Source organism: Leptopilina boulardi, unplaced genomic scaffold, assembly GCF_019393585.1.
Source record: "Leptopilina boulardi isolate dan_hultmark-lab unplaced genomic scaffold, ZJU_Lbou_2.1 LbouV2_154, whole genome shotgun sequence".
Classification (NCBI taxonomy): domain Eukaryota; kingdom Metazoa; phylum Arthropoda; class Insecta; order Hymenoptera; family Figitidae; genus Leptopilina; species Leptopilina boulardi.
Genome location: NW_026137701.1, coordinates 671,519 through 815,697, shown reverse-complemented (window position 1 = coordinate 815,697; position 144,179 = coordinate 671,519). Strand labels below are relative to the sequence as shown.

The 144,179-nt window shown below is 25.5% G+C and overlaps 9 protein-coding genes and 3 long non-coding RNA genes across 17 annotated transcripts; 8 read left to right on the top strand and 4 right to left on the bottom strand.

Annotated features, from left to right (window-relative positions):
* The first annotated feature begins 26,677 nt into the window (after window positions 1–26,677).
* Window positions 26,678–33,913, top strand: LOC127276857 (serine/threonine/tyrosine-interacting protein B-like). Its single transcript, XM_051297540.1, has 5 exons — window positions 26,678–26,847; window positions 27,380–27,481; window positions 31,165–31,316; window positions 31,445–31,633; window positions 32,625–33,913. The coding sequence occupies exons 1-5, from the start codon at window positions 26,809–26,811 to the stop codon at window positions 32,824–32,826; spliced, it is 684 nt and encodes a 227-aa protein (XP_051153497.1). The 5' UTR covers window positions 26,678–26,808; the 3' UTR covers window positions 32,827–33,913.
* Window positions 33,914–34,198: 285 nt separating this feature from the next.
* On the bottom strand, window positions 34,199–35,919 carry LOC127276858 (NPC intracellular cholesterol transporter 2 homolog a-like). Its single transcript, XM_051297541.1, has 4 exons — window positions 35,754–35,919; window positions 34,828–34,941; window positions 34,439–34,608; window positions 34,199–34,332 (listed from the first exon to the last, which is right to left on the bottom strand). The coding sequence occupies exons 1-4, from the start codon at window positions 35,833–35,835 to the stop codon at window positions 34,249–34,251; spliced, it is 450 nt and encodes a 149-aa protein (XP_051153498.1). The 5' UTR covers window positions 35,836–35,919; the 3' UTR covers window positions 34,199–34,248.
* A 400-nt stretch (window positions 35,920–36,319) lies between these two features.
* On the bottom strand, window positions 36,320–40,688 carry LOC127276859 (NPC intracellular cholesterol transporter 2 homolog a-like). Its single transcript, XM_051297542.1, has 4 exons — window positions 40,521–40,688; window positions 37,737–37,850; window positions 37,011–37,180; window positions 36,320–36,482 (listed from the first exon to the last, which is right to left on the bottom strand). The coding sequence occupies exons 1-4, from the start codon at window positions 40,594–40,596 to the stop codon at window positions 36,399–36,401; spliced, it is 444 nt and encodes a 147-aa protein (XP_051153499.1). The 5' UTR covers window positions 40,597–40,688; the 3' UTR covers window positions 36,320–36,398.
* A 1,269-nt stretch (window positions 40,689–41,957) lies between these two features.
* Window positions 41,958–44,586, top strand: LOC127276854 (protein transport protein Sec61 subunit gamma). The gene is made up of 4 exons (XM_051297538.1): window positions 41,958–42,123; window positions 42,854–42,961; window positions 43,207–43,309; window positions 43,960–44,586. The coding sequence occupies exons 2-4, from the start codon at window positions 42,868–42,870 to the stop codon at window positions 43,967–43,969; spliced, it is 207 nt and encodes a 68-aa protein (XP_051153495.1). The 5' UTR covers window positions 41,958–42,123; window positions 42,854–42,867; the 3' UTR covers window positions 43,970–44,586.
* Window positions 44,587–48,345: 3,759 nt separating this feature from the next.
* On the bottom strand, window positions 48,346–112,187 carry LOC127276853 (activating transcription factor 3). 2 transcript variants are annotated; one of them, XM_051297537.1, is made up of 5 exons: window positions 111,713–112,187; window positions 111,460–111,542; window positions 52,401–52,665; window positions 50,125–50,255; window positions 48,346–49,192 (listed from the first exon to the last, which is right to left on the bottom strand). In XM_051297537.1, exons 3-5 carry the CDS (start codon window positions 52,636–52,638, stop codon window positions 48,749–48,751), a joined length of 813 nt encoding a protein of 270 aa, XP_051153494.1. In that variant the 5' UTR covers window positions 52,639–52,665; window positions 111,460–111,542; window positions 111,713–112,187; the 3' UTR covers window positions 48,346–48,748. The 2 variants fall into 2 exon arrangements, with proteins under 2 accessions (XP_051153494.1, XP_051153493.1); XM_051297536.1 differs by lacking the exon at window positions 111,460–111,542 and having other exon boundaries at window positions 111,713–112,184.
* LOC127276855 (uncharacterized) lies at window positions 53,861–61,800 on the top strand. The gene is made up of 3 exons (XR_007842267.1): window positions 53,861–54,134; window positions 61,271–61,339; window positions 61,597–61,800. It is a non-coding gene; the product is annotated as an uncharacterized LOC127276855 (long non-coding RNA).
* LOC127276856 (uncharacterized) lies at window positions 75,599–78,625 on the top strand. Its single transcript, XR_007842268.1, has 3 exons — window positions 75,599–75,662; window positions 77,454–77,632; window positions 78,529–78,625. It is a non-coding gene; the product is annotated as an uncharacterized LOC127276856 (long non-coding RNA).
* A 6,551-nt stretch (window positions 112,188–118,738) lies between the features above and the next one.
* On the top strand, window positions 118,739–122,761 carry LOC127276791 (nucleic acid dioxygenase ALKBH1). Of its 3 annotated transcripts, XR_007842260.1 has the most exons (6): window positions 118,745–118,904; window positions 118,983–119,094; window positions 119,979–120,132; window positions 120,216–120,781; window positions 122,165–122,272; window positions 122,644–122,761. XR_007842260.1 is itself a non-coding variant. In XM_051297443.1 (5 exons), the coding sequence occupies exons 1-5, from the start codon at window positions 118,812–118,814 to the stop codon at window positions 121,268–121,270; spliced, it is 930 nt and encodes a 309-aa protein (XP_051153400.1). In that variant the 5' UTR covers window positions 118,739–118,811; the 3' UTR covers window positions 121,271–121,481. The 3 variants fall into 3 exon arrangements, 2 of the variants coding, with proteins under 2 accessions (XP_051153400.1, XP_051153399.1); XM_051297443.1 differs by lacking the exons at window positions 122,165–122,272; window positions 122,644–122,761 and adding an exon at window positions 121,266–121,481 and having other exon boundaries at window positions 118,739–118,904; XM_051297442.1 differs by lacking the exons at window positions 122,165–122,272; window positions 122,644–122,761 and having other exon boundaries at window positions 118,740–118,904; window positions 120,216–121,013.
* Window positions 120,867–122,082, bottom strand: LOC127276794 (uncharacterized). The gene is made up of 2 exons (XR_007842261.1): window positions 121,531–122,082; window positions 120,867–121,388 (listed from the first exon to the last, which is right to left on the bottom strand). It is a non-coding gene; the product is annotated as an uncharacterized LOC127276794 (long non-coding RNA).
* On the top strand, window positions 122,171–124,549 carry LOC127276793 (V-type proton ATPase subunit D). The gene is made up of 4 exons (XM_051297444.1): window positions 122,171–122,272; window positions 122,644–122,761; window positions 123,674–124,159; window positions 124,272–124,549. Exons 1-4 carry the CDS (start codon window positions 122,232–122,234, stop codon window positions 124,362–124,364), a joined length of 738 nt encoding a protein of 245 aa, XP_051153401.1. The 5' UTR covers window positions 122,171–122,231; the 3' UTR covers window positions 124,365–124,549.
* Window positions 124,550–129,261: 4,712 nt separating this feature from the next.
* On the top strand, window positions 129,262–134,715 carry LOC127276782 (odorant receptor 67c-like). 3 transcript variants are annotated; one of them, XM_051297428.1, is made up of 5 exons: window positions 129,262–130,468; window positions 133,382–133,756; window positions 133,883–134,087; window positions 134,165–134,320; window positions 134,644–134,715. In XM_051297428.1, the coding sequence occupies exons 1-5, from the start codon at window positions 130,089–130,091 to the stop codon at window positions 134,692–134,694; spliced, it is 1,167 nt and encodes a 388-aa protein (XP_051153385.1). In that variant the 5' UTR covers window positions 129,262–130,088; the 3' UTR covers window positions 134,695–134,715. The 3 variants fall into 3 exon arrangements, with proteins under 3 accessions (XP_051153385.1, XP_051153386.1, XP_051153387.1); XM_051297429.1 differs by lacking the exon at window positions 129,262–130,468 and adding an exon at window positions 132,998–133,339 and having other exon boundaries at window positions 133,423–133,756; window positions 134,644–134,699; XM_051297430.1 differs by lacking the exon at window positions 129,262–130,468 and having other exon boundaries at window positions 132,998–133,756; window positions 134,644–134,699.
* Window positions 134,716–138,822: 4,107 nt separating this feature from the next.
* LOC127276781 (odorant receptor Or1-like) lies at window positions 138,823–141,299 on the top strand. Its single transcript, XM_051297427.1, has 5 exons — window positions 138,823–139,746; window positions 139,869–140,243; window positions 140,395–140,599; window positions 140,947–141,102; window positions 141,212–141,299. Exons 1-5 carry the CDS (start codon window positions 139,367–139,369, stop codon window positions 141,260–141,262), a joined length of 1,167 nt encoding a protein of 388 aa, XP_051153384.1. The 5' UTR covers window positions 138,823–139,366; the 3' UTR covers window positions 141,263–141,299.
* The last annotated feature ends 2,880 nt before the right edge of the window (window positions 141,300–144,179 follow it).

Below are 144,179 nucleotides of genomic sequence, written 5' to 3'. Positions count from 1 at the left end.
GATTGTGCGCTTAATAAATAATCTAATCATGAAAATGAGGAAGAAGCGCAAGTCAGTGAAAGCATTAGCGCGTGCGGATGTATAATGAAATATTGCGAAATAGATCAGAAACTAGAAATTTTACCTAATCACGAATAGATCAATATTTTATTATTTCAAACTGTATATATATCCGCATTCAACACTTTCGCATTTGATAAGTATTATAAAATAATTATCCAATTAGAAAATTTGCATGATTATAATTAACATATCAAACAAGCGTATCCTCTTTCATAAGAATTTTTCCTGTTCAATATAATGCAGATAGACAAAACTTTCCCCTTCTTATATTATTTTAATATTTTATTTTTCATTATTTATATTTTTTGTTTTGTTTCTTATTTTATTTTTCTAGATTTCATATCCAAAAAGAAAATATTGCAATATTGCTAAACTTTGCATGGTAAACTTGCCGCAAGCTTACTGCAAGCTGTAAATGACCCACCTGACCGATAGCTTGCAATCGTTGATGCAAGGTTGCCAAATAACTTTGCTTTGAACCGAAATTTTTTTATATTAATTAGACGAAAAATTAAAAAAAAAAAATTTTTAGGTTTAAAGCAAGGTTAATTGACAACCTTGCACTAACCTTGCTACAAGCTTACCATATGCAAGCTTACTGAGCAATCTTGCGATAATTTTATTGAGAAATGTTGCAAGTAACCTTACACTACAATCTTTTGGTAAGCATACCATGCAAGCTTTCAATCAGATGGGACATTTGAAGCTTACATGCTATCTGGGCTGCAATAAAAGTTAACTTTTTATTGTTACATTTTTTAAATAAACAATAATTGAAGACCTCAACGGAATAACGATCTATGGCACATTTAAAATTATAAGTAAACTCGAAATACGTTTGAGTGATTAAAGTTATGTTAGACGACCTTGAATTTTTCCATTGCATTTCCATGTAAAAATTCGTAAATGTGCAACATAACCTTAAAATGTCCAAATAAATGTTATAAAATAAAAAATTTATTATTATTTTTATTATATACTTTTAATTTGAATAACGATCTATATTATGGAAACAGTAAAAAAAAAAAAGTGTGCTATAAAATTGCTTAATTGTGTCTTAGATCATTATTCCGTGGTGGTCTTCAATTGTTTATTTAATTGTTTTAATCCAAAAAGTTGTTTTTTTAACCATTTCGCGGAAAATGAATAAATATCAAATTTTATAAAAGTATTTTCAAGTCGTGAAAAATATGGTAAAAGGAGAAATTTTCATATAAGAAATACTATAATCTTTCAAACACATTTATTTACAATTTAGATATATATATATTAAAATTTGGCAAAACATATTTGATTAATTAAAAAAAGATATATTAAATTTTATTAAATTCTGCATTAAGTTTATTCTAGTTTGTCAAAGGTTTAGAATTTTTTATATGAAATTTTTTGCTCTTTAGCATATTTTCCACGACTTGAAAATACTTTTATAAAACTCCTAAAATAGTACAGCAACAAAAATTTTATTCGTCGAAATTCATTAACTTGTTATAAATACGAGTACCTATAAATAATAAATAATTTTTTTTATTTTTTATTATTATTATTATTATTATTATTATTATTATTGTTATTGTTATTGTTATTGTTATTGTTATTGTTATTGTTATTGTTATTGTTATTGTTATTGTTATTGTTATTGTTATTAGTGTTATTCTATGTGGGGCCAAAAAAATTATATAAAAGTTTTATAATATCTGTGTATATATATATATATGTATACAATGAAGAAATAAATTTATCTAATTTTTCTTGTAAAAGAAATAAAAAGATATGTTTAAAATAATAATTACTCATTAATTAAGTGAGATTTCTTAAATGTGTTTATCAACTTTGGTTCTCGAGATATTTTCACATAGATATAATGTTTTTACAATGTTACATTAGGAGTTATATGTTTTCTTCATTGTAGAATGTAAATTAAAATGTCCATTTTTTTGCAAACTCATTTGCACATGTATAATATGCCACATAGTGATGCCCACTGAATAAAGTCTTATAATGTCAATTACAAAACACTCGAATTTTATTATGTTAATTATTTTCTTTAAAAAAAGTATCATTCAATAAGGAAATTGAATTTCGAAAAACATTTTATTTTATACTACATACATATATATATATATATACATTAAAATTATAAAAATAGACTTATGAAATGTTATACAATTATAATTGTAATAATTCTATTTAATTATAAACTAATGAAATATAAAAAATATTCTATATGTTAAGAAAACGTTATTTCGAAAACGAGAAAAAAATTATTTTTTTTTACTTTTTTCTAAATTTGAAAACCAAACATAATTTTAGATTTTATTTTTTTAAAATTATTTATTTAGACTTGCGCATACTCTCTAAATTTGAATTAAAAAGTAAAAGTTTTAACTTATTTGAATTAGTGACTCACTTTTTGCTTGTGAATTAGTTAAATTTTACTAAAAAAAAAAAAAAAAAAAAAAAAAAAAGTGAGTTAATAATTCAAATTAGTTAAAACATTTACTAATTAAAATTTCGAGAGTAGTTAATATATGAAACTGAAAAAAGTCTTTTATAAAATTGTAAGTAACCTTCAACTGCAATTTCCTGTTCAATAAACATTCTTGAAATGCATTCATGCCTTGAATTTTAAAAAACTTATCAATAAATGTTATATTTATGTACTCGTCAAAATTAATAAACGATATATACAATTAAAAAGTTCCATGTCCTATTTACAACTAAAAACAAAACACTCATCTGAAAATGTTTTTAGAGCAGAGTTATAAGAAAATGAAAAAAAAAATCTTTTTTTATTAAATCTTCAAAGTTATAAAATATAGCGAAGATGCATTATTATTGACGCTTCTATTTCAAGGTAAACCTCAATAATTGGTTATTAGAAGAATAAAAGTTATTAACAAGAATCGTTTAACGAGAATCAGCAACGACAACGACGACGACGACGACATTCAATTCCTTTACTTTCCTAGATGCCGTAAGTGCCGTGCCATTTTCATCGTATTCCAAGGATGGTGAACGCCCCCGTCATTTCTCGATGGTGGTTGTGCGCGCCTCGAGACAGGACTGTTTCTTTTTTTTTTTTTCTTTTTTTTTTTCCTTTTCTTAACCAATTATCCGACTGAACGGCAGTCCAGTCACCACTCACGAATTTGCGCAACTTTACGTATGTATATAAAAGCACGTAATCCATCTAACACGTGTATAGTTGTATATAGACCTCCGGGACACCCCATAAGACCGTAGCAGAGAGGTACGCCAAAGCGCGCTCTCTGGCACGAATATAAAATTGCAAAACCTGACAACAACTTTAATGTTTCTTATTTTATTTTGTAACGCGCGTTAGTTTATTCCCTTATTATAACGTTTATGCAGTTTTTTTTTCTTTCTTACAAAATAAATTTAAAATTGTGTAGCAAAAATAACGGTGGGGTAAAACGGTTTCTCCAAATGATCATCCTTATTTCTAAATTATATATATATATATATATATATATATATATATAGTGCAACTTGTGTTATAATACTTAAAAAATAAATGAATAATAAATTGTTGTTATTTGTTTGCAATATAAAAAAATAGATAGAGAATATTACAAAATTAAATTTTATAATATAACTGTTTTTAGTAATATAGAAATAAGGAGAATATATTGTGAATTACAATTTTACCCCGTCTGGTTACATTGACCCTAGTTTATTAATTACTTAACAACAACAACTACTGATAATTTTCTTTACTTATGAATTTATCTATTATTCAAAAAAGATACATTTTCAGATTTTATATATGCTACACTAAAAAAAAATGTATCCGATTCAAATAATCGGTTACTTAATTATTATCAAATAAATATTTATACTTGAATGAAATAATTTTTCTTTGAATTAAGTAAACTGTATTTAAAACAAATACCATTTAATTGATTCTGATATTTTTTTTCACTTTCTTTTTAATTTAAATTCCATTTTAATTAAATATAACTTCATTTAGATTTACAATATTTTTTCATTTTATTTTTTATTTATTTAATTTTTTAATTAAAAGTTAAAACTCAAAGAATTATTACTAATAATTAATATTAATTATATATTTTATTTACACTTTATTTGAAACAAATAAAATTTATCTGAATCAAATAAAAAATATATTACTCCCAGAGGTTAATAATAATTTAGTACAAATAAAAAATTTTATTTCTAAACCAAAAGAAAAAAATATATTTTTTTATAAAATTCTTCGATTTTTTTTTTTTACTTTAATTTTTTTGTATTTCGCCAAAATAATAAATATTTCATTCAGCCGAATTAAATGTTTCTTTTGTTTAGAATTTTTTAAATGCTTTCTGATATCAAGTCCCAAAAAAATTGATTCAAAAAACGTTTTTTTTACATTCTGTACAAAAATCATATTTTATTTTTTTTCAATACTTACGTAGTATCGAAGATTAAAACTTGAAAACTTGAATGAAATTCATCCTTGTTGGTGAGGGATGTAGGAGAGGGTTACTCTGTCACTTTGCCAATTTTTTAAGAAATATTAAAAATTAAGTAATAGATGATAATAGATCAAAAATGATAAACAAATTTAAAAAAAAATAATTTTTAACTAAAGAGAATTTTTTTTCTTTATAATTTAATGCAAAATTAATAGCCAATAATTTTTACTCATAGTTAAAATTAAATAGCTACAAATATAAATAATTAATCTTAATTATTTACAAACACATTAGTAACATTATATTAGTTAATAAATTCATTAATAAATTTAATATTTGAATTGAATTTTAGTATTTCCTGTCATTTAATTAATTAATGAAATAACATTTAAATTTCTCTAGAATTAACATTTTTAGATATCAAATTTGTAATTAAATTTCTTTTATTTTTTTCGATTAAAGCACAGAAGATGATATAAATTTTAATAAAATAAACAAATTTTTATTTAATTTATTTCATTTTGTTTTATTTTAAAAAAATTATCCAAATAACAAAATTAATTCAAAAAAAAAAAAATAATAATAATCTACTTTAATAATTATGTAAATTATTTAAATAATTAATATTTAAATGACTGTAATTAATATTATAATAATGGGTCATTCCATTATATTTCATCTGAAGTCGTTGCGGCTTATTTTTAGAAAAATCTGATAATTTGTAATAATGATATTTAATATCCGTACAATTCATTTTTGGCAAATTTTTTATAAAATTATTTGTATTTGCTTTGGAATTTTAATTTTTAAGTTAAGGTGCACGGAAAAAAGGTTATTTTGACAGCTTTGGAAATTTAATCAAAAAACACAAAAATAATTTAGATAGAATAAATTTTTTGTTTGATATATATTCAAAATAGTTCAATTTACTTATATTAATTGATTTCTATGTTAAAAAGTCCAAAATATTATATGAAAATTGATTTTTAAACTTGCCTGTCAAATGCCAAAATTCACCATATTTTTATTACATTTTTCTAGAAAGTTAATAAATATTTAAAAAATTATTACAGCTTAATATTAAGTACTTTCAATGTACTTTCATATGATGCGCTGACTTTTTAATATTATGTAGTAGAAATAGGAAAAATTTTACTTTGAATGTTGAACTTTCCAGGATTTTCGGTGATTTTGAACACTTGTATCTCCTCAGGTGCAAAATAAAAAAATCCAATTTTTGTCTTAATATTTAAGTTAGACCTTGTTTTCCATTCTGTCAAATTTTGGCGATGGATTTCGAGCTATTTTATGGTTTTATTCATTTTTGAAAATCAGCTTCGAAAAACGAAATTGAAGGTTAAAATGCAAGTGGTTCTGCGATGACTGAAGTTGGCTGTCTTGATATCGATGTATTTGATTAAATTCAAATTTAAGTTTGCAAATAAGATTTGAACATGAAAATTCATAATAATTCTTTAAAAATATTATTTATAAGATTTATTTAAATCATTAAAGAAAATATAATATTAAAAATTGCTTAGTAAATAAAATTTTGATTTTTATTATTTTTTACATCATTGGAAACTCTTATGAATGACATTTAAAATTAAATAATTACTTCAAAGTAAATTTTATTTAAAAAATTTATTGGGAGTTATACTTTAGTATTTAATATATTACAATTACTATTAATTGCTCCTCACAATTAACTCCCAATAAATTTTTTAAATAAAATTTACTTTGAAGTAATTATTTAATTTTAAATGTCATTCATAAGAGTTTCCAATGATGTAAAAAATAATAAAAATCAAAATTTTATTTACTAAGCAATTTTTAATATTATATTTTCTTTAATGATTTAAATAAATCTTATAAATAATATTTTTAAAGAATTATTATGAATTTTCATGTTCAAATCTTATTTGCAAACTTAAATTTGAATTTAATCAAATACATCGATATCAAGACAGCCAACTTCAGTCATCGCAGAACCACTTGCATTTTAACCTTCAATTTCGTTTTTCGAAGCTGATTTTCAAAAATGAATAAAACCATAAAATAGCTCGAAATCCATCGCCAAAATTTGACAGAATGGAAAACAAGGTCTAACTTAAATATTAAGACAAAAATTGGATTTTTTTATTTTGCACCTGAGGAGATACAAGTGTTCAAAATCACCGAAAATCCTGGAAAGTTCAACATTCAAAGTAAAATTTTTCCTATTTCTACTACATAATATTAAAAAGTCAGCGCATCATATGAAAGTACATTGAAAGTACTTAATATTAAGCTGTAATAATTTTTTAAATATTTATTAACTTTCTAGAAAAATGTAATAAAAATATGGTGAATTTTGGCATTTGACAGGCAAGTTTAAAAATCAATTTTCATATAATATTTTGGACTTTTTAACATAGAAATCAATTAATATAAGTAAATTGAACTATTTTGAATATATATCAAACAAAAAATTTATTCTATCTAAATTATTTTTGTGTTTTTTGATTAAATTTCCAAAGCTGTCAAAATAACCTTTTTTCCGTGCACCTTAACTTAAAAATTAAAATTCCAAAGCAAATACAAATAATTTTATAAAAAATTTGCCAAAAATGAATTGTACGGATATTAAATATCATTATTACAAATTATCAGATTTTTCTAAAAATAAGCCGCAACGACTTCAGATGAAATATAATGGAATGACCCTAATTAATTATTGATAAATTAATTCAATAATTATTTAAAAATAATTATGTTATCACAGATATAGTTTTAATATTTTACAATATAAAATAAGGAATTTAAAAATATCGCATGTCAAAAGTAATAGAAATTGAGTAATTAAGGTGCAATTTAACCAAAATTCGAAGAATGTCTTACAAAGAAGACATTGATATTTATTTTTTTTTTCGTTTACTTAAAAAGTAACAAGTGATAATTCTCATTGCTTCATAAAAATTCACGACTGACATACCAAATTAAAAAAAAAGGAAACAAGTGTACAACTCACACAAAGTGTCCAGAATTTTATCAAATGTAGCAAATCTTTTCACCCTGATTTGGACTTAGCCAATAACCTATCACGACTTTTTTTTGTTTTAAGTTATTCAAACCGGTTCAAAGATTTGCAATAAAAATTGCTAAACTATAATCATAGAAAGTAGTTTTAACTTATATACATTTATAGAAAATCTTTTGCGAAACTTATAATTTTTATTGGTTCGTCAATTCCCTGATGAACAATATAAAAAAAAATAATTAATTAAAAATATTCTATTCTTCTATTGAGTAATTATTGAAGCGTTGAGGATTTGAATCGTTCAAGTGACGTTGAAGCACGTGTATATAATATTTATGTTAAAAGCCCTGATGTAAACAAAATAACGTGAGGAAAAGACCTAGAAATGTCTAAACGAATAGTGCCGGACTGGTCCTGAAAAATAAAAATTTATCCATATAGGTGTATAATGATCGCGAGCAATCACATTCGAACCAGAAGTTATACGCATTCATATGTGACGGCTGACCGCACCTACAAAACATACACTTCTATTGGTTGCATTTACTTTAAAGTTTTGCTGACAAGCGTCAAGGGGCTCGTGCTCTGTAACCTAATATATATGGGTACCAAGACTTTTGCCAGCGAGCCCCTAAAACTAATTATGCACCAGCACTACTAGATTATTACTTAACAAACCAGTTCGAGAAATATCTGTGTGTATATACGATTCATGTATAATCATAGTATTAAGAACGGGTCTATATACTTTAATGCGTAAATTGCTTTTGCAGATTTATGCTTTTTTCTAGCGTATATTTATATATAGAAAGAGAGAGAGAGGATTTAGTATTGTCATTAAAATCACATTTTTGTTCCAGATCATTTTTTCTATATACCATAATAACTCCATATATATATTCGTCATTTCGAAATGTGTATCATTCAAAATTATGTGCCTCTCGGGATTATTAATTATTCTCATCATCGATAGGATTTTATAAAGTTTTAGACTTAAAAGTATTGAAAACTGTACTGAAAAATTATAAATAGTTGAATTAATCTAAATATATAAATAAATATACACAATCAGGGTGTCTACTTGTCTTGATAGTCCTGGAAATCCTGGAAATATTCTGGTATCCTAAAATATGTCCTGAAATTTTAATTTTTGTCTTTGAAATTTTGAAGTTTTTAATAATTTGGTTGAAATAACGCGGCAATTGAATATACCCAATGGGAATAGTACGATTGTGAATGTGTTTGTCAACACGGGCAGAGCACTGGGATGATAACGATCCTGGACAGTGGCGAAGCACTGTCTGCCAGTACAAATTTCATTAACTTTTAGAAAAATTATTTGCACTCCGTTTAATAAAGTATGAAATTGTCCTGAGTTTTAGTTTATAAGCTCCCTTTGCAGTTACTTTTCATAAGCATGTGTTACGTCTTAAATTGAAAAAATAACTAAAGAAATAATATTTTATTTTATTTATGTCCGCTCGGTGATTCAGTGAAATAAACCTGTTTCATTTACAGAGCAGAAGTCTCTGAGCTAAGGGTACAGGGAAGAAAGAGAATATTGATTTTTAATGACAAGGTTAGAGGTTTATTTAGACAAATATTTTTGGAGTTGAAAAATTGTTCTTTTGAGAGAGAGAATCCTGAAGCAACCAATCCTGAAGTAAATAGGAAATCAGCATTCCACTGCAACAAGGAATGCAAAGGTTACTGACATTTTTTACAAGAATTGATGAAGGATTTAGAAATAAAAATATAAGTCACTTACCTTTAAATTCAGTAGCAAGATGTGTAAAAAAAGACCACTGTTGTGTTCTAATTATGACAGGAATGGCTCGGCTGGTACCAGATGTCAATTTATGAACGCTCAGAAAGGTTGACGAGCCCAAGTAATGACCGCAGGTCCGAAGTTTAATTTGCCGTGACGAAGACCCAAACGATGAGATTATTCCAGAAAATGGAAGTAAAGATGATTTCCAAATATTTTGAGAAAATCAGGTCCTTGAATAATAGAATGAGTTCTTCTTGATATATGTATAGAGACTTTTAACACTTTACTTGGAAATTCTTCTAAGTCGAACTTAAGTATGAAATCAAACAGACTAACAGTATTTCTACAAAATGTGAATGTTTCCTGTTTCATTTACAGAGCAGAAGGCACTGAGCTAAGAGTACAGGTAAGAAAGAGAATATTGATTTTTAATGACAAGGTTACAAGTTTATTTACACAATTATTTAGAGTTATAAAATTGATCTTTTGAGAGAGAGTATCCTGAAGCAACCATTCTCGGAAATAAAGGATGACAGCATTCCACTGCAATAAGGAATGTAAAGGTTACTACAAATTATAAGGAGTTAGGAAGGATTTGGATAAAATGTATTAAGACTTAACTTAAAAATTTAGAAATAAGATGCATGAAAAAGGAGCACTGCTGTGTCCTTAAATATGGACAGGAACGGCTGGTACCAGATATCGCTTATGAGCTCACAGGAAAGTTTGGTCCGCAGTTCAATTGACCATGACGCAAACCCAAATAATTAAATTCTACCAGAAGAGGAAGAAAAGATGATTTTCGAATATTATGGCAAAGTCAAAGCCTTGAATACTTGGATGAGTTCTTCTTGATGTAGAAACTTTTAACACTTGACACAGAGATTCTTCTAAGTCGAATTTGAGTATAAAATTGGGAAGAGTAACAGTACTTCTGCAAAATTTCGTATATAAAGTTAACGTGCTGGTACCAAAATCTGAACTGGTCTCCCTTGGCATATTTGGACCTTTTATACAAAATTTTCACAAAGAGAATAAATTAAATTTTATTTTAGTGGGTTGCTTTTTCCACCCTTCCGATAAAAGACATCATCCGATTGTTGTAAATTAGGGTGACTTCTCTACACAGAAAATTAAAATGCATTAAAATAAGCTGCAACGCTTATTTTAATACCTTATAATTTTCTGTGTATGAAGTAACAATAACCGAGGTGATAAAATGAACATCATAGGAAAGAACAAAGTTAATTTTTTAAAATAAATGAGATTAAGTACCTGTCTCTATATTTAAAAACCTAAACCGATATAAAAAAAAGGCGATAGATTTTCAACGTCATTTAAATATTCCATCAAGGAAAATGTACCAAAACTAACTTCACACTTTATTGCATAATAATATAAAAGTATAATGTATAATGTTTAGGTAACTAATAATAATAATAATAATAATAATATTAATTAATAATTATTTATAATTTGATCTTATCTACATTTGGTTTCGATCTTAGGGTTGTATAAACATATAAAACATATAAAATATTACAATTAATTATAAACAATTAAAAAGGAACTTATCCTTGTTCCTGCCCACGGATTTGTAAAAATTACAATACAGATTAGTAAAAGTTTCAATTCCTTTTGTATGTGTATAAATGAACTTGAAAATTTTCAATTCACTATATATATTTTAAGTATACTAAATGGATTGTAATATTTAAATGATGGCATGGTGTAGGTACATGAAATATTATCAAGAAACTCTCGATTTATAAATCTTATAATACTGTCAAGTTCCTCTACTTGAAATAATTATCCACAATGTGCAAGATTACAGCGCACAAAGAAAAAGGTCGAGTTTACTTTACGCGAATCTCACGATCCGTTTTTGTATATTCAGTAGCGCGTATTTTCCACAGATTCTCAAGCACGAAGGTGGCACTGCTGACCCTATCGATTTCACGATTCAGGGATCGAATGTTTATATAGGTACATATATACCTCCGCTGATGGAAGATATTATTACTTGAATGTATTCTTATCGATAACTGTAATCTTGCAACTTGAATGGCTTTATCATTATAACAATAAAAACAATATATACTATAATATAAAGAAAAATTTAAAATTATTTCTATAATCATTTTTCATCATTTATATAAATTACAATTCATATCTATATTGTTATAAAACAAGAAACAATTTTTTTTTCAACACATTTACAATGTTAATTTTTCTTTCACAATATACAGTAAGATCCATTCCTGGCCAAATACATTGTTTTTGTATACAATAATATTTTTTGAAATTTGTGTGAGAAAAAAAAATTTTATAAAGTACGTATGAATAAAAAAAATGTTACTTTTAGCCAAGTAACAATAAAAAAAATCATTAAATTTTAAGACTGAGAATTTGAAAAAATGAATGAAAAATTTTAAACCCTACGTTTGGTTCGAAATGAAACTTACAGTATATTATATAAATATAATAACAAGCTCATATATGATTTCTGTACAATAATAATAATGTTGAAATTCAGGGCGCGATTTGCTCCCACGCGTTTTTATAATTTTATCATCAAACTTAAAGTAAATTTTAAGATCCGAACAAACAATATCCAATTAAAGCGCAATTTCATTAATAACATTGTGCAAGAACTTGATTTATTTATTTATAAAGTTTAAAATATTTACTTTCTAACAAGTTCTGTATTACCAAAAGTATATATTAAATGAGGCAGAAGAACATTTATGATCTCATAGATTATCCATTATTTTCTTTCACGACGTTGTTATAGGTAACCGTTGTCACTTATGCTAACTTAGATGGTTACTCTTTAATTAAAAGGGTGCAACCCACTTCTGAGAATTTGTCTTCCCTCTTTCTTAAAATTCATGTATAAAAGGACTACATTTGCCAGAAGAGTTCAGTTCAGATTTTGGTACCAGCACGTCATCTTCTCATACGAAATTTTGCAGAAGTACTGTTACTCTTCCCAATTTTATACTCAAGTTCGACTTAGAAGAATCTCTGTGTCAAGTGTTAAAAGTTTCTACATGAAGAAGAACTCATCCAAGTATTCAAGGCTTTGACTTTGCCATAATATTTGGAAATCATCTTTTCTTCCTCTTCTGTTAGAATTTCATTATTTAGGTTTGCGTCATGGTCATTTGAACTGCGGAGCAAACTTTCCTGTGAGCTCATAAGCGATATCTGGTACCAGCCGTTCCTGTCCATATTTAAGGACACAGCAGTGCTCCTTTTTCATACATTTTATTTCTAAATTTTTAAGTTAAGTCCTAATACTTTTTATCTAAATCCTTCCTAACTCCTTATAATTTGTAGTAACCTTTACATTCCTTATTGCAGTGGAATGCTGTCATCCTTTATTTCCGAGACTGGTTGCTTCAGGATACTCTCTCTCAAAAGATCAATTTTATAACTCTAAATAATTGTGTAAATAAACTTGTAACCTTGTCATTAAAAATCAATATTCTCTTTCTTACCTGTACCCTTAGCTCAGTGCCTTCTGCTCTGTAAATGAAACAGGAAACATTTACTGAATCACCGAGCGGACATAAATACAAAAAATTATTTCTTTAGTTATTTTTTCTATTTTCCAGTATCTATTAAAATATTATAATATTCAAGTGTTATTTGCGAACTGGAAAAAATTGTCCTCTGGAGTATACTTTCACTTATTTTATCCTATACATAGGTATAATTTTAATTTAATAAATTGATATTTAATTCTATATAATCGTTAATTAATATATACTTATCGTCCCAATTAGTCAATTATTCTGATTATCGTTATAATTTTTATGTAACCTACTTTGAATAAGTCTCGATAGTGTGAAAAAGGTTAAAAACTTTGAACTTACAAATTAAAAGTTTCACTCTGACATTTAGCCTGGAAATAATTATTATGATAAGTAATTAACAAAGACTGTTGGATATTATTTCATAATTAAATTTGACAGATTTCACAATAAACTATTCATTATAACAGCGGAAGTAGTTTGGTCCAGTTATGCCTCATTGATTTTCCAATGGATTTTATTTTCAATATATACACACACACACACACATATATATATATATATATATAAAGGTGTTGTTCAATAAGAGGAACGTGATATCAGTTCATGAAGCTTCGCAAAATGATCTTATCAAATTTGCTTTATACAATATACATATAATTACAAAATATTCTGTATATAATGCGATTTTATTTTATTTTTTTTTATTTTTTGCATAACATTTTCCAATGTCTTGTGCAATCAAATTTATTAATAATTCACTTTCCTCATAAATATTACGCTTTTTAAATTCTAGACGTTGAAAAATGAAACAATTTCATTTTATTATATATACACATGTAAAATTTGCATTCTCATTAATTACTACATAGTTTGAAAATAATGAAAAATCTTTCACGGCTAATGTATAAAACGTCTTAATTGTACTTTCATATTTATGGATTTAATTAGGCGTTAAATATAGATTACATGAAAAATATATAAAAATTATAATAGAAGTTGGAAAATGTAATCCTATATAAAATATATTTTATTCTTTTTACATTTTATCAAATTGAGTTTTACAATAATTATATGCGAAACTATAAAAAATGTCCTTTTTACATCGAAAATTCATTTTCACTTTTTACAATAAAAGTGCAATTCAAAGTCAATAAGTGAAAGTAAAAGTCAAAATTGAAGAAAAAGTCAAAATGAAATTACATACATACACTGAAAAAAAATTTATTTGATTAAAATAATTGATTGAGCAAATTTTTAAGGCATACGATGAAAATTATTATTATTATTTTCTACTTCAGTGAATTACGTCAATAAATTACTCTTTTTTTCATGTAAAATTCTTAAAATTGGATAATATAATTGGCGTTTTCTCAAAGGTTGATGAGAGAAGTTTAGTTAAGGCTTTAGGAGGCACACAGAAGTTTCTTTTCCGCGTTTTTGTTTGCGATAATTTACCAACTGCTTTACTTCGCATCTCACACTAAATCATTCGATTACTTAACTGGATTTTAAATTTATTATTATTTTGTGAACGCCTACTATAGCTTCATTGAATGATGACGTGTGTAATTAAAATATATAATTATATTTCTTTAAAAAAATGAAGGGTTTGTATGTTTAAATCCCTATAAATTAAAAAAGTTTAATTTTTTTTTATTTTTGGAAAATTAATTTAATTATTTATTCAATTTCTTTTAACTAATTTTGCTTCCTCGTGGAGGAAGCTTTGTAGTCGTTTCGTTTATAAAACTTTTCAAATTGGCGGAAACAAATTTTTTTAAACATGTTATATGAGATCCTGATCAATTGTCCGGATGTATGTATATGTGGATCCGTTTTTTGTTTAGAAAATAACTTTAACAGGTTTTAATGGATTTAGATAAAATTTGGTAGGCTCATTTATCATATTAATATCTCAAATCTGACCAAAGGATTTTGAAAAATACCCCAAAAAAAAATTTTATCGTCCTTTTCCAAAAATTTTTTTTTAATCGAAAAAATTTTTAAATAGAAAAATTTAAGGTTATTTATAATAAAATTGTATTCCTTACGTCAAGACGAATCGATCGATATATATAAAGTATACATTTGAGGTAAATTTAAAGAATTAATGAAAGTTAAAAAATCAAAAATTCACTTTTTGGCAATAAAATTTTGCTTTCTCTACGAGGAAGCAAATTTTTTTGCTGATCGTAAAGAGGAAGCAAAATGTTCATGTAATGAACATCTGAATTTACAACTTGTTTTTTATATTTAAGCAATATAATTATTTTGTTTGAATAGAAGTGTGTAAATATAAAAAAAAAATATTTTATTGAGTCAAATAAATGATTTAAAAAAATGTTTCTTTAATTTAAATTACATAAAGAAAAAAATTCGAATTAATTAATTCCTTTTTGTATATATATTTATAAAAAATTATGGCGTTATGAATTAATATATTGATGACAGAAAACAAATATCTATAAAATTTTTTATCAAACTGTTTTCGTAAAAGCCATATGATTAGTGCAGATTCTTATCAAAACAGGTTTACAAGTAGAATTATGTGGCAAGAAAAATATATACAACTAAATAAGTATCCGGAGAAATTATTAATACTATAGTGTCATAATCAGATTATGTCATGAAAATAGTTGCGCTCAGAATTTGTGCAAAAAAATTTTAGGTTATATTTAGTGAGTTATACCTTGATAAAAAACTTCTTTTTAAATAAATAAAATCCAAAAAAAATTTTATTGAATTTTTTGAATGTAATGAAGACTTAAGCCTAAACATTTTGTATATTAAGAATTGATCCTTTGTAAGTATTTCACTCCAAAAATCACAAACATAACCTAAAATTTTTTTTTTGACATAAAGTCCCTTCTCTCGTGGAGCTTCACACACTGAAAAAAAATTAATTTGATTCAAATAATCGGTTACTTGAATATCATCAAATAAATATTTACTTGAACCAAATAATTTTTGAGTCAATTAAATAGTATTTATTTTAAATACAGAAATTATTGGTTTAAGTACAGTTTATTTAATTCCAATAAAAATTATTTGGTTCAAGTAAATATTTATTTGATAATAGTCAAGTAACCGATTATTTGAATCAATTAATTTTTTTTTCAGTGGATATTCTAAATACTAATAGTATTTTCTTTAAATTTATTTATTATTTAATTATTTAAAGAATATATTAGAGCTAATAAATAAATATTTATTTTTTTCAAATAAATAAAATTCTTTTGGGTGTGTATGAATTTAGTAGTGATAATTAAATGATTAAATGCAGTGGTAACGTGATGGCGTGCGCGGTATCCAAAGGGGAGTTTACTTTGTTGCATTTTTGGTCCATATAGCTTCTGTTATTGCGGCGCAGGCTCTTTGGCTGATATGGGAATATCCAATGTGCCTCAAGCTGCGCCGCGGGAGTCGTGCAATCTCCATCCTTGGGTTATTATAGACAATCTGGAGCAGTTGGTATATTGGAATTTCTGTATAAAAAGTTAACTTTACGAAAAACAGAAAAAATCCTCTTTAAAGTTCCATTAAAAAAATTTTGATTTATAAAACATTTATAAATTCTTAAAAAAATTATTTTAAATTGAAAGAAAATAGTTCCATTTTTATGTTGTTTTTCAATATCCTCTCAAAATAAGAATACCTATTTCCATTCAAAGTCCTGGATGAATAAAAAAAAGTAAAAGTAATCTCAGATTTAGAGGAAATTTTTTTTAACGATATCCTCTTAAAATAAGAATATTTCCGTTCAAAGATTCACATGAATAAAATGTACAGTTGGAAAAGGAAACCTCAGATTGTGAGGGAAATTTATTTATGCTCTTTTACAATATCCTCTCAAAACAAGAATATTTGCATTTAAAGTTCCATACAGAAAAAAAACATTCTAAAATTTAGAATATATACTTGGCACATATTTTAGAATATTTGACATTTAAATTCAGCATGTAATATTCTTAAAATTAGAATATATATTTGGTAGAATATATATTGGTACTTAGTATATATTTTAATTGGTATAAGAATATATTCTAATTTTAAGAATATTACCCCGAATATTACAAAATGAATTTAGGTATAAAATATTCTAAAATAGGTGCCAAGTAATAATATCAAATTGAGAGGAAAATATTTTTTTTAATTCTTATTTACCATATCCTCTCAAAACAAGAATAAACTCATTCAAAGTCCCATATGAAGAAAAATAAGTCGCTGTAGATTAATCTCAAATTTAGAGGAACATTTCTTTTTTACTATATTCTCTCTAAACAAGAATATTTCCATTCAAAGTTTCATGAATGAAATTAATGCGCAGTAGGAAAAAAATAATATCAAATTGAGAGGAAAATTTATTTATTTTTAATGCTTTTTTACAGTATCCTCTTAAAAAAAGAATATTCTTTTTTCAGTTTAGAAAACTTTACTTGATTTCTAAAGACAATATATTATTTTTAAAATATTAATTTAATGTAAAATTTAAATAATTTTTATTTCGATTTCAAAAATGAATTCCCTATATTTTATTTGCGATTTAAAATGTGATTTTCCATATAATATATGGTAATAATCGTAAACTATCATTATTATGTTTTCTAAAGACTCATTATCTTCCTTTAAAGGACTTGAAGAGCTTCTGTTCTTGAACCACGCCTTTTTTTTGCACAAGGTCGATATAGAAGTTTGATTTTACAACTGTGAAAACCTGTTGCGCATATTACCTAAGTATTATCTATATAATACTCTGACTGGATTGAGTTTATTGATAAATATATATATATATAGATATAGGTATATATACGCATATAAAAGGAAAACTGCCCACGCGTGTAAAGCGAGCCCCCCTGTAAGAAAAACATTTTTATTGACGCAGTATAGTTACGAGACTTTTAGACCGGTTTTAGGGGGAACTAGTCTATATAGAAATAAATAAAACTTATCACTTTTTCAATTCACCGATATTACGGCATTTTGATATATCCCTAACGTTTAAATATTCATTTGCAACTACAGAAGAAAATCATGTATGTTGAGTTTAATCATGAAACAGAAATGCAGCAGTTTCGTAATATATGCGCTTGTTTCTGAAAATATATAAGTTGCTGAATTTTTTTTGTAAAACAAAAAGAAAGAATAAAGAACAGTTCACCTAATTCTTAGAAATCTTCAAATTGACAAATTAGATTAATTACTTTTTTTTCACTGAAAAAATTATATTCTAAAATTAAGAATATTTTCTTGATATTTATTTAAAAATATTTCTCATGCATTTTATTCTTAAAGTTAGAATATAATATTCTTAAAATAAAAAACATTTTTTAAATAAAGAATTTTCTTCTTTTGTCTGTAGAATATTTTTTAATTTAAGAATATTATATTTTAACTTTAAGAATAAAATGCATGCGAAATATTCTTAAATAGGCGCCAAGAAAATATTCTTAAAATTAGAATACAATTTTTTTAGTGTAGTATATGTGACAGTCCCCGAGAGAAGGGACCTTAGCTCACCAGAGGTCAATATTGAGTTTTATATGGTAAATGATAGATTTTGAATTGCTTTTTCACATGCAAAAGTCAAAAACTGATTAGGATAATTGCTTTTGACACAATAACATTTTGAAGATGGGTATGTCAAGCGCATTTCGAGGCGGATTGTGGCACTCAAGAAATCAGCCCCACTACTTTACTTACACAACTATACTCTCGTACGTGAGCTTCGCGTACGTGAGACCCGAAGATACACGAAGTAGACGAAGCTCACGTATACAGAAACACAACGTTGTGTTAGTGTGGTGGGGGAACTTTTCAGAAGTTCCGCCCCACTCTTCGAGTTCCGCATTTCTGCTTCTTCTTCAAACGCTTGCCCTGTGAAATTCGTTTTGGTGAGCTAAGGTCCCTTCTCTCGGGGACTGTCACATATATTCTAAATGCTAAAAATATATTATTAAATACCAAGAATATATTCTAACTTCAAGAATATTACATACTTAATTTAAGTATAAAATATTCTAAAATAGGTCTTTTAAGTAGGGGAATATACTGAGGGTTGGACACTTTGTGAAAATCGAAGCGAATTATGGGTAAAAAAATAAAATAACATTTATAACTTTACTGGAAACGTTTTTTATCTTTATTTTTTAAATTTTACATTATTATTATTTATAATTGACAATTAATATTATTTATAACGTTACTGAACACGATTTTTAGGTTCATTTTTTCATTTTTAACGTTATTATTATTTTTCTAATATCTTTGGCAGAATATGTGCTGTGTGTGTGTGCAGATGTGTGTGAATCAATGATAAATGGTATATTTATTTATAAATTGTGTCAAATTAATAATAAAAGTGTCCAACCCCATGTAAAAGTAACATTTTCGAATAGTGCTAACTATAACCAGACATGTTTCACTATTCGATTTTACACTTCATTTTTTCTTCAATTATGAACCCCACAATACATGCAATAAACTTATCTTACCGATTTCTTGTTTTCTTTATTCATTTTTATGTTTAATCACACTGCTCACAAAACTTTTTTCGTTCCTACAAATGCACCGATGTCACAGCAGACGCTACTTTTGATCCTCCAAAAATGTAATGGCACAAAAAGTTATGTTTCACTACGAGAAGCTTCGCCACGTGCGTGCATAGATGGCGCTAGTGTTCTTATTTTAAAAAAAGTGAAGTGTCCAACCCTGAGTATATTCCCCTATACACCCAGAGAAATGATATATTTGTCTCACAGGCTAATAAATATTTACTTGATTTAAATAAAAAATTTTATTTACGCCAAATAAATAGGCCAGTAGGCTGTGAGACAAATATACGTTTATTTAACTCAAATATATTAATATTAAACATGTCTTAAAAACGCTACCAAAACATCTTAAAATAAGATACACTTAGAGAAATGATTTATTTGAATGAAATAAAATATATTTAAGTTAAATAAACGTATATTTGTCTCAAAGTCTACTAACTTATTTATTTGGCGTAAATAAAAATTTTATTTGTCATAGATAAATTTTTCTTTGGCTCAAATAAATTTTTTATTTAAATGAAATAAAATATATTTGCAACAAATAAATGAATTAGTAGGCTCGGAGACAAATATACACTGAAAAAAAATTCTAGTTAGAATAACCAGAATTCTAGTTAGAATAACCAGAATTCTGGTTAGGGTAGATTTAACATTTTGATTCTGGTTAGGTTAACCAGAATTCTGGTTATTTTAACGAGAATTCTAGTTAATTCAACTAGAATTCTGGTTAACATAACTAGAAAGTAATGTTAAATATTATAGCCTAACCAGAATTTTTTTTTCAGTGTACCATTTCTCTGAGTGTACTTCTTTTTGCAGTGTGTGGATTACAAAATTTGTCTGACTTAATGACTTTTTCTACTTTATGAAGGACATTTGTCTGACTAATTAACTTTTTCTACTTACACACAATATGCGTTAAAGTGGAAAAATTGATGTCAAATTGTCTGACTTGGTGACTTTTTCTACTTAAAACGAATTTTGGGGCATTCTTCCTCAAACGCATTCCGCAGTAAAAAATTAAAAATTATTTGTGGTGATTTAAAACATTTGTTGTCCTTATAAATATAGCTCAACTAATCCTTAAAATATTTAGTTCATTAAAAGTTTATGCATTTTTTAATAAGAGAAAAGAAAGTTTCAAAAATAAATATTTAACCCATTTTTGCAATCTCCTTGATATAATTTTTTTTAATTAACAAAATGAATCAATTTTACTATGGCATGAAACACGATATAGTGAACAATTTTCCTGATGAGTTTTTACAATGTTATTTTTTAATAATGACTTTGTAATTAATTCCATCGAGTGTAAAACACTAAGTGTTTTTTAAATACGAAATGAGAGGTCGATAATTAACGATTTATTACCATTTGAAATTAGAAGTGAATCAAATAGGTTCTTATTGACTTGGAAGAAGGTCGATAAAAATAAGTGATGTTTCTCTCTTATTAAAGACTAAATAATATATATATATATATATCGAAGGAGCTACTCATTAGTACAATGCCTCGAGCGATGACTTTGAGATTGACAAACTTGGCAGCGACTTGCATGTTATCGTGATAACACAATTCCCGAGTTTCTTTATGCGAAATTAAATATTATCTTTTTGTTTTATTTTTTTTTAACACTTGCACATCCTTCAGGAACTTGTGAAATTTGCGCTGATAAAGAGCAAATATAAATTTTTAATGTCGAAATATAATATTAAAAATTGTGTATACATATCGAATTAATTATATTTTATAATATTTTATTAAGTAAAATTAACTTCTAATTACAACTTCTTTTCATATTATTTCTTTAAAAAATAAATTAACAAATTTTATTGCAAAATTAATAAATTATTTTTCTATTTTTTGTCTCGCAGAGCTAAATAAATAATTATTTTAATTAAAATAAATTTTATTTACGCAAAATACAATTTTTTTTACCAAACAATATATTAACAATATGCAAACAATATGGTACTCAATTTGAGATTAAGTTTTTTCTGTGATATAATCAAAATAAAAATAATTATACTTAAGTTTAATGAAAGAATTTTAAAATTAATGTAAAAAACCTACTAAGAGGTTTATATGGAATAAATAATGTAAAAATATTAATATACAAAAAGATTTTATGCTAATTTTTTTACCACAATTTGTCAATTTATTATTATAATGATAAATAAAATAGCTAACAAAACGTCGTTTATTTAATTTCATTAAAAATAAATTGAGAAATTGTATTAAAAAAAATTGTCCTAAAACTTTTATTTATGAATATATTTAGAACCACATAACATTAATTAAATAAAAATAGAATTAGGTTGATTATAATAATGATGATAATAATAAGTAATTAATTATTTATTTTTTTTACACTCTAAATCTGAATCAGTGAAAATTTCACTGAATTCAATCAGTGGCTCACTACTGGTGAATTAAAGAAAACTGAGCCACTAATTTGAATTCAGTGAAATTTTCACTGATTCAGATTTAGAGTGTATACACTCCCCGCAGTCAATAATAATAATAATAATAATAATAAAAATTATAATAATAGAAAAAGTATGGATGGTTTTTAATTAAGTTTCCTTTCATAATGAAAATATAATTTTTAATAATATTAGATTTAAAATGAACTGTATATTTTTTTCCACAAGTTCTTTTGTTACCCTTCACTTGATATACGACAGAAAATTTAAGTTTTAGTGAGAAATAAGAGAAATATGAGCCCTTATGGTAAAAATCCTATCACTAAATAACTTTTCAAAAAAAAAAAAAAGAGAACCAAAAAATGAACTAAGTACCAACAGAGTCTATAAAATGACTCGAACGTTGATCAAACAGGTTTATTTTGTTATAGTTTCCTGACCAGGATAGACGTGAATTTACACATTTTTAAAAAAAAATTAATAGTGCACGGTTAAAATTTTAATATGGGAACGATGAATATATGTATATATTAATTATTATTAATCAAGAAAAATATTTTTATAAATATTAATGTAATAAAATGTATTTTATTATATATTCTAACATAATATAATTGAAAATAATTTAGGATGTTTATGATTAAAAAACATTATGATTTTTTGAAAAATAATTGTGGATTTTTAAATAAAAAAAAAAAAAAAACATTTTAACATCCTAACTACAATTTTTCAAATCGTACAAAAATTTACAACTAAATTCTAATTAATATATGTAATAAATAATGTATAAAACATTGTTAATTAAAGTGAATTTTATATTAATACAATATATTATATTCTTATTAGATAAAGTGACTTTTCTGATTTTAAGCAATTTTCGATGTAAAATCTAAACTTTTAAAATAAGTAACTTTAACGAATTTAACCGCGATGTCAATCGGTAAACCATTTATACTGAATAAATACATATATATATATAAAATAAATAAATATCAATCCAATAACAGTGAACAAATAATTTTTATTTAAAAAAAAAATAAATAATTTTTTTTACAAAATTCATTGTAAAAATGACAATATAGACTTGGAGTAAATTTGTTAGGTATTTATTCGAATGATGTAAGTTGTGTAATGGTGTTGGCCTGTCTAGTCGCATTACAATCGATTCCTTTGGTCTTCACTCTATGTTATTTCTACAGTTCTATATATTACTATGTATAAAATTGCACCATTCAAGCGCAGAAATGTATATAGTGAAACATTGCTCGCTCGCTGTAAATACTCTCGTTGCGAAAGCGCAAACTATATAGAGATACCTTCATTACGCCCCGGAAGAAATACGATAGTTACCGTAACATAGAAACGTCGTAAAATTCACCAGTTCACAACAAAATTTGCAACACCTTGTAAAGTGATTTTACATATATTTATAATATATAAATATACGATACCATTTCTTTTACGCAATTTTCAATTCTCCATTGTGCAAAAAAAAACCCCCCCATTTGTTTTATTCGAAGTAAAATTTGTTAAAAATATCATTATTAGTAACACATTGTTTTATTTATTATGTTAAAAGGAAAATCGAATAAAAACGAATCAATATCTACGTAAATTTTTTCAATTATTTTATTTTATTTTTTTTTTGTTTTTATTTATAAAAAAATTCATTTAATTCAAATACTCGATTACTTGACTATTATCAAATAAATATTTACTTGAACCAAATAATTTTAACTTTAATTAAATAAAATTGTATTTAAACAAATAATTACTGTATTTTGAAACAAATACCATCTCAAAGAATAATTATTTAATACAAATAAATATTTATTTAATAATAGTCAAGTAATCGAGTATTTGAATTAAACAAAATTTTTTTTCAGTGGATGGGTATCATTTTGACACAAATGTTTTTGTGAAAATTGTTATATTGTTTAAATAAAGATTAGGTTTTTTTTTTGTGTACAACTGAAAATTAAAAGTTAATTTATTTGTAAACATAAAATTATAACAATAGTACAAAATAACATTTTGAATTTTAATAGTTATACAAATTAACATTATCACCGGTTATACAATATAATAATTTAGACAATAAACTTTGTATCAATATGATACCGAAACCCGAAACACTATTTTTAATTCAGAATTTATTTATAGTCGTAGATAAAAAAATAAATATTAAATATATACAAAAAAAAAAAAACTACGGAAAGGAATGTAAAAGGTTTATTTAATTGAAATTCTTAAGAGTATAATTTACAATTATGCGATATATACTTTAAATACCACTCTATATTAGAATTTGCATTTTCAACCTTCGCTTATGCTAATATTATCAAAAAAATTTTTAATAAAACTTGCGAATTATAATAGTATATCAGTTATTTAAATGAAAAATTCAACGGATATAAATATTAATTACAATAATTCTTAAGCTAATTTTATAATATAGAGGAAAAACTTAAATATATATAGAAATTGGAATTGCAAATAATTTTTCCTTCTATTGCAAAATTGAATATGCTTTATATATTAAAATTACACAGTATTTCCTTTCAAAAATGCTCGAATTTATAAAAATTTAATCACTTTGAAAATCAGAGAAAAAATAAATATATAACCTTAATGAAAGATACATGAGAAAGAAAATTAAAAAATTTTATTTTGTTCAAATAAAAAATTTTTTCTAGGTAATAAAGAGTTAGTATAAATTCTTAATTAATTATTTATTAATATTCAAATTTTTATTTTTACCTAAAATTTTATTATATTTTATAATTTTTTTTTTATAATATATTAATATAATAAAATATACATTAAATTTCAAAAACAAAAAAAACTCAATACAATCATTAAAAATTGAGTAATAATTATTATGCATATTTCATATTTTTTTTTTTTTTGTTCGATATCAGTTGTGGCAAAGGAAAGCAACACTGCTATTTGAAATAGATGATCGAATCTATAACATATAATCACTCGCTTTTATTGCATAAACTGTCTTTAATTTCCTTTAAAAATATTAAAAAAAAAAAAAAAAAAAAAATACAAATATACTTGTCGTTTATTGACTTCACATATGAACCATATTTAGGAATCAAAACTTAAAAAACTTAGATTTAATTTTATAATTTTCAAAATATTTACAAATTAGAAAATTTAAATAATCAAAAAATTATTTTTTAAATTAAATTTCAACACTACAAAACAAAAACAATGAAAATTATTTTATTTTCAAAGGAAGGAGAACCCGCACATTGAAAAAAAATAAAACAAAAGATGGTTATGCAACAATATATCTTTCAAATGAGTCGTTATACGACAATGCGATTTTCAGAACACCAATTATTTTTAGAAAGGGGCCACAATTTGCTAATAGCATCCAAGTTGAAAAGTTTGTATACCCACAGAAATATGAATTGACTTTTTAAACTCGATAGGAATGTTCTTTTATTTTTATGTCAATATAATAATTCAAAAATATTATATTGCACTAAAACACAATTTTTTATTTGAAAAAAAAAATATGTATATAATTATTTCTTATTATTTGACTATATAATATATATTACTTTTTTCTATTAAATTAATCCATGCAGATAAAAATCTATGTCTATTAAAAATTAATGTAAAAAAAAACTCAAAACCTTTTTTCATCCATTTTTTTACATTTAAAGAATAAACTTTTTAAAGTGGAGCAAGGTATATCGTAAACCATTAGTACTTAGTCTTAATTGCATCGTTAAAAAATTTAAATATTAATACCACATGTGTGAACTGTTGAAATTTTTCTGAATAAAAATTTTAAAGAGCGGGAAATCTTTATTTTAAATATAATTTTATTGTAAATAATTTTATGTTTCTTGTTTATTAATACTTTAACATTATAGTTGTGATAAATAATGACGTATTATTATTCAAATAAATAAATTATTATTATTATTATCATTTTTATTATTACAAATAATAGTATTCAGTAATAATAGTTATAATAATAATTTATTAATGTTAAATAAAGATTATTATTATTATTATTAAAAAATTGTAAATTTACAACACTTTCATACAAAATATGTTTGAAAATATTCAAAAATTTGTATTATGAAATTTGTATTTTTCAAACACAAATGCTGCACAAGTATATACTTGTGACTTAAAAATACAAATTTTTTTTATAGTTATGATAAATAATCGATATAAGCTATAAAATTTTTTTTTTTTATCTAAAAAAAATTCAAAACACATTTTAAATACCCAGCTATATTTATTAAAATTTACAATTATTTCGATAATGTTATGAAATAAAAGAAAGTTGATGAAAATTTATTGTTCATAATAGAAACAAGTGTGCTACATCGTTTCATGAAATTATCGATATCTTACATATATTTATATGTATTTAAAACCAAACTCCTGAATATTGGCAAATAAGGTGTGTCCTTTATGGATCATTATATAGAAAAACAACAACACTTGTGCAATACAATTTGTTGACAACATAAATATATTTAATATCAAGTTCGTAAAATATATCAAAATAATCTCAAAAAAATTTTTCAACATAAAAAATATTATTATAAAATTACAATTAATCATTCAAATGAAATATTTATGAATTTTTTTTTTTTTTACAAAATTTTTAACTATATTTTTATTAATAATTATTATAAAGAATTTTTAAACAAAAGGAATAAGTTTTTTTCTTTTATTTAAAAAAAAATGCTTTTTTCAATAAGTAAATAAAAACTCGATAATTAAATAATAAAAGAATCACAAAATTCAAATATTACCGCGACGGCAAAAAGGGTTGGTGTAGATAAATGCAGATGGCGCAGTGAACGTTTATCTTATCTTTCAAGTTAATCCCTAATTTGCAAATGGTCGCAATGTCAGAAAATTTATCCGAGTGTTGAAAAAAAAGTGAAAGAATATCTCCGGTTGTATTTTATATTAATATTGTTTATTAATAAATCTGTGGTAAAATTATCGGAATGATATCTATTGATAATAATAGAACTCATCACAAGGAGGTAAATATTAATATTATCTGAATAATTAATTTGATAACGTGCTTGTCAATTTTAAGGTTATGATTACATTTATTTTTCTATTTATTATAATTTAACTGTGTTTAATGTTTCTGTAAATTGTATAATTGTGAGTATATAGTCAAAATTTTTTTTGAAATAACGAATTGTTATTTATAAATAATTTATTACGAATTTTCTAAATTAGAAAATATTTGGCATTTTTTTTTCTCCTAACGAGTTTATAGGGTATAAAATTAATTTGTTTTTACTTTTTTTACGTTATTTTATCATTTACATTGAAAAAATTTTAATTGTGTAAATGTTTTGGAAAAAAAAATATGTATATATATAATATGAAGTGAATTGATTGAATATGTTTTGAAAGTTTCATGTGATTTAGAATATAAAACCGTTACTTTTAATCAAAATGGCTGTGAATATATAAACAAAAGGATAAGTATATTAAAGATAGTATATATTATTAAATTTACAATATTTTGGAATTCTATTTTTCTGCTTTCATTGCATTTAGATTCAAGAAAACAATGAACAAAATCCTCAACTTTATCCAAGTATTCCTTCTGCTTACGATGTTCCTAAAGAATGGACTTACACAATGAGAAGAAGTATGCAGGTGATGATAATTTACAAATTTTTAATTATTTTCAAAATATATAATGCATTCCATGACAAAGTGTAAGTCCATCTGCAATTGCATCTCAAATTTTTTTTCTTTTAGTACTAATTGAGACTAGCTTCCATGAATTTTTTCAAATTTTTTTAGCAAGCCGTTTTCGAGTTATGGAATTTTGAAAATTGGGGAATTTTCATGACTTTTAATTTTTGAATGCTCATAACTTCCTTAAAAATGCATCAATTTTAAAAGTCTTTTTTTCAAAATGTGTGTTTTTAAACGTACTTTTCAAAAAAAATTGAAATTGTTTTTAAACGATATTAGTATCAAATTTTTTAGTTTTAATGATAAAAATTCATTTTTCTCATTTGACGTACTGATCGATTTTTTTCAAAATTTTTTCAAAAAAACTTCTTTTTACGAAACTTTTAAGTTATGGTTTTTTTCGTTTATTAGGTAAAATATGCAAAATTAAAAAAAATACTTTAGTTATAAAAAATGTATTTTAATAAGATCTATAACTTTTGTATCACCATTTTTTTTTAATTTTGCAGCATATTTTACCTAATAAAAGAAAAAAACCATAATTTTTAGGACTTTTTTTTATAGTTTTCACCATAAAAATCAAATTTTTGAGTATTGTCACTATAATTTTCGTAATCAACGCATCAAAATACATAAAAGTACGTAGTATAAAAAGAAACCAAAAATATTTTTAAAAACTTCAAAAATTTTTGAAAAATTCTGAAATTATTGTAAAAATTGTTTGCCCATTATCGGGCTAGGCTTAAAAGTTTCGTAAAAAGAAGTTTTTTTGAAAAAATTTTGAAAAAAATCGATCAGTACGTCAAATGAGAAAAATAAATTTTTATCATTAAAACTCAAAAATTTGATACTAATATCGTTTAAAAACAATTTCCAATTTTTCCCTTTCTTCAGAGCGCGTCACATATACTTATATATAACTTTATTTATATTACCAAATTATTAACTTCTGACAGTTAATCAGATATTCATTCATATCAAAAATTATTTTTATTAAAAAATTATTCGCTACATAGGCTATATACTCAAAAATATACGACATTGCCCGGAAAAGCCACATAATATGAATAATTTCGGACATTGACCGAAATTAGCGTGACCGAGGGCAATGTCGACATTGCCCGTAACGTTTCACGTCAACCGGCCCAGAACTCCATCCAAAATTCTAATCAACGAAAATCAACTTATTACGGCTCAAAATAATCGTCAGTTAATACTGCTTCGAATAAAAAGTGGCGAATTAAAAAATTCAAAATGGCGTCTTTACTGTACCATGTTTGCAAATTTTTTTACTAACTCAGCAAACAAATGTATTAATTACCTTGAGAAAATAATTGCAACTTGTTGGATAATGTGTCACTTTTATGTTTTTGGCGTCGCTGATTACGAATCTGAAGTCAGATTTTAAAATTTTTTAAAATTCAAGATGGCGGATCCAATATGGCGGACATTTTTATTAAAATTTGATCAGATTCGCTTGAAACTTGCTACTCGGGGGTTTTTGGGGTCGCTGATTACGAATATAAAGTCAGATTTAAAAAATTCAAAATGGCGGATCCAATATGTCGACCAAATTTTTTTGAAAAATAATCAGATTTGCTTGAAACTTATTATTCGTGGGTTTTTGGAGTCGCTCATTACGAATCTTACGTCAACTTTTAAAAATCAGGTCACATAACACGATTCTGATGTAAAAGTTGTTAAAAATTCAAAATGATGGAGCCAATATGGCGGATGAAATTGTAAAATTTGTTTGCATTTATAAACTTAAAAGTAATGAGGCTGATTTTTGAGGTTAAGGTTTTTAGAGTTAAGGACAGTTTTTGAAATTCAATTTGAGAATATTTGAAAGTTTCAGTTGTGCTTAAATTGTAAAAAAATGATATAAAAAAAATTTTTATAAAGGAAAGGAAAAATTTTAAAAAAAGTAATTTAAATATTTAAAGGACGAGGTTCTTGGAGTTAAGGGTAGATTTTTCAAAATTTAATTTAAGGCTATTTAAAAGCCTCAAATTAGCTAAAATTATAAAAGATTTATGTAGAGTAAAATTTAAAAAATATTAAATTTCTATATTAAGGGGTATTTTTGGGGATTACGGGTAGTAATTTGAAAAATTACTTTTATGATATTTAAGATCCTTTAAATAAAGCCTAAATTTGTATGGAAGAAAAATTTAAAACAACTAATTGAATAATGTGAAAGGGGTGGTTTATGGAGTTAAGGGTGGCGAATCCATCCAATTTTTAAATATTTTATTAGCCATTTTGGAACCACCAACCTTATTTTATAAAATCCAGATTCAAATTCGTAATCACCGACCCCAAAAATCCCGGAGTAACAAGTTTCAAGCAAATCTGATAATTTTAAAAAAATTTTGGTCGTCATATTGGATCCACCATTTTGAATTTTGAACATTTTTAAAATCTGACTTTAGATTCGTAATGAGCGACTCCAAAAACCCACGAATAATAAGTTTCAAGCAAATCTGATTATTTTTCAAAAAAATTTGGTCGACATATTGGATCCGCCATTTTGAATTTTTTAAATCTGACTTTATATTCGTAATCAGCGACCCCAAAAACCCCCGAGTAGCAAGTTTCAAGCGAATCTGATCAAATTTTAATAAAAATGTCCGCCATATTGGATCCGCCATCTTGAATTTTAAAAAATTTTAAAATCTGACTTCAGATTCGTAATCAGCGACGCCAAAAACATAAAAGTGACACATTATCCAACAAGTTGCAATTATTTTCTCAAGGTAATTAATACATTTGTTTGCTGAGTTAGTAAAAAAATTTGCAAAACATGGTACAGTAAGGACGCCATTTTGAATCTCCACGAGGATGCAAATTTTTTTGCTGATTGTAAAGAGGAAGCAAAATGTTCATGTAATGAACATCTGAATTTACAACTTGTTTAAGAAACTTATGAGCATTCAAAAATTAAAAGTCATGATAATTCTCCAATTTTCAAAATTCCATAACTCGAAAACTGCTTGTTAAAAAAATTTGAAAAAATTCATGGAAGCTAGTCTCAATTAGTACTATGTAAAAGAAAAAAAAATCTCAAAAAAATCGGAGATGCAATTGCAGATGGACTTACACTTTGGCGTGGAATACATCATAAATATAATTTATCGTGGTGGGAGAAACCACGGAAATTTGTAGTAATTCATAAAATTTTATAATATATTTTATAGAATTACGAAAAAAAATATTTATTTTTATTAATAAAACTTTATTGAACCTTATAATGTATTTAAAACATATAAATTCTTAATTTTAGTTTAATAAAGCAAATTGATGAGCCAAAAGTTCTGAACGTTCAAATGAATGAAATATTTTTTTTAATCTGTAAATTATTAAAAATAATGATGGCAATGTAAAATTAAACAGTAAATTAAACAATTATTAAATAAGTAACTTCTTTTTAGATATTTAAAACAATATTTTGTAATAAAATTCGTACTTAAAGAAATTGAACAAAAAAAAATTCGTTCAATTGAACCTTCAAAACTTGTCTCATGCAAATTGATAGAATAAATTTGTCTTGATATGGTGATTATCAGTTTATTTATTTTAATAATTAAAAAATTTTTAATAACATTTTTAATTGGAAAATAATTTTCATTTTTCAGGAAGTTGTTCCTGGCTTGTATCTCGGCCCTTACAGTGCTGCAAGTCGCTCAAATTTGCAATCTTTATTGGATTGCGGTATTACACATATTGTATGTGTTCGACAAGATATTGAAGCTTATTTCATAAAACCCAATTTTCCAGATAGATTTAAGTACGTGAAACTTGTATTTTTTATTTCGGAATTTTTAATTAAATTTTTTTTCAATTATTATTGTTATTGTTATTAATATTATTAGGAAAAAAATTGTACAATTAATTTAATGATAATTTATTTTACAGATACTTAGTTTTAAATATCGCTGATGTTGCAACGGAAAACATAATTCAACATTTTCAAAAAGTGAAAACATTCATCGATGAAAGTTTACTATCCGGTGGTCAAGTTCTAGTACATGGAAATGCAGGAATATCGAGATCCGCAGCTCTAGTTCTTGCTTACGTTATGGAAACTTATGGCTTGACACATGTGTATGAATTTTTTTTTTAAATTACAATTTTTTTTTTTTTTTTTTTCAGACAAAAAATATCAGTTAGTTTTTTTGACAAACTTTTTTAAAAATCCCTATTTTTTAGTACAAATTTGATCTTTAATGAATTAATAAATAATATAAAAATAAAGTACAGTCGAACCTCCATAACTGAGACTTGTCTAACTGAGAAATCTCTATAAGTGAGAGAAGCGCGCTATTCAGACCTCTATAACTGAGAATCTTTTCTATAATATAATTTTTTAAAAGTCAATATGAAATTAATAAACAGTAATTAAAATTTGAATGGACGTGTAAGAACAAAGGATCTCTGTTCAAACTAAAATTATACCTATCACACAAAATAAAATTTAGTTTCAAGACAATTGTAATAAGAAGCGTTTGCGAATTACTTTATTTCTAATATTCAAAATGTCGAAGAGTAAGCTTAAATCTCTTTTCATTAAGTAAAAAACTAAAAATTGTAAAAGAATTTGACAGTGGAAAGAGCTGAAGTTTTAATTACAAAGCAACAAGAAGTTTTCAGTGCACTACAGAAAATTCACAGATTTTTTGAATTTTCGACAAATATTAATGAATCAGTTTTTGACAAATTTTATGAGCTTGAACATCATATTCAAAATTGCACAACTAAAAAACAAACAATAATAACAGACTTTTTTCATAAAGCTTAAAGCAATAACAATTTTTATTAAATTTTTTAAATAAATAATTATATGAAATTTCTTATTACGTAAAAGTGAAACTTTAATTAACAAAACCCTTAAAAAGCCTCTATCAGTACAATAACCTATGTAAGTAAGAAAACCCGCTCTTCGATCTTAATAAGTGAGAACCTGTCTTACTGAGAAACCTCTATAAGTGAAAAAGAATTTTCGGTCCCTTGGATTCTCACTTATCGAGGTTCAACTGTACTAGAAAAATTTGCTTATTTTTCAAAAATAAATTTTTGTTTTTTTTTTTCTTTTTAGGAGAGCCTACGCAATTGTACAACAGAGAAGATTCTGTATAAATCCAAACGAAGGTTTTATGGCCCAATTAAAGGAATATGAACCCATTTATCAAGCGCAAAAAACATTAAAGAACGGACAACAAAGTAGAACAACGCAAAGATGCAAAAGGAGCTATCATCAATTAGACGCTGAATTTATACCTGAACCAATGGATAGTTGATATCAGACAGATTAAATGCCAAAGTTACCAGAAGACTTATCCTAGTGTAACAACTCACATTAGTTAGTGTCTCGTACATCTTTCTTAATAGTTCAAACCAATCTGACTGTTATCGAAAAAAAGTAGAGCCTCTGTCTCTCTTTCTCTATCTATGTCTCTCTATCTCTCTATTAATCGTTAACATCTTTCTGTCTTTGTTTTGAACGAAAATTATCATTTTTAAGACTGAAGAAATCTTCCTATTTTTCATAATATATTGTAAATTAAGGTAACAAGAAATTTACAGTCAATATATATATATATATATTGTGTATTACAAAAATATGCGCAATCTTGGTTTGCTAACTTTTATTTTTAAAGAGATAATCATAATTTATTTTTAATATAATCAAAAAATTATTTAATACAAGTCTGTTCTTTTTTCGCAAATATTTGAAATCTATTTTTTCTCTTTTACGCGAAAAATTTAAAAGTTAAGTTTAAAAATATTACTATTTATTGTGTTCAAAAACAAAAAGCTTTGAATACTCTTTTTGCAGTGTTGTAGAAATTATTATATATATAGTTAAACATTTTTTTTATACGTTTTCAATTATTTAAAGTTTCTAAAATAAAATGTGTTTTCTAAGAGTTAAGTAACATATATTAATATATAAAAGTTATCTATAATTAGTGATGACTTTTCTTTTATTAAAAAAAAAAAAAAAAAAATCTTTCTCGTAAAGTTAATTTTTTATTTTATTTAAATATATTACACATAATTTCATTAAATCGCTTTTAAAAAAAAAATAATACCAGTCATATCGGTTTGAATAACTCATTTTCCTAACCGAATTAAAGGCGAGTACGTATTTCTGTAATAATAAAATAAAAAGAACAAACGCTTAGTGTACAAAAATATATTTAGGAATTTCTACAATTTAGAATCGATAAATGTAAAATGACTCTTTTTAACGCCACATCACAGAACTAATCTTGTAGCTTTAAAAGCTTTTTCTATAAACAAAATTTCCACGTACTTTCGCACTCATAATATTTAACGCATCATTAGTTAAATAGTATTTGATAATTAGGATAAATTCATAAATTCATTCATAACAAAAAAAAAAGAAAGAAATTGTAATCGTCTCACTAGTTATTCTATTTATTATTTATTAATCATTTAAGGTTTTTGTTTTATAATAATTATTACAATTTTTTAAAATTGTAAAAAAAAAATAGGGAATAATTTTTTGTGAGTTTAGAAATGTCATATGTGCTAATGAGATATGAGTAGTTCTTAAATAAATTTTTTTAAACAAAATACTTGGCTCTGTGATCACAATATATATTATAACAGCGATATTTATAAAAAAAATATATATAAGTAATATCAAATTTTCAAAGCTTGTCTTTATTATTTAATAAATCGTCTCATTTACATTAAACAACTTTAATTGGAACTATCACGCAAGCAATAACTTTATTTTTTTCATTTTTTAATCGTAACTTTGATGTTGTCTCAATCTGAAAAAATGATATGAAAATTATTTAATTGATTAATTTAGCAAATAATTGAATTAAATGAAAATAATTTAATTTCATTGCAGTGTTAATATTTGTCTATTTGTACCTTTGGATAAAATTTTGAAACTGGCATATTTATTTTATATACATATGGTCCACCCTTATTAAGAGGACATTTCAAAACTTTACATCCATTTAAATTTGGTAATTTAGTGGGCAGATTCATTCCATTTAATGTGATTTCAGCAGAAGCTTTAAGATCATTTACTTTTTTTTCTAGAAATAAAATGTTTAAAAAATAAAATTATATTTATATTTTCCTGGCACTTTATTATAATCTATGACTGACGTAATTATATCGTCAATATAGTCAAGATATTGAAAAGTTTCAATATTTAATTATATAATAATAATTTAATAAAAATAGTTTATTTACTAAATTTTTTTATATTTTATTTTAATAATTAAGACATCTGTTTTTCTTAATTAACTTACCTGTATTGAATGTGACTTCAATACCAACTTCAGTGCCATGCTTTAAAATATATTTTCCATTTTTGAATTGACTACCCGTAACAATTGCCTTTTCAACATGTCCAATTGTAGATTCTAAAATAATTTTTGATTATGGTTACACTTTTTCGGAAAATGTTTTTTAAATTTTCATTTCTAAATTTTTATTTTCTAATAAAATTCAAATAGTTTTTTTTTCTTTTTTATTATACTTTTTTTCAAACTATTGAAATTGTTTTCTCTCATTCACAAGTAAATATATTTTAATGCAAATCAAAATTATCTTGTTAAAATGAAACATATTTATAATATTAATTATATTTTAATTATATAATTTCATAATCAAAAAATCGAAAAGTAAGAACATATTGTAAATGTAAAAAGTTAGAAGAATACAGTGCTGAAAATATGTTTTTTAAAAATATTCAACTTTTAGAAAAAAAAAAATATTTTGAATTCAAAAAAGTTTTTATAGAAAACTAATTGCATTAGAAAAGGCTTTTTTTTTAGAAAATATGGATTAGAAAATATTTTTATTTTTTAGAAAAAAAACTGACAATCTACATAATTTATTATTTTTCAAAAATTTAAATATTTTTTCTTTCAATTGAAAATAATTTCAAGACTGACGTGTATAATATATACATTATGACGTCAATGGTCGAAATTACAATTACAACAATTATTTAAAAAGTTTCGTAAACAAAATTGTTATTTATTTTTAATTTTCGCAAGTATTTTTTTGAAAAACGCAAAATTAATATATAATATTATGCAATTTATTTTCAAAACAATAACTGTTGAAACAAAAATGAAACTTTTATAACATATATATGTGTGTGTGTATGTTATTTTATTTATTTATTAAAAAATGAAAAAAAAAATTGAATTTTTCTTTTTGCACTTACTGCATGTTTGTAATTTTGGAGAATCAGCCAAAACGCCTAAGGCAAACGTAAAAAGAAAATTTACCAAAAGAATACGATTCATGTTCCTTGATCAAGAGTAAAATACGTATTAAAATTGTTGACTCTAAACTCACACAACGTAAAAATGATAACGCTATATAACACATTGTCTGTTAAACGTTATATTACAATTACTATTGTTTTGTTATCAGTGAAAAATAGTTTTGCAAAATAAGGGAAACTGAAATTAATATTAGGTAAAAAAAAAAATGAAATAATAATTTAAATTTTAAAGTTAACATTTTTTATTTATTACAAATTAAAATATTGATACATTACAAATATTTGAAAAAATTATATTCTACACATAATCAAATGTTTTATAAAATTTGAGTATTCAGATAATGTATATATCTATCTCATCAAGAAATTTTTATGAAATATTATATTTATTTTTTTAAAATAAAAATATTTCTGAGTGGGAAGTTTTTTTTCAGTAGAACGTCTGAATATTGTATTGTAAATTCTTGACATTAATTAACAAACTATTACAAAGTAAACTAGTATATATTTAATAACTTCATTATTTTATTCTTTAGCATCATGTTTTTTTTTTTTTTTTTTTTGGTACAATTTAAAACTTAATTACTCAATTCTTACGGGAATTATAACACAAGCAAGAATATATCCTTTTTGATCTTTAAGTTTCCATATCACATCAACTGGAATCTGCAAAATACAGAAATATATTATTGTTTGTTTATTAATTTTTTTAAAAATGGATTCATTTAATTTGTTTATAATTTTAATTCTCCATTCCATTATTATTTCGAATGTTTAAATTTTTAAATTAATAATTAATAATTTTATTAAATTGCATATTTAGGGAAAATTTTAGTTATTTCTTTAAATATGCCATTTTTTGACTATACTGTTTTTAAGTTTTTCACAAAATTATATTCATTTTTTTTTTTTTTTTTATTAATTTGAGTATGAATAATTTTTGTTTACTTTAATAATATGAATAACAGAAAAGAAATTTATAAATTGATTGAAGTAATCCACTATTTAGTCACAGTACTAATTCACGTAAAATACCCCTATTATTAAAGTTAATTAATAGTTACTTGGAAATAATTATTTTTATAATAAAGAATAATTTTTATATGAGCCAGATAAACTGTATTTAAACCAGTTTTAATTTAAACCTATTAAAATAAATAATATTATTATATTATTGAAATTAAATGCTTTTACCGGTGGAAAGAAAGGTTGAACTTTCATCTTTGTCGAATATTTGTAGGGTCCCCCTTTTTTAAGTGGACATGATAAAGAAGTACAACCATTAGGATCTGATATCGGATATGGAAGTACAGCTGGACCTATTTTTCCTTCAGCTGAAGCAATTACTTTTTGGACATCCTCAACTAATTAAAAATAATCATTTTTATTATTTTTTTTAAAATATGTGAATTACTAAATTGGTGTGGAAAAATTTTAAAAATATATAGTATACAATATTTAAACATAATAATAATTATTAGTTTATTATTAACAATGTAATAACAAACAACAACAATGATACCTAGAAATTTTTTTTTAACAAATTCAATATAAAAAAGACAAGATTTATATTTATTAATATTTTGAGTCATATTCACGCTGAAATATCCATACAAAAAATCTCAACAAAAAATGCTTGATAAACAACTGTTAATTTATGATAATTTGAAACTTTATAATTAAAAAATGCAAAATACTTTTTTCTTTAAAAAAGGACATTTTTCACTTAAATATTTATTTTAGAAAAAAAACTGGTAGAAAATTTTTTGATAAAATGTTTTTATGCGTAAATCTGAAATATCAGAATTGTTCAAATACAATGCGATAAAAAAGATTTTATTTCATTTTTTAAAAATAAAGAAATTTTTTTTTTTTTTTTTTTTTTTTTTTATTAAAAGAATTAATTTTCATTCAACTTACAAACTTCTAATTCAATATCAATTCCAACTTCTTTTCCTCTTTTCAGAATGTATTTCCCACCCATAGCTTTACTATTATTTATTGTTGTGTTAATGGCGCGTCCACCTGGAGAATCTAAATATAAAAAAAGAATCGTTTGAAAATTTATTAAGTCATATTTATTGTTTTATTAAGTAACATCTTTTTTTTTAAGTTAAAAATTTTTCTTGTATTGTATATAAAATTTTAATATTTGAAGTTTACATTTCATTTATAATTAAATTTTACTATTTTAATGCAAAAGACATAAATATAATTAATTTTTCCTTCTCATTCTTTTTTGTTACAAAGAAAAACACAAAAAAAAAACAAAATATTACGAATCATTTTACTATTTTAATAAACAAGTCACCTTTAATTTAATTTTTTATTCATTTGCGTTTTATGTTAAAAACAAAGTATTTCAGGAAGAGGAAAAATATTGAAGAATTTAATTTTCTGTGAGAGTATATATTGAGTATAACTTGGAATATTGAAATTTTATACATTTTTTTTTTTTCAATGGTCAGGGTCCAACTCAACGCCGTCTAAGAATTCTATATGTATCTTGTCCTTACTATCGACCTTTCATATTTAGACTTCTACCTTTTTTTAAAAAAAAAAAAAAAAATCTTGACTGTATTTCATCTGATAAGATTAATGTCAGTAATTAGTAAACCAAATATATATAAAAATGTCAATATTATTTAAGGATAAAGTGACGGAAAAGGAGATACTCCTATCTAATTTTCGTATCACTAGTAACAAATATTCTATCATTTTAGTGACGCAACAATGAAAATTGTTTTTGCCTTGAATTCTTTGTGAAATTGAATGGGAATTATAGACCTTTATCAACATCTCAAATTACCTTTTTTTTAATTAATATTCCATGAATAATTTTTAATTTACATTTAAATTTGAATTCAAACATAATATATATATATTCACTATATATTGACGTTTATCTTATTTAATTTCTTAATTCAGAAACGATTTTTTTTTACTTATTTCTTCAAATTTAAATTTTTTATTCAAAAATTTATTGAGTTTTTTTTCGCATTTCGACACATAGAGAAAAATATATACTTGACTGATAACAAAAAAATATTTTCAAATAAAAATTTTATTTGAAACAATAAAAGAGAATAAGATAAGTTTATTTTTATTAAATTTTTTTTTTTTTTTTTTTTGATTAAAAACATTCTCTAGATGTAGAATTTATAAAAAAATTTTATATTCATCAAGAAAATATGTAATTAACCTTAGATTGAAATATTAATTATTTTCTCCTTGATCAGAAAGAATTTATAATTATTTCTAAAAATTTTTACATTATATATGATATTGTCTTGAAAAAAGTTGTAGTTCCTATGTGTATATTAATATATTTTAAATGTATCTCTAACGTTCGTAAATTATCATTTGTCATTGTGAGAGAAAAAGTACATTTGCATTCTAAAATAAAAAGGCTTTTGTGAGATTTACAATTAAAATTAAGCGTTCTTTGTAAGATAAATTTTAATAACAATAAAAGAATTCTAATAATATAAATTAATAATAATTCATGTTTTTCATCATTTACTGAGAATATTGCAATTTCTTTTAGAAATATAAAAAATAAATAGTATACAAAAATTAAATATTTGTTTCACGATTTCATCATTCAGCAAATATAAATCGTAAATTATGCTTACATGCATAAAATTATTATTCACTTTAAGTTATTGTCAGTTAAGAAATTGAAACTTTTTTTTCATTTATGATTTTTTTTTTATTTTATATAGTCACCATGAAATATATCTCACTATTATATATTTTTATTACAAGGAAATGCATAAAATTAATACTAAAAAAAATATTATTATATTATATAATATTTTTATATAAATATAAATCATATAAAATTCATTAATAATTGAAATTTTAAATTTAAATTCTTTGATAACATAATTTAATGAAACACACCTTAATTATGGATAATTAATAATTACAAGAATACTGATTCTATATCACATAAATTTTTTTAAAAAATTAATTCAATTAATCGGCTACTTGACTTTTATTAAATAAATATTTATTTGTATAAAATAATTATTTGAATTTATTTTTATTATTTTTTTTTTATTTATTTACAGATAAATAGTATTTGTTTCAAATACAAAAATTTTTTTGTTCGAATATAGTTTATTTAATTAAAGTAAAAATTATTTTGGTCAAATATTTATTTTATAACAGTCAAAATTTTGATTATTTAAATGAAATAAAAAAAATTTCACTGTATAAGAAAATAATCAAGTAAAATCAGTAGAATTTAAATAATTAAAAAATTTTAAAATCTAATTTTTAAAAATAAAATTATGAGAACAATCATAAAATGTAAATTATTAAAAGAATACAATACATTATAAAAATTATTGAAAGAATTTAAGGCACAAAGAACAATATATATTACAATGGAATGATATCATGAAAAAAACTATCATACAAAGGATAAATAAAAAAAATGTACAAGTAATAAATTTCGGTGCGTGAACTTTGAAAATTATAACATATTAATGAATAATTAAATATATTTTTTTAATAATATAAAAAAAAAAGTTTTAGAAATTATCTATAATTCAAAATGTGTCTAAGATGTTGAAAGAAAAATTATATATTTTAACACATAACATTTTTTTTTTTTTTTTTTTAATAAAAAGCAATTTAAATATATAAAAAACAATTGATTTTAAGTGATAAATATATTTAAAAATGATTATTTACCGCATCGATTTATTGGTGGAAGAGTGTCGCTTGACACGAAGGAGAAGAGGAGCACCACAAAAATAAATCGTATCATGTTGATTGTTGAATAGCTGAGCGCACAATAAATGAAAGACCAGAAAGAATCACAAAGAAAGAACCTCTATAATAAACCAGACTTGATGCTTTTAGAAGGCGAGAAAGGGACACTTTTTTATCGATTGAGAAAATTTGTATCAAGAGATTTTTAAAGAATTTTTTATTTTTTTATTATTATTATTATTATTTCTTTGCATTAACGTAATTTTTTAAATAGATAGTTAACTGATTCGCGCATGTAAGAGGTGCAAATAAAAGTAAAAGTAATTAGAAAGTATTCGCTAATTCTGCTCTAATTACTTTCAAACAATTAACTATTATTATTTTTTAATAATAATAAAACTATTTTTAATTATATATTTAATTGTAATAAATAAATTAATTTTTTTTTTAATATATAAAAAAATATATATTATAATATTAATATAATATTATATTATATTTAATTACATTTATAATAATCCAATATATATATATTAGCTACATTGACTATATTTCATATTTTTAATTTTGTAATAATTTTATTATTTATTTTCAATTTAATTATAAATGTGTATAAAATATACAGAAAGAAAAAAAAGGACAATATCATTTTGTAGTGTATGAAAAAACAATAAATAATTATTATTATTTTTATATTTCAAAAATTTTAATTTTTTAAATTTTTCCGGTTTTTTTTTTAGAAAAACAACATAACCTTGAAATTTAAAACTGTAATATTCCTAAAAAATTTATTTTACATAAAGTGTCATTGGAAAATGAACTTTCTAAAAAAAATTTCCACTCTACCAGACAAACAAGTAGAATATGCAATTTTTTTTTAAGTTGTTAATTTATGAGAGGAACACAAAATATATCAAAAGACGTCAGAAACATAATTCTTGACCTACTTTTAAGATCAAGAATGATCTTATTTTTATGTAATTTTCATATAACAAATATTAAATAATTTGTCCCATAAAACCTTTTCTTTTTACAAAAAAACATTTAATTTTTTTTCTTAATATTTTGAAAAAAAATTTTAACACTTTTTTTGTTTAGAAAATTTAATTAATTTTATCAAATAAAAAACAAATATAATTTCATTTTATAAATTTAAATTGTAAATTTCAAAATTTTCGCGCGCTTGAGAACTGTCAAAAAGTTGTTGTGTGCAGTGTTGCCAAATCAATAAAAAGAAATTCAATAATTTTCTCATTGAAATTTGAATTGTTAATGAGTAAAGGATGCTTGTTTAGAATAATAATTAAATAAATTGATGACTATTAGATATTTGAGAGAATAATCTTAATGAAATAGTGTGTAAAATAATAAATATATAAATTGAATGAATAATAAACACGTGGCAGTGTTGTCAACGCATTCGTTCGTTTGCAACGTCGCCATTCCGGAAGTTACGTTTCGTGCAACACGAGTCCACGTAGATGCTTTGGAAACAGTAAAGTGGAATTTTAGTCGTCAAACAACATACAAAGTCGTGTGAGTAATCTGACAATCTTCTTGAAGAACACAACCAACTTTATATGTAAGTAAAAAAATATGATTATTTTTTTTTATTAATTTTCATCTAATTATTCTACGCATTCTTCATATCGTTAATTTATAACCTCTAAATGTTTTTCATCTACAATTATTATTTTATAAAAATAAACAATTTAGTCTCATTTGAACATCTTGAAAATTCGTTCCAGATATAAAAATTATGACCTCAAAATAATATTTTTCTTTATTAATTTAAAAATTATTTATTTATTCTTTTATTCTTTTTATTTGAACGGAAAATATTTCGGAGTTGCGTATTGTTTATATTTAACAATTGAATGTTTGTTAATTGCAATAAAACAATTGGGTTCTTGGGGAATTTATAATTTGTTGGATGTATGTTAAAAATTAAAATCATCATTTATCCAAGTGAAAAGTTAGTTTTACCTCGAAAATAATTTTTAATGTGTGCCAGATGTTAAGGAAATTGAAATTTAAGAAGAGTTGATCATTATCGTTTTTGTCACAATTCTGTAAGATTCAATGATTGTTTTAGTTGAATCAACTATTTTTATTGTGTTTTTTTCTTTTATAAAATGCGTATTTTAAACATATAAATGTAGGTATTTTCAAAATTTATTATTTTTATTCTTTTTTTCATGTTTATTTAAAAAATTTTATCGAATTATTGCAGTCTACAGTTATTTAGCATGAAAATCTGACATTTATTGATTTAATTGATAATTTTTTAATGTAATTGAATTTTCTTACAGTCAGCTAAAATAAAATGGATCAAATCAAGAAATTTACCGAACCTGGAAGGCAATTTGCCAAAGACAGTATTCGTCTTGTTAAAAGATGCACTAAACCCGACAGAAAAGGTATTTGCTTATTTAATTCAAAAATTGATCATGAAAATAGGCATTTAAACATTTGTAATCATAATTGAGGGGTTTGAAGCTCTCTCTCAATTGCAATTAATGTTACTTTGTCAATTAAGTCTTGATGGAAAAAATAGATAATTTAGTAGCAGATGTAGATCTTAAGAAACGAAGTATATTTTTAAAAAAAAATTTTAATTAACAATTTTTGTTAGACAAGAAAATTAATATCTCTCTTTTTACAGAGTTCCAGAAAATTGCTATCGCCACAGCAATTGGATTTTGTATAATGGGCTTCATAGGATTTTTCGTTAAATTAATTCATATTCCAATCAATAACATCATTGTGTAAGTACTTATATTACTGAAGTTTACTCTAAATTATTAAATGATAAAAATTTATAAAAAAAATTGAAAAATATTTTTTTTATTTAAAATTTAATTTAATTTAAATTTATTTAAATTAAATTATTTATTTATTTATTTCTTTTTTACTTTGACAATTATTTTGAAAAAATGTTTACTTTTAAAAATACTGTATACTATTCATAATTTGCAACAGTATATTTTAAACAAATAATTTGCTTTCTTAAAAATTGAATTTGAAAATTTTGTTGAATCAATTAAAAAAATTTGATTAAACAAATATCAACAAAAATGTTTTGTATTTGAAACAAAATATTTTTTTCAGTGATTAATCTTTAATTATTAATGAATTTTTAATTTAATGATTAATGAAAATTTATCCAATTTATAAAAGATTAAAATTTTGTTCTCAAAGATTGTCTCGGTTAAACTTTTTGTTTGATGGAAATATTTTAAATTCTATACAATCAAAATTTAAATTTTTATGAAATTTTTTGTAAAATTATTTGCATATTTTTAAATTATTAAAATTTTTTTCTAATAATAATTTTCGTTTTCTGTTATTAAATTAAAAATTAATTTTTATTTCTTGTCTTTTTAATTTAATGAAAATAATTCTTTTTCTTTTTCAGAGGATCTTAAAATCACTGGAGATTTATTTAATGTTAAGACTTATTAAGAATAATTTTCCATCTCATCTTTCCCCTATTCCTTCCCTTCCATTGACGCTACGAGCGTTTCTTTCCTTACTCATATTTATGCAAAAGAAAAAAAAAGTATATATATATCTTTAAATAACTAGATAATATTATGTTCGAAATTGATTGCGATAAATGTAAGAATTAAAACGAGTTTATATTGAAATGGTGCGTAATTTAATAAAATAGGAATTGTTTAAAAAAAATAACACAATTTTTCTCATTATATATTCCTTCATTTAATTTATTATTGTATTTTTTTTTCTTTTTTCAAAATAGTTACAATTTAAAATTTTTCAAATCCATTTATTATAAATACAATAGTGAAATAATATTAGAGGCACATTTATTTAAGAAATTAATTGTTTTACAAAAAATGGAATTTTTCATTCTAAAATTGAAGAACATTTTTATGCTTCTTTTTAAAGTTCATTGGTACAGAGTGTAAAAAAAAATAATTAAATATGCTCCGTAAAATTTCTTTGCGTATTAAAAGAGAGAAACATAACAGTCAAAAATGAAATGAAATATTAAAAAAAAAAAAAAAAAAAAAAAAAAAAATAGTACATATTCACTTTTGACTATTTGCATTAACAAATATTCTGTCGTGGCAGTTATTTCTTACAAACTAAATTCAACGAAGCAATAATATATATTATAACTTAATTTTGAATACGACAGCGGCAGGATTTAAAGCTAAAAAGCATAAAATTTTTAATATACAAACGTCCCTTAAATCTCTTGGTGGATGCTTCAGACATGATTTTGTACATTTCTCGATTAAAAAATAAAAATTATTTTTCAAAACAGTCTGAATTACAGATAAAAGAAACGCTACTTTAAAAATATTCACGAGAAATAAATTAACTGAAGAGTTAATTAATCCTGCGAATGTTATATTTAATTATTCAAAATACTCTTGCAATTATGTGTTTAATCTTTCTTCTTCAATTAATAATAATCGTTTAATTAATTTTTGAATCGATTATAATTGATTATAAATAATTCATTGTCAAGTGTTCATTAAGAGAATTTTGTTTAATTACAAATAAAATTCTTTTTTAAATTAAATAAATACAATTATTATTTATTAACAAATTTTTTTTTTTAAATTAGAAAATATAATTTTATTTATATGTAAAATGGAATTATACTATTTTTGTGAAATTAAATTGAATAATTTTTTTTATATAGCAAGAGTAATTTGAATTTATATATATAGGTAACTAACCACAAAATTATTGAGGTATGTCGTTAGAGGCACATGGTTTACTTACTCTCTTAAATAACATTAAAAAATAATTCTCTCAACTCTTTCTATTTCACATTTTATAAAAATAAATTGTCATATATAAATTAGCGATTGTACTGAGAAAAAAAATTACTATTGATTTTTTTTTATCTATAGTAACTTTAGAATTACTATATAATTAATTTTGTAATTTTTTTTAATAACAATATTGGAAGACAATTTTGTAAGTTCGAGTGCACACTCAGGATAAGAACCATATATACAAAAATCATGTTTGCGCTAATAATTTAATGTATTAAAATTAAATTAATTATTTATATTGAATTAATAAATTACATATATATTCAATTCATTATTTATAATTAATTTGTCATTAAAAAAAAATTAAATTTTTTTTCTCAATAACGCATAAAAAATTGAATAAATAAATTTTACAATTTTTCGCGAGTATTAAAATGTAATAAAAAATATATATTTATATTTATATGTAAATATAAACGTGATATAGAAAGAATTAAAAGTTCATTAGTCATTAACAGCAATATGCGGTTGTGTGTAGTATAAAATATGCATACGTATATATAACATTATTAAATATCAGTAAAATTGTATAATTATAAGTATCCTCTGAACGCTTGTTGGCGATTTATACATAATTAATAATAATAGTAATTATACATATAGTAATCAATATCAAACAGAACATCCTGATACACTGGCTCTTTTTGTGTGATTTCAAAAGTTGAAAAACTACACGCATGTTTATACTCTTAAGTAATGTCCTGCAATTACCAGAGTAATGATAAAATCTATTTCACATTTTTTTTTCTTTTTTTTTCTTTTTAAATATCACTGCGAATTTTGTGATATTTACTGTAACAAATAAGTTATTTATTTTTGATATTAAACCTTTTAAACTGATCAGTTCATTTATTTAAAAAAAAAAAATAAATAAATTTATCATTGAAAAACTAGATTTTAAAATATTTGTTTAAAAAAAAATTACATTTAACATTTACAGGAAAAATTTTGTTATTAAAAATCCCTATTTGAATTTTTCTTGAGAAGAAAAAAATATCTTGAACTTAGTATCATCACTTTATGGAATATCACAAAAAACGCGTTTCTTACATTGTCCTAAGAATTTTCTATACAAGCGTAGTTATTTAAAAAAAAAAAAAAAATGAGGCCTTAAAGAATGTCACAGTAGTATTATTAGTATACGAAGGAATGTTTTTGTAACGTTCGCCTCGAACGTTTCAATAAATTGAAAGTACAAGAAAATTATTACGAAAGACGGAAGAAGAAAAGTTTGTTAATAAAATACACTGGGCGACTTAATAATTATTAAAACTTATTCTACGGAAAAGAGTGCTGGATACTTGAATAGTATGAAAAAAAATGAAATCGGAAAAAAGTACATAATATACAATTTAAATTATAGCAATTTGGAATAATTTTTTTTTTTTTTAGAAAAATTTCTGTTTTTAGGTAAACTATAAAAAAAAAAATTTCCACTATTTTTTTTGTTAATTTTCAGCACTTCAGACTTCCTTTTCTCTGCTTTTCACTTGGAATGCATAATCTCTTATCTTCATTTAAAAAAAAAAATAGTCCACTCATAATTATTCGAATAATAAAAATAAAAATTTATAAAACCTCCGAAAATAGTTAAAAAATATAAATAATGATTTTTCATTTTAGAGAACATAATTATTTTATCAATTTCAATTTTCAATAAAATTGTGATCACTGAAGAAAAAATTATTTGATTTTTATAATCAGTTATTTGACTAGATTTATTTGTGAAATAAATATTTATTTGTATCAAATTATCGTTTGAATCAATTTAATGGTATTTATTTCAAATAGAAAATAAATTATTGGTTCGAAATTTTTATTTGATATAAATAAAAATTATTAAATTCAAATAAATATTTATTTTTGATAATTAATAATCAAGTAACCGATTATTAAAACTAAATAAACATTTTTACAGTGTTTATATTTAAATAGAAAGAATTTTTTTTTTTTTTAATGAATTTTGTTTTAAAATTAAAATTTGATATTTTTAAGTACTGATTTAAAAATGTATCCCGCAGTTCTTTCCCAAAAGATTCTGAAAATTTATCTTATAATCGTTTTGCTGTATTTTATTACAGTTCGACTATATATATAGGAACTAATAATAATTTAATTTTCATTCTCGGAAGCTCAGTAAAGAGACCATTCAAAAATTGTCTTAAATTTGAAAAATGATTTTCATTAAATTGTTAAATAATTTAAATTTCGAAATTATTCAATAAAAAATTCAATGTACTCACTGAGAAAAAAGTAAGTCAAATACACAGGAGGATATAATAATTTTTAAGTTTCAAAAATTATTTTCTTTCAGACAAAATAACTGTTTAATTCAAAAAATTGCTTCTTTGTTTTAAAAATATTGTTTCTTTGATTAAAACAGAATTTTTGATAATAAATGTTTGAAAAAACATTTCTTGAAATTCAATAAACAATTTTTTAGCCTGTGGTATTAAAACAAGATTTTCATTATAAATAATTTTTTCTATTTTCAAGAAATTATATTTTTGATTTTCATGTATATTTTTTAATTTATATTTCATTTGATTTAATTTTTATTTTAAAAAAACTTTCAAAGAAAATTTATTCAGGTATTTTAATCTATTTTTATTAATAAGAAAAGGAGGGATTCCCAATACTTCTATCCGATAACTAGCAAAAAATGGAATCCACATTTTTTTTATAACAATAAAACGTGAGTAATTACATTTTTTTTATTATATAAAACTAGAAAAAATTTAAAGTGACTTTAATGGTCAGAAACGTACTTTAAAAAGAGACTATTTATAAAAATATCTGATCCATTGAGTTAAGGATTGCCAACATTGACGATTAATATATATATAGCAATTTTCTTTTTGGCATTTTATCAACTTTATATATCATTTACATGATCTAAATTTATGTATATATATTTTTTACCATAACATTCGCCAAAATTTAACTGAAATTAAATTTTTCCACAATTTTTTTTTTATTTTTGATAATTTTTTTTTGTTGACTTGTGGTGATTTATTTTCAAAATTTGCGCCACTCTTTTTGGCAATCCTAATTTCCCTTCTAAACAAAGAGTAAAGAACAAATAAAAATTTTTAATTGCCCTTTACATATATGGAAGTTCTATATAGGTATATATAAAAAAAATACAATTCGAGAAGAAATATTATTCCTATTCAATTAGATAATAAAGCTAGCGATTAAATTTAGAAATAAATACTGTATATCTTATGCCAAATATTGTTATTTTTTGTAATATTTGGAAGTGGATGTGACGGCATGTGTCTTTCTTGGAAAATTCACGTTGTATCCAAAAGTCCACGACTCTCCGATAATAATATTAATAATAATTATTATAAAAAAAAAAAAAAAAAAAAATTAACGGCTCCTCGACTAGACAGTGCAACTTGAATCCGATGTTGGTATATAAGGACTATTTTGCCGATAATAATCCGATGTTGTACTATCGAAATTTTCAACTTTAACTGGATAATCCGTGACGCAATTTTGCGTTTGATTGAGAGTTGGTGATAAAAAATTTTCTTGATAACTAGGTAATGGAGGAAGTGGCTCGGCATATTGTTGATAGGAAGTGTCACTAGAACCACCATGTTTTACACACGTTGGCGTATGTAAACTCAACATATCGACAAGTCTTCTTCGTTGTGTTTCTAATTCTTGAATTTGTGTTTTTAAATCGTGATTTTGTGTCTCAAGAATCTCAGATTCTTGAACAAGAATTACCGTTTTTTCACGTTTTTTTAATCTACATTTTGTGGCGGCAATTTTGTTACGTTCTCGTCTTCTTCGTCGTCTTTCCTCATCCTCTGGAGTCAACTGAAATGAAAATTTTTCATTCTAAATACATTATAAATGTAAATTTTTTAATTTTTAAGTATTATTGAATTTCTTGAAATTTATTACATTAATTGGAAATGAAAAATAATCTCTTTGCTTTTCTTATTTAGTTTTTATAACAAAAGTTTCTTTTGCAAAAAAGTTAATTTTTTGATGAAAAGAAAATAAATTCTTTTTAAAAGTATCTAATATAAAATAATTTATAATTATATTTTTTTTTATTTATATTTATTTAAACCAATTTTCATAACGAAGAATTTTTATTAAGAATTTATTATTGCTAAAAAAATAAAATCTTTAAAATAACCGAATATCCATATAACCAGGGTGTCTACTAAAAATCTGAATTAAAATTCCAGGACTTTCCAGGACAAATTTCTTATTTTTCCAGGACATTAAACACTTTAAGGAATAAAAAATTTTTTAGTTTAACTATTGTTTTTAGAAATTATTAAAAAAATTAATTAATTACTTAAGTAAATTTTCATTTTACTTATTTAATGAATTTTTTTTTAACTTGATTGACAAAATTAGAAATTTTTGAAAATTTAAAAGCAAAATATAAAAAATTCAAGGACAAAAATTCAAATTCCAGGACATTTTTTCAAATTCCAGGACTTCCAGGACTAGTAGACACCCTGTATAACAAAAATGTTATTTTGCCAAATTTTTACTAAAAACGATTTTTATTTAAACAAATTTTCATTTAGCAAAATTTTGATTCTTTAAATCAAAAATACATTTTTTTATATATATATATTATCAATAAAATTGCAACCACGTATCGAGAAAATTTTTCTTTGTGAATTAGAGAAAATTTTGTTTTTAAAACAAAATGAAAAAGAGCAAATTTTCCTTTCATGATGTTTTTTTTTTTTGCAAATTTGAAAATATTAACGTCCTACTCCTACAGAATGATTATTGGGATTGGAGTCGTCATCTTCTTCGTCGTCTGCACTTCCATCTTCTTTTCTCGTCTTTTTCTTGCTTTCATCGCCACTACCATGTGCTCTTCTTTTTGTTTGAAGAGTCAGCTTTAATCCTGAAAAATTATGCAGCTTCATGTTAAACAGGTCCAACTATTTTTAGATGCCACTATAAATAAATATGTTAATTTTGCGATGATCTCCCACTTTTTATTCTTCTTCATTCAGAAGTAATCTTTTGAATCTTTATTACGCATATGTATATATATGTATAGCAAAATTTGTTTACATTCAAAAAATTCTTCTTTTGTATCAATTGAATTTTGATTTTGTGATAAAATACATTTTTATTTACATAAATTCAAAGCTCGGAGTGTACCACTTTTTTTAAAAGGAAATTTATTTATTCTTGTAAAAATTGCAACAAATCGATTTTTTTTTTAAATTCGATAATATAATATTCTGTTGTAAATAAAATTTTTCCCTTAAATTAAAATTCTTTTCTGGTAAAAATTTGAATCACTGGAAATCAATTTTAGTAATATAGGGTCAACCGGGGTAAATCCGAACGCTTTTAGTAAGTTTCAACAATAACATAAGTTTTTTCTTTAAAAAAAAAATACTTCCGGTATTCTGGTGCATGAAGTTGTTACTTTACTTCCATAGAACAATTTTATGGGGTAGAAAAAATTTTTGATAAATTACAATCGCAGGAAACTTAGCGTTCGTATTTACCTCGATACTTTGCAACTTTCCTAAAATATGGGGGTAAATACGAACGCCACTGTATTTCAGAAAAATCTTAGGGAAAATAAATTTAAAGTATTGCAATTGTTAAACTTATATAAAAACTCAAAAAAAATACGATAATAAACCTATTATGTAATAATGCATCATATATAAATACAAAAATCAAACAGGTTAAAAATTAAAATGCATTACACAATTAAAACCTTCAATAACTTTATCAAATCATAACGGATTTTTGCAAAACTTGGTACAGAAAGTATTTTGGAGTGATTGAATGTAAATACAAAAATAAAACTCAAATTTTTTAAATTCAAAATGGCGGACATTCCTAAAACTTATTTTTAAAAATGATCAAATTTGCTAACCCTGAAACCCCCCGAGTAACAATTTTCGAGCGAATCCAATGAATTTTTTAATTCTCGTCCGCCATTTTGAATTTTGAAAAACTGACTTCAAATTGGTAATTAGCGACCCCAAAAACCGTAGAATACCAAATTTTATTAAGATCCTGAAAAACTTTTTTCAACAAACCATTTGGCAAAAAAATTGAAACACTCCTTCGAGAGAATAGAGATTAGGTTTCTGCTTATTAATTACTAACGAGGATACATATAGAAAGAAAAACTTTTTTCTATGTACTTTTATAATGTTAAAATAATAGTATAATAAAAAAAAACAATTTTGTGTGGCTCTGATGTAAAAAAAAATTATTAAAAATACCGTTCGGATTTACCCCAGTTTTCCAATTTTCTTGGGTAAATACGAACGGTCTGATATTATTAATAAAATTTTACAGAAGGCAAAAATCAAATATAGTTTCTGTTCTAGTATTCATAACAAACAATTATAAATAATAAAATGAATTTTTAGCTTCTTTTTCTTCAAATACGAGACAAAATACTGAAAGAGTGTCATCTTTGATTTTCAATCTTTTTTGCAATACTTGTTATCTTTGTTTATGCTGTTGCTAATTAACAAACAAAAAATGGGATAATACTTAGAATCTCTTCAAGAGGATCTGAGGTAAAAATTCTCATATCGAACTTATTTTTAAAAATTTTAATTAAGCTGAAATAATTAGCGTTCGGATTTACCCCCCGTTCGGATTTACCCCGACTGACCCTACTGAAAAAAATGTATTTTATTAAATTAATCAGTTACTTGACTATTATCAAATAAATATTTAAATAATTTTTATTTAAATTAAATAAACTGTATTTGGATAATTAATTTTTGTATTTGAAATAAATACGATTTAATTGACTCAAATAATAATTATTTGATAATAGTCAAGTAATTGATTATTTGAATGAAAATAAATTTTTTTTCATTATAATATTTAAATGCGTCTAAAAAAAAATTAAAGAAAAAATTTTTCTGCAGCAAATCAGACAAATTAACTTTTCCTGTTAAGGAAATTAGTTTTTTTTTTTTTTTTTTTTTTTTTTTTTTTTTTTTTTTTTTTTTTTTATTGATTTGGAAGATCATTTTTCGCGTGTGCAATATCTTACCTTCTTTAATAAGCTGACTACAGGTATGTTGAACACTAGGTGGACTGGGTTCGCCACTGCTCGTCGAATCAGTTCGATCTCTGATTTTTTCGTTATTGTAACTCTCAAAGGGATTCGTCATGGCGATAAGGGAATTTACAATTTCCGGTGTCCTTGGAGTGACCTCGGCCGCCGCGACACCAAGTAGACCCGCGGCAGCCGAAGGACTAGGATTCACATTCACATTTAAACTGTACATTGTTATTCTTTTTCATTTAATTATAATCTGCAAGAAAACAAAAGCACAAAGTTTTATTTTTAACTCATAATATCAGACATTTTATTATAGATCAGCAATAGATATGCTTAATATATTCACGCATATTATTATATCAACTATATAATTTCATTCTCATTTATAATGAGCGTTACAGTTATTACATATTTGCATATATATATTAATAAATTCTTCTAAACAATTTTTGATTTTAAAATCGTTTCTCCAATTTCAAAATATATACATACATATAAAAATTCTGATATTTAAAAATTTTACACTAAATAGAAATATTATTCTATTGGATGAAAAATTTAATGAAAATGAAAATTATTAACAGTTAATTTTTTTTTTTTGCAAAAGTCAACACAGGAGTAAAAATAGCAAATTGAGTCCCTGTAAAATGTATGTATAACTTTCGAAATATATAAAATGTATGTTACGGGTGGTCGAAGAATATACGACAGGCTAAAAGCTTGTCATTGTCTGTCAAAAATAGTTATTTGACAACATAGAGCATTTCGAAAAAGCATAATAAAACTGACATATTTCAAGGAATATTATTTTACATTATCTTGACACGCATATATGTTTGTTATTACAAAATTGAAAAAATATTCAATTTTTTATATAAATTGGTACATTAAAGCAGCAATTTTTTTTATTTTCTTTGAATTTCGATATAAAAATTTCAATTTTTCCTCATTTTAATAATTTCTCAAAATAATTTTTTGTTTTTACAATTTTTACTTTTCTTTTTTTAAAAAATATTTAGAGAAAAGATATATATTTGAGCCAAAAAAATATTTATTTATTTTAAATATACACTTTAAATAAATGTTTTTTTTAAACAAATAAAAAATTACGAGACTCTGATAGACAAATATATTTTTATTTGTCTAAAATAAACGTAAAATATTTTAAAGTAAAGTAATTTTTTTGCTTATTTTGATAATAAAATATATATTTTAATAATTAATTTTTAAAAAATGCCTTTTTAAATTTAAAAATTGACCTCTAAAGAAATTAAAATTTTTTTTTAAAATATATTTAAAATATTTAATATTTACGGCGCACTCACATCTTTTTGGCTGTCTGCCTGACTGCAGGTTACCATGGCAACGCACGAGTGTGAGTGAGACAGAAAATTTGAATATTCAAATTTTTAAATTTTCTGTCGCACTCACTCTCATGCGTTGCCATGGCAACCTGCTGGCAGCCAAAAAGGTTGGAGAGCGCCTTTAGAAATTTTAAATCGTCACGTGACGCGAAGGAAGCGCTCCTAGTTTTCATTATTGGTAATACTAAACATCGTACAGCTTCAAAAGTAGCTTCTACTTTGTCGAATATTTTTGTATAAGTGTCAATAAGTACATTCGTTTAAATTGAAGAAATCATCATTAATGTGTTAAAATTATTAAGATCATTCTTCTATTGGTGACATGACGTTCAACAATTATTATCATTTCCAGCACTTTGTAAGTACATATATACATTACTGGTATACACGTGTTATCATTTCATTATTTATATTTTAGAATCTCATTTATGATATATATAGAAAGTACAAATTCGTATTAGTAAAAAAATTATAGTGTATCAGCAGACCGAAACATTTCAGATGTTCCTTTGTACATTATTTAAAAGTTGTGGTCGCCCTTCTATTAAGATTCTACATTTTCATGCATTTTATTTCGATACATAATCGAATTCGATTATCTCGAACTGTCATTTTTCAGAAAGGATAACCTATTTAACAATGTGCAGTTTTGCACACTTTCTTATTATTGAGAATAATACGTTAGCTTCAAATTTTCCTGAGGTAATAACTGCTCTACTAGTATTTTTAACACTTCCTGTAACCGTTGCATCCTCTGAGAGATCATTTTCGAAATTAAAAATAATTAAAAACTATCTAAGAAACAGTTGTAGTCAAAATCGCCTAAGTAACTTAGCATTGCTTTCAATTGAAGCTGCGGAGGCTGAATCAATAGACAAAAAAGTTTTGCCGAAACTAAATCTCGAAGAAAACAATTTTTAAACTAAATCTTTGTTTTTATTTATTTCTTAATTTTATTCTTCATATAATTCTAAAAAACTCTATTTTAAATGTAATAATATTAATATTGTATGTATTTTATTTAAATAAAAATGAGTAACTTAGTAAATAATGTATTGTTAAACTTGGGTCTGCAAATAGAATATTTTATTGTATACATATTAGGCGTTTGCATTAATTTCCGCTGTTGAATTAGATTTTATTTATCGATTGTTATTAATAAATACGGAGTTACACTAATCAAAGAATCTGACTTACGAAGTTTTCACTTTTGCACACTTTTCCAGCAGAAATAATATTTGTATCAAATAATTATTATTTAAGTCAAATTATATGGTATTTGTTTCAAACACAAAAATTATTGGTTCAAATACAATTTATTTAATTCAATTAAAAATTATTTGGTTCAAGTAAATATTTATTTGATAATACTCAAGTAATCGAGTATTTGAATCAAATAAATTTTTTTTCAGTGTAGTGTTTTATCAAAAATTAGTATAGATACTAATTTAGATTTAGAGATTTTCTACGCGTTTTGTGATATTTTTAAAAATAAAACAAAATAATTTTTATATAAAAATAACCTATTGCAGCGTAATTTGAATTTAATTATTATCTCCCTAAGTTTTACGTTATATCGAAAAAATTATCATAATTATTCTTAATAAAAATAATAAAATAATAAATCATGACAATGAATCAACTCTAAGGAATATGGTTTGAAATAACAATACAAGGTCACGTGAGACAAACGTTAAAAAAAATTACACATTTAATCAATTATTACAAAACACAATTATTATTACATTAAAATTTTTTTTCTTGTTTTCATCTATTGGAGAAATGGGAATAATCGACAATATAATTCCCATCAGTAAATAATTAAAGACTTATCGGTCATATATATATATATAGGGAATAATAAAAATTATCTCGACAATTATGCTTTATGGCATTAATAATATATGAAACATCGCGCAAGTAATTTTATAGATTGATTATATTCATCAATCATTGTCAATATATATTGACGTTAAATTCATTTTATATATAAATTTATTCATACGGAGAAAACGTAAAGAAAATTGTGGTTTAAATATCATTGTCATTCGAATATAATATATGTGAAATAACGTGAAAGATAAATGGGGGGAGGGGAAATCCCACCTACTAATCATTCAATAGTAATCCCATGAACAAAACCTTGAACTATAACTAGAACTTTATGGGGCGTTATATATATGTATGTTAAAACCGAGGTTAAAAAACATTCTCAATTTTTTTAAACGCATGATTATGCTCTAAAAATCATTAGTTAGAATTTTTATTTTATGGAATTTTATTTGTTATAATTATTTTTGAACCGAATTTTTATTTTTTCGAATTAGTATTTTGCAGAATTTTTATCAAACCGTTTTTCTATATTACTGAATTTTTTTATAATAACCAAAAATTCACTTCACAGAATTTTTATTTGTCAGAATTTTCATTTAACATAATAGGCATTTTAAAAAAAATTTATTGCAGAGAATTTTCTTTCACATGAATTTTCATTTGTTCGAATTATTATTTGATATAATTTCCATATAACCGATTTTTCATACTACAGAATTTTTAATTAACCGAAAAATCATTTAATAGAATTTCTAATTGATATAGAATTTTCATTTGTTCGGCCATTTGCAATTTCGGACAAATGAAAATTCTATATCAATTAGAAATTCTATTATATAATTTTTCGGTTAATTAAAAATTCTGTAGTATGAAAAATCGGTTATATGGAAATTATATCATATAATAATTCGAACAAATGAAAATTCTATGCAATGAAATTCTACCCAATAAAAATTCTTTAAAATGCCTATTATGTTAAATGAAAATTCAAGCAAATAAAAATTCGAACAAATAAAAATTCTGTAATATAGAAAATTGGTTTGATGAAAATTCTGCAAAATACTAATTCGAATAAATAAAAATTCTACTTAAAAATAATTATGGCAAATGAAATTCCATAAAATGAATATTCTGACTAATGATTTTTAGAACATAATCATGCGTCCCAATTTTTTGTTATGTATTTTCTGCTACCGAATCCTTGTACAATAAGTTTCAGTATTTATTTATGCGTATTTTCCGATAAGTTTTAATAATAAGAAGCTGATTATTTTACTTTACGCCTCATTAAAAATCAAATGTAAAAAAAATATACTAAAATTCTCTATAAGCAATCTGCTTCAACCCACTCTACCCTATAATATGAATTTTACGCCTTTTTTAATGGAAATTTTACTGTTCTTTCTATACAAAAAAGAGAAAAATATTTTATTTATCAATTTTGAAATTTTTTTTTCACTATTTTCCAAATTGACAGAGTTGCTTATGAAAAAAGAGAATATTACATAAGAATTTTATCACATCTTCCTCGTTTTCGTGTTGATATCCTAATGTGCCCTTGCAGGCACACCTACTCTGAATTCGTGTATTTTTTTATTTTTTTTTAATTCCACTGGTTGCATTATACAGAACAAAAAATTTAAAAATAAAATTTATAGAAATAAATAAAAACTTTTTATAAACGAAACTAAAAATTAAAAATGGGACAATATAAATATACAGGGTGATCAAAATGTACCATACTCTCAAAAGAAAATTTTTTCCTAAACCAACTTTTTTTGTTTTTAAACAAAATTTAGAAAAGTTTTTTTTAGATGAGTCTGGTACATTTTGATCACCCTGTATATAAATATAAGAAATATTTTTAAAAAAATTTTTATTTAATATAAAAAAATGGTTGATTTAGAAAAAGCCTATACGTAAGTTTAGCCAGTTATATATTTAATTTTTTTTGTAAGTATATATATATATATATATAAAATACTCGTTTCCACACAGAGAGTCTTTGTTTTAAAAACGAACTTCCTACGCGATTATAACCACATGTTGACTTTGATTTCCTCAGCCGGTATTTTGGCCTCCACATGTACAATATATTAATGTATGTGTGTTTGTGTGTGTTTCTAAAACTCTCAGCACATTCTTTGGGTTTAGCCCATCAGAGTCTCTCGCGACAAAGGGTTATATATATGCTTTTATATAGCGAACAACATACCCACTGACCCATATATTTCAGCCGAGGATGTTCCTCAGTTGGTTTTATATAGTCTACTATATGGTTAAATGATATTTAAAATTATAAGCAAATAATTTACTTGTATGAAATAATTTTTATTTGCATTAAATAAACTTTATTTGGACCAATATTTTCTTTATTTGAAATAAATACCATCTCAAATTACCAGAGCTAAATAACGATTTATTATATTTATTTGTTTTAAATTAAAATTTTATATGGCGTATATATAGATTTTTTATTTGAACTAAATAAAATGCAGTATAAAAATAAAACAGCTATAAAAATTGTTTTCCCTTTTTAAATTTAATTAATGATTATTTAGTTATTATGAAAAAAAATTTGGTGCGGACACTCTAAATAATAATATAATATTTTTTTATTTTTAAAACAGGTGTTTCACATTTACATTGTTTTTTTTGCATGTTACACACACACACACATAGCTTTTATATATATATAAATAGAAAACTATAAAATTTTAATTTACGTTTGAAACGGCTGCATATTGCGTATTTCGCAGATAATCCTTCTTATATCTTGAAAATATAATTTTATCATATAAGTTCCCATTTTTTCAAGTTTAAGATTATACAATCATCAACGAACAATGAATTTTATATATGTCTTTAAACAATTTAATGCAACTTTTACTTTAATTGAAATTTAAAAAAATAGGTTAATTTAAAAATTCTTATGTTAATGAGAGAAATTAAAATACAAACTTGAGTTTGAAAATGCAAAATATTTTTTTTCTGTATACTGCGCGTCGTGAAATACAAGTAGAGCCTATCTGGAAAACTTATCACGAGATACGGAGTCTTTAAGTGAAGTCAAAGCTATAACAAAAATTAACTTTTTTTGCAACGAAATCAAATTATTATACTTTGTTTATGCTGTACATTATTATATCTCTCGATATATTAATATAAATATAATATTCGTAAAAAATAATAGTTTTAAATTATAAAAATAGTTGTTATTTTTTATTATTAAAAAGAAACTTGGATAAAGTAGGACAAAATTATTAATATAATAGGAAGAGAAATTTTGCAAGAACCTTTTTCCCCCCGATTTTATCAATTTACTCCTATTTATGCCTTAATTAAAAATTTGGATTTTGTGTTTAAATTTTAGTGTTTTTTTTTTAATTTGTACAATAATATTTTAATTTTAAAAAGAATTTCTATTTTGTAAATAACTAAAACATGTTTTACTAATGACACTTTCTTTAGTGATGTTAGAGGCCAACCAGCTTAGTCAGTGAATCTTGGTTTGCAAGTATCGATAATAAATTATGAAAAATGCAGATTCTCGACTTTTTATGTATTTTCTATTAAGTAATCGACCTCGGGAATTCGATTGACCGAATATACGTTTTATTAAATACATTTTACGAGGCAAACACATAGATACATAATCATCGAAAACAATTTTTTCAACACGAGCATTAATCAATTGTTTCTGTGTTTTTTTTTAAATTATTATACACGCAAAATTGAAAAAATAATTCGCAGAAGTTTTTTTTTTGAAACTTTATGTTTGAAATTATATTCAATAATTACCTCTAACAAAAAAAATTTACAAGAAGTAAAAATTTCGTTTCTAAAGAAATAATACACTGAGAAAAATGTTTAGTATCATCTACCAAAGTTTGGTTCTCTCTACCAAATTTTTTATTTGATATATGTGCAACTAATCCGTTTGGTTCGGGCTACTAAATTTTTTCGTTGAATCATTTTGTTCGGTCTACCAAATTTTTTGTTTTGCACAACTAACTTATTGTTTTTAAGCAAACAAAAAATTTAGTTAAATGAAAATTTTTTTTTTGTTTTCTCAACCAACTTATTTTTTTGTTTCACCCTTTTCTCTTTATATAACCTACCTATGCCTACTTAAATTAATTTCTATCGCGGAAAAAACCTAACACTGCTGGGGCTCGAACCCTCAGACTACGCAACGCTAGTCGAGAACGCTGACCAGTACTCTACGAATCCTACTAACAATTTGAGATTAAATCATTTTCACAATGTATAAAAGCTGGAAAAAAACTTTCGTTCTTGTAACAAGTTTTATTTATTTATTTTCACTACACAAACTTTTTTTTTTAAAAAATGTGGTTAATGTTGACATCCCGTGAATGGGAAGCGACGCCATATTTACGAGAAGAGCGCGTGCGCAATACAGCATGTCAGATATTTAGTACTGGGAACCAAACTATTTAGTTCGTAAACATGAAAGCTTCAAATATATTTTTTGGTAGAGCCAACTAAACTTCCCGATTTATTGCCACTTTCTATTCTGTTGTGACAACCATATTTTAGTAACGCCAACTAAAAAAGCTCAACTAAATTATTTTCTTATTATTACGAAATTATTTTTCTCAGTGTAGTAAATTTAATAAAATTTAAATAAATAATTGAATTTATCACTTGGTCGCCTTAGTTAAAATGTAAAAAACGAATTTTTTAAAAATAAAATTTACATGCTATTTTCTTATTATGTTAAGGGGTTATGACATTCGAGGATTTTCAAAAAATCGATTTTTTTGCCTTAAATGGTACCTTGTGGTCTCAAAAGTAACATAGTGAAAGATTATGATCATGCTGAAGTCCGCAACGTTTTTAAAACGAAAACGAAAAAATAATTAGACAATATTAATTACTTTGGTTTAAAATTAAAGTTATTCGGGAGTAGCTGGTTTTTACATAAAACTATTAAATTAAATTAATCGTGCCGTATTAAGAAAAAACTTAGGTAAGCAATATTTTGACGAAAAGAGAGTTTTTGGTATCAATGGATTCGTTAAAAAAAGCTGCATCTGATAGTTGTAGTTTAAATTATTTAAAAAAATTATTTGTTGTAAAAAATTGTTATTAAAAATCTTAGAAACTCCAGAAAATGAAAGAATACTTGACAAAAACTTAAGGAAAGTACCTTACGTAGTCTAAAAATCGTGCGAAGCTTCGAGCTCGAGTATAAGATATAAGTAAGAAAAACTACGCCAAAGTCACTCGCGTGATTTTTCTATCAAAAACGTGATCGAAGCTGAACGCTGGTTACGACATAAAAAACCACGGATTTGCTTTGCTTGGATAAACCTAAGTTCTTCGATCAAAAAGTGAGTCGAGCCCACCACGTAAGCGCCATTCAATATATGTAAAAACTGCTACCCTATCGCGTGAAGTCATTGGGGCTTACGCTATTCTTTCATCTGATCAGCGATCCTAGCTCGTATTTCGTATTTGTTTTCAGAAAAACACGTATGTCCATTTTTTCATATAATTTGTTTAAATAATGAACTTTTTATTACATATTTAAATAGGGCACTATCACTTTACTCAGTATGTGAAGTTAAATTAAACAAATTTTTTAGTTTATATTATAGGGTTCTTAATGCAAACAGTTTTTCTTGATTTTCACAGTTTGACTGAAATGGCGCTTACCTAAATTCTTCCTTAGTACGGCAGAATCAGAAAGGCCAATTATATGGTGTAGGTATTGCAGATTAAAGGTATTTAAAAATTATGTATGCTTTTTTAAAACTTTAAACGCGATTATCTCAAAACTACATTTTTCGAGTTGGCCGCACCAATAACTCTTACAATTTCCAACCGATTAAGTTCAAATATTTCACACATCTTTAATAATATATTGTTTAAAGAAAAGCATAGGATTTTTTTTAATTGCATAGTTCATTCGTAATAAGGAATAAGAAACAATTTTGATAATTATATTTCAAAATTTACAGGAATGGTTGGTGCGGCCGCGGAGCTTTTCCGCCAAGAATGAGTTTACGAAAATCGGCTGCAGCGCCTGCAAAACACCATGAAATTTAATAATAATTATTTTTTTTTTACACTTCGATAAATGTACAATAAAGTCCTCAAATCATAATTTTGATTGGCTTCATAGTTTCTTTAAAAAAACAATCACAAAAAACACCTATTTTTTCGGTCTCCAGAGTATCATAACCCCTTAATTTATGATTTATTTATTATAAACATTATTTAAAATAAATTTATATTATTTTATGAAAAAGAAAAATGCCAGTGTCATTTAATTGTTTAAATTTAAAAAATTATTTTTCTGGTATTTTGGTTTCAAAAAAAAAAAATGTTCATTAAAAATATAGTATTTTGTTGCGATTTAAAATGTTACGTTGTTTTTTTTCGATGTAAATGTAGGTGGTACACACTAATATGTTATATTCCGTTGTTGTTCTGGCATGAACCACAACTCTTGTATATATACGATTCTTACGCAACTGTTGCCCATCTGGCCAGAAAATTTTTATCATACTTCTTCGACGGGAACGCGTCTCTTGCACATCGGAATAAAGCGTGGGCGGCCTAATTCCGCGTGGCGCGTTTCTCCAACGCAAAGTCTTACGTTATGTGTTGCTCTCAGTAATGTATCACGGTCCATTAATTCTCTCAGAAATCTCTGTAGCACTATATAAGACAGACATCCCGTTTCCTCAAGTGCCAAAGTTGAAATACTCGCACTTGTCCTTATTTTGATATTATTTATTAGTATATATGTATGCTAATGGGTGATTTTTATATTTAAGATCTATTCAAAAATATTAAAATTGTTTTGTTTTCGAATTTAATTTGATTTTTTTTTATTTTACGAAAAAATTTGCATAAAAAAAATATCGTGTTTTTTTTAGAAATTATATAGAATTTTTGCATTTTGTCAACAAGACGTTTCTATTTATATCAATATTTTATTTTGTAATTTTTAAAAAAAATTTTGAATTTCGTTTAGTTTATAATTTAGAAATATTTTTTTAATATTTAAGAAAACATTGTGTGAAGTTCAACTACCTAATGAAGTTCTGATCGTTCAAATGAACGAATTCTAATTTTCGGTCTATAAATACCTATTCTTAAAAATTACTAATGCAATAAAAAAAGTGAATCAAATATTTATTCCCATAGGTGAAGTGATCAAGGTAAAAAAATGGTACATCGCATGTTTTAATAATTTTTTTTCCTTAAATATCAGAATAAAATTTTTTTTCATCAATATCGGTTTCGAAAGCTTTTTTGATGCTCTTTCGATTGGTAATATACATTTTTGAAAAAAATATTGAAACTCAAAAATAAATTTGACTTATAAAATAAACTAAGAAAATATTAAATTAAAAATATTCTCCAGTCCAAAAAACCAACAGCATTATTTTTTAATAATATATAGGTAAATAATTTCCCCTTTGAACTTGAAGGTTTTTTTTTGGCTCTCAACAAGTAAATGTTAAAAGTTTTCAAAAAAGTAAAAAAAAGCATGTTGAGAAAAATAAAAACAATTTTTGCAACACTATAATATATATTTATATATAATAATTGAAAAATGAAAATAATTTATTCCACGTTATGTTTAAATTTTCTAAGAATGTAGAATAGCTATTACACGAAAGGACCAATATCTTATTTGCAGACATTTTCATTATTTTCCTATTTTCAAATATATATTAAAATTAGAATTTGGCCACTAGCCATATATCTTCCATAATTTGACTTTGAAAAATATGCACATTATATGCCTTTCATCTCAAAATGTCGGAGATCAATGTCTTCATAAAAATGAAACAATACCATTGAGTTATTAATAAAGCGTGCGCAAACTATTTTTATGCATATACGCTCCTTCTAAATTAATTTCAATTAAAACACTTCAATTTTTTGTAAGTATAAAAGAAATTCCAAGATTGTTTCTTTTTTTTTTGCTTGTGAAATATTTTTTTTTAACAAAAATATATAATTCTTATAAAACAAATTTTTTAAATAATATATATTGTATATTTATACAATTTACAATTTATTATTATTATATTATTATTATTATTATTATTATTATTAGTATAATAACTTTTTGATTATGAATATAGAAAAGAAATATTTTTAATAAAAAAAAAACGTTTCCTTTCTACGTGTACCTAATAAATACACAGAAAAAAAAACTAAGCTCAAAATGAGTGGACTATGCTACTAAATTTGAAACGCATAAAAAATGTGCCTCGTAGGTGGCGCCACATTTTATGTTGTTTAGCATTGGCTCATTTTGAACTGCAACAAAATTGAGTTCAAGTTTTTTTTCTCTGTATAATTAAGTTTTATTCGACAAAGAAAGTTATATGTAGTTTTTAAAAAAAATTAACAGTTGAAAAATAAGGTCATTGTATATATCCCATACGATAAAGCACGAACAAATATAGAAGTGAAATAAAGATAAGAAACAATGTAAGAAAAGGGAAGAATAGTTCTTTAAATTTGAATTTTTTTAAAAAAAAAAAAAAAAAGCTTTCTGACTCCAATGTTATTATGCCAGAAGTAATTTTCTTTCATCTCGAAGCGAAATGCGCAGTCTACGTCCCAGATTTCCTAAAAAGGCAAATCAAGTTCGAAAATTTCTTTTTCAGGACACCAAAAACTTGTATCCCCCCTCCTCACTTGTAATTTACTTTTCCTTTTGCTTTCAATATAAAATCCAAATATCACAAATTTCAAATTTTATATATAATATAATAATAATATATACTATATCAATAGTAATATATAATAATTACAGAAACAACTAAAAAAAATATGTTCAGGAGTACAAATAATAAAAACAAATATTGGCTCTTGTCGACTAAAGTTACATTCAATTATCATTAATTGAAGTTATATAGTTAATTAATTGTAATTTAATTAATTGAAGAAATAATCAATGAAATCGATATATTAAAAATGTACCATCGAATAAACCTATAAGTATATATATATATATATATATATCGATTTGAATGCTTTTGACCTAGAAAAAAAAAGTTGCAGAAAAATATAAATTACATGAAATTGAACCTCAGTCGAATTATAAAGTGAAGGCCGTGTGAAATGCGCATAAATTAGTTGAAAGCGGTGAGATACCAAAGAAGCAAAAATTTTTTTTTATTAGTTGATCCTTGTCTTTTTATTTCGAGCGAGTATTTCTCACGTCTTATTTTTCTTTACCATAATACATATAATATACTATAAAAACGAAACAACGCAGATCTTTTATCTTGTGTTCTGACACTGATGTAAGATTTAATATATTATATGAAATAATGAAAATCATATACTACCGTACAGGTAATTTGTTTTTGGTTACTTAAAACTGGAAAATACCTTTTTTTTTTAATAAAGTACACAGAGTAGAAAAACGAGTGTATTTAATTTTTTAACATTTTGAACTATTAAAAGTTTCATTTTCATGAAAATTACAATTTTTTGTCAATGAAGAAACAATATTTTAATTTTTTTTTAATTTTGGCAATTTAATTTTTAGAATATTAAGATAACATATATCTACCTATATTACAAAAAGATATCGCCGCCAACGCCGCCGCCGCTGTTCCAAGACTCTGAATATAGCCGCAAGTCAAGAGAAGGGAGGGGGGACTTGCGGCTATATTCAGAGTCTTGAAACGATCTTAACCTCTAAATTTAGGGTGCGGGAGGGGGGGGGGGGAAATTTCGACACTACGCTGGAATTCGCTGTACTCGCCTACCATGCAATTCACGTACCGTTCAGAATTTGTCTCAAAAATTTTAGAGAATGGGGGTTGGCGCGCGAAGCATATATATATATATATATATATGCCTTTGAAGTTTACAACGTTTATGATCAACGATTGAAAAAAAATATATTTCTCACTCAAAAAATAATAACTAATTTTTTGCCCATAAATTTTTTTTCAAAAATTTATTGATCAAGAAACGTTGCAAAAAAATTTGGAGATAAAAAATAATAATTTGCATAAAAAAATATTTTTGACATAGAGGGACATTTTACGGTTATTTTTCACATTTTCTGAATGAAAATTTAACTTGAAAGTAGGGATCTCCGAAGGCTATTTAGTTTGAAAAAATCTCCTTGAAGCTGAAAATTCGTTATTAAGGTAAATATTTTAATTTATTGGAAAAATTTTATTACAAAAAATATAGTTGTATTTTTTTTGACGTGATAACGTCTTACTCATAATTAATAATAATAATAATTATTATTATTATTATTATTATTATTGTTATTATTATTTGAGTCAATTAAATAGTATTTGTTTCAAATATAAAAACAATTGGTTTAAATACAATTTAATTAATTCAAATAAAAATTATTTAGTTCAAGTAAATATTTATTTGATAATAGTCAAGTATTTGATTCAAATAGATTTTTTTTCAGTGTGTTTAAGTATAAAATAAATAATAAATAAAAATCTTATAAAATATATTTTAATTAATTAAAAAAGACGTTGTCACGATCAAAATTCTACGTCCGTGTAATGAATACAGACCCCGCTTTAATTTTATTATTTAATTATTTATTTACTAATTAGTAGATGTGGCCTGAAGTTCTAAACGTTCAAATGAACAAAATAATTTTTTTGGTTTATAAATTTTTTTTTTAAATTTACTACATCAATAAAAATAAAAAGGTACATTAAAAATTTAATAAGTTTTCCACTTATTTTTTGATATAGAGAAACCAATATTTTATAATAAAATTTGAAGTTAAAACAAAGTGGTAAACAAATTTTTTGTTCATTTGAATATTCAGAACTTCAGGCACATCTTAAATTTTAATTACTTTATTTAAAAATGAATTTAGCTAATAATTAGTTAATTTTAACTTAAAATGATGATTAGTAATCATCATGTATGTAATTAAATCAGAGACTCACTTTTTGCATCAAAAATTTTATGGAAAGGGATCAGTGAAATTTTTATTGTTTTTGTATATGAATTTATTTTCCGTCAATATTATTTATTTAAAACTACGATATAAAATTATTATATTTATCATTACCAATTTTTTAGTTTCTTTTTTATGATTTTGATATCATTCGTATATGAAAAATTTCAACTTTTTCCAAAAATACAAAAATTTAAAAAAAAGTAATATAGTCAAAAATTATGTTTTTTAATTTTTTTATAGTGAAATATGGTTTTAGGATGTGGAAAAATGTTTTAAAAACATTGTAATACATATTACATTAGTGTATTACCGAGTATTACAAGGAGAGTAAGACTACCAAAAGTAAATTCCCCCTTTGGAAATTCATTCAGGAAATTTTGTTCAAATTTACGATTTTTATGCGATCGATCGAATAATTACTTTTTTTTAATGAAAAAAATAGTAAAAGTAGATAACTTTCAAATATGCGGGTAGTTTAATAAAAAAAAAAATTTCTATTATATTTTTGTTTCAATGAATCACAAGAATTAGAGAAAGAGACCATATAAGTGCGTATATGGACCAAATGTATAGGGAGTTAAAGAAGGAAAGTCATAAATTGATGCGGGCATGGTAGCATCAATCTCTATTAATTTTCGTCGGTTTCGCCTGTGTTTTTAGAGCAGGGCCGAGAGTATATACGCGTTACAATAGTTATCTTGTCTGCTTCTCTCTGCAAATTACATGTAGGTATAATAAATGTCGAATTCAAAATTAGAAAACACGTTGAATGAAATGATTATATTTAAAAAAAAAAAAAAAAAAAAAATGCGTCAACTCAAGTAATAATTTAAAATTTTCATTTTACCTTTTAATATTATTACACTGAATTATTAATAGAAATTTTACATTTATAATTTTTGTCAATTATTAAAATGAAAAATTTAGTTTGGAAACATTAATTTGAAAATTTACTTGTTATTGAATTATTCTTTATTATAACAAATAACATTTTTCACAGTGCTCTGCGTATATTTTTCTTAAGAACAAACATATTCACAGTGACGAATCCAGACAAGGCTTTTGAAGGAGGCTTTCAGGGGGGAATGGGGGGAGGGGGCAAATACCCTTTTGGCCATCCCCTTGGATAAGCCGTTATATATGATTTTTGCTCTATTCAAGTGTTGCGCGTGATTGCATTATTGTGAGCGCAACTCTAATTCATCTTTGTATTAAATATATAGTCACGGCAGGCAGGAAGCATAAATTTTACGAACACCAAACATAGAAAGAGTCGGTCCCTTAGAACTTTATTCCTCTTCTCTCTAAATGTATATAAAAAATTTTTGTGAAACCATTTCATTTTTTCACACAGCCAAAATATCTCCTTAATATATTCAAATTCTTTATCAAACTCTCAACATTCTTAAGTATACTGACATATGTTTAGTACTTTATATATAATGTACCCTCCTCTTATACAATAGAGGGAACAAGAAAAATCTGCATTTTTCATCATGGCAAAAAAAAAATTGAAAAAATTTTTCATATTTTTTTTTATTTTTTATTGATTCACCTACTCTCTTAATTTGAATCAGTGAAATTTCACCAGTCAAATTTCACTGATTCAAATTAAGAAAGTATATTTAATTAATAGTGTCTAAATAAATTCCAAACTCAATTTTTTATATAAAAAATTTAATAAAAATTATACAAAAAGAAATTCATTAAAATATGATTAAAAGAAAATTAAATTTTTTGTTTCTACTTTCTATAAACAAGAGGAACAATATTTTTAAAAAGATAAATTTTTGTAACATATGTATTCTTATGTAAATTATTTTTTTTATGTAGGTATATATTTTATTTTATTTTATATTTCATTTACATGTGAAACGATTGAATTTGTATATAAATTCTTTTATGCCACACATACTTTTAAAAAAAAAAAAAAATTCTTTTTCTATTCAAACTCTCTATACATGGAAATCAAATGAAAGATAATTACTCTCACATTATATACACACATGATCTTGAAACATGTAATTAAAATGATTTTATAATCGAATCACTCTATGTATATAAATGCATTGCATAATTTTTGCTATACATTTTTAAAAAAGAATTCACCTCATTATTCCTCTTGTTTATTTATTATAAAAAAAAATAAAGGAGTTATTCATTATTTTTTTTTAAATTTAATTTTAATTCTTACTTTTCAAACGAAAGATTTTGATTTTCAAATCATGGCTGGCTACACCTAGAGTTTAATAAATTTTTATTTGTTTTAAATAAAAAAATTTATTTAGAAATAAAATTTTATATAGCGCAAATAAAATTTTTATTCAACTGAATTAAAATTTATTTGAAACAAATAAATATTTATTTGATAACGAGTCAAGTAACTGATTATTTGAATCAAATTAATTTTTTTTTCATTGTATAGGGCGGATTGCCAAAATTAATTTAATGACGATTTAAAATATAACAGTAAATTAAACAATTATAATTAATAAAATTCGTATTTAAAAAAGTTGCTAAAAAAATTTCATTCATTTGAACACGTTAAAAACTTTTGGCTCTTACTATTCATTCTTCGAATGGAAAATTAATAAAAAAAATTTCTTTGAAAATATTTAAAATGCCATCTATTCCAAATTCGCCCCCCGTGTACCATTTTTTCTAAAGCCGATCCTGAAAAATAAAAACAATAAAAAAAATAATAGCGCCGTTTTCTATTATGGTAATAATTGATAAAGAAAATGGTTTTTTTCTAAAAGAAACGGAATTACATCTCGATATTATTACTCGATATACTTGATCGCGAGCCTTCTCACATTTATATATGTGGGCGTTACAAACATAACAATTATTAACAAACTCCCACGAATAAACTGGTTTGTTCCCGTTAAAAAAATATGAAATAAAAAAAAAAACATTTATATATTCAAGGGAATGGAAAAAAAATGAAATTAATTCGAAAAATTTGTCTTGAAAATAATTATATCTATAATAATATTTTTTTAAATGTTCCATCAGGTTTGGGAAGACAATATACTTAAGGTAAATTACATTTAGTTGTTTACGTATATTACGTATGTTTATTATGTCAAAAAAAAATTAAAAGAATACATTTTTTAATGGTGCGGGTGGGAATGTATTTTGCGCCCGCAACTATGACGTCAGCGGGCGGGAATATACTTTGCGCCCGCTCACCCTAACTCTGAGCGGGAATCATTTTTATTGTTTGATTTGACTTTGACGTCGAAATAAATTTGAATTTGATGTCAAAATTAAATGAACAAATGAATATCTGGAATTAAAATTGATTCTGACATTAAATTCAAATATATTTTGACGTCAAATTCAAATTTATTTCGACGTCAAAATCAATTTTAATTCGAGACATTGGTTTGTTCATTTAATTTTGACGTCAAATTCAAATTTATTGTTTGATTTGACTTTGACGTCGAAATAAATTTGAATTTGACGTCAAAATCAAATCAAAAAATAAATTTGAATTTGACGTCAAAACTAAATGAACAAATGAATATCTGGAATTAAAATTGACTTTGATGTCAGAATCAAATCAAATTACATAATCAACACCCTGGAGTAAAACCATTATAACCAAATCATTATATTTTATAATATTATTTAAAAATATTAAAAATTTGGTTGGTATTTAAAAATACTCAACTTGAAAAATGTGTCTTAAATAATCCAGAAAATTACTTTTCTAGAGTAGCTGGCGGAAAAAATTGTTGCCGCCCTGTGACGTCACTGAGCGGGTGGCAAAAACTTTTTCTGCCCGCTCAGTGACGTTACCGGGCGGCAAAATTTTTTTCCGCCCGCTATTGGTGGTTGAGCGGCAAAAGCCTACTTTCCGCCGGCTGTACTTGCACGAAAAGTCGCGTTTATAATGCATGTAGGACAAAAATATTTTTTTAACCCTTAACTGGCACAATTCACCGTTCAAACGTAAATGGCACAACGGGTTTGCTGTACCCGGCGTATTCAAACGTGTGTTATACAGCCGGTATTGAATATTTTTGCACAAAAATTTAATCTGAGGTACCTTATGATGTGTTTTTTTAAAATGTAATTAGTTTTACAGGGATTAATTTATTTTAAAGTTAAAAAAATTTTGAAAAATGAAAAAATTGCGTGTTTTTACTTAAAAATTCATGAGTTATATAAATTTTTAATATTATGAATCAAAAATTTAAGGTTATACTCTTAATGTATTATTCTTTAAGGAAAAAATTATCACAACAGCAGGACTTGAAAAAAAAGTATTTATTTAGCAAAATAAAAATGTCTTATTTCAGGTTAAAATTAAAAACCTTATTTTTTTTCTTTTATATCGAATTAGTTGTATCATAAAACTTACAAAATTACTAAGAATATGTGAAACTATTAAAATATAAAAAATATTTAAAAGCTACACATTGAATTAATTTGAGCTCGAAAAAATACTCGGGTCTACTGAACCCATGGTGTCATTTAAGGGTTAAATATTAATAATATTAAATATTTATTTAAATGTTTTAAAATTATTAAATTGAATATATTTTTTTAATAAATATTTTCATTTTTTTTTTATTTGCCAAAAGTATGAATTTAAATAAATTTTAATTGTCTCAAATAAATGCAAATAAAAGATATCTCCTTGATGTATAAACTAAAGAATTATACGATTGCAACATAAATATTGTAATATTACGAATTTTTTATTTTTTCATTTATATAGGTATATCTTCATCTTGTACCTACAAATTACTTAATTCTTTATAGCTGTCAGTCTAAAAGTCATTTCATTGAATCAAAATCGAAAATGTTTACATTGAAGACTCTTATATAGCTGTAAAAAGTTTTAGATTGCCAAACACACAATATATATGTGTGCGTGTATATATACTTTATGCATTGAATTCTTGTTTCTTTCTCTTTGCGCTTTTGCTAAAATCAAAGTCATGTCTCGTCTCAAAGTCTTGTCGAGAGAGAAAATACCAATTCTCTCTTTCTCCTTTCATCATTCCATCGCTCTCAATCGTTCTTCTGTAATGCACGATTACATAATATGTATAGACCAAACAGTTGGCAGAAAATCCAACGTTAATATATATATATATAGTATACCGTGAGATCTCGATCTTTTGCCGTCTCTTCTTCTTCTTCTTCTTTAGCTCGTCAAGAGTCGAATAAACCAAAGAGAAGAAAAAAAGTAAATTAATAACATTTACGATTAATTGTATTATTAGACATTCGTTCGTCTTTATTTTTATTTATTTGATAAAAAGATCTTCAAGTTTATTAAAATCAGAAAAAATATTTCATTTATATTCATATATATATTAAATTCTAAAAATTGTTTTCATTTCTAAATATTTATATATATAAGAAAATTATTTTAAATTAACATTATTTTAAATTTATCAAAATTTCATTGAAATTAAACCAACTGTTTTAACTTTTGAAAATATGAAATAAAAGTTTTGTTTATTCTTTAATTTGTTTAAATATGAAAAAAAACTTCAATTTCGAAGATAATTTAATTATTTAGCAGAAATGAAATTTTTTTATAGTTTAAAATAGAAAAAAGAAACGAAAGATACAATTTTTTCTTCTTTTTGTTAATCTGGCTAATTTTTTTTTAGTTCACTCGGTATATTATTATTATTATCTTTTATACAAAATTTTTAGAATTAACTTTTTTTTTTGTTTCGAATTAACGAGATTTATACATGTTAATCAACGTGAATACAATGACATAAAAAAAAAATATCAACGAAAAAATGTAGCAGTAAATTATATAGCCTCTCCTACTTCCGCCGCGCCGGATTCGTTTGTTTCTATAATTAATTATAATCCAAGTCTCATTAAGGTCTTTTTAATTTAATGACTATATTAAGTTGCAATTGTTATGATTCAAATGTAGAGGGAAAAAATTTTTTTTTTTAAATTTCCACTGGCAATTTTATCATACTTAATTAGAGTAATTGTTCCTTAATCAAATTAAGTTGTTTGACGATTGTTTCTTAATTAATAATTAAGGAAATTATTCCTTTAAAAATAGACAATATTCTTTTTGGTTAAAGAACAAAAATTATACTATATATATAAAATTATATATATATATATATACGACTGTATTTGTCATGAATGTATGTCATATGTATATAACAACAATTCATACAATGTCACAACTTAAAATTTTTCAAGCTTGACAATTGAGATAAAAAGAAAAATTTATTTAAAAAATGCGTTACTTATCCTTGAATGAAATTATAAGAATTTTAAAAATCTTTTACGACAATAATTTCGAAAGAGAAAAAAAATTTCGAAACTATTGTATATATGAAATTACTATATATATATATATACATATGCAATCAGTATTTGAAAGATTCACATAAAATCTTTTATTTGTGTTTATTTGAATCAAATAAAAATTTATTTATCACAGAGTCTAATGTCATTTTATTTGTTTTAAATAAAAAATTTAATTTAGCACAAATTAAATTTTATTCAACACGCAAATAAAATTTATTTGAAACAAATTAAATATATTTATTTGGCTATGAGTCAAATATATATTTTTTCTCTAAGTGTGTATTGTTTTTGAATTTGAAATAAATTTGTAATAGAATTCAAAATCATCAAAATTGAAGTGAAAAATACTTGAAATTATCGTGAATTATTTTTTAATTTACCACCAATTAATACAACGAAAAATTGAAGCTAATACAGAAAGGATTATTTTAAACCAAACATAGGGTTGTTGCATGTTAAAATTGTATTCGAAATACATTTAAATTTACTAGAAGGTATTTCGAAAAGACATTAAACAGGGGCGATTTTTGAATTTCGCGCGAGAAATGACAACGCGTCGTCTGCAAAAGTAAAACATCCACATAGTCGTAGAAACAGAAAATGGGAAAAATCATGACACACATTTAAATGTTGTTTAAAATAAAAATAAAAACAATAATGTTTAAAACAAAGAAAAAAATGTTGATTGTGAAGAAATGAATTAATTAAAGGATGTGATGAAAGTTCTTGACGTCAATAATTGATGTATTAATATGAAAAAGTAATTTTTTGCAAATGTGAGGTTATGTCGGTTTGTTGACAAAAAATATTGTGTACAAGAAGCCGGTAAAAAGTTAAAAGTGTTATTTTAAAGTGAGTTTTTGATAAAAAAAGAAAGAGTAATTAATGATCTGGTGAAAAAACAATGAAATTTCTATAACAGTGAGTATAATTTAATAATTATTTATTGTTGATAAGTTTGATGAATCCAAAACGATATGTTTGTATAAACTAAATTGTTGGGTGTTTTTTTTATTTAACCTAATTATTAAATTAATTAATAAAATAAATTATTTATTATAAAAATTAAAATCCAATATTAAAAATTTTATTTTTTGTGCATTATTTTGTTTCAGAAAAAAAGGAAGAGACACAATAAAAAAATAGAATATCAACAAAAAAAAGTGTTGAGCAAACGTTTTGGGAAAAAGCAATTAAAGTCTGTTACTTCCAATTATTAATTATGTATTTTCAAAAAAATCTAATTGTTTTTTCTTATTTTTTAGACTTGTTTAAAAAAACCAAACGTTCCACCTTCGGCATCATTTAATTTCTTGTATTGATATCGATGATGATGATTCATGATGATAATGATGATGATGGTAGTGATGATGATAATAATGAGGACAATAATGAGGATAAGGATAATGATAAGAATGATGACTATGATGCTACTAATAAAAAACAAACCCTGCTGCTGATTCAAACAACAAAAATTATTTATAAAAAAAATAATGTCAAAAAGGATTTATTGCTGCTGTACCTGAATACTAATCAACATGATGCAGATGCAGATAAAATGAAGAGGACAAAAATAAAAATAATAATTACACATCTTTTTTTAATAAATTCAAATAATATAAATTAAATTATGTTAACAATACACATAACAATTAATAAACGATTTATTTTCAGCTCTATGGCCAACATTGGAAGCAACAAAGTGGACGCAATTCATTCAACAACCTAAAAATCAGGACAATTGAAGAAAGAATCAAGCATCACAAATACCAACAACGAAAATAATTAATCAACAAACTTTTTATAAAAGAATCTAATCCACCCGTAGAGTAGAGAAAAGCAATTGTTATTGTCGCTTCGCATAATTTTCAATATTAAACTTAGGTTTTCAATTTTCCATATTTGTCAAAATTCTCAAATTTTCGGAAATCGCTTTTTCTCTCGCAAATTTTTAGTTTTGTAAATTGGTCTTTCTCTCTTATTTTAACTATTCTCCACCGGTTGTAGAGTGAAGAAATAGAAAAGTTATTGCATTTTAGATTATTCTTCACTATTAAACTTAGGTTTTCGATATTCCATATTTGTCAAAATTCTCAAATTTTCGGAAATCGCTTTTTCTCTCGTAAAGTTTTCTATTTCAAAATAAGGCTTTCTCGCTTTTATTAACTATTCTCCAACCGTTGTAGAGTGAAGAAAAGGAAAAGTTTTTGCATTTTAGATTATTTTTCAATATTAAAGTTAGGTTTTCTATTGTCCATATTTGTCAAAATTCTCAAATTTTCGGAAATCGCTTTTTCTCTCGCAAATTAATAGTTTTGGAAATTGGTCTTTCTCTCTTATTTTAACTATTCTCCACCGGTTGTAGAGTGAAGAAATGGAAAAGTTTTGCATTTTTGATTATTTTTCAATATTAAAGTTAGGTTTTCTATTGTCCATATTTGTCAAAATTCTCAAATTTTCGGAAATCGCTTTTTCTCTCGCAAATTAATAGTTTTGGAAATTGGTCTTTCTCTCTTATTTTAACTATTCTCCACCCGCTGTAAAGTAAAAAAATAGAAAAGTTTTTGCATTTTAGATTATTCTTCAATATTAAACTTAGGTTTTCAATTTTCCATATTTGTCAAAATTCTCAAATTTTCGGAAATCGTTTTTTCTCTCGCAAAGTTTTCCTTTTTAAAATAAGACCTTCTCGCTTTTATTAACTATTCCCCAACCGTTTTAGAGTGAAGAAAAGGAAAAGTTTTTGCATTTTTGATTATTTTTCATTATTAAACTTAGGTTTTCGATTTTCCATATTTGTCAAAATTCTCAAATTTTCGGAAATCGCTTTTTCTCTCGCAAATTAATAGTTTTGGAAATTGGTCTTTCTCTCTTATTTTAACTATTCTCCACCCGCTGTAAAGTAAAAAAATAGAAAAGTTTTTGCATTTTAGATTATTCTTCAATATTAAACTTAGGTTTTCGATATTCCATATTTGTCAAAATTCTCAAATTTTCGGAAATCGCTTTTTCTCTCGCAAATTTTTAGTTTTGGAAATTGGTCTTTCTCTCTTATTTTAACTATTCTCCACCGGTTGTAGAGTGAAGAAATAGAAAAGTTTTTGCATTTTTGATTATTCTTCACTATTAAACTTAGGTTTTCGTTATTCCATATTTGTCAAAATTCTCAAATTTTCGGAAATCGCTTTTTCTCTCGCAAATTAATAGTTTTGGAAATTGGTCTTTCTCTCTTATTTTAACTATTCTCCACCCGCTGTAAAGTAAAAAAATAGAAAAGTTTTTGCATTTTAGATTATTCTTCAATATTAAACTTAGGTTTTCAATTTTCCATATTTGTCAAAATTCTCAAATTTTCGGAAATCGTTTTTTCTCTCGCAAAGTTTTCCTTTTTAAAATAAGACCTTCTCGCTTTTATTAACTATTCTCCAACCGTTTTAGAGTGAAGAAAAGGAAAAGTTTTTGCATTTTTGATTATTTTTCATTATTAAACTTAGGTTTTCGATTTTCCATATTTGTCAAAATTCTCAAATTTTCGGAAATCGCTTTTTCTCTCGCAAATTTTTAGTTTTGGAAATTGGTCTTTCTCTCTTATTTTAACTATTCTCCACCGGTTGTAGAGTGAAGAAATAGAAAAGTTATTGCATTTTAGATTATTCTTCACTATTAAACTTAGGTTTTCGTTATTCCATATTTGTCAAAATTCTCAAATTTTCGGAAATCGCTTTTTCTCTCGTAAAGTTTTCTATTTCAAAATAAGGCTTTCTCGCTTTTATTAACTATTCTCCAACCGTTGTAGAGTGAAGAAAAGGAAAAGTTATTGCATTTTAGATTATTTTTCAATATTAAAGTTAGGTTTTCGATATTCCATATTTGTCAAAATTCTCAAATTTTCGGAAATCGCTTTTTCTCTCGCAAATTTTTAGTTTTGGAAATTGGTCTTTCTCTCTTATTTGAACTATTCTCCACCGGTTGTAGAGTGAAGAAATGGAAAAGTTTTAGCAATTTTAGATTATTCTTCAATATTAAACTTAGGTTTTCAATTTTCCATATTTGTCAAAATTCTCAAATTTTCGGAAATCGTTTTTTCTCTCGCAAAGTTTTCCTTTTTAAAATAAGACCTTCTCGCTTTTATTAACTATTCTCCAACCGTTTTAGAGTGAAGAAAAGGAAAAGTTTTTGCATTTTTGATTATTTTTCATTATTAAACTTAGGTTTTCGATTTTCCATATTTGTCAAAATTCTCAAATTTTCGGAAATCGCTTTTTCTCTCGCAAATTTTTAGTTTTGGAAATTGGTCTTTCTCTCTTATTTTAACTATTCTCCACCCGCTGTAGAGTAAAAAAATAGATAAGTTTTTGCATTTTAGATTATTCTTCAATATTAAACTTAGGTTTCCTATTGTCCAAATCTGTCAAAATTCTCAAATTTTCGGAAATCGCTTTTTCTCTCGTAAAGTTTTCTATTTCAAAATAAGTCTTTCTCGCTTTTATTAACTATTCTCCAACCGTTGTAGAGTAAAGAAAAGGAAAAGTTTTTGCATTTTTGATTATTTTTCATTATTAAACTTAGGTTTTCGATTTTCCATATTTGTCAAAATTCTCAAATTTTCGGAAATCGCTTTTTCTCTCGCAAATTTTTAGTTTTGGAAATTGGTCTTTCTCTCTTATTTTAACTATTCTCCACCCGCTGTAAAGTAAAAAAATAGAAAAGTTTTTGCATTTTAGATTATTCTTCAATATTAAACTTAGGTTTTCGATATTCCATATTTGTCAAAATTCTCAAATTTTCGGAAATCGCTTTTTCTCTCGCAAATTTTTAGTTTTGGAAATTGGTCTTTCTCTCTTATTTTAACTATTCTCCACCGGTTGTAGAGTGAAGAAATAGAAAAGTTATTGCATTTTAGATTATTCTTCACTATTAAACTTAGGTTTTCGTTATTCCATATTTGTCAAAATTCTCAAATTTTCGGAAATCGCTTTTTCTCTCGTAACGTTTTCTATTTCAAAATAAGTCTTTCTCGCTTTTATTAACTATTCTCCAACCGTTGTAGAGTGAAGAAAAGGAAAAGTTTTTGCATTTTTGATTATTTTTCATTATTAAACTTAGGTTTTCGATTTTCCATATTTGTCAAAATTCTCAAATTTTCGGAAATCGCTTTTTCTCTCGCAAATTTTTAGTTTTGGAAATTGGTCTTTCTCTCTTATTTTAACTATTCTCCACCCGCTGTAGAGTAAAAAAATAGAAAAGTTTTTGCATTTTAGATTATTCTTCAATATTAAACTTAGGTTTCCTATTGTCCATATTTGTCAAAATTCTCAAATTTTCGGAAATCGCTTTTTCTCTCGTAAAGTTTTCTATTTCAAAATAAGGCTTTCTCGCTTTTATTAACTATTCTCCAACCGTTGTAGAGTGAAGAAAAGGAAAAGTTATTGCATTTTAGATTATTTTTCAATATTAAAGTTAGGTTTTCGATATTCCATATTTGTCAAAATTCTCAAATTTTCGGAAATCGCTTTTTCTCTCGCAAATTTTTAGTTTTGGAAATTGGTCTTTCTCTCTTATTTGAACTATTCTCCACCGGTTGTAGAGTGAAGAAATGGAAAAGTTTTAGCAATTTTAGATTATTCTTCAATATTAAACTTAGGTTTTCAATTTTCCATATTTGTCAAAATTCTCAAATTTTCGGAAATCGTTTTTTCTCTCGCAAAGTTTTCCTTTTTAAAATAAGACCTTCTCGCTTTTATTAACTATTCTCCAACCGTTTTAGAGTGAAGAAAAGGAAAAGTTTTTGCATTTTTGATTATTTTTCATTATTAAACTTAGGTTTTCGATTTTCCATATTTGTCAAAATTCTCAAATTTTCGGAAATCGCTTTTTCTCTCGCAAATTTTTAGTTTTGGAAATTGGTCTTTCTCTCTTATTTTAACTATTCTCCACCCGCTGTAGAGTAAAAAAATAGATAAGTTTTTGCATTTTAGATTATTCTTCAATATTAAACTTAGGTTTCCTATTGTCCAAATCTGTCAAAATTCTCAAATTTTCGGAAATCGCTTTTTCTCTCGTAAAGTTTTCTATTTCAAAATAAGTCTTTCTCGCTTTTATTAACTATTCTCCAACCGTTGTAGAGTAAAGAAAAGGAAAAGTTTTTGCATTTTTGATTATTTTTCATTATTAAACTTAGGTTTTCGATTTTCCATATTTGTCAAAATTCTCAAATTTTCGGAAATCGCTTTTTCTCTCGCAAAGTTTTAGTTTTGGAAATTGGTCTTTCTCTCTTATTTTAACTATTCTCCACCGGTTGTAGAGTGAAGAAATGGAAAAGTTTTTGCATTTTAGATTATTCTTCACTATTAAACTTAGGTTTTCGTTATTCCATATTTGTCAAAATTCTCAAATTTTCGGAAATCGCTTTTTCTCTCGTAACGTTTTCTATTTCAAAATAAGGCTTTCTCGCTTTTATTAACTATTCTGCAACCGTTGTAGAGTGAAGAAAAGGAAAAGTTATTGCATTTTAGATTATTTTTCAATATTAAAGTTAGGTTTTCGATATTCCATATTTGTCAAAATTCTCAAATTTTCGGAAATCGCTTTTTCTCTCGCAAATTTTTAGTTTTGGAAATTGGTCTTTCTCTCTTATTTTAACTATTCTCCACCGGTTGTAGAGTGAAGAAATGGAAAAGTTTTTGCATTTTTGATTATTTTTCAATATTAAACTTAGGTTTTTGATTTTCCATATTTGTCAAAATTCTCAAATTTTCGGAAATCGCTTTTTCTCTCGCAAAGTTTTCCATTTTAAAATAAGTCTTTCTTGCTTTTATTAACTGTTCTCCAACCGTTGTAGAGTGAAGAAAAGGAAAAGTTATTGTCGGTGCTATTAATTTTTAATATTAATTTCATTTTTTCGTTAGTACATGTCGTCAAAATTTATATATTTTTCGACATCGGTTGTTTCGCAAAGTTTTTGTTTCAAATCTAGTCCTTGTTGTATTTATTACCTGTTCTAAACCCTGTGAATATTGAAGAAAGGAAATAGATATTGTCGGTTACCTTAATCTGCAATATTAAACTTCTGTTTTCTTTTTCTAAATTTTCAGACTTTTTGTTTTTGATTTTTTTCTGTTAAAGTTTTTAGTTTTTTAAATTAGTCTTTTTCTTTTTGATTTCCTATTATAATCTTTTTGTAGAATGATGAAAAGAGAAAATAAATTTTATTCTACTTAATTGAATATTTATCTTAATTTTTCTTTATTTTCTAAGTTTTTAATTTTTAATAAAATAGAAATATAATAGAAATAAATAGGAAATTTACTTTTTTTTAATAATAAAAGTGATATTAATTTTAAAAATTTATTATATAACATTTAATGTCATTATTTTATTACTTGTTTCGTGAATTATTATATTTGTTGAAATTATCTTGAAAATGTTAATTGTATTAATTAATTAGTTGTTTATTAAAGATCAAAAGAAATAAATAAGTTATTAAACTTTTTCTTTTGATTATTTCTTATTCGATTGTAAATTTTTTCGCATTACTTGTAGGATGATATTCATAGCGCTTTAGAATAAATTGTCCTGAGTTTTGTGTTAGAATTTTTCATTATGGAAGTAAAAAATTTTAGAAGAAAAAACGCTAGTCAAAATAATTACTTTTTAATATGAATATGTTTGTTATAAAAGATATGTATGATTCCATATTTTGATTAGCGTTGTTTATTCTATAAATAGGATTACTTTTTCGCTGTTTCACCCAAAATCTTCTTTGGCAAAGTGTTTTATCAAATTGTTTTTATTTTAAAAATAAGTAAATATGCCGCACGTTTACACAACTGAACAAAAAAAATTTTTAGTGGATGCTCAAATGTCAGGTTCCAGTATGAGAGTTGCCAGAGATTTATTCTCAGTAGAATATCCTGATTCTCCAATTCCGTCACTTTATACCGTGCATAAGTGTTTGCAACAGTATCAAAAGCATGGTTGCCTAAACGACGACCACCATAATGGACCACGAGTAAGTTCATTTTTATTTTTTTATGATATTATTAATATAACAATTTTTTCACTTTTAGATTTGTGAAACAACACAGAAAATTAAAAGGCATTAAAATAAGCTGCAACGCTTATTATTTTAATCCAATTTTGCTTATTTTAATCCATTTTGGTATTAAAATCAGCAAAATTGGATTAAAATAATAAGCGTTGCAGCTTATTTTAATACCTTATAATTTTCTGTGAAATTATAAATAACTTTAAGGAGTTTCGACAATTATTTTAAAGTAAAATTTTTATATTTTGAAGTAAGGTCAGTAAGTTAGATGAAAGTTTAATATCTGTACATATCGTGGGTTTAATTAATAAAGTTTTAAAATAAAGAGATTTTTTGAAATTTTTTATTATGATAGTATAATTCTTAATAACTTACTGTTATTTAATTTATACTTTCTTTACAGAGAAGAGTTCCTTATGTCATATCAGAGGAAATAGAACTCCGCATTTGTAGCTGTGTGGAAATAGATCCCCATGCTACATCCAAACATATAGCTAGAGATGTTGGAGTCTCTAAGTCCTCTGTTTTAAAGGTTCTGAAGAAAAATGGATACTTCCCGTATAAGGTTCGAAGTGGTCAAATTTTAAAAGAAATTGACAAGCCGCAACGGCTCCAAATGTGTCAGCAATTAATTGCTAAATTTCGGGAAGATCCTTCAATAAAGCGCAGAATCATGTGGACGGACGAATGCTCCTTTTGGCTGGATGGCAAAAGGAACGTTCAACACTTGCGTACGTGGTCCAGAACAAATCCTCGGGAAGTCGTGCCCACACATTCGCAATATCAAGCAAAAGTGAATGTGTGGTGCGGTATGATTGACGACAAGTTGATTGGACCATTCTTCATTGAGGGAAATTTAACGTCTGAAAAATACAGAGATATGTTATTAAATCTCATTGGTCCGGCGTTAGTTGATGCATTCGGTGACGAAGATATTGTAAGCAATACTGTTTTATTTAAAAACAATTTTACCATCATTAATATTATAAAAACGAATGTAAATTTACAATTGAGAAACAAAGCATACATTAAGAAATAACTGCCTAATTTTTGACAGTATACTAACTAATAAATTATTAACAGGAAATTTGGTTGCAACAAGATGGAGCTCCACCACACACTGCACGTTCTGTAAGGGAACTTCTAAATGAATTGTTCAACAACCACTGGATCGGTAAATTCAGCCCATCAATACCATGGGCAGCTAGATCGCCTGACTGCACTCCCCTCGATTTTTTCTTCTGGGGATATCTTAAAACAAAACTGTATAGATATGATCGAATCGAAAATATAGAAGAGCTAAGACGTCGCATTTTGGAAATCGCAGCAAACATTAGCCCTGAGGTTTTACGAAAAGTGACAAATGAAGAAGTCGAGAGAAGATTGCGAGCCTGCATTCAAGTGAATGGAGACATTTTTGAATATTTGTTAAGATAAATAAGTTAACTTTTTATTCAACAAATATTTATTTTATATTTTATTTTTTTTTATTTTATTTTTATTTTTACTTTTACTTTTATGATGACGAATATAATTCATTATTATTAATATTGATCTTATTTTACTCCTACTTGTTCTTGTTGTTCTTCTTCTTAGCCGTATCAAATAACTATTACAAATTCAAAATATTAACAATTTCAGAAAAAATAAGTAAATGCATTCATAATTAATTAAAAAAAAGAATATAAGCAATTCATTGCAAAAAGGAATTTAATTCAAAATTTAATCATAACTTACATGTAATAGAAAAACAACAGTTTTCAATTCAAAACAAATAAAAAATTATTATTTAAAAATTGTCCTAAAAATAATATCGAACTTAAAAATTAATACTAAATTATTTCATCTTTTGAGATCGAAAAAATAAGATTGAAAAACAAATTAATGCAAACCGAAAATAAATTTCTATTTCTTCACTCTACAAGGGGTTGAAAATAGTTAATAAATACTGACAAAGACTAATTTTAAAAATTAAAAATTTGCGAGAGAAAAAGCGATTTCCGAAAATTTGAGAATTTTGACAAATATGGAAAATCGAAAACCTAAGTTTAATAATGAAAAATAATCAAAAATGCAAAAACTTTTCCTTTTCTTCACTCTAAAACGGTTGGAGAATAGTTAATAAAAGCGAGAAAGCCTTATTTTGAAATAGAAAACTTTACGAGAGAAAAAGCGATTTCCGAAAATTTGAGAATTTTGACAAATATGGAATATCGAAAACCTAAGTTTAATATTGAAGAATAATCTAAAATGCAAAAACTTTTCTATTTTTTTACTTTACAGCGGGTGGAGAATAGTTAAAATAAGAGAGAAAGACCAATTTCCAAAACTATTAATTTGCGAGAGAAAAAGCGATTTCCGAAAATTTGAGAATTTTGACAAATATGGAATAACGAAAACCTAAGTTTAATAGTGAAGAATAATCAAAAATGCAATAACTTTTCTATTTCTTCACTCTACAACCGGTGGAGAATAGTTAAAATAAGAGAGAAAGACCAATTTCCAAAACTAAAAATTTGCGAGAGAAAAAGCGATTTCCGAAAATTTGAGAATTTTGACAAATATGGAATATCGAAAACCTAAGTTTAATATTGAAGAATAATCTAAAATGCAAAAACTTTTCTATTTTTTTACTTTACAGCGGGTGGAGAATAGTTAAAATAAGAGAGAAAGACCAATTTCCAAAACTATTAATTTGCGAGAGAAAAAGCGATTTCCGAAAATTTGAGAATTTTGACAGATTTGGACAATAGGAAACCTAAGTTTAATATTGAAGAATAATCTAAAATGCAAAAACTTATCTATTTTTTTACTCTACAGCGGGTGGAGAATAGTTAAAATAAGAGAGAAAGACCAATTTCCAAAACTAAAAATTTGCGAGAGAAAAAGCGATTTCCGAAAATTTGAGAATTTTGACAAATATGGAAAATCGAAAACCTAAGTTTAATAATGAAAAATAATCAAAAATGCAAAAACTTTTCCTTTTCTTCACTCTAAAACGGTTGGAGAATAGTTAATAAAAGCGAGAAGGTCTTATTTTAAAAAGGAAAACTTTGCGAGAGAAAAAACGATTTCCGAAAATTTGAGAATTTTGACAAATATGGAAAATTGAAAACCTAAGTTTAATATTGAAGAATAATCTAAAATGCAAAAACTTTTCTATTTTTTTACTTTACAGCGGGTGGAGAATAGTTAAAATAAGAGAGAAAGACCAATTTCCAAAACTATTAATTTGCGAGAGAAAAAGCGATTTCCGAAAATTTGAGAATTTTGACAAATATGGAATAACGAAAACCTAAGTTTAATAGTGAAGAATAATCAAAAATGCAATAACTTTTCTATTTCTTCACTCTACAACCGGTGGAGAATAGTTAAAATAAGAGAGAAAGACCAATTTCCAAAACTAAAAATTTGCGAGAGAAAAAGCGATTTCCGAAAATTTGAGAATTTTGACAAATATGGAATATCGAAAACCTAAGTTTAATATTGAAGAATAATCTAAAATGCAAAAACTTTTCTATTTTTTTACTTTACAGCGGGTGGAGAATAGTTAAAATAAGAGAGAAAGACCAATTTCCAAAACTATTAATTTGCGAGAGAAAAAGCGATTTCCGAAAATTTGAGAATTTTGACAAATATGGAAAATCGAAAACCTAAGTTTAATAATGAAAAATAATCAAAAATGCAAAAACTTTTCCTTTTCTTCACTCTAAAACGGTTGGAGAATAGTTAATAAAAGCGAGAAGGTCTTATTTTAAAAAGGAAAACTTTGCGAGAGAAAAAACGATTTCCGAAAATTTGAGAATTTTGACAAATATGGAAAATTGAAAACCTAAGTTTAATATTGAAGAATAATCTAAAATGCAAAAACTTTTCTATTTTTTTACTTTACAGCGGGTGGAGAATAGTTAAAATAAGAGAGAAAGACCAATTTCCAAAACTATTAATTTGCGAGAGAAAAAGCGATTTCCGAAAATTTGAGAATTTTGACAAATATGGAATAACGAAAACCTAAGTTTAATAGTGAAGAATAATCAAAAATGCAATAACTTTTCTATTTCTTCACTCTACAACCGGTGGAGAATAGTTAAAATAAGAGAGAAAGACCAATTTCCAAAACTAAAAATTTGCGAGAGAAAAAGCGATTTCCGAAAATTTGAGAATTTTGACAAATATGGAATATCGAAAACCTAAGTTTAATATTGAAGAATAATCTAAAATGCAAAAACTTTTCTATTTTTTTACTTTACAGCGGGTGGAGAATAGTTAAAATAAGAGAGAAAGACCAATTTCCAAAACTAAAAATTTGCGAGAGAAAAAGCGATTTCCGAAAATTTGAGAATTTTGACAGATTTGGACAATAGGAAACCTAAGTTTAATATTGAAGAATAATCTAAAATGCAAAAACTTATCTATTTTTTTACTCTACAGCGGGTGGAGAATAGTTAAAATAAGAGAGAAAGACCAATTTCCAAAACTAAAAATTTGCGAGAGAAAAAGCGATTTCCGAAAATTTGAGAATTTTGACAAATATGGAAAATCGAAAACCTAAGTTTAATAATGAAAAATAATCAAAAATGCAAAAACTTTTCCTTTTCTTCACTCTACAACGGTTGGAGAATAGTAAATAAAAGCGAGAAAGACTTATTTTAAAATAGAAAACTTTGCGAGAGAAAAAGCGATTTCCGAAAATTTGAGAATTTTGACAAATATGGAAAATCGAAAACCTAAGTTTAATAATGAAAAATAATCAAAAATGCAAAAACTTTTCCTTTTCTTCACTCTACAACGGGTGGAGAATAGTTAAAATAAGAGAGAAAGACCAATTTCCAAAACTAAAAATTTGCGAGAGAAAAAGCGATTTCCGAAAATTTGAGAATTTTGACAAATATGGAATATCGAAAACCTAAGTTTAATATTGAAGAATAATCTAAAATGCAAAAACTTTTCTATTTTTTTACTTTACAGCGGGTGGAGAATAGTTAAAATAAGAGAGAAAGACCAATTTCCAAAACTAAAAATTTGCGAGAGAAAAAGCGATTTCCGAAAATTTGAGAATTTTGACAAATATGGAAAATCGAAAACCTAAGTTTAATAATGAAAAATAATCAAAAATGCAAAAACTTTTCCTTTTCTTTACTCTACAACGGTTGGAGAATAGTTAATAAAAGCGAGAAAGACTTATTTTGAAATAGAAAACTTTACGAGAGAAAAAGCGATTTCCGAAAATTTGAGAATTTTGACAGATTTGGACAATAGGAAACCTAAGTTTAATATTGAAGAATAATCTAAAATGCAAAAACTTATCTATTTTTTTACTCTACAGCGGGTGGAGAATAGTTAAAATAAGAGAGAAAGACCAATTTCCAAAACTAAAAATTTGCGAGAGAAAAAGCGATTTCCGAAAATTTGAGAATTTTGACAAATATGGAAAATCGAAAACCTAAGTTTAATAATGAAAAATAATCAAAAATGCAAAAACTTTTCCTTTTCTTCACTCTAAAACGGTTGGAGAATAGTTAATAAAAGCGAGAAGGTCTTATTTTAAAAAGGAAAACTTTGCGAGAGAAAAAACGATTTCCGAAAATTTGAGAATTTTGACAAATATGGAAAATTGAAAACCTAAGTTTAATATTGAAGAATAATCTAAAATTGCTAAAACTTTTCCATTTCTTCACTCTACAACCGGTGGAGAATAGTTCAAATAAGAGAGAAAGACCAATTTCCAAAACTAAAAATTTGCGAGAGAAAAAGCGATTTCCGAAAATTTGAGAATTTTGACAAATATGGAATATCGAAAACCTAACTTTAATATTGAAAAATAATCTAAAATGCAATAACTTTTCCTTTTCTTCACTCTACAACGGTTGGAGAATAGTTAATAAAAGCGAGAAAGCCTTATTTTGAAATAGAAAACTTTACGAGAGAAAAAGCGATTTCCGAAAATTTGAGAATTTTGACAAATATGGACAATAGGAAACCTAAGTTTAATATTGAAGAATAATGTAAAATGCAAAAACTTTTCTATTTTTTTACTCTACAGCGGGTGGAGAATAGTTAAAATAAGAGAGAAAGACCAATTTTCAAAACTAAAAATTTGCGAGAGAAAAAGCGATTTCCGAAAATTTGAGAATTTTGACAAATATGGAAAATCGAAAACCTAAGTTTAATAATGAAAAATAATCAAAAATGCAAAAACTTTTCCTTTTCTTCACTCTACAACGGTTGGAGAATAGTTAATAAAAGCGAGAAAGACTTATTTTGAAATAGAAAACGTTACGAGAGAAAAAGCGATTTCCGAAAATTTGAGAATTTTGACAAATATGGAATAACGAAAACCTAAGTTTAATAGTGAAGAATAATCTAAAATGCAATAACTTTTCTATTTCTTCACTCTACAACCGGTGGAGAATAGTTAAAATAAGAGAGAAAGACCAATTTCCAAAACTAAAAATTTGCGAGAGAAAAAGCGATTTCCGAAAATTTGAGAATTTTGACAAATATGGAATATCGAAAACCTAAGTTTAATATTGAAGAATAATCTAAAATGCAAAAACTTTTCTATTTTTTTACTTTACAGCGGGTGGAGAATAGTTAAAATAAGAGAGAAAGACCAATTTCCAAAACTAAAAATTTGCGAGAGAAAAAGCGATTTCCGAAAATTTGAGAATTTTGACAAATATGGAAAATCGAAAACCTAAGTTTAATAATGAAAAATAATCAAAAATGCAAAAACTTTTCCTTTTCTTTACTCTACAACGGTTGGAGAATAGTTAATAAAAGCGAGAAAGACTTATTTTGAAATAGAAAACTTTACGAGAGAAAAAGCGATTTCCGAAAATTTGAGAATTTTGACAGATTTGGACAATAGGAAACCTAAGTTTAATATTGAAGAATAATCTAAAATGCAAAAACTTATCTATTTTTTTACTCTACAGCGGGTGGAGAATAGTTAAAATAAGAGAGAAAGACCAATTTCCAAAACTAAAAATTTGCGAGAGAAAAAGCGATTTCCGAAAATTTGAGAATTTTGACAAATATGGAAAATCGAAAACCTAAGTTTAATAATGAAAAATAATCAAAAATGCAAAAACTTTTCCTTTTCTTCACTCTAAAACGGTTGGAGAATAGTTAATAAAAGCGAGAAGGTCTTATTTTAAAAAGGAAAACTTTGCGAGAGAAAAAACGATTTCCGAAAATTTGAGAATTTTGACAAATATGGAAAATTGAAAACCTAAGTTTAATATTGAAGAATAATCTAAAATTGCTAAAACTTTTCCATTTCTTCACTCTACAACCGGTGGAGAATAGTTCAAATAAGAGAGAAAGACCAATTTCCAAAACTAAAAATTTGCGAGAGAAAAAGCGATTTCCGAAAATTTGAGAATTTTGACAAATATGGAATATCGAAAACCTAACTTTAATATTGAAAAATAATCTAAAATGCAATAACTTTTCCTTTTCTTCACTCTACAACGGTTGGAGAATAGTTAATAAAAGCGAGAAAGCCTTATTTTGAAATAGAAAACTTTACGAGAGAAAAAGCGATTTCCGAAAATTTGAGAATTTTGACAAATATGGACAATAGGAAACCTAAGTTTAATATTGAAGAATAATGTAAAATGCAAAAACTTTTCTATTTTTTTACTCTACAGCGGGTGGAGAATAGTTAAAATAAGAGAGAAAGACCAATTTCCAAAACTAAAAATTTGCGAGAGAAAAAGCGATTTCCGAAAATTTGAGAATTTTGACAAATATGGAAAATCGAAAACCTAAGTTTAATAATGAAAAATAATCAAAAATGCAAAAACTTTTCCTTTTCTTCACTCTACAACGGTTGGAGAATAGTTAATAAAAGCGAGAAAGACTTATTTTGAAATAGAAAACGTTACGAGAGAAAAAGCGATTTCCGAAAATTTGAGAATTTTGACAAATATGGAATAACGAAAACCTAAGTTTAATAGTGAAGAATAATCTAAAATGCAATAACTTTTCTATTTCTTCACTCTACAACCGGTGGAGAATAGTTAAAATAAGAGAGAAAGACCAATTTCCAAAACTAAAAATTTGCGAGAGAAAAAGCGATTTCCGAAAATTTGAGAATTTTGACAAATATGGAATATCGAAAACCTAAGTTTAATATTGAAGAATAATCTAAAATGCAAAAACTTTTCTATTTTTTTACTTTACAGCGGGTGGAGAATAGTTAAAATAAGAGAGAAAGACCAATTTCCAAAACTAAAAATTTGCGAGAGAAAAAGCGATTTCCGAAAATTTGAGAATTTTGACAAATATGGAAAATCGAAAACCTAAGTTTAATAATGAAAAATAATCAAAAATGCAAAAACTTTTCCTTTTCTTTACTCTACAACGGTTGGAGAATAGTTAATAAAAGCGAGAAAGACTTATTTTGAAATAGAAAACTTTACGAGAGAAAAAGCGATTTCCGAAAATTTGAGAATTTTGACAGATTTGGACAATAGGAAACCTAAGTTTAATATTGAAGAATAATCTAAAATGCAAAAACTTATCTATTTTTTTACTCTACAGCGGGTGGAGAATAGTTAAAATAAGAGAGAAAGACCAATTTCCAAAACTAAAAATTTGCGAGAGAAAAAGCGATTTCCGAAAATTTGAGAATTTTGACAAATATGGAAAATCGAAAACCTAAGTTTAATAATGAAAAATAATCAAAAATGCAAAAACTTTTCCTTTTCTTCACTCTAAAACGGTTGGAGAATAGTTAATAAAAGCGAGAAGGTCTTATTTTAAAAAGGAAAACTTTGCGAGAGAAAAAACGATTTCCGAAAATTTGAGAATTTTGACAAATATGGAAAATTGAAAACCTAAGTTTAATATTGAAGAATAATCTAAAATGCAAAAACTTTTCTATTTTTTTACTTTACAGCGGGTGGAGAATAGTTAAAATAAGAGAGAAAGACCAATTTCCAAAACTATTAATTTGCGAGAGAAAAAGCGATTTCCGAAAATTTGAGAATTTTGACAAATATGGAATAACGAAAACCTAAGTTTAATAGTGAAGAATAATCAAAAATGCAATAACTTTTCTATTTCTTCACTCTACAACCGGTGGAGAATAGTTAAAATAAGAGAGAAAGACCAATTTCCAAAACTAAAAATTTGCGAGAGAAAAAGCGATTTCCGAAAATTTGAGAATTTTGACAAATATGGAATATCGAAAACCTAAGTTTAATATTGAAGAATAATCTAAAATGCAAAAACTTTTCTATTTTTTTACTTTACAGCGGGTGGAGAATAGTTAAAATAAGAGAGAAAGACCAATTTCCAAAACTATTAATTTGCGAGAGAAAAAGCGATTTCCGAAAATTTGAGAATTTTGACAAATATGGAAAATCGAAAACCTAAGTTTAATAATGAAAAATAATCAAAAATGCAAAAACTTTTCCTTTTCTTCACTCTAAAACGGTTGGAGAATAGTTAATAAAAGCGAGAAGGTCTTATTTTAAAAAGGAAAACTTTGCGAGAGAAAAAACGATTTCCGAAAATTTGAGAATTTTGACAAATATGGAAAATTGAAAACCTAAGTTTAATATTGAAGAATAATCTAAAATGCAAAAACTTTTCTATTTTTTTACTTTACAGCGGGTGGAGAATAGTTAAAATAAGAGAGAAAGACCAATTTCCAAAACTATTAATTTGCGAGAGAAAAAGCGATTTCCGAAAATTTGAGAATTTTGACAAATATGGACAATAGAAAACCTAACTTTAATATTGAAAAATAATCAAAAATGCAAAACTTTTCCATTTCTTCACTCTACAACCGGTGGAGAATAGTTAAAATAAGAGAGAAAGACCAATTTCCAAAACTATTAATTTGCGAGAGAAAAAGCGATTTCCGAAAATTTGAGAATTTTGACAAATATGGACAATAGAAAACCTAACTTTAATATTGAAAAATAATCTAAAATGCAAAAACTTTTCCTTTTCTTCACTCTACAACGGTTGGAGAATAGTTAATAAAAGCGAGAAAGCCTTATTTTGAAATAGAAAACTTTACGAGAGAAAAAGCGATTTCCGAAAATTTGAGAATTTTGACAAATATGGAATATCGAAAACCTAAGTTTAATAGTGAAGAATAATCTAAAATGCAATAACTTTTCTATTTCTTCACTCTACAACCGGTGGAGAATAGTTAAAATAAGAGAGAAAGACCAATTTACAAAACTAAAAATTTGCGAGAGAAAAAGCGATTTCCGAAAATTTGAGAATTTTGACAAATATGGAAAATTGAAAACCTAAGTTTAATATTGAAAATTATGCGAAGCGACAATAACAATTGCTTTTCTCTACTCTACGGGTGGATTAGATTCTTTTATAAAAAGTTTGTTGATTAATTATTTTCGTTGTTGGTATTTGTGATGCTTGATTCTTTCTTCAATTGTCCTGATTTTTAGGTTGTTGAATGAATTGCGTCCACTTTGTTGCTTCCAATGTTGGCCATAGAGCTGAAAATAAATCGTTTATTAATTGTTATGTGTATTGTTAACATAATTTAATTTATATTATTTGAATTTATTAAAAAAAGATGTGTAATTATTATTTTTATTTTTGTCCTCTTCATTTTATCTGCATCTGCATCATGTTGATTAGTATTCAGGTACAGCAGCAATAAATCCTTTTTGACATTATTTTTTTTATAAATAATTTTTGTTGTTTGAATCAGCAGCAGGGTTTGTTTTTTATTAGTAGCATCATAGTCATCATTCTTATCATTATCCTTATCCTCATTATTGTCCTCATTATTATCATCATCACTACCATCATCATCATTATCATCATGAATCATCATCATCGATATCAATACAAGAAATTAAATGATGCCGAAGGTGGAACGTTTGGTTTTTTTAAACAAGTCTAAAAAATAAGAAAAAACAATTAGATTTTTTTGAAAATACATAATTAATAATTGGAAGTAACAGACTTTAATTGCTTTTTCCCAAAACGTTTGCTCAACACTTTTTTTTGTTGATATTCTATTTTTTTATTGTGTCTCTTCCTTTTTTTCTGAAACAAAATAATGCACAAAAAATAAAATTTTTAATATTGGATTTTAATTTTTATAATAAATAATTTATTTTATTAATTAATTTAATAATTAGGTTAAATAAAAAAAACACCCAACAATTTAGTTTATACAAACATATCGTTTTGGATTCATCAAACTTATCAACAATAAATAATTATTAAATTATACTCACTGTTATAGAAATTTCATTGTTTTTTCACCAGATCATTAATTACTCTTTCTTTTTTTATCAAAAACTCACTTTAAAATAACACTTTTAACTTTTTACCGGCTTCTTGTACACAATATTTTTTGTCAACAAACCGACATAACCTCACATTTGCAAAAAATTACTTTTTCATATTAATACATCAATTATTGACGTCAAGAACTTTCATCACATCCTTTAATTAATTCATTTCTTCACAATCAACATTTTTTTCTTTGTTTTAAACATTATTGTTTTTATTTTTATTTTAAACAACATTTAAATGTGTGTCATGATTTTTCCCATTTTCTGTTTCTACGACTATGTGGATGTTTTACTTTTGCAGACGACGCGTTGTCATTTCTCGCGCGAAATTCAAAAATCGCCCCTGTTTAATGTCTTTTCGAAATACCTTCTAGTAAATTTAAATGTATTTCGAATACAATTTTAACATGCAACAACCCTATGTTTGGTTTAAAATAATCCTTTCTGTATATTAATATTGAATATAGATGGGTACTTTAAAAGATAAAAGCTATCGGAAAAATTGAGGCAACAATTAAAAATTTTGATATTTGTTTTCAATTTGAAACTATTAAAAATTGAAGCTAACATTAAATTAAAATCGACCAATTGAAGCTATCAATCCTTTGAAATTTCAAAATTTGAAGCTAATAATTAATTGAAGTCATTGTTGAACGTGTTGTTAATTAAAATTATTAACATAAAATTAGAAGGTATGAATTTAAACTATTAAAAATTGAAACTAAAAATTAATGGCAACTATATTGTCGATTATCATGCGATTAAAATATTTTGCATTGTGCGTCGTTTTTTTTTTTTCAAAAGACAATTATAAAACGAGATAATTGGTTAAATAACTTTTCTATCAGTTTTGAAATGTGATTTTCGTGTCAGGATTAAATTCTAATATCTTTCGCGAATATTATGTATATATATATATATATTTCTGCAAAATGCTGATGGTATCCGAAGACATGAATTTTTTTTTTTCTCTTTTTTCAAGAAAAAAAAAGACATCCGCCACTTTGCGACTCATTTATTGTTTAGACTTTGAAGGCAAATCAAGATGAAGAACCACTCGTTTTGTCTTGATTGTTTGTATAGATACCAAAGCGAGACCTTCAAAATGAGCCACACCGTGGGAGGAAAGGATGTCTTTGCACATGTACCGCGTTACTGTGTACACTTACGCGCGCGCAGTGGCGTAATCAATGTTTAGGCCCCGAGGCATCTAATTTATCAAATAATAGACTTATATAGAGAATTCTATCTATACATATAATATCTATATGCATATAATAACTATATCCAATGTTAGAAAAATATTGTTAGTTTACATATTTTTTATGATATTTTGAAATTATTATAAATTATTCGCTTATACATTGAGAAAAATATTTAATTAACATTTTTTTTTTATCAAAAGCATAAAAATTATTGATTCAAAATCACAAATGGTTTTTTTTTTTTTTGCATAAAAAATTACATTAAACATTTAATAAAATCTTAATTTATTTTTCGATACAGAAAGTAATATTTTATAGCAAAATTTGAAGTTATAACGTAGGAAACAAATATTTTCGTTACATTTGAACGTTCAGAACTGCAGGCACGTTTTTTGTCTTATCAGAGTTGTCACAAAAATTTTATTTTTTTTCCCCCTAATTTCCAGTCAGAATTTTATTTTTTTCCCTGACCCTAATTGAAAATATTTCAAGAGGTTTTCAATTATAAAGAATTAAGACAATTTTTTAGAAGCAAAAGTTTCAATTGAAAATTTCAAAAATTGCAATTTTATAAAAATTTGTAAGTTTTAGAAACATATTTTGTTACGATAAAACGTTTATGTTTAACCTTCGCTTGACAAGATGCCCACCCAGGGTGGGCCAGACAAATTGAAATTGCCATATCTTCTAAAGTTTTGCCTTAATTGAATCGCGATTTTAAGTCACTGAACAAAATCTTAAGAACTTTCAAAAAATGTAAAAACAAATTTTTAAAAAAAATTTCTTCTTGATTATTTATAACTTTTATCAATGTATGTACGGAGATAACCGGGATGATTCAGATATTTTTTTAATTCTATTTTACAAAAAGACTTGAAATCATGCAGACTTTTCACTGTGAGTGTTTTGTGATGTCAAATAATAGATATAAAAAATATTATATTGCATTTTTCATTTGTTTAAACAATTTATTGTTATTATTTATTAACTTTCTTTGTTCTGCACCTAGAAAGATGCAGTTTTTTTCTAATTTTGCAATTTATCAAGCGGAATATAATAAAAGATAGATTTGATGTAAAATTATTAATTCAACAATTGTTTAAACAATTATTGTTATTATTTACTAACTTTTTTTGTTCTGCACCTAGAAAGATGCAGTTTTTTTCTAATTTTGCAATTTATCAAGCCGAATATAATAAAAGATAGATTTGATGTAAAATTATTAATTCAACAATTGTTTAAACAATTTATTGTTGTTATTTACTAACTTTTTTTGTACGGCACTTGGAAAGTTGCCGTTTTTTTCTAATTTTGCAACTCATCAAGCCGAATATAATAAAAGATAGATTTGATGTAAAATTATTAATTCAACAATTGTTTAAACAATTTATTGTTGTTATTTACTAACTTTTTTTGTACGGCACTTGGAAAGTTGCCGTTTTTTTCTAATTTTGCAACTCATCAAGCCGAATATAATAAAAGATAGATTTGATGTAAAATTGTAAATTCAACAATTGTTTAAACAATTGTTAAATTAGTAAATTTATGTCAAACCTGTCTGGCTATATTATATTCGGTTTGATAAATTGCAAAATTAGGAAAAAACTGCATCTTTCTAGGTACACTACAAGAAAGTTAATAAATAACAACAATAAATTGTTTAAACAATCGTTTCAATACTAAATTCATATAAAATCTTCATGTTTATTATGTTGAGCTTGTTAAGTTGCAAAATTAGAAAAAAATTGCAACTTTCTTGGAACATTATAAAGAAAGTTAATAAATAGCAAGAATTATTTGTTTAAACAATTGGTTAAATAGTAAATTCATATAAAATCTTTGTGTTATTATGTTGTGCTTGTTAAGTTGCAAAATTAGAAAAAAATTGCAATTTTCTAGGAATATTATGAAGAATGTTAATAAATAGCAACAATTATTTGTTTAAACAATTTATAATAATAGTTGTTGCAAATTGAATTATATATTTTATTTTATTTATAACCTTTGAATTAATAACTACGAAGAAAAGGTAACAAATTTATAAAATTCTTCTACTGTCGTATGTATATTTGAAAAAGTTATAAATTATTAATAATAAATTGTTTAAACAAATAAAAAATCAACAAAACATTAATAAAATATATTATTTGGTAACATATAACAATTTTGGAAAAAAACTGAATGATTCTAAGTTTTTATTGCAATATACAAAGAAGAAAACATTTGGCCCACCCTGGGTGGGATCTTGTCAACCGTGTATATAAAAAGTATCCAGTCCGGCGAAGGTTAAAAAAAAAAATTTTTTTTAAAGTCTATAGAAGAAAAAAAAAATTTTTTTATTCTTTTTATTACCTTTTGTTTAACATATAGAAAATTATTTCTATTCTTTAAAGAAAAATGCCATAACTGCAACTAATTTTGATCACAATGTTCTTTATTCTAGAAATTCCACGTGCTTGAAATTTACTGTACAGTTACTTGAAATTTTAATTTACATGTGCAGAGAAAAGTTCCAATACGTGTGCATTAAAATTCAGTCAGAGTTTTCTAACAGTGTGACTAACACTACAAGTAAAACATTCCATTCAATTTATAAATAATGTAACATATAAATTTTAGAAAAGAAAATAAAAAATAATAAACAATTGTTAAAAAAAAAAGTTGCTTTTGTGAGGAAACAAATTTTTTTTTCATTACAACTATAAATAATAATATATATTTATATATGATCAATGAAAACAAAAAAAGAAATCCTTAAAAATTTGGTAACCAATAACTAGAATTATTTTAAATTGGAAATTTACAAAATTTAATTCGCTAAAAATTAAGTTGAGAGTTTTATTTTTTAATTTTTTACTATAATTTTTATATTAAATAATTAAATAAATTTAAATCAATTTTTTATCAAATTTATTTTTTAAAAAAGTTAGTTTTAATAAAAAATTTAAATGTAATTTTAATTTCAAAAGGAATTTTAAATTTGTTTTTAAAGACCATTTTTAGTCAAATATGAGAATTCTTTTATGATTAAAAAAAATAGTATTTTCAACAATTTTGCCTCTTTTTTTTAATATAGCTGCGCGTATTGAGTCATAAATAACAATACAACTTTTTGGGAAGAAATTATAAAGGAAACAATATGAAAAAACATTGAAATCTCATTATCAATTACGCCAGAGAAGCGACCGTGGCCTCCACAAAAGACAATACTTAGATATATATAGTATGGTATACAGATTACAATATTATGAACTTTAAATCTAGCACAATTATACGCGTTCTTCATTTACATTTCTAAAGCACTTTGTTTCCTTTCAAGAATCACTTTCTCAAGTTTCAAATATTATTTGACATTTTAGCTTTTTATATATACAAAATTATTATATATTAAAAAAAAATTTAATGAAAAATCGTAAAATTACCTTTACAATATTATTGTTCAGTATACTTTATTTTTATATTTTTTTGTTAAAATACTATAGTTTTTTTTAAATTTAACATATAAGTATATGATATCACTACTTTAAATAATCAAAATAAAAATAAAAAAAAAAAATTCAAAAATTTTTGAGTCGGAAAAAGTAAAATGACGAGAAATTTTGAAAATGAAATTTTTCACTATTATATATAAGAGAAAAAAAAGAAGTTTTATATTGTTAGAAAATGAATGTAAATTAGAACTGAATTGTTCAATGTAGTACATCTAATTTATGGCAATAGATATAGAAATTGACGACGCCTTCAGTGCGTTTAAGTCTCGTTATGCACAACTTTTAACTATACTTAAAAAAAATTAGGTGCACTGAAAATGTCATACTCAAGAGTTTTTCCATAAATTCCATATAGAGGCAAAATTTCTGAAATGATGCAATTAAAAAAAAAAAAATTTCTTAGATCGGACTGCAATTTGCATAACATTTAGTACTTCACCCATAAATTATTATTAATTTCTATCAAAAACTGTAAAGGGGGGACAGGATTAAAATTTTATATGATTCAATTGGTAAGTTCAGAATTACGGTAATTTTATTTGTTTGTAAAATATTTCATTTTTTATTATCATTAATTAATAAATTAATTAATATCTAAAAAACAAAAAAACGATATTTTATTTAATTCGTTTATTAAAAGCATACATTTTAAGCTTTATTTTAAGGGGTAAAAAAGAGAAATAATAACTGTTCTTTATTTATTAAAAAAAAGTATAAAATATTTTTCATTTTCAAAAAAAGGGGTAAATTTTAAATTAAAAAAAATTTTTTTGCATCATTCGAAAGAGCAGGAAAAACCCTTTCGTAATCATATAGGTCAAAATTTTTTTCACCCTTTTATACAATAGTTATGATTTTTCAAAAAATGCAATGCTCACATTTTGCCCCATATATATATATATATATTCCAAAAATAATACGCACATTTTTTTTTATCTGTCCAAGTTTAAATTTCCTTTACCGATAAAATACTGTAAAAGTGTTGCGCCAGGGGCGAAGAATATGAGAAACGTCAAAAAGGTCATGGTCGCAAAAAAGAATCCTGAGCATTCAAACAGTCTCAACAATGAAGGTATCAAATGCGTTTACACAATCTAAATGGCCTTAAAAAAAATACTTAAAAAAAAACAAGAATTATTATTATAAAATGTAGAAAAAAATGTAATTTACTAAAAAGCTCAAAATCTAATTTTATAATATAATTTTTATAGTATTTTTTTTATAGTATAATTTTTATTTATAATTTAAATTTAGATTTCTAATTCTTAAAAAGTGTTTTAACAAAAGGTATATAAGGGTAAATCCACAGAACCGTCCGATTTCATGTTACTCACATATTTTTCTATTTTAGAAGTATTATATTAATTATTTTCATACTTCAACCATTTTGTAATATCTCTGAGAACCTATTGAAATAAGAAAATTGAATAAATGTGAACCTTCTAGTCTTTTATAAAAAATAAAATCGAATTAAGTAACTTAAAAAATGAAATTTACGGTGTTACTCCAGGTATAAATTTTAATTCTTATAGGTATAACTTGTTCGGCATAGATCCGAACAATTCCAAACTGTGGTGAATTATAGTTTACTTATTGAAGAATGTTTTGAAAGTAATAAAAAATATGTGCTCTTAAATAAAAAGAAATGATAGTCGTTGAAAGTAGCGTTACTCATTATTATATAATAATGAAATGTCTATACATTTTTGTAAATATCTTTTGCGGCGATTATTCGATTTGAATTTTTCAAATTGGAGCTTATTGCTTGTGAACAGACGAACAAATGTATGTATCATAGAATAGAGTGCAATCAGAATTAAAGAAAATATTCCAAAAATTATCACTCTATGTTTAAGCGTGAACCATTTTCAACATAGCCTTTTTTCAGTAGCACAACTACAGGATAAAATATGATGAGTTGAAAACATGTGTGATTATATAAAGACATTATTATAATTCTTGTATGCAAACGCCAAATTATATTTTCTATTTATAACGTCTAAAAATTAAAAATAAAAAAAAATTTATCGAAATTTAACTAGTTAATCGTGAAAAATGAATTATCCTTTCATTTGTTTTATTTTCAAAGTTATATCAAAATCGATGTCAATAATGTCAGTTTGTTGATTAAAATAGTTAATATCAAAATTAGTAAGTAAACAATTTAATTTACAGAAATAAAAAATTAAATGCTAATAAATAAAATATATAATAAAATATGATAAAATATAAATAATTTATTTTTGATAATTAAAAAATTAATTATTTGTATTTTATCATATTTTATTATTCAAAATGTTTTGCACATATTTCAAATAATATATAAAAAAAACAAAGAAATGCCATTTTTAATTATAATTTCCAGAAGAAAAATAATATTTTCGTTTTTGGCTTTTAACTCAAACGGCATTAAAATAAAATGAATCACGCAAGAAGATAATTGTTCTTGAATATATTTTAAAGAAAGTAAACCATAAATAAAAGGCGTGCTTGCTATTTGGAAAATTTTCATCTTGATAAGTAAAAATCGGCCAGTTCTGTGGATTTGCCCATAAATATACAAAAAAGAAATTTTTAATTATAGAATAAAGATTTTTAATTTAAAAAAATATCTTCCCATATATAATAAGTACACCCAGAGAAATGATATATTTGTCTCACAGCATAATAAATATTTATTTGATTTACATAAAAAATTTTATTTACGCCAAATAAATAGGCTAGTAGTCTGTGAGATAAATATACGTTTATTTAATTCAAATATATTATATTTGGTTCAAATAATACATTTCTCTGGATGTTTGTAAAAATGTTTTACATATAATTTTTTTACTGTGTATATAAAATAACGCTTCAGTATGTGAATATTATAAGAGAAAATTCAATTAGTTGAAGTTAATTAAAAAGATAAAATTAAAACTTTTTTGTTACCACGAAAGTTAATTAAATTAGCTTAGAATACGAGAAGGGTCTTTAAAGTTGTTGTTTTTTTTTTTTTACTATTTCACAAGCGAACTCATTGAGTTATTTCCTGGGACATTTTCAGCTCAAGGATATATAGGGTTGACTTTGAAATATTATTTTTTAAAAAGAATTATTTTTTTCATTAAAAATTGTTTATAATATTACATGGCATAATTATATTCTTAAATATTTCGATATAATTTTTTTTAATTTAAATATATTTCGTACTTTTAAAATAAGTGTGTATATACTGTAAATTTTGAGAATGTTTTGTATTTTATAGAATATAAAAATAATAATAGTAATAAAATATAAAAGAATATTCTTCATATAAAAATAAATTTTTTTTTTATATACAATTAACATTTGAAAGTATTTTTTACTTGATTTTTGAAAAATTCAATTTTGTTGAATTAAAAATTGTACAGTTGAAACATTGAATGAATCTGAATAAAAAAAAAAGCGCGCTCAATCGATAAGCATCCATTGATTAAACTCTCAAGGCAATGTGTGAGAGATTCAAGCATGAAAACCGGAACTACTCAAACAACAAAGACGGAAATGAAAGCGAACCTTGAACGAAAAATTATTTTGGAAATTTTACGATTATTATTAAAACATATTACGTAACATGTTTCGATGCTACATTATAAGTTATTTAGACATCTGTTTTTGACAGAAGTTTAGATATATTTTAGGTATATACCTAAAAAAAAAAAGAAATCTTCTTTTCTATATTAATAATATATGGTTATTTTTTCTTCTATGTCAATTTTGATCATTTTCTATTTTCCATAGATAATATTGAAAATCAATTATTTATTCCAAATTATTTAATAATAATAATAATAATTATTATTACAGTGCAAAAATAAGTGACTTATACTTGGTATCATATAATAAGATGTAATATGGAAAAATGGTATCTTCCATCTTAAAAAAAGATATTTTGTAAAGTAACTTATTATAGTTAAACTCAAAAATTTTTTCGTCAAAAATATGTGAAGCACTTTGGCAAAAGATACTATTAACATTGTGGCGTAGTGAAATGTTGTTTTCTAAGATTTTCAAATATTTATTTTAAGAAAATATTGTAATTTAGTTTTCCCAAAAACGCTTTCACTTTTATTACTCTTTGGCAGATGTTTTTAAGATTAGAGTTATAGTTTTATTACGGCGCGTCAGAGGTACCGTACGTATACAAAATTGCGGTACCCGGATTATCGCCCGGACGACAATTTACCTCATCTAGGTAAACAGTTACCTATGTAAAAATCGTTTACATTCTTTTCGAAAAACATCTCACCGCCTCCCACCAGAATCAAAATTGTTTTTGTACCTTCCAGGGTTTTTGCTACCCTTGGAAAAATCAGTACGGCTTGGGTTTTCTATTTGTAAACACATACTTTTTGCGTATGCGCATTACCCAAGCCTCGACGATAACCTTCAATTTAATAAAAGACTTTATTTTAGTTTAATACAAATTCGAGCACTCATTTATTTACTTCCCCTCAAATTGGTGACCCCGACGTGATTTTCTTTAGAGTCGGTGAGGTGAAGTGATACAGTGTTTTATTGAAATTAAGATTATTTTTTGTGTTATTCTTCGGTGATTGTCAAAATGCCAAACCAACCGGGCGACGGCACCAATGGTGAACCTGCACGAGTAGTGACTCAACACAGTTTGCGCGTACCCCAATTTTGGCCGCAGAAAATTGAATTATGGTTTAAATTGCTCGAAGTGCAGTTCACGACAGCAAAAATAACCGACGACGATATGATGTTCAACATTACGATTGCTCATATAGGCGAACAGTATATTGAGCAAATCGAAGATGTTGTTCTTAACCCCCCTGTGACCGGAAAATTTGATTTTTTAAAAGGCGAGTTAACCAAAAGATTGACGGAATCTGACAGTACGCGAGTGCGAAAATTAATGGAAAGTGAAGAGATGGGCGACCGAACGCCCTCGCAATTTTTCCGCGACTTTAAAAAATTAGCTCTTCCGTCAATCACAGATGAAGTGATTCTTGCAATCTGGCGTTCAAGATTGCCCGCGAGTATTCAGCGAGTTCTAGCTGCCTCCACGGAAACAAAGGCACAAGTTTTAACCGAAATGGCAGATCGTATGCATGAGGTTAAGTCAGGAACTGATCGAGTTGCGGCAATCTCGCAAGATTCGGAGTTAAGTGTTTTACGTGAAGAAATAAAACAGTTAAAACTTCAAATAAGTGCAGTGACAAGTGGCCGCAACCGTTCTCAATCGCGCGGTCGAAAACATGGGGCATCGAAAAGTCGTAGTGGTACGCCAGCGCCGGCCCGTTCTTCGGACGATGCTCGGGTTTGCTGGTACCATTGGCGATTTAAAGAAAAAGCAACCAAGTGTAGGCCGGAATGTCCTTTATGGAAATCGGGAAACGAGCTGAGCCGTGCGTAGAAGCGGCACATAACGACGGTTCAAATTCTCGCCGCATTTTTGTTACAGATCGACGTTCCAAAATTTCCTTTCTTGTTGACACTGGTGCTGATGTGTGCGTGTATCCTCGAAAATTAGTGCGCGAAAATGTGAAAAAGGACAAATATGAACTTTTTGCAGCAAATGGCACAAATATCGCTACGTACGGCACCATCGCGTTGGATCTCGATCTCGCACTGCGACGTAGTTTCAAGTGGATATTTATAATAGCCGATATCAATAAGCCAATAATAGGGATAGATTTTCTATCTCACTACGGTTTATTAGTCGATCCTCGAAATACGCGTATAATTGACTCTATTACAAATTTTACGACTCAAGCACGGTTACTAGACGTGGAAATCGCGACAATTAAAACAGTTTGTGAAAATTCGAGGTACCATCGCCTTCTCGCAAAATACCCAGATATTACTCGCCCACCAGTTTTCGGAAAAGAAAGAGTGAAACATAATGTTCAACACCACATCAAAACAACTCCTGGACCACCCGTTTTCAGCCGACCTCGTCGATTAGCTCCCGACCGTTTAAAAAAGGCAAAATCTGATTTCGACGTATTGGTTCAACAGGGAACTCTTCGTCCTTCCGACGCAGATTGGGCATCTCCGTTACACTTGGTTCCGAAAAAAGACGGTTCTTTACGACCTTGTGGCGATTATCGAGGTGTCAATGCCCGAACTGTACCCGACAGGTATTCTCCACCACATATTGAAGACTTCTCACAACATCTTTACAACAAAAAGGTATTTTCAAAACTAGATTTAATTAGGGCTTATCATCAAATCCCGGTTGCACCTGAGGATATTAAAAAAACCGCGATTACTACTCCTTTCGGCTTATTTGAAGCCACAAACATGATGTTCGGATTGCGTAATGCGGCTCAAACTTGCCAAAGATTTGTTGACGAAATAACTCGCGGTTTAGATTTTGTTTTTGCCTATATTGACGATTTTTTAATAGCATCAGAAAATGAGGAGCAACATTACGAGCATCTGAACATTTTGTTTAAAAGGTTGAATAAATACGGCGTTGTAATTAATCCCGCGAAGTGTGTTTTCGGTGTGAATGAAATTACTTTCTTAGGTTATACTGTAGACTCTCATGGAATAAAACCTTTAACCGAGCGCGTCGAAGCAATTAAAAATTTTCCACAACCTGAAAACGTCAAACAGGTTAGAAGATTTTTAGGAATGATAAATTTTTATCGACGTTTCATACCGAAGGCGGCCGAAATTATACAACCTCTTAATAATTTATTAAAAGGTTCAAAAAAGGGGAGCGACAAAATAAACTGGGAAATTGAAGAAAAAAATGCTTTTCTCGCGTCAAAAACAGCGTTGGCAAATGCCACGATGTTGGCCCATCCCGCGCCAGGCGCACCGATAAGTATCGCAGTCGATGCGTCCGATTATGCAATGGGAGCCGTTTTACAACAATTTGTCGACAACTCGTGGGAACCATTAGCGTTTTATACAAAAAATTTAAACTCGGCTCAAAGAAAATATAGCGCGTATGATCGCGAACTTCTATCAATGTATTCGTCTGTCAAACGTTTCAGCTATGCTGTCGAAGGTAGAAATTTTGTTATTTTTACTGACCACAAACCTCTAACATTTGCTTTCAATAAAAATCTCGATAAATGCTCACCGCGACAGTTTCGCCACCTTGACTATATAGGACAGTTTACAACGGACATACGTCACATTAAAGGACAGGAAAACTATGTCGCAGATGCCTTGTCGCGAATAGAAATTATTACGCAGACAGTTGATCATAAATCACTAGAGTCCGCTCAAAAAGAGGATAAAGAATTACGCGAAATATTAGAATCTAATAATAATTCTTTACAATTGAAAAAGGTAAATTTTCAGGTTTTTGACGCTACCCTGTACTGTGACGTCACGCGAGAGACTGTTCGACCTTACGTTCCTGAATCTTTAAGACGCGATATTTTCAAATCATTGCATGAATTATCTCATCCGGGAATAAAGGCTACACAAAAACTTTTATGTGCACGTTTTGTATGGCCCTCAATAAATAAAGATTCGAGGAAATGGGCTCGAGAATGTATAGCATGTCAACGATGCAAAATTACTAGACACGTTTCATCACCCGTTGGTAATTTTGAAAAATTAGCAGGTCGTTTCGAACACGTCCATATAGATTTGATTACAATGCCATTCTCGCAAGGTTACCGCTATTGTTTAACTTGCGTCGACAGATTCTCGCGTTGGCCAGAAGCAATTCCCATTGTAGATATGGAAGCGGCTACTGTGGCATCAGCATTTCTTTACGTATGGATTTCGCGTTTCGGGGTGCCATTAAGAATTACGTCAGATCAGGGACGGCAATTTGAATCCGATTTGTTTAAAGAACTCTACAGGTTGTTAGGGAGTAAACAAATTCGAACGACGGCATACCATCCGGCTTCAAACGGATTGGTAGAAAGATTCCACCGGCAATTAAAAACCGCGATTAAATGTCACAATTCAGATAATTGGGTCGAAATTTTACCAATTGTTTTGTTAGGTATTAGGACGTCTATGAAAGACGATTTAAATTCAACGGCAGCAGAAATGTTATATGGTACAGGTATACGCCTACCTGGAGAATTCTTTGTACCAAATAATTCAGAGCCAACTTCTCAATTTGTAAAGCGTTTAAAGCGATCAATCGAAAATGTAAAACCGAGTCCGGTAGTTCGACATGGTACAAAGAAAACATTTATTTTTAAAGAATTAAAAACAACAGAATATGTATTTCTACGTCACGACGCTGTAAGAGGTCTCTCTCAGCCACCTTACGATGGTCCTTACAAAGTCATTGAGCGCAATGATAAAACTTTTGTAATCGAAATTAATAATAAACATGTCAGAGTTTCCATCGATCGACTTAAACCTGCATTTTTAGTTTCGGACAATAATGATATAAATGTTAATAATCAGGACGACGACGAAGAACAAATTACTGTAGAAACGAACATACAGATAAATGTAGACAATAGAAACGAAGCGAATAAAGAAAATGATAATAATGTAAACAATAATCATCGTCAAACACGTTCAGGTAGAACAGTTAAATTTCCTAATAGATTTCAGGCAGGATTTAATTAAATATGTATAAATTTTAACGACGGATTGTTTTATGTGTGAGTATATATATATTTTCTTTGTTGTAATATTATAGACAGCATATATATTCTTCTTTAGGATTTAAGTTTATATGTATGCACGAATGACTTTAAATAATTAAAATTTTCTGTAAACTTCGAAAATTTTATAATATCGTTACCACTGGTGAGGGGGTACTGTGGCGTAGTGAAATGTTGTTTTCTAAGATTTTCAAATATTTATTTTAAGAAAATATTGTAATTTAGTTTTCCCAAAAACGCTTTCACTTTTATTACTCTTTGGCAGATGTTTTTAAGATTAGAGTTATAGTTTTATTACGGCGCGTCAGAGGTACCGTACGTATACAAAATTGCGGTACCCGGATTATCGCCCGGACGACAATTTACCTCATCTAGGTAAACAGTTACCTATGTAAAAATCGTTTACATTCTTTTCGAAAAACATCTCACCGCCTCCCACCAGAATCAAAATTGTTTTTGTACCTTCCAGGGTTTTTGCTACCCTTGGAAAAATCAGTACGGCTTGGGTTTTCTATTTGTAAACACATACTTTTTGCGTATGCGCATTACCCAAGCCTCGACGATAACCTTCAATTTAATAAAAGACTTTATTTTAGTTTAATACAAATTCGAGCACTCATTTATTTACTTCCCCTCAACATCTTAAACTAAGATATTTCAAATAACTAAAAAGTTACTACCATAAAACATCTTAAAAGTTACTACCAGAACATCTTAAAAATTACTACCAAAACATCTTATATTAAGATACTTCTTTTTGCAGTGTATTATTATTAAAATTACTATAATAAAAATATATAAATGGTACTATGGAATATAAACTGTGGTGCATTATATCTTTATAAAAATAGTATTTTATCTGGAAAAAGGTTTTAAAAAATAATAATGAACACATCTGCTTATTATTAAGAAAAAATATTATCTTATAGGAATGTATTTTTTTATTTATTTTTTTTCCATTTTATTAAAAAAAAAAATGCCGAGGATTAAAGGTTAATAACGTCCGTTTCACATTAACTTATTTTTATATGATTATTCCAAATGATATAATACAAAGTCAAGAAGAATTTGTCAATATCTTTATATATATATACAATTATATATGATAACCTTTCAACATCAAATTGTGTGATGTATATATATATTTATATATATGCTGAGAAATTATTATAAACTTTTTTCAATTATTTATATATCGAGAAAATTTTTTTATTTTATTAAAAATATTTATTATAAAAACTATAATTGAAAAATTATAGAAGTGAAAAATTTGCTCGCGCTATTTCAAAATTTAATCAAGAATATGCTCATATACACTGAGAAAAATATGCTATTGAATCAATAGCATTTCTGCCAAATGTATATAAAAATTATTAATTCAAAAGCATATGCTATAAAATTTTTAAAATATTTTATAGATTCTATAGCATATGCTTTTGAATAAATAATTTTTATACTTTTGGCAGAAATACTGTTGATTCAATAACATATTTTTCTCAGTGTATAAATATAAGTTGAATTGTTTGTAAATTATAAAATATATAAAAAATTCGTACTACATATGAATTGTTGAAACTTTGTTTTTGAATTGAAAGATGTATATAATAATTGTAAGTGCGTTATGTGACTCTTGATCTAAAGTGCAAAAAAATTTATAGTTGACTATACTAATTTAAATTCTCCGAATCCCGATTTGCAAGCATCGCAAATGTGTGCTCCTTTAAGTCAACAAACTAATGGTTAAGTTTGCAAATGGATAATTTCTTTAGCACGTTGACTTCACCATATATACATAAATGTATATATTGACATCTCTTTAAGTATAGAGTTTCAAGTTTCCTTTCGTGTATAGAGCAATACATTCTCTAAATCTGAATTAGTATTTTTTCTACTATAATGAAACAGTGCGTATTCATTTACCAATTGAATTAGTAACAGTTTTGACTAATTTCTAGTAAAAAAAACTACTAATTTCTAGTAGAAAACTACTAATTCATGGAGTAAATCGTATTTTTTTTACTATTTCAAATTAGTAAGCCGATTTACTCCATGAATTAGTAGTTTTCTACTAGAAATTAGGATAGTTTTTTTTACTACAAATTAGTCAAAACTGTTACTAATTCAATTGGTAAACGAATACGAACTCTTACATTAGTAGAAAACTACTAATTCAGATAGACCAAAAAAATGATTTCGTTCATTTGAACATAGAACGTTTAATTTGAATTATTATTATTATATATTTTTTTTGAGTTGTTACTGTGCGATAATTAAAATTTCAAATAAGGGTAAATTAACTAAAAAATATACATAGAAAAAAATGAATTAGCTTAAATTTTGCAGCCACAGCAAACATCTTTTATTATCCGCGTAAAAAATTCTTACATTAAATTAATCACATCGGAGAATTTTGTTAAAAGTATACGTATTATATATATATATATATATATATATATATATATATATATTGGTAAAAGTTATTTTCGTTGTCGAATAGAATCTATATAATATTAGTAAAAAAGAACATCGCGATGTGATTTACGAAGATTCGGATAAATGTATTCGAAGGACACGCTGAATAAAAGTCTGTTGACTGTTGAACGTGCTTTTCTAAAACTACCTGGCATTTATTAAAAAAAAAAAAGAAAAAAGAAAAAAAAACTTTGATTGATGACTCTGTCTGATGAGTTGTGTCTACAGAACAATCACACACAACAGAACACTCAAAATGTGCGTCCATGCTTGTACTACTTTGCCGAAACAGTAATTAGCAATTAACTTTAAAAGCCTATGACTATATATGTAATAGAAACTTACCGACTTGCAATTCGTTTTATCAAAAAAAAAAAAAAAAAAAAAAAAAAAATAAGAAAAGAAAAAATGAGATCACAACATATATGTAATTGAAACTAACATATTTTTAATTGAAATTACCATATTGATTACTACTGTACCGATAATTATGCTTACACTGAGAGAAATATGCTATTGAATCAATAGCATTTCTGCCAAAGGTATCAAAATCATTGATTCAAAGGCAAATGCTATTGAATCTGTAAAATATTTTACATATCTTATAGCATATGCTTTAGAATCAATAGTTTTTATATACCTTTGGCAGAAATGCTGTTGATTCAATAGCATATTTTTCTCAGTGTTGAACTGCATCCAGAGAAATGTATTATTTGAACCAAATATAATATATTTGAGTTAAATAAACGTATATAATTTATTTAAAACAAATAAAAATTTATTTAAATCAAATAAATATTTATTAGGCTGTAAGACAAATATATCATTTTATCTAGTTGTTTTGTGGGTTTTTGTGGGCCACAAAAAAACAACCATAAATTAAGTATTTATTTATTTTAAAAATAGACTAGTAGATATTTAAAATACTGAAAAACAAATTTATTTCTCTCTGAATTTGAATTAGTGAAAAGTGAGCTACTAATTCACATTAGTAAGAATTTTTACTAATTTTTAGTAAAATAATACTATTTGATTTAGTGGTTTTAAATTTGTTTACTAAAGTTTTAGTGAAAAGTGACTAAAAATTAGTAAAAATTCTTACTAATTTAAATTAGTAGCTCACATTTCAATATACATATAGATTATTTGCCATGGTACCAATCAAAATTATTATATTATTTAAAACGCAAAATAGTATATATATATGTACTAGAGACTATGTGTCACATGAAATTTAATTTATGGGAGTCATAAATTCATATTTATTATAGGCCATATATGCAAAATAACTTCCCTTATTATACTTAACTGTCCCTTTCAAATTAAAATACGTCAAATGTATCATAATTCTCGAAGAAAATATAAATTTACACTACCGCCAGAAATTATGCTTTTTTATGTTTGTAAAATAATAATAATAATTCCAAACTATATATATATAAGAATCAATGACTATGTCAAAATTTTTAAACAATTTTGAGAAATTATTTTACGGAAAAAAAATTTATTTGTATCAATTAAAAATTTGACTGATTTAAAGAATATTATATTTATTATATTAATAAATAGGTACACGCAAAAAAATCTTCATCTGAAACATCAGCGATAAGTTTCTCTGAAACAGCGATATATTTCTCTAGAATAGCGAAAAATTTCGCTGTTTTAGTGAAATACATATAACGCTGTTCTATAGGTAAAGATTTATTTGCGTGTAGTAACGAATATTTTGAATCAAATAATTTTCTTTCAGTGTCCAAATTATGTACTTCCTGATTTTTATTCTTCTAGAGGAATTATTGTAAATGAAAAGGTTTTCATAAAAATAATTTATGAAAAATGTTTTTCATTTCAAAAAAATGTTTTAACAGATAAGATTCGAAACAGTTTTGCTATTAAAAAAAAAATAATAAAATTTTTTATGTTCTGTAAGTTCTGAACGATCAACTGAACTAAACATTTGTTTACTACTTCTTTAGGTTTAAAAAATATTGGATCAAAAAAGTAATTAATAATTTAATAAATGTATTTGTTTATTATTTATTGCAGTAGTAATTTAAAAAAAATTAGTTTAATTTAATAATTAGAAAATACACAGTCTGACAAAATTCAACTTTTTTTTTAACCCACAAAAAATTAAACATTTTCAGAAACTAGGACCAAAAAAAAATACCCATGTCTGGCCGTTTTTCTAGATCAAGTCGTTTGTGATTTTTAGAGGTGAAAACAACCCCTAAATGAAAAGTGACAAGATATCTTTTACAAATTATTAATATTTTATAAAACTTGGTATCTGGTAGTTTGCGGGGTCATTTGATGTCAGATTTTCAAAATTCAAAATGGCGGATCCAATATGGCGGTCAAAATTTTTAAAAGTTATTAATTTTTTTTATAAAACTTGGTATCTAGAGTTTTTGGGGTCACTGATGACAAATTTGATGTCAGATTTTCAAAATTCAAAATACCAAGTTTTATAAAAATCTAAGAACTTTTTAAATTTTTGACCGCCATATTGGATCCGCCATTTTGAATTTTGAAAATCTGACATAAGATTAATAATCAACGACCCCGAAAACCCACAGATACCAAGGTTTATAAAATATTAATAATTTTTAAAAGATAATCTTGTCACTTTTCATTTAGGGGTTGTTTTCACCCCTAAAAACTACAAACGACTTGATCTAGCAAAACGGCCAGACACGGGTATTTTTTTTTTGGAGTCCTAGTTTTCAAAAATGTTTTTTTTTTTTTTATGTGGGTCAAAAATCGTGTCAGACAGTGATATAATAACAAATATATCATATATATAATAAGATATAATTGATTATTAATCGTGTAATTTTTATAAAAATTATTATTATATTTTTTCTTTTATTCAATTATTTCTCTTGTCATTGAAATATATAATTAATTTATATATATATATATTTTTTTTCAGCAACAAATCAAGATTTTTTTTATTTGGAAATCAGCAAATAAGATGGGAGAAAATTAATTGTGAGTAAACAAAAAATTTATGAATTCTTTTAAATTTTATCTCACATAAGAAAAAAAATTTTAATTTCTCGATTTTAAATGATCACTCATTTTTTTATCATTTCAAAAAAGAAAAAAAAATTTATTACTCGGAATAGATAATAATTTGTTAAATATCTTATTTCTTTTTTTTTTTGGAAAATGAAATAAATTTATGGATTACTGACGGTTATAAATTCACAAAAATGCTTTTAAAATGATTTTGGATAATTAATAAATAAAATAAATGCAAATTTCTTTTTTAAATATAAATTTAAAAAAAAATTATAAAAATAATAATAATAATTAGTTGAAATTTTTTAAAATTGCTATTTTAGTTTTTTTTTTTTGATGAAGTTCTATATAATAATAAGTAAAACGATCATTAAAAAATATAGAGAATATAATAATATAAAATGTCAATAAACATAATATTTAGACAAGACTCCATGTGCTTTACCACGTGATGTGACAAGTTGAACGTGTACTCAGGTGCAATAAAATGTGATACGCGCACTTGTAACATCCAATTTTCTTGTTCACCTTTTGACGATTCAAAAAAAAAAAAAAAAAAAAAAAAAGAAGAAAATAAAAAAAATAACTATAATTCACTTTTAATTCATCGTAAAATTCCATTGGAAACACACAAATTTTATAATTTCAATAATAAAACTATTGAGAAGAAACATGCTGTAGGTAAATATTGCGCCTACCTTATTAATTGCAATAATAAATATAATTGAAACCCGCGAGAACACATTTAAAATCCTTCGTGGTCGGCTGCCGGCGCACGACTGTGCATAATTCGCGGTTACAACCGGCCTAGATATATACGAGTTATTTTTAGAAACTGTCGTCATTGCCAAGCATTTTGATTGGTCGCTGATGACGTGACACTAAATTCTTATTGGTTCTCTCTGGCATATGTTATGGTTGAATCTCACTCGTTGGGTGCGACTTTATAACAAACGCGACATTATTCTCACTGTATATAAACTGTCATTCAAATTTATGCATCAATCTATATAAGCAATAATTTGGACAATCGAATATAATTGACGAGTTTAATTTATTTTTCAATATATAGAATATAAGTATTATTGTAATAAACGCGTTTATTTTTTTATTTATCGTTTACTTTTTTTTTGGTTTCTCTTAAATTTTTTGAATGAATGCATCCTGAAAGTAAACCTGACGCGCCGCGGTGTGAGAGATCAGTATCTTATATATATATACATATAATACTGCGATTCGCGCGGATGATCTTCTGCGTCTGCGCACTTGTGTAAAAATAAGTTTTCAAGCGTATCGAATTCAATTCGACTATTAATCAAAATATATGCGAACGCCAAAAAACAAGTTTGAAAAACGTTATTCTTCTTTAGATTTTTATTTTTCATTTCATTTCTTTTTTTTTTTTTTTTTTATTATAAAACTTCTGTCTCTGGTTCCTTTAAGTTTGTAATTTAAGTATAATTTTTAACTTGTCAGTTTTATTTTTATTAACTTGATTGGCAAAATTAATTTTTCCATTTAAATATTTATATGACACTATAAGGAAAGAAGAAGAAATATTTATATGGTGTCTTATATATCTATAGGCAACTTTAACTACTTGAAAAAGGTTAGTCTTACGGAAAACAACTTTTTCTACTTGATGAGAAACTGATGCCTTACCAGTAAAACTGTATCTACTGAAAAATCAACCTTGAATTAAAAAAATTAAATTTCTACTTAAAAATAAATTTATCTTGGGGAAATGAAACTTTTTCTAATTAAAAGATTAGGCGGTAGGTATCTCTTCGATTAAAAAATAATTTCTATACTTAAAAGTAAATTTGTATTTTAAAAAATCTATATTTACTAAATAAAAAATTATTTTTTACTTCTTTACTTTATGCCATTTATAAATATAGACATATTACTAGGATATACTTATAAATAAGTATCTTATCAAAACAATTTTATCTACTTAGAACTTTATTTTTTAAATTAATTTTTTTTCTAATTTAAAAAATTTTTTTATATTAATATAATTTTTCTACTAAGAAGTATATATATATATATATATATATTTACAGTGTGTTTTATGATAAAACATTTTTATTTATTTAAAAGGTAAGCTTATTTTACAAAAAGATAATTTTTCAACTTAAAAATAATAAAATTTCACATTGAAATATTGAATCTAATTTTTACATTGTCTTGTAGTAAAAAATGTTTACATTTGAAAAAATTTAGGAACTTTTGAAAATTCTAGGACTTTTCTATAATATCCATGATTTTATGAAATTTTTAAAAAAATTTACATCAAACTAATTTAAAAGTATCAAATTGATACAATTTTTTATATCAATACTTTTAAATTAGTGTGTATAAATTTTCCATGATTTCTAAATTTTAACTCTATGCAAGATTTTATTTTATTTATTATATTTTCATCATAATGAGAAAATATTACATTTGCCCGATTTTGACCAACCTCTAATTCTTATGAATCTCCATGTTTCAAGCCTTCCTGATGCCAAAAAAATAGGTTTTAAACAAATGTCTGTATGTATGTATGTAGACAAAAAAGTTTCCTCTACGATAATTTGAGAAAATTTTAATTAATCGACCTCAAATTTAGTAAACACATTAAGTGTACCAAAATTTTGCCTGAGTTCGTTGGGCAGATAATTTCGTTAAAAAACAACAAAATTATTCATTTTTTTAATTTTCAAAAAATTTTATTTTTCAAAAAAAAATTTTTTTCAATTTTTTTTTTTTTTTTTGAAAAATATAAGTAAAATAAAAAATTTTTTCCCTTTAACATTTTTTGTTTGGAGTAAAAACAACAGAGTTACACAATTTTTTTTAATTTTAAATTTTCAAAATTTTTTATTTTTTTATTATTATTATTATTATTTACTATTATTTAATTATTATATATTTTTTTATTTCATATTCTCATTCTTTAAGTTATAAATTACAAAATTTTTAGGTTAGATATCATGTAAATTGCTAAGTATGTACATGTACCAACCATGTAGCGCAAAAACTATAAATAATGGCGCTAAATTTAAAAAATGCTAAAAGAAATTGACTAATAAAAGATTGTAAGACATTTTTAATATGTTAGATTTTGGTTAGACTAACCAGAAATTTAATTATTCTACACCCAGAGAAATTTTTTATTTGAACCATAAATATAATATATTTGAGTTAAATAAACGTAATTTTGTCTAACAGCCTACTAGCCTATTTATTTGGCGTAAATAAAATTTTTTATTTAAATCAAATAAAAATTTTTTAAATTAAATAAAAATTTATTTGAATCAAATAAAAATTAATTAGGCTGTGAGACAAATATATCATTTCTCTGGGTGTAACCAAACATTTTTTTTAGAGAAAAAAAAGCAAAGTCTGACACCGCTTACATCTTAAAACCAAAATGACTAAATATCAGCCAATTATGTTGGCTCAAAATAAGTTTGAGTCAATTTTTGGGTTTAAAATCATGCTATGAAGACTATATAAATTATACATTTAAAATTTAGTTTTATATGTAAACTGTTTTAGTCCAAAGTGAAATGAAATTAAGATTTATTTTTTGCAGTGCAATCAAATTTTAAGATGAAAGAATAGGGAGAATTAATTTTATTTAAAAAGTGCGAATGATAATGAGTATTGTGTATTATATATGTATATATTATCATCAAAGAGTGAACATTGGAGATCTATTGAGCTATTAATTTTCTATTGAGCTTTCAAAAATCCTTGAAGGCGATCGGTGACGTGCCTCTCTTTTTCTATATGAAATCATACAAATTCTCAAAGCAGCGTCATTATATATGACAATCAGTCTTTAAAATTACTCATAAAAGATTAGTTGCATATATAGGGAACGGCCTAAAAAATGCATGTGGCATGCGCGTGTATAGTTCAAGATGCAAATTGCTCGATTATCGAACGTTTGAAATATAATTTGTAAAACAATAATTGACGTTAATATACACCATCATACAATAATTGACGTAAAGCTCGCTTATATAATTATCTATTAATTTTAATATATATTTACTATATATGTAAAAGATATTTTTCTAATTTTAAAAGAAATTATATAAATTTTTTAAAAGAAAACACATTTCAAAAATTTTATGAGTTTTAAAACAAAAAGTAATATGTTTTAAAAGAAAAAGAAATTTTTTAACAAACAAAAATTATTATAAAAAACTTGAATTTAATTAATAATGATATTTTCTTTGTTTCTCTAATATTAGTTTAGTTAATTTTATATAAATATTTGTATTTTCTATCTTATTTTCATATTTTAAATTGATAATAATTGATCTTGTATAATGCTGTCGTACTATTATTTTTATTTTGCCACATAATTAAAATTTTTTTCTACTTTAACAAATAATTTTAAATTTCCCGCTGAATATTATTGACGAAACGACGCAATTTATATTCTGGGGACGCATGATTTGCACCCAAAATCCATTACATTAAATTGTCAAAGCATCGAGATTTATTACATTGACTCTCCAATACATGGATTCTTCAAAACGTCGACTGACCAAAACATCGACTTGTAAAATTATCGACTCCTCAAAACATCGAATTTCCAACTGGTCGAATTTCAAAATGATCGATTTTTAACAACGTCGATTCTTCAATGCATACATTTACCATCACATATCCTTATTAAAACATCGAATTGTTAATTCATTGAATTTCCAAAACATGGAATTTTCATAGCTTTGAATTACCAAAGCATCGACTTGTTATAACGTCGATTTGTCAAAAAATGAATTTTTTAATGCATCGATTTACAAAAACACTGATATTAGAAAACGTCGACTCGCAAAAGCATCGACTTTTGTTTACATTGAATTTTTAATACAGAGATTCTCCAAATTATCGACTAACCAAATCATCCATTTGTCAAAATATAGATTTGCTAAAACATTACATTTGCAATACATCAATTTAGCAAAACACTTATTTTCTAAAACTTTGACTCGCCAAAGCACTGACTTTTTAATAGATTACCTCGTCAAAAGAACGAATTTTCAAATCATCGATTTTCTAATGCACTAACCTGCAAAAGCATCAAATTTCAATACATAGATATGAAAAAGCATAGACACTTTTTTGCATTGAATATCCATTACATCGAACTTTTTTTTTCACTAGGGTTTACTCTCTATGTTGTTAGTAGGTAAGGTAGATTAAGATTGTGCGGGAAATTTTAAATTAATATAATATTTAATTATGTTTATTAATAAATGTTTTTTATAACATTTAGTTATTAAATATTGTAAATTTCATTGTTTTCTGTTTTTTTTGGTAATATAAAATCTCTCAATATTAACAAGAAAATGATATTTTTATTGATTTAATAATATATACAAATTATTGTTTTATATGTTTCTCATAGATGTCTCTACTTTACCAGTTTAATGTACTAAAACTGAAATAAATATATTTAGAATTGTATTCCATTGACAAATTGCCTTTCTTTTTTAAAATTATTCTCTTTTAATAATTTCTCCTTATTTTTTATGAAATATATTTAATAACTAAATGTTATAAAAAACATTTATTAATAAATATAATTAAATATTATATTAATTTAAAATTTCCCGCACAATCTTAATCTACCTTACCTACTAACAACATAGAGAGTAAACCCTAGTGAAAAAAAAAGTTCGATGTAATGGATATTCAATGCAAAAAAGTGTCTATGCTTTTTCATATCTATGTATTAAAAATTCTATGCTTTGACAATTCGATGCATCACGAAGTAAGAATAAGGAGTCTTCACTCCATGCGTGGATTGAAGGAAAAATGTTCCCAAATCTGGTACAAGCATTCCGGAAAATTAGAATAGTCGGAGGTGGCGTTCGTAACGGGAAAAACCTTAAACTATTGATTTCCCTAATTAAAGTCGTCTGCTATTTTTGAAAAGTATATTATAAAATCACATAATTTCATATTTTTGAAAAATTAAGTAATTGAATAAATAGTAAATGTTAAATATATGAAATAATATTTGTATTTAAAAAGTCATTTACAAATTAATTAATTTTATTAATTTTAATGAAGTTCTTTAAAAATTCACTAACTTTAAACTTTTTTTTAATACACATTCTTTAACAATCAACTATTGTTTTTTTTGTTTTTACAGTAATCTATTTAATTGTAAAAAAGTTTCCATTAAAAATCTATTAAAATTGAATTAATTCAATATAAGAATCTTTCGAATATATGACTTTTCCGAATATCAATTATTTTTAAAATTATTAAAATTCTTTATAAAAGCAAATGTAATAAAAATGTTTTTAATCATATTTAAATAAAATTCAATAATTTAAAACATTTTAAAAACTCTTCAAATTGTCATAAATCACACCTGTTTACAGTGAAATTGCCAATCGTACGAAATATTTTTTTTATTAATAGGTGTTTTTTAAGTAAGAAAAACATATTTTTGGATATTTTTTTCCTTCGTGCAATTTTGCTGAATCTAAAAAAACACATTTTCGAGGTGTGACGTTACTTAAATTCACCTGTAGGAAAATTAGTTTGTCCAAAAAAAATAATATACCATTGGAAAGGTATTATTAAACTACCTTTCGAAATTTCGTCGTACTGTAAAAACAATAATTGATTGTTAAAGAATGTGTATTAAAAAGAAGTTTAAAGTTAGTGAATTTTTAAAGAACTTCATTAAAATTAATAAAATTAATTAATTTGTAAATGACTTTTTAAATACAAATAATATTTCATATTTAACATTTACTATTTATTCAATTACATAATTTTTCAAAAATATGAAATTATGTGATTTTATAATATACTTTTCAAAATAAATAGCAGACGACTTTCATTAGGGAAATCAATAGTTTAAGGTTTTTCCCGTTACGAACGCCACCTCCGACTATTCTAATTTTCCGGAATGCTTGTACCATAGTTGGGGACATTTTTCCTTCAAAGTGAAGTAGATGTATTGGAAAGTTGATGTTATGACAGGTTAATGTTTTAAAAAATCGATGTACTCGGAAGTCGAGGTATTGGAAATTTGATGCTTTTGCAGGTTAGTGCATTAGAAAATCGATGATTTGAAAATTCGTTCTTTTGACGAGGTAATGTATTAAAAAGTCAGTGCTTTGGCGAGTCAAAGTTTTAGAAAATAAGTGTTTTGCTAAATTGATGTATTGCAAATGTAATGTTTTAGCAAATCTATATTTTGACAAATGGATGATTTGGTTAGTCGATAATTTGGAGAATCTGTATTAAAAATTCAATGTAAACAAAAGTCGATGCTTTTGCTAGTCGACGTTTTCTAATATCAGTGTTTTTGTAAATCGATGAATTAAAAAATTCATTTTTTGACAAATCGACGTTATAACAAGTCGATGCTTTGGTAATTCAAAGCTATGAAAATTCCATGTTTTGGAAATTCAATGAATTAACAATTCGATGTTTTAATAAGGATATGTGATGGTAAATGTATGCATTGAAGAATCGACGTTGTTAAAAATCGATCATTTTGAAATTCGACCAGTTGGAAATTCGATGTTTTGAGGAGTCGATAATTTTACAAGTCGATGTTTTGGTCAGTCGACGTTTTGAAGAATCCATGTATTGGAGAGTCAATGTAATAAATCTCGATGCTTTGACAATTTAATGTAATGGATTTTGGGTGCAAATCATGCGTCCCATATTCTGATTGGTCGATACATTTCACTTGCTTCCTTTTTTCATATTTGGCGCTCAAGTCAATTTTTAAAATGGCGACTGCCAGGATTCACGGGGAAAATGTTTAAAGAAACTTTTAAATATTATAAATCAAGGAATCCACCACCTAATTTTAAAAATGTGATTGATTTTCGAAACCCGGATTTTTCTAAGGTAATTTTAAAAATTAATTTACTTTACTTTATTTGGACTTTATTAATTTTAACACATATTGCATGTTTATATTTCTAGGTTAGAAAAATCTCCACTGATGTAAATAACATTCAAAATGTAAATGATGTAAATAAATTAGGATTGAAACCAATTAATGACTGGAATATTTATGAATTGATAAATGTACCAGGTCAGTTTGTTAATTAATATTTTTTCTAATATTTTATAGAATTATTAATTTGGTTTATACAATTATTATACCCCAATCTTATTGTTAAGGGAACTTTCTGGTTTAGAATTCCAAAAAAATCGATTTTTTCTTTTTGCTTAAAAATGTTCCTTAGTATCATAAAATTACTGTCCCAAAACGTTTTTTTAAAAATATGTTAAAAGAAACAAAAGTTGTAATCAAAAAGTGTTTGATAGTCCTGGCTCAATGTATTATGTTATGAAAACTTTAAAAGCGTTTTTCTTGAAAACACATTTTTCAAACTAGTGCACAGCTTTTCTCAAAATCTACCGAACCGATTTTAAAAAACCAAAGATCATTTGATTCCTTATTTAAAAAAACTAGAGAATAAACCTTTAAAATTTCATATTTCTACCCCCTGTTTTTTTATAAGGGGGTAAATTGTCTCAAAATAACGGCGCCACCTACAGCTACAAATTTGAACTAAATACGCTCAATTAATTTTTTTTTTTTCATTTTCTCAACGTGCAACAACGACTAAAAAGAATTTTTGCAATTTCTTTAATAGTTTTCTTACAATAAAACTTTTAAAACGTAACTTTTTTGTTAATTCTAAATCAGAAAATCCCCTTAATAAAAAAAATTTTTTTTTAATGGAACAAAATTGACATTATCATTTATAAATAAAACAAAAATTAATTTAAAAATTGTTAACATAAATTTAACAGCGTAAATAAGCTAATTAATTGTTCTACAAAGTTTTAACTTTTTTCTATAAAATTATAAAAAAAAAAATCACTGCAGTAAACAATTAATCAAAATATAAAATTCCATAAAAAAAATCACAAAGTTTTTTATTTTATTATTTATTTTACTGTTTTCAGGTTTAATTTATATCGAAAATCCTTTTACCGTTTTGGGACAACGTTATTGGATTATCAAATGTCTCAAGGATTTTTCAAGAAAACCCAATAAATTAAATTTGGATGCTCACTCTTTACTTGAAGGCAACGAATCATGGTGGGAAACTTGTTTTAGGTGAAAAAAAAAAAATATATAAATATAAACAAAAAATTATAAATCCATAAAAATAATAATCAATTTTTGTCTTTAAAAATTAGAAATCCAGAGAAGAAAAATGACCTTTTAACGAAATTAAGATGGGCAACACAAGGCTATCATCATAATTGGGACACGAAAAATTATTCAGAAGATTCAAAGACTGAAATGTCTAAAGAACTTTGTAATTTAACGGAATTTCTAGCGACTGTTTTACATTTCGTTGAATTTCAAGCTGAGGCGGCAATTATTAATTATTATAGAATGAATTCCACTCTAGCTGGTCATACAGATCATTCTGAAATTAATATCGAAGCTCCTCTATTTTCCATCAGTTTTGGACAGTCGGCAATTTTTTTAATTGGTGGACATTCTGTGAACGATACAGCAGAAGCAATGTTTTTGCGCAGTGGTGATATTGTTGTAATGTCAAAACAATCACGATTATGTTATCACGGTGTTCCAAGAATTTTATCAGCCTATATTCAACCCTGGGAATGTGATAGAAAATTTGACGATCACAATTTTCGTGATCACATCACAAATAATGATGAAGACTGGCTTAAGGCAAAATCATACATTCAAGAAGCACGAATAAATTTAAACGTTAGACAAGTATTGAAAAAAGGTCAGTCGAGATTGTTATAAATTTTTTTTTTTTTTAATATTTTACATCTATACAAAATCTTTTTTAAATACATTTTTTTTCGAGAAAAAAAAAACTATTTTTAACCTCGATTTGTTTAAATTTTTATTTTTTCTCCGCGGCAATCGTGGATATTGAATGATAAAAATGATATAAAAATATAGTTATTAAAATGTGATAAAAAAAAAATAAAAAAATATTTTCTTGTCATGAAGTTTTGTGAATTGAAAACTAACAAATAATGAAAGTATTTTGAATGTTCACATACATTTGTTGAAAACTCACATTTGTTTTCACGATTTTCGAAAAACGTTTGATACATTAAGAAAATCCCAAGCCGTTATTGCCATTTTCATGAAAAAATGCTTTCCGGAAGTTTCTAAATATTCCTCTTCATTTGTCCAAATACCATTATATTTCCAATAGCGAATTGGAATATTGTAATTGGATTTATCGGTTTTTTTAGGATAATTCCCGAGTAAAATTTCAAGTGCATCTTCAACTGCTGTGTCAAGGAGAAAATTCCTAAAAACTTCTTTGTCGCTTATCATTTTTTTTTCTTTTTTCTTGAAAACTATTAATAGATCAACTGAAATTAAAAATTAAATTTTTTTTTTTTAAATAAAAAAAACAAGTTAAATTATATGATTAGATGACAGTAAAAAATATGATAAAAAATGAATTAATTTTTAATATCTAATTTATAAATAACAGAAAAGAAATTAACAAACCTTTTATTTATTTCTCACTTAATTCGAGTCAGTAATATTCATTCTTCTCAAAACATCATCACAAGCTTTTCTAATTATTCCCGATTGCAGATTATTATTTTTACATGATTTTATTAAGTCTTTTTCAATTTTTATCTTGTTTTTCTCTTGTGTCAATAAAAATTGATCTTCCTTTGTTAATGCGGTTTTGAGTAATTTTTTGAAAACTTCTTGAAAAGTGTCATTAGAAGAATTTAATTGTTTATACCAATCGTAAAGTGCCATGAAGATAATTTTTTGTGTTTGGAAATTTTTAAATTATTTAACAAATTTTTTAACATGAATTTAGAAATTTCAAAGTCTCGAAAATTTAATTGACAGATGAGAATAATAATTTTTCTTCAGAAAAGCGATTGTCTTTTTTTCAAAAGTAAAATTTTTTTTAATATAAAACATTTTATTTTAAAATGATTACAATTTTTAATGACTTTTTTCAAATGATGCATATTAAAATTTAATGATAACAATAATTTAATAATTATTTTAATTTATTTATTAGTACAAAAAACAATTTTGCTTCTTTTATATTTTTAAATTTCGCGCTACAAGCGGTTCAATTCCGTTCCGCGTTCAACAATTTAATTTCATTTTCCAGTGTTCAAAGTCAGCTGATCAATCACATTTTCTGTCTGCGTTTGTCACAAACAGTAAAAAAAAAAAATATGTCAGGAAAAGATAGACTCCCTATTTTCCCTTCTCGGGGGTAAGTTTTCTTGAAAATAATTTAAAAAACTAATATTTAATATTTCATTATAATTCTAATATAATTATTTTTCATATCTGTTGTGAATTTTTCATAAAAATAATTTCTTATAAAAAATGGGTGTAACCTTACTTCAAAATGTCAATAATAATTGTTTTTTTTTATATAATATGATGATTTTATATTTTAAAAATGAGAATTTATTATATTTTTAAAAAAATTTTGTAATAAAAATAAAAAAATTTTAATATAAACATTTGTACAGACATTGAAATTTATTTGAAATTTTCACGGCTATTGTTAAAGTCTCAATTATTTAATTATTAGCCTTTATGAACTATTCGTTATTTTAAATTGAATTTTTATTTTAGAGCCCAAATGTTAATGAAATCACGTTTACAAGGGGCACAAAAGGGTCATGGTTTACTTAAAAAGAAAGCAGATGCACTGCAAATGCGATTTAGAATGATTTTAGGAAAAATCATTGAAGTAAGTAGAAAAATAAATTTTTAAAAATTTATAGTATTATTTATTTAATTCTCAACTTGCATGTATAAGTTTCTATTTTTTCTCAAGTAAAAAAAAAAGAAATTTTTTAAGTATTTTTAATTTGGTTACCTTTTTGGTTACCTACCTTTTTTGAATCAAAATTGTTGTATTGAATTATTCTGAAGATTTCTCAGGGTGTCTACTAGTCCTGGAAGTTTTGGAATTTTAATTTTTGTCCTTGAATTTTTTATAATTTGCTTTTAAATTTTCAAAAATTTATAATTTCGTTCAAATAGCGCGACAACTTTTACAAACTGTCAAAAAAGAAGAAGCAGAACTTCTTGATAATGAAGTCATCAAGTTAAAAAAATTAATTAAATAAGTAAAATGAAAATTTACTTGAGTTACGTAATGTAATGTTTATTAATGTTTCTGTAATATTTATTAAAATTGTTGTTTTTTTTTTTTATTAAATTTCTGACAAATGAGCGAAAAGTTTTGAACGTTCAAATGAACAAAATTTTTTTTGTAACTTCTTTAAGTATGAATTTTATTACAAAATATTGTTTTAAATATCTAAAACGAAGTTATTAATTTAATATTTGTTTAATTTACTGTTTTATTTTACATTAACATTATAATTTTTAATATTTATTATACAATGAAAAAAATATTTTGTTCATTTGAACGTTCAGAACTTTTGGCTCATTCTGACAACAATAGTTAAAATAAAAAATATTTTATTCCTTAAGGTCATCCAATTTAATGTCCTGGAAAAATAAGAAATTTGTCCTGGAAAAGTCCTGGAATTTTAATTTAGATTTTTAGTAGACAACCCTGATTTCTGTGAGATTTCTTTTTAAATATTAAAAAAAAAAAAAATTAAATAAATATTTATTTACTGATTTTTAGACAAAAACATTAATGGGTGAAGTAATGAAAGAAGCAGCTTTCTCATTGGCCGAAGCGAAATTCGCAACGGGCGATTTTAATCAGGTTGTTTTACAAAATGTGACAAAAGCACAAATTAAAATTCGTTCCAAGAAAGATAATGTAGCTGGTGTAAATTTACCAGTATTTGAATCATATCAAGATGGAACTGACACTTATGAATTAGCTGGTTTAGCTCGAGGTGGACAACAACTCGCAAAATTGAAGAAAAACTATCAACGTGCAGTGAAGCTATTGGTTGAATTGGCTTCACTTCAAACAAGTTTTGTCACACTCGATGAAGTAATTAAAATTACAAATCGTCGTGTCAACGCCATTGAACATGTTATCATTCCAAGAATCGAACGAACGCTTGCCTATATTATTTCCGAACTTGATGAACTCGAAAGAGAAGAATTCTATCGATTAAAGAAAATTCAGGATAAGAAGAAAATAGCGAAAGCAAAGGTATATTCGTAAATTTTTTTCATTTTTAAATTCAAATAAATTTCATTAAATTGAAATAAATATAATTTTTCAAAATTAAAGAATAAAAAGAATAATTTTATGTAATTTGCAGACCGAAGCTCGAAGAAAGGAGATGATAGCCGCAGGAAATCATTCAGAGGCAGCCAATATGCTAGAAGAGGGTGACGAAGATATTCTCTTTTAAGCACCGTAATTATTTAATTAATTATATACGCATATATAATATATTTTTTTGGCATGATCGGCAAAAAAAAATAATAATAAACTTACGAAACGTACGAAACAAAAAAAAACTAAGTATCGCACCTTTCGTAATAATTAATAAAAAAAAAAAATATATAAGTCGTACAATTCACGATCCGATTCGTTTAACAATATTCGATTATACAAATAATTGTTCCGAATCTTCAATATATAGAAAAGCTTATAAAATGAATTATCGAAAGAGACAATATTTTTTTTCTCTTTCTCTCTCTCGCCAATAGAATTGTACATTATTTTAGATATCTCGGCTAAATCTTCATTTATTGTCTTGTATTATAAATATCAGACATTGTCATGATTTTTGAACTTTGCATTATAGTTTGATTTATTTCGCATAAATAAGAAAAACAAATCATTGGACAAGTGTTCTTATCGTCTATGTAGAATTGTTTTAATTGAAAAAAAAGAAGTATTCCAAAAACTCACGAAAAAAAAAAAATTGTGAGTATATATATATTAATAAAAAAAAAGAAATATCTGCTGTACTTTACAGCTTGTGTATTATAGTGATATGTCATTTAAGATCAATAAAAAAAAAGAATATTAATGTTAAAATCTAAATGTTTCCTTGAATATTTAGTTTAGTCTAATTTTTATTTACATATTTGAATACATAGTCAATTTATTTGATAATTTTAATTTACTTATTTGTAGCTGTGTTATATAGAATGTTTCATAGCCTCCCATCCAAAAACAGCTTATGCCATTTTATTAAAGGACTGAAGATAATCCATATAAGGTCCATTGTTAAAGTAACTCTCTTAAAATCTATGCCACAGTCAAATTTCATTTGTTTTGTTTTAATTCTGTAAAAAAAATTCTCATCATCTCAAATTAATGTTTTTGTTAAAAAATTTTAAAAATTTTAGAAAATAAAATCATGACTAAAGGCCATCTAATAGCATGTGATTGTTAGGTGATGGCTTCACTACAATGTTTATTTTGTCGAGAACTTTACTCTTAAAATATATTGATATTTTGTAAAATAAAAAGTTTAAAATATGTTGAGGAATGGCAAAATATCAATAATTTCACATATCGCATACCTTCCTCATCATATTTTAGACTTCTCCACAAAATATCAACTCAATCCTTTTAGTATTTTACGAGTAAAGTGGCTGTGTCAATCACGTGACCTATCATAAATGAAAGAAAATTTTTTAAAAATTTAATTTAAAATAATAATACAATTTATTAAAATATCTATTTTTGCATTGATTTGAGGTGACTTAGGCGTGCTTAAAGCTTGCACTAACATTGAAAATCTCAAAAATAATTCAATTAGAGAAATAATATTATAAAAAATTGTAATTTCGAAGTAGAGTTTGTAAAATATGTTTCAAAACGATTTTGAAATTTTATTACCTTTATACCTGAGGCATTTCATATGAGAATACGGGGTCATGTCTCAGATTTTTTTCAAAATTCGGTAAATTGTAGTGATAGTGGTGCTAAATAAGTGTACAAATTTTGAATTTGAAATTTTTAATATTTTTCGAGATCTTTCGAATAACAAATTTGAGCAATATTTTTTTCCTATTAAAAATAGAGAAAAATGTTGTAAATGTTTTTTACGCGAAAGATCTTAAACTTTTGGAAAAAAATTATTTTTTTAAAAAAAATATTAATTTTTAAACTATTTGTTTAAAAAAAAAATTTGTTTATAACTTTTAAACATGTTCTCCCTCATTTAGAAGAGCGAAAAAAATTATGAATATTGTTTAAGTCATAATAAATCGATGGTTAAATTTTTGAGATGGCATTATTTTTTTGTTTTCGTGATATGAATTAATTAACTAACAAAAGTTAATAAAAATTGAAATATTTTACGAACAAATAAAATTAGAATAATTTTAAAAATAACATTATAATGCTCATCAAAATCCGCATCCAACGAGCCCTATATGAATTATTTCTAATAAACGGGTGTTAAATTAATAATTAATAATAATTCATATCTCGAAAACAAAAAATAATGCCATCTCAAAAATTTAACCATCGATTTATGATGACTTAAACAATATTCATGATTTTTTTCGCGCTTCTAAATGAGGGAGAACATGTTTAAAAGTTATAAACAAATTTTATTTTTTAAACAAATTGTTTAAAAATTAATATTTTTTTAAAAAAAATAATTTTTTTCCAGAAGTTTAAGATCTTCCGCGTAAAAAACATTTACAACATTTTTCTCTATTTTTAATAGGAAAAAAGTTAAAAGTAAAGCAAAAAAATATTGCTCAAATTTATTATTGTAAATATCTCGAAAAATATTAAAAATTTCAAATTCAAAATTTGTACATTTATTTAGCACCACTATCACTACAATTTACCGAATTTTGAAAAAAATCTGAGACATGACCCCGTATTCTCATATGAAATGCCTCACCTGAATTTTCCAAATTGTATATTATTTACATTCAAGTACAAAGCGTACCATAACAATATGAATTGAAAATACCAAAGTTCAGATCATAATCAGTTGCAATTCGTGTATTGACCTGTTAAAACGTGATCAACGTGAGAGTAATTATTATAACTTTAAAAGTAGTGTTAAACATAAAAATTATTGTCTTTTATTCGCTATTTTTTCACATTTAATAAGTGAATAGCTTCGGGAGTGTTCAAATCTATTAATTCACAAATAAAAAATTTTTTGTTAGTGTTACATTTTTTTTGTCATTTCAGTAAATATTTTATTCGGGAGTGTATGAAATTTTTTAAATCGCGATCGCTTAAATTCTTAGAAAAAGTATTTTTTTGTTGATTTAGTAACGCTTGGTTTGGAAGTGTTCGAAATTTTTTAAATCGCGCGTGTGTGTTTCTGAAAGATCATGTCGTCGAAAATACATAACACCGTCCGACAAAATTCAAATTTTTTTTCACACACGAAAAAATCAATGATTTTCAGAAACTAGGACTAAAAAAAAGATACCGGTGTCAGGCCGTTTTGCTAGATCAGGTCATTTTTTGCTTTAAGGGGTAAAAACAACCCTTAAATGAAAGGTGATAGGAAATCTTGTACAAATTAATAATTTTTTATGAAACCTGGTATCTCGGGGTTTTCCGGGTCGCTGATTACGAATCTGATGTCAGATTTTCAAAATTCAAAATGGCGGATCCAATATGGCGGGCGTAATTTATAAAAATTCACCAATTCATTTGAAAGTTGTTACTTAGGGGTTTTTGGGGTCGCTGATTACGAATATGATGTCAGATTTTCAAAATTCAAAATGGCGGATTCAATATAGCGGTCGAAATTTATAAAAGTTCATCGAATTCACTTGAAACTTGTTACATGAAGGTTTTTGGAGTCGCTGATAACGAATATGATGTCAGATTTTGATAATTCAAAATGGCGGATCCAATATGGCGGTCGAAATTTATAAATATTAATTATTTTTTATAAAACTTGGTGTCTATGGGTTTTTGGGGTCGCTGAGTACGAATCTGAAGTCAGATTTTTAAAATTCAAAATGGCAGATTCAATATGGCGTTTGAAATTTATAAAAGTTCGTCGAATTCACTTGAAACTTGTACTTGAAGGTTTTTGGGGTCGCTGATTACGAATTTGATGTCGGCTTTTCAAAATTCAAAATGGCGGATCCAATATGGTGGTAGAAATTTATAAATGGTATTATGTTATTATTATTATGTTATTATTATCAGCGACCTCAAAAACCCCTAGACACCAAGTTTTTTAAAAAATAATTAATATTTATAAATTTCGACCGCCATATTGGATCCGACATTTTGAATTTTGAAAATCTGACATCAGATTTGTAATCAGCGACCCGGAAAACCCCGAGATACCAGGTTTCATAAAAAATTATTTTTTTGTACAAGATTTCCTATCACCTTTCATTTAAGGGTTGTTTTTACCCCTTAAAGCAAAAAATGACCTGATCTAGCAAAACGGCCAGACACCGGTATCTTTTTTTGGTCCTATTTTCTGAAAATCACTGATTTTTTCGTGTGTGGAAAATCGTGTCGGACGGTGTAATGATACATTGGTTGCAGACTAAGGTCAGAGTTATATTATTTATAAATAATACATTACATGCAATTGATTTTATAATAAATTTTTTTTTTAATTTTTGAGTAAAGCTTCCCAAGGTGCACATAGTTTTTCTTTGCTATTTTGGCCACAGACATAAATTTTTATTTTGTATCTACACATAAGCATTTTTTTCAAGTTGGAAAAAAATTTTATTTTAAAAAAAAGTACCCAAAAATGGAGATCTTCTCAAAATTTACTGAAAAATATGTACCTAGAATCAAAAATAAACATCGTATAAAGATTTTTAAATGCAATATAAAAAAAAATTTCAAATCCAATTTCTAACAACATTTTCATAAAAAATAATTTTTATTTATAACAGAGTTGTTTTTTTATCAAATTTCTATTTATCTAAATATTTACAGAATGTTTAGATACCTAATTTTTTAAATAAAATTCTTATTTAACAAAACTTTTATTAAATAAAATTTTTATTCGACCTAATTTTTATTAAATAGAATTGCCATTTAACATTTAGCATGGCCTATATGCCCTTCTACGATCCGTCGGTTCAATTTATAGTCAAGTGAAAATTCGATGAAATATGAATTCTCTTGTTTAAAAATTCAGCTAAGTAAAATTTTTGTTAAATATTAATTAGATTAAATGGAAATTATTTTTAATAAATGTTTTGTTAAATAAGAATTTTGTTAATTCTGTTACTTTCCATTAATAATGAAAATATTGTTAAGTAAATATTCGTGGATAAATATAAATTCGATAAAAGAACTCTTCTGATAAATGAAAATTATTTTTTATGAAAATTTTTTTAGACATAAATTAAATCAGAATTTATATTAAACAGAAATTATTTGATATGAAAATTAGGCTCATTATAAAATTCTGCTAAATAAAAATACATTAATTTTTAATTCGACACCATGAAAATTCCGACAGATCTCATGTTAAAAATATTTATGAGTCCCTTTGTAAATGAGTTTTATTAGAACGAAGTGAACTCGGTGAAGGATGTTAAAAGAATGATTGACTTTACACTATGCTGGATGCAAAAATCAATCAATATATTTCTCTGTTCAAATCTTTAAAAACAATTACCGCTTTTCGCAGTTAAACGCAAGTTTTATTTTAAATGCATAAGCTACACAGATATTATCCTTTGTCTGCAATTATGTTTCATTATAGTCCATAAGTCGAAACGCACTAATATTAAAAATTCCCTTTATAGAAGTCTTTTCGCACGAAGAGGAGCTATAGAGTCAGTAGAATGCACGATGTTAATAACAAAAGACATAGTATAATTCAATCGAACAATTTTTCCTTTCTTTTTGAATTCTAATCCAACTTACAGCTTATAAGTCATATTAACAAATTTTACATTAGAAAAATGTGGAATGAAAAATCATTTTTTCTTATTTCCTTCTAATTGTGACAATATAGAAATGTGAAATTAAGTAATCGAGAAATATCAATTTTAATTCTAATTGATACTATACCTTAAGCATTTGTTAAATTTCATACTAAAATTTTTAAAATCTTTAGTTCAAATTTTAGACAACATTAATAAACATTAAAGTTGTTTAATTAATAGTGGAAAAAAATTTTAAGTAAAAATTTTGTTCAAATAAAATGCAAGATTCAAGAAATACTAAAATTGCCGAGTACACTTTTAACATAATGTCTTATATTGGACTTTGGCGACCGATGTCTTTAAAATCATTATGGGCAATTCGAATTTATAATTTTTGCACTATTATTGTGTTATTAAATCAATTTTATTTTTCGATAACTTTTTTAATCAATCTTTATCAGAATAAAAACAAATCAGAAATTTTTACAGATAGTATATTTTGTTTTTCAAATACGTTTCTGGTAGCATTTAAAATAGCATATTTCAATTATCGTAAAAAAGATGTGAAATTTTTAATGAAATTATTTTTACAAAAACAAAACCTTCCTTGTAATATTGAAGAAGCTGTAATTTATAAAAAGTTTGAAGATAAAGAACGGTTAGCATAGTTAATTACACGTGATTGAAAAAATTGTTATTGATAATAATGCATATGATGGATTTCAAGTCAAAAGTCCAGGCAAAATAAAAATTTTATCCAATCTATCGTCAATTTTTTTGATAAGGTTGTCCTATATGTTGGTAATTTATCAGCTAAGTATTTTTGAATTTTATGAAAAATTAACAGTAAGGAAGGGGGTAAAAGTTTTGAGTTTTTTGATGACGCGCTATACTTTGTTAATTTACTATACTTCCTAGAAGCACGTAATATAACCTCAATATCAAGGTAATATTACATGTAAGATTCGTAATATAACGTTGTAATATTACAGTAATCTTACAGTGATCTTAAAATGTCCGCCTCAAGGTAATATTACCGGTAATGTTACTGTAATATTACGCGCTAATATTACAGTAATATTGCAGTAATATTATACCGTAATATTAAGGTAATATTACAAGAGAATATTACAGTAATATTATGGGAACATTTCTTTACGAAAAAAATCTACCCATCCAGGGAATCGAACCCCGAACTCAAAGCACAAGAGTCCAGAGTTTTACCAACAAGCTAAATTGACTTATAATATATTTACGTTTTTTATGCTTTATGAATAACTCAAATCAGTCTGTAATATTACCGTTAATATTACAGTAATATTCCCGGTAATATTACCTTGAGGCGGACATTTTAAGATCACTGTAAGATTACTGTAATATTACAGCGTTATATTACGAATCTCACGTGTAATATTACCTTGATATTGAGGATATATTACGTGCTTCTTGGGCTTCAACGAAAAAATAAAAAAATAATTTCTAGGCATGATTCCTTTAGATTTTTTCATAATCTTTCAATTGGCGTAATCACTTCAAAAAAAAAATTTTTTTTGACCAAAATTTTTGAAAGTTAAAACTAAATTTTGATTTTTTTTCATCTTCGAGCTCGTTTTCCTTATTTTATTTTTATTGGAAAGTTGAGATTTTTTCCTACAAAATACTTAACTTTCAAATAACCGACGTATCGTTTCATTTCGTAACTAACTTCATGTTGACACATAACCTAAAAGTGACGTGTTGACAGTAAAAGAAAGAATTGCTAGCTTTTAATTTTGTTTTTTAATAAAGAAATAAAATAGTTATCAATGAAAGTGAGGAGTACTTATGTGGCAAAATTTCATGTCTCGTTTTTGACGCAAGGTTATAGACACTAGTGTATATTATTAAATAGCGAATTTTAGTCCATTTCTACTGTTTCATCTGCAACAATTTCTTTATTCATAGGCTGAAAATGAATTTCTTCATCTCTGGATTGAGAAAAAATTCCTTCATTTTCAGATTGAACTTTAACTTTTACAGAATACTTTGTAAATTCAAACTGACACGTTTTACAAATTTTCGAGCCTTTATTTATAATAACTCTGGAAATTTATCTATCAAACTCTCAGAAACAGGACACAAACCCGTTCTTTTGATAATATGATTTTTCTTTTTAAATGGATTAATGCACTTACTTCTATCCACACAGTTTCGATTTCATTAGAGTTCATATAATTAAATAAAAAGAAAAAAAAACAAAAAATATATACTATAAAAAATACTTACCTTTAAAAACACTGCCCTGCAAATTTCAAATTTTTTTCTGCGAATAACATGGGACATAGTGTTTCCGAACGGATTTTTTGTGCTGAACACGAATCCGGGGTCGAAAACTTCCCATCACGTCACGTTTTCGAGAAAATAAGGGTTGAAACTCCTAAAAACAGGGTTTTTGGCCATTTTTGAAAAATTATACAGCGAAAACCTGACGTGGTACAAATTTTGCTGATATCAGAAATTAAAGGTTGCCCTTTCAAACGAGCCCTATTCGAAATTGATCGCACTCACCCTTTTTTGTCTAGGGGTGCACGAACAAAATGTAAACATAACATAAGAATTCAAAATGGATAACAATTCAATAAATCACGATAGTTATGGGGTTTTCGGGGTCGCTGATTACGAATCTGAAGTCAGATTTTAAAAATTCAAAATGGCGGATCCAATATGGCGGATGTCAAAATAAAAATTTGATCCAATTCACTTGAAAATGGTCACTCGGGGGTTTTTGGGGTCGCTGATAACGAATCTGAAGTCAGATTTCAAAAATTCAAAATGATTTATTGAATTGTTATTCATTTTGAATTTTTGTCTTATGTTTACATTTTTTTCGTGCACCCCTAGACAAAAACACACCCCCTGCTCTAAGGGTGAGTGCGATCAATTTCGAATAGGGCTCGTTTGAAAGGGCATGAACCAACCTTTAATTTCTGATATCAACAAAGTTTGTACCACGTCAGGTTTTCGCTGTATAATTTTTCAAAAATGGCCAAAAACCTTGTTTTTAGGAGTTTCAACCTTTATTTTCTCGAAAACGTGACGGGAAGTTTTCGACCCCGAATTCGTGTTCAGCACAAAAAATCCGTTCGGAAACACTATGTCCCATGTTATTCGCAAAATCGATGCAGGGCAGTGAAATCAATTCAAAAAAAATTGCAAATAAACTACTCGATTTATTTCACATATATATTATAAATATAGTCTTAAGGCAAACGCACAATAGATCGCGAAAGTCGTTCGTGAACGAGATGCATGAGATAGAAAAGGATACAAATATATCTCTGTCCTTTTCTAACTCATGTTTCACGTTCGCGAACGTCTTTCTCTAAGCTATTCTGCTTAGGCCTTTATTTGTGCAAAAGAATTGCGCAACAGTGTCGCTGAACACAAAAGTGTTTGCTACCAACGCGACACGGAACAGTGGAATTTTTATTTTGCCTGGACTTTTGACGTGAAATCCATCATAATTAAAAAATCTTAAAATTAATTATAAGTAATAAGTATTTGTTCTTATCTTATAAGTCTAATTTTTCAGATTCATTGAACGTATTTTCGTGATTTCTTCTTTATTTACAGCTACGTTATATGTATTTTTGCCATTATTAAGTAAAAAAACAATTTCATTACCATTGAACAGATGGAATCCTTATTCTATTAACTCAAAAACAATATTTTGGATGACCTATATGAATGATATTTTAACTGGTTATTTTTTTGCTTTAACATACGCATCGTTGGAATCGATTTTAACCATTTTTCTGCAACAAATTGGCACACATCTTGATATTTTTATTGATCGTTTATTGAAATTGCAAAATATTAAACAAAACAATGTTGAAAAAATAGATATTTATGAACAAGAAAGTAACATAATAAAAGATTGTATAAACCATCATCTTCGTATTTTTTCGTAAGTTTATAATAAATATTAAGTAATCATAAATATTATTTCATATTAAAAAATTGTTATTGGCATATTGTTTTTTAAAAAATTACTTCATTTTTGATGTAAGACTTTTCATGTTTCAACTTGCAGAATGGAAAACACATTAAATGACATATTTAGTCTTTTGATTCTCTGCCAGTTCTTTGTTTCTATATTAAATATATGTACTCTTTGTTTTCATTTAACAAAAGCCAAAATAAGTAGTGGATATTTTTGGTTGTTAATAATGCTAATGACTTGTTTTACATCACAAATATTTATCTATTGCTTTCTGGGTGAAGAACTGACACGAAAGGTAAAATGTATAATGATTTTAAAATTCAAACACATCTGTATGCTATAAATAAAATAAAATTATTGCTCTCATTACAGAGTATATCCATTTCTGATGAAATATATAACATGGATTGGACTTCATTAACAAAACAAACGAAAGAAAAATTAATGTTGATAATGATGAGATCAAACCGCCCCATACAATTTACTGGCGCTTCAATAATTACATTATCTTTAGAAACATTTTTGAAAGTAATTTAATCATTTTTAAATAAAAGATGAATTATTTACTTTTATTAATAGCATGTAATTGTTAGGTACTTAATGTTAATTTTATCGGGAACTTTACTCCTAAAGTATTGAATGAATGAATTTTTTTTTTTGGAGAAGTCTATAAAATTCAATTAATTAAAACTTAATATTTTAAGAATAAATTTACCGAAAAAATTAACATCGTGGATCTAACAACCACATGCTGTTGAGGACAAAACAAGTCCAACAAATTGTGAATAAAATAAAAATTATTATTTAAAATTTAAAATGGTTAACAGGTTTAAAATCTTTTGTATTTTCAGGTAGTAAAAGCATCTTACTCTTCTTTTAACTTATTAAGGCAAACCAATTGATTTTTTATCAATATATATATATAACAATTAATTTTTAATAATTAAAATAAAAATAAATGCTTATGCAAAAATAAAAAATATTTTTCATTATGATACTTTTCAATTTAATCTACTTATTGATCTCAGGTGGAAATAATTTACTATCAGCTGGGGCGACAGTGCCAAAAATGTTACTCTCTAAATTTTAATCAGTGAGATTTTATTCATGAAATATAGTGGGAATTTAGTACTTGAATCACTTTAGTAACATTTTCACTGAAATTTAGTCAAATTATTACTGATTTAAACAGTCAAATCTTCATTATCAGTAATCGGTAAAACGGATTTCAATCATTAAAGAACTTTACTAATTTTCAGTGAAATATGAATTAATTTTACTGCACGCAAAGTACCGAAATTCGCGTAGATTACAGGAAAAATATAGAAAAAACCTGATTGGAATTGATTATAATATCGTTGACAAGGAAAAATAAAAAATTTTGTAAAAAAGTGTTTAATCCCCTTAGCGCACACACTATTTGACCAAGACAGTTTATATTATTGGTATACATGCGTATTTTTACGTGTAGATTACAGAAAAAATATAGCGAGCGCGATTAGAGTTGATAATTATATTGTTTTCAAGGAAAACTGATATTATTAGAAAAAATCATGGATGTTTCCAGTAAAAAAAGAAGAAACTTTTATCTAAAGGGATTTAAATTTATACATTTTTACGTGTAAATATATGAAAAATTTAACAAACATGATAGGAAGTTGTTTTAATTGAGTTTTTTTTTTGAAAAATAAAATTCTTTTAAAAAGTGAACGCTGTGAGTGGCGCTCGTGCTAGCAATATCTCAAGCACTTGACTATCACATACCCAAGCAGCACGGTATATTCCCTGAATATCCGATGAATACCACAGTGGAATATTCTCATGGTCTTCTAAGAAAATCAAAATGTCCGCATCATGGAAATATTCCATAGTGACATTCAGGGTATATTCCAGTGACATTAAGGGGATATTCAAGTGATATTGACGAAATATTCCACGGTTACATTGAATTTTTTTTAAAAATGTGTTTTTAATCTTCCTGCTTATTCAAATAACAATTTATAACATATTTCTATTATTTCAACACTTAAAAAAATCCAATATAACCGTGGAATATTCCCTCAATATCACTGGAATATTCCTTTAATATCACCCTCAATGTCACTGGAATATACCCTGAATGTCACTGTGGAATAATCCCATGATGCGGACATTTTGATTTTTCTGGAAGATCATGGGAATATTCCACGGTGGTATTCAAGGGATATTCAGGGGATATACCGTGCTGCTTGGGTATGCAATTGACACAAATACACTGAAATGCATGCACAAAATTACGCATATGCGTTGCAAATGTGTGTCATACTTGACGTGCGACATATGTGTACGTTGCAAGGTATATGCCTAGCATATTGCTGACATTTTGCTATCTGGGAGTGCAATAAAACGAAATTTAATAATTAAAATGTTTAATTTTTGTCAAAAAGTTTAAAAATTTAAATAATTAATTTAAATTAATATAATTCATTTATAATTAATATAATTTAAATAAATAAAGTCTTGTTATTTTTTCTAAGACGCGAACAGCAAAAAATTTTTCTTTTTTTAAATATGGTGAAGAAAGAATTGAAGTGGTAGACAGTTATGTTTATTTAGGCGTGCCATTCTCTGGGTCTTGTTCATTTGCACCGGCTGCAAAGAAATTCAAGTATGGGCACTGGATTTTCTGGACCTTCTTGAGAAGACACAACTTTCTTTTCTAAAGCAATTACTATTCCTTCCTAAAAATACCCCGAGTTATGCACTGAGACTTGAGACTGGCTCTTTACACCTCTCTTTTGTAGTTTTAAAGAATGTTTTATCATGGTTGACTAGAATATCGCGGATGGATACGTCGCGTTTTCCTAGACTTTGCCTAGAAAGATTAATATCATTAGCACGAAAAGACCAAAGTGCAAAACTGAATTGGTTCAATCAAATACGAATATTTTTTATACTGTCTGATTTAACTGACAAATGGGATAATTTTTCTCTATCTTCAGTGGCTATGGTCGGTGGGATTATTCTCAGAAATTACGAAGCTTATCTCTCTAAATCTGAATTAGTCAAAATTTTACTAATTGAATTAGTAACACTATATTTTACTAATGAATTAGTTGTTTCATCACTTTCTACTAAAAAAAATAATCACTTTTCATTACTGAATTAATTAGTAGTGCTTTTTCTACTAAAAAAAATAGTCACTTTTAATGACTAAATGAATTGTAGAGATTTTCTTCTAATTTGTTAGTCATGATATGTGCATACATCAAAATAAGCAAAAATAGCTTAATTGAAAATTTTTTAATTTATTATACAACATTATTCTGTTTCAACCAAAGAAAAATCAGTTTAACAAATGCACAAGTAATTATTTTCTATTAAGTAATTATGAAAAAAATATTTATTTTTCTTTATGTCCAGTCATAACAGTTAGGTTTTGTAGGTTATGTTTACCAAAATTGACATATAATTAATTTAGTAATATAATATTAATAATGATGATATTGATATTTTGATCAAATTGAATGTGTTCAAACTCAGTTCTTCAAATGTTTGTATAGATGGCCAAAAAACACTCCAAACTATTGTTGTTATGTTAATGTTAATTAATTTAATTAACAAATCTAAATCAATATTGGCACATTTATAAGACTCTAATTACAAATTTATATAATAATTAAATTTGTATAGAAAACAAATCGACTTTACCTTATTTATTAGCGATTTGACAACGAGTTTATGACAATTTGTTTATAAGAGACATTTTGTAACTAATTTTCATAGCCTCCTTTGGTTGAGCGCGTCAAGGCGCAGCTCCCAAGGTAGAAGGCAAGGTAATGGGTTCAAATCCTAGTGACATCTCCCATACCAGTAATTATCGCAGAATAATTTCGAAAATGAAATAAATAATTTTTTTTTATTGATTCACGTTATTTAAACTATATAAAAACAAAATATAATCGTTTTCTATTTTTTAAGCAATAATTTTTGTCAATTTTCAAAATAAATACGTCTACATTACCTACTTTATCTACCTATGTATACCTATCTAGAAACTGAAACTACTAATTCATTTAGTGGTAGATTAGTTACAGATTGAATTAGTAACTTTTGACTAATTCACAGTAAACGAATCCGCCCTATTTGAATTAGTCAAAAATGACTGTGAATTAGTTAAAAATGACTAATTCAGATTTAGAGAGTACTTGAGGAAGTCGAATAATAACCGACGACTCTCCTCTAACAGCCTTTTAATTTTTCCTCATCTTTTCTTACAAACTGGAACACAGCCGTATCTTTTTCTAAGTCTGAAACTATTTTACAAAAGAATTTTAGCACAACTTCGTCTTTCTAGTAAATATGTTACAAGAATTGTAGTTAATCGCTCTAAATATGATTTTGATATGGAAAATAATTGTATTTTTTGTAATGAGGGAAACATGTTCATGAAAGATTGTTCCCTAGAAACCCTAATTGTGATGCAACGGACCATTGGCTAAACATCATATCCTCAAATAATATAGTAGAAATTAAAAAATTTATTAATATGTTTATCACTATTTTGAATGCGAGAGATTTTAGGATTTGCTGAACATCGTATAGATATTTTTATATTCTCTTTGTTTTTTTTTCTTTTGTAATTTATTTTGTATAAAGCGACAATTATGTATTTTACTCAAGTTTGTAACTCCTCTTGTCTTCACCAGGCAAGCGTAAATAAAAAAAATAATAAATAAAGTCTGAAAATAAAACGATCATGTTACAATACTAAATGTGTTATCAAACAATACGTATATTTTTCTTACCAAATAAAGATAACAAATTTAGCGCTTGAATTATGTTAATGTGGATTGTTTAAATTCATCTACATTCCCTACATATAATTTGATGTACATAAGGCTGAGCATTAATTAGAAATTTTAAGTATCTACATATTTATCTTCGTTTTACTAATATTGTAAATCAAATCAGAACACGAAGTGAACTTGATGGAAGACGTTAAACGAATGATTGACTTTACACTATGCTGGATGCAAAAATCAATCAATATATTTCTCTGTACAAATCTTTAAAAACAATTACCACTTTTCACAGTTGAATGCAAGTTTCATTTTAAATGCATAAGCTACACAGATATTATTCTTTGTCTGCAATTATGTTTCATTATCGTCTATAAGTCGAGAAATATTAAAAATTCCCTTTATAAAAGTCTTTTCGCACGAAGAGTATATACAGCTCCATTTATAGATAGTATAAAGCACGACGTTAAGAAGGAAAGACAGAACAAAATCTATATCAAACTATTCTTCCTTATTTTTTAGTACTAATTCAACTTAGAGTTTATTATGCATCTTTTTAATCGAGCAATTTACAAACAATTTGAATTCTAATTTGATACCTTACCTTATTGCATCTAGTATTAGCATTTGTTGCAACAAGTCATAGTTTAATTTTTTTTTAATTTGACTGATTAACAGTTTAATGATTGATTGACTGATTTGACAGTTTAACTTTTATGCAATATTAATAAATTTTAAAGGAGTTTAATTAACAGTGGAGGAAAATTTTAATAAAAAATTTTGTTTAAATAAAATGCAAGATTTAGGAAATATTAAAATTGCCGAGTTTACTTTTAAGACAATGTCTTATATTGGACTTTGGCGACCGATGTCTTTAAAATCATTATGGGCAATTCGAATTTATAATTTTTGCACTATTTTTGTGTTATTATATAATTTTTATTTTTCTTTAACTTTTTTAATCCACCTTTATCAGAATAAAAACAAGGCAGAAATTTTTACAGAAAATTTATTTTGCTTTACAAATACGTTCCTTTTAGTATTTAAAATAATATATTTGAACTATCGTAAACAAGACGTGAAATTTTTAATGAAATTATTTCGACAAAAACAAAATCTTCCTCGTAATATTGAAGAGAATGCAATTTATGAAAGGTTTCAAGATAAAAAAAGGTTAGTACTTAATTGCTCATGAACGAAAAAATACTAGTTAAATATTAATTTACAAGTTTTTTTTAAGTATAATTACAAGAAATGATTATTTGTTTTTATATTATATAAGCCTAATTTTTCAGATTCATTGAACGTATTTCCGTGACTTCTAGTTTATTTGCAGTAACAATATATTTATTTTTACCCTTAATTAATAGAAAAACAATTTCTTTACCATTGAATAGATGGATTCCTTATTCTATTAATTCTAAAACAATATTTTGGATGACCTACATAAATGATATCATAATTGGTTATGTTATCACTTTATCATACGCATCATTGGATTCGCTGTTTACAATTTTTATGCAACAAATTGGCACTCACATTGAGATTCTGATTAATCGTTTATTGAAATTGCAGAATATTAGACAAAATAGTATTAAAAAAACAGATATTTATCAACAAGAGTATAACCTTGTAAAAGATTGTGTAAATCATCATCTTCTTATATTTTCGTAAGTTGAAAATGTAATTTAATTGATAATAAATTTAACTGAATAAAAATGATGATTGGATATGCCTTAAAATTAATAAATTGTTGTTGACAAATTATTGAAAAATTACTTGAGTTTCTATTTGTTGGGTTTTTAATGTTTTAATTTACAGAATGGAAAACAAATTCAGTGAAATTTTTAGTCTCCCGATATTTTTTCAGTTCTTCGTTTCTATATTAAATATTTGTACCACTTGCTTTTGTCTAACCAAAGCTAAAGCAAATAGTGGATACTTTTGGTTGATAATAATAATAATGACTTGTTTTACATCTCAAATATTTATCTATTGCTTTATGGGTGAAGAATTGACCAGAAAGGTAAAATTTAAATTAAAATTATTATGCATCTGTTGACGGCTCCTTGTCTCATAATGCTACCAGTTCTTTGCGCAGCAATGTAAAAAAAATTTGTTCTTGATTTAAAGAAATCATTTTTTTGACTTGTTTCTTTGATTAAAAGAACAAATTTTTTGTATTTAAAAAAAATTTATTTTAAATCAATGAAATTTTCTTTGAATAAAAAATTCCTTTTTTGTTTTAAAGAAAAATTTATTTTGAATAAAACAAAACAATAGTCAAATAAAATGTTTTTTTTAAATTAACAAAAAAAAACATTTTTCTGGATGTATGTTTTAAATAAAACAAAATTATTGCTCTCATTGCAGAGTATATCCATTTCTGATGAAATATATAAAACAGATTGGACTACATTGACAATAAAAACAAAAGAAAAATTAATTTTGATGATGATGAGGACAAACCGACCAATACAATTTACAGGCGCTTCAATAGTTACATTATCCATAGAAACATTTTTAAAAGTACCTAATATTTATTGTCTATAAATTAAAAATAAGTGAGATATTATTATTCGTCGTTTTTTAAAAGAAAAAAAAACCCACTAGAATTTTACAATTTTTCTTTTTTCAGGTTGTAAAAACATCTTACACGCTTTTTAACTTACTAAGGCAAACCAGTTAAACAATATTAGATTTTAAATAATTAAAGTATAAATAAATTCTTTATCACAGATGAAAAGTGTTTATTTATTATGAGACTTCTCAATTTAATCCGCTTGATATGGCAAATAGTTTTCAAAATTTTAATGACAAAAATCGCGTACTCGACGATCGTCCAATATTATCTGATAATATTATAAAGAATTTCAATAAAAAAATTATGAATTAACAATAAATGAAGATAAACAAATATTTACGGGTTTACTCGGAGTTCAGATTACTTAATTTATTGTACTGACCAGATTTCCCTCTGATATCAGTTATCCTTTGAATTGTTCAATTCTGTGAGATTATTTTTATTTAATATAAATTAAAGATTTTACAATTTTTTATTTTTATTCTATTTAAGATTATATAACATATACAGTACAAAACACTTCAGAATAATTTTGAATAATCGCACACGCGTGAGGGATCGAACGCAGGACCCTTGATATACGAGCCGTGTACTTTGACCACAGAACCATATTACAGATCTTTTACCTATAATACTTCTTCTTGAATATTAAAAATTTAATACCTTTTGTTTGTAAGAACAAAATAACTCTTTACATTTGTCCAGAAATGTATGATTACATTGAAGTACAAAGGGTATATCTTAAGTCGAAGGTTATGGAACACTGGTTTGAAAATCTAAATGATAATAATTAAATCAGTTGCAATTTGTGTATCGACCTGTAAACACATTGTCAGCGGAAGTAAAAATTTTGTAATTTTAAAAGAAAAATTTGTCTGTGCTAATTATATATATTTCCATTATCGTCTCGAGAGACGAAGAATGAATTATCAGATCCTATCTGAATACAAAGAACAGATATCGCAGAATGGAAAGTTAGCCATTATCAAGGGTACAAAAATTATTGTTGACAATGAAACTTTGTATGTCGAAGAAGTTAAAAAATTAATGGAAGACTTCACGGAAAAAACAAAATAACTATTTTAGCACCAAACTGCTTTATCCTTTATTAGTATACAATTTCGTTTACCTATTAAAGTATGAAATAATGCTTTTTTAGTTTAAAGTAAGTCCATACTAAATAAGTATAATGGTTATACTCTTATAGTAATAGTGACGTACTTTAAAAGCATAAAATTGATGCCCGCGAAGTACGACATATAGTCTACCTAAAATAGCAAGAGCTTCTTCCTTTTTGGTGGATAAATTCTTGCAACCTGCGTTTTGGCCACGCCTCCCTCCCTTTCCAACCATCGATATATCGATATAGGCCAAAACGCAGGTTGCAAGAATTTATCCACCAAAAAGGAAGAAACTCTTGCTATTTTAGGTAGACTATATGTCGTACTTCGCGGGCATCAATTTTATGCTTTTAAAGTACGTCACTATTACTATAAGAGTATAACCATTATACTTATTTAGTATGGACTTACTTTAAACTAAAAAAGCATTATTTCATACTTTAATAGGTAAACGAAATCGCATACTAATAAAGGATAAAGCAGTTTGGTGCTAAAATAGTTAGTTTGTTTTTTTCGTGAATTGGATTACTCAGAAATGAAGGAAGCTGGATACTCTTTGGAGAGTGAAGAATCAACGACCTCCACAGCTAGGGGTACCAAAAGAAGAAGACCTCAGGGTTTCAAAAATAAAACTAAGAAAAAGCAGAAAACATCGAAAGCCAAGACAAACATCCCCTCTACAATCTTGCCCCCCTACAATTTTGAAGTAGGTAATCAACAGCCCAGCAGTGAAAACAGCCGAACGAGGAAGAGCAAGCGGTGGATTACTCATCGTGTTAAACTCGAGTAAATATAAATGTAATGTAATTAAAACTACCGAACAATATATTTTTGTCGAGGTTAGCTCTAATAAGAATAAAATAAAATTTATTCTCTCGGTTGTCTATCTGAAACCTCACTCGGAAATTAGTCTCTTTTGCTCAGAATTTAATAAAATAATGATATTAATCAACAATAAATACTCGAATTTACCACTGTTTATTGGTGGAGATTATAATGTTCGTATTGGTGATTTAAATCAGCTGGAAGATAAAATGATTCCAGAAAATGTTAATATAACGTCTTGTAGAGCTAATTTCGATAAAATAATAAATAAAAGAGGAAGAGAGTTGGAGGTCCGTTAACCTGGCTTGTCCACATTGTCCGATCTGGATAAAACCTATTTGAAAATTAAGGGCTAATTTAAGGCTAATTTAATGCCCTAATGCCGAATTTAATGCTCGGCATTTTCTTTAAAAAACTTGTGGACAAACTAGCTTAACATTAAGGTGGCTTGTCCACACAATGAAGGAGCACTCGTAGGAAGGCCTACTATAGGTCAAAATTTAGGGCTTTTTTAAGGATCTTGAATGCTCTATTGAAGAATTTAATGCCGGCATTATTTCACGAATTATTTGCAAAAATTCAATTTTTACGTTACAACAGTTTGTCCAAAAACGAAGGATTACTCGTAGGAAGGTCTACTATAGGTCAAAATTTAGGGCTTTTTTAAGGCTCCGCAATGCTCTATTGCCGAATTTAATGCCGGCATTATTTCGCGAATTATTTGCAAAAATTCAATTTTTACTTGATATCAGTTTGTCCATATCATGAAGGAACACTCGTAGAAAGGTCTAGTATGGATCAAAATTTAGGGCTTTTTTAAGGCTCTTGAATGCTCTATTGTCGAATTTAATGCCGGCATTATTTCGCGAAATAATTGAAAAATTCAATTTTTACTTGATATTAGTTTGTCCACACAATGAAGGAGCACTCATAGGAAGATCTGCTATAGGTCAAAATTTAGGGCTTTTTTAAGGCTCCGCAATGCACTATTGCCAAATTTAGTGCCGGCATAATTTCGCGAAATAATTGCAAAAATTCAAATTTATCGCTATATTAGTTTGTCCACACATTGAAGG

What these genes read in the sequence shown, in the direction of transcription:
- LOC127276857 (XM_051297540.1), top strand. Translation starts at nt 26,809, where the DNA reads ATGATATCTATTGATAATAATAGAACTCATCACAAGGAG. An exon ending in AATTTTCCAGATAGATTTAA is followed by an intron (nt 31,317 to 31,444) that starts GTACGTGAAACT and finishes TTTATTTTACAG; the next exon opens with ATACTTAGTTTTAAATATCG. An exon ending in ACTTATGGCTTGACACATGT is followed by an intron (nt 31,634 to 32,624) that starts GTATGAATTTTT and finishes TTTTCTTTTTAG; the next exon opens with GAGAGCCTACGCAATTGTAC.
- LOC127276854 (XM_051297538.1), top strand. Translation starts at nt 42,868, where the DNA reads ATGGATCAAATCAAGAAATTTACCGAACCTGGAAGGCAATTTGCCAAA. An exon ending in CACTAAACCCGACAGAAAAG is followed by an intron (nt 42,962 to 43,206) that starts GTATTTGCTTAT and finishes CTCTTTTTACAG; the next exon opens with AGTTCCAGAAAATTGCTATC.
- LOC127276793 (XM_051297444.1), top strand. Translation starts at nt 122,232, where the DNA reads ATGTCAGGAAAAGATAGACTCCCTATTTTCCCTTCTCGGGG. An exon ending in CCTATTTTCCCTTCTCGGGG is followed by an intron (nt 122,273 to 122,643) that starts GTAAGTTTTCTT and finishes TTTTTATTTTAG; the next exon opens with AGCCCAAATGTTAATGAAAT. An exon ending in AGAAAATAGCGAAAGCAAAG is followed by an intron (nt 124,160 to 124,271) that starts GTATATTCGTAA and finishes TGTAATTTGCAG; the next exon opens with ACCGAAGCTCGAAGAAAGGA.
- LOC127276782 (XM_051297428.1), top strand. Translation starts at nt 130,089, where the DNA reads ATGCAAGATTCAAGAAATACTAAAATTGCCGAGTACACTTTTAACATA. An exon ending in AAGTTTGAAGATAAAGAACG is followed by an intron (nt 130,469 to 133,381) that starts GTTAGCATAGTT and finishes CTAATTTTTCAG; the next exon opens with ATTCATTGAACGTATTTTCG. An exon ending in CTTTAGAAACATTTTTGAAA is followed by an intron (nt 134,321 to 134,643) that starts GTAATTTAATCA and finishes TTGTATTTTCAG; the next exon opens with GTAGTAAAAGCATCTTACTC.
- LOC127276853 (XM_051297537.1), bottom strand. Translation starts at nt 52,638, where the DNA reads ATGTACAGTTTAAATGTGAATGTGAATCCTAGTCCTTCGGCTGCCGCG. An exon ending in TAGTCAGCTTATTAAAGAAG is followed by an intron (nt 50,256 to 52,400) that starts GTAAGATATTGC and finishes ATAATTTTTCAG; the next exon opens with GATTAAAGCTGACTCTTCAA. An exon ending in CCAATCCCAATAATCATTCT is followed by an intron (nt 49,193 to 50,124) that starts GTAGGAGTAGGA and finishes TTTTCATTTCAG; the next exon opens with TTGACTCCAGAGGATGAGGA.
- LOC127276859 (XM_051297542.1), bottom strand. Translation starts at nt 40,596, where the DNA reads ATGATACGATTTATTTTTGTGGTGCTCCTCTTCTCCTTCGTGTCAAGC. An exon ending in TCCACCAATAAATCGATGCG is followed by an intron (nt 37,851 to 40,520) that starts GTAAATAATCAT and finishes TTTTATATTTAG; the next exon opens with ATTCTCCAGGTGGACGCGCC. An exon ending in TGATATTGAATTAGAAGTTT is followed by an intron (nt 37,181 to 37,736) that starts GTAAGTTGAATG and finishes ATTTTTAATTAG; the next exon opens with TTGAGGATGTCCAAAAAGTA.
- LOC127276781 (XM_051297427.1), top strand. Translation starts at nt 139,367, where the DNA reads ATGCAAGATTTAGGAAATATTAAAATTGCCGAGTTTACTTTTAAGACA. An exon ending in CATCATCTTCTTATATTTTC is followed by an intron (nt 140,244 to 140,394) that starts GTAAGTTGAAAA and finishes TTTAATTTACAG; the next exon opens with AATGGAAAACAAATTCAGTG. An exon ending in GTGAAGAATTGACCAGAAAG is followed by an intron (nt 140,600 to 140,946) that starts GTAAAATTTAAA and finishes CTCTCATTGCAG; the next exon opens with AGTATATCCATTTCTGATGA.
- LOC127276791 (XM_051297442.1), top strand. Translation starts at nt 118,812, where the DNA reads ATGTTTAAAGAAACTTTTAAATATTATAAATCAAGGAATCCACCACCT. An exon ending in GAAACCCGGATTTTTCTAAG is followed by an intron (nt 118,905 to 118,982) that starts GTAATTTTAAAA and finishes TTATATTTCTAG; the next exon opens with GTTAGAAAAATCTCCACTGA. An exon ending in TGGTGGGAAACTTGTTTTAG is followed by an intron (nt 120,133 to 120,215) that starts GTGAAAAAAAAA and finishes TTTAAAAATTAG; the next exon opens with AAATCCAGAGAAGAAAAATG.
- LOC127276858 (XM_051297541.1), bottom strand. Translation starts at nt 35,835, where the DNA reads ATGAATCGTATTCTTTTGGTAAATTTTCTTTTTACGTTTGCCTTAGGC. An exon ending in TCCAAAATTACAAACATGCA is followed by an intron (nt 34,942 to 35,753) that starts GTAAGTGCAAAA and finishes AAATTATTTTAG; the next exon opens with AATCTACAATTGGACATGTT. An exon ending in TGAAGTCACATTCAATACAG is followed by an intron (nt 34,609 to 34,827) that starts GTAAGTTAATTA and finishes TTTTATTTCTAG; the next exon opens with AAAAAAAAGTAAATGATCTT.